This window comes from Hyla sarda, chromosome 2 (genome assembly GCF_029499605.1).
Source record: "Hyla sarda isolate aHylSar1 chromosome 2, aHylSar1.hap1, whole genome shotgun sequence".
Taxonomy (NCBI): Eukaryota; Metazoa; Chordata; class Amphibia; order Anura; family Hylidae; genus Hyla; species Hyla sarda.
In genome coordinates this window covers 9,849,793-9,993,971 of record NC_079190.1, presented here as the reverse complement: position 1 = coordinate 9,993,971, position 144,179 = coordinate 9,849,793, and the positions used below count along the sequence as shown (strand labels likewise).

Genomic DNA, 144,179 nt, shown 5'->3' with positions numbered 1-144,179 from the left:
TTTGGCTATTTACAATTTAAAGGAAAACGATAGTGGTATATCCAAAGGATAGGGGATAAGTTATAGATTGTGGGGGGTCCGACCTCTCGGGGGCCCCATGATCTCATGTACGGGGCCCTGGCAGTGCGCAGTAAGGGGGCGTGTCCGTTCCAGTATGATGCGGCAGCTGACACACCCTCCATATGTCCCATAGCAATACATGGAGTGGGCGTGTCAGCCGCCGCGTCATGCTGGGACGGACACGCCCCCTTCCTGCGCACTGCCAGGGCCCCGTACAGGAGATCGCGGGGGGTCCCAGTAGTCGGTCATCACAAGTAACCAATGGTTCAGTGACTACATGGAGGAGGCCTCAATACAGAAAGCAGAGAATGTATCGTGTGTATGATGTGTACGTTTTCATCCTACAAAGAATACAATGTGTGGAAACTTCTAGAATGTCTTCAGTTCGGTTGTTTTTGTCCTTTTCCAGACCAAGAAGGAGCAGCCCTTTACCTGGAGGATCGAGTTGTCAAAGACGGAGAAATACTGGGACGGGTGGTTCAGGGGTCTTTCCAACCTCTTCCTCAGCTGCTCTATTCCTAAACAGCTCCTCCTGGCGGGTGAGTGACCTCGGCTTCTCTGCAGGTTTCAGGACCCGTTCACATTTTTAGGATTTGCTAAGGATTTAGATTATCATTAAAGGGTAGCTCCCACCACCCCTTTTTTTTTTTCCTTCTCTGTCCCTGCCTATTTCCCATCTATCCCTAACCCCCTCCCTGCCTAATTTTTTTATTTTTACTATATAAAAAATGCAGTTTTGTCTGCCTGGTAGCGTGCTCACTATCAGGCAGACTTCCCCAGCAGGTACCACGTCACTGATGCCTGCTGGGGGGGGGGGACTTCCGCCCTTAGTTCATCTACACAAGGTGCCTCCAGCTGTTTCACCACTACAACTCCCAGCATGCCCTGACATCTATTGGCTGTCAGGGCATGCTGGGAGTTGTAGTGGGGAAACAACTGGAGGCACCCTGTGTTAAAAACGATACATGGCCGCGGCGCAACCTGAACCCCGCTACCCCTCCCCTTAACCCCGCTACCCGATCGCGGTGATGCCCTGTATTAACCCTTCAGACGCAGCGATGAAAGCTGACCGAGGCGTCTGAAGGGAAAGTGGCACTAACCCGGCTGTTCAGCGATTTCACCGCGGTGGTCCCGAACAGCCCGACTGAATAGCCGGGTTAGTGCTTACAGGACACCGGGAGGGACCTTACCTGCCTCCTCGGTGTCTTCTCCTTTTAAGGGATCTCCTGTAGGTTGAAGACCACTATTGGGTTAAAAATCTTAATTTTTTTAGATTTTGCACCTATAAATTGGGCGCGTCTTATACGCCGGTGCGTCCTATAGGGCGAAAAATACGGTATATATATATATATATATATATATATATACACACACACACATACATATACACACACACACATACACACACACACACACACACACATACACACACACACACATACACACATACACACATACACACATACACACACACATACACACACACATACATACATACACGTGGCAGATATGTCTTTGAGCCATAGAGGCTAGTGACGACGATTTTGGCGCTGCGGCTGTCTTTGGACTCATATGGAGCCGCTCAACCTCAGATTGTGTCATAAAGGCTGGACTTGTCAAAACCCTTGACACCCAGTGGTCTGTTCTGCCTTACTCTGACCTACAGTAATATGGGGCCGGAATCTTCTTACATTGGCAGTGCGCTTGCACGAGCTAGACTGCTTGCGATTACTATAGTTACGGATCGATATGCTGAATAGCGTCATGTGACCTATGATGCAGACCCGGTCTTATATGTGTGCAGTCGCGGGCTTTTGTCGGCGTTTGCGCAGTGTAATTCACCCCACGCTTACTTGACATAACAGTATGTACAGTGTAGTGGTGAGTGTTCCGCTCTAATACCTGGCCGGATCTTCTTTTTCATTGCACTTTATTGTATATAAATATGGATGTATAATGCAGCAAGACTTAATATTTTGCACTTTTTGATCACTTTTATTTACCATGTGGAATTTTTAATATGGTGGAATGTTTTATGCACTTTTAAATATTTTTATGTAAATCATTATTGTACTAATTGAGTGATGTCATTGGGGCTATTTAAGAGCCATTGTTTGTTCACTACACTATGCCTGAAGTGGGAGACTACCGAAACATCGCACTTTTTTTGTATTTCTTGCTGAGGATGGAATAAATACAAGCACCTTAAAGGGGTACTCCGGCGCTAAGACATCTTGTCCCCTATCACACTCCGCCCCCTCGATGCAAGCCTATGGAGGGGGCGTGACAGCTGTCACGCCCCCTCCCATAGGCTTGCATTGAGGGGGCGAGGCGTGACGTCACATGGGGGCGTGACGTCACTATGCTCTCTCCCCGTGATCGCCAGTAATCAGACTGATTCTAACTGGGTGCGGCGCGGAAGATCACGAGTCCCCAGCGGCGGGACCCCCGTGGTCAGGCATCTTATCCCCTATCCTTTGGATAGAGGATAAGATGCCTAATCGCGGGGGTCCCAGCTGTCACACCACCTCCCATAGGCTTGCATTGAGGGGGGTGGAGCGTGACGTCACACGGGGCCGGAGCCCTGACACCACAACGCTCCGGCCCCCGTGATCGCCAATCATCAGACCCGGAGAGATCATGCTCCGGGGACTGATTGTAACTAGGTGCTGCGTGCAAGATCACGGGGGTCCCCAGCGGCGGAACCCCCGCAATCAGGCATCTTAAGGATAAGGGATAAGATGTCTTGGCGCCGGAGTACACCTTTAATCCTATTTAACGTGGACTGGCTGATGTGCTACTTTTTTGGATTTATAGATAGATAGATAGATAGATAGATAGATAGATAGATAGATAGATAGATAGATCGATAGATATAGGAGATAGATATGAGATAGAGAGATAGATATGAGATAGATAGGTAGATGTGAGATAGATAGATAGAAATGTAGATAGATAGATATGAGATAGATGTGAGATAGATAGATAGATATTAGATAGATAGATATGAGATAGATAGATAGATAGATAGATATGAGATAGATAGATAGATATGAGATAGATAGATAGATATGAGATAGATAGATAGATATGAGATAGATAGATAGATAGATATGAGATGGTAAATCTTTCTCTGTCTGGTCATAGTCCTAGATGACGCCTCTTACTTTTCTGTTTGTTCTTCCAGGAGTGGACAGATTGGATAAGGACCTCACAATAGGACAGATGCAAGGTAAGGCCAGGGGGCACCTAATATCCCTTCATTTCTGCCCCATGGGTTCCCTATGTTTTCATCCCCTGTTAGTACAGTGACCATGTGACATTCAGGGGATCTAGATACACATTAATAGTTTGCTGATGTTCTAGAACAGTGGTTGCAAAACTACAACCCCCAGCATGCCCGGACAGCCAACAGCTGGAGTGCCACAGTTTGGAGACCACTGTTATAGAGCCACAGGTGGCTGGGTATGGATTCCTATACCAGACTAGGGGAACGTTTTGGGAAGGATCTGAGATGCCATGTGGGATGCTTGACCGGCGTGTGACTTGTGCTATTACAATGGTTGATCTTGGTTTCTATTACAGGAAAGTTCCAGATGCAGGTTCTTTCGGAGTGCGGTCATGCTGTACACGAAGATGCTCCAGATAAAGTAAGACACTCGCAGGACACAGAATAACTCTTTAGCGCTGTCTATCATACATTTATGGAAATAGGAAATGCACATGGTGGTCTTAGGCTTGTATGCAGCAGATGTCGGCTTTATATTACAGCTTAGGGCTACGTTCACACGGCAGAATTTCCCAGTGGATTTCCGGGGGAATATTCCAGTCGGAAGTTCTGCCACAGCAGAGTTCAATTGATTTCAGTGGGATTCTGCTGCACTGTGCTCACGGCGAAATTTACACGGTGAATGTCCTGACTTATTCTTCTGCAGAATCTGCTCGAAAATGCATTGCCGTCTATGAGATGGCGCATTTCCGAACAGTCCTAGCGCCTGCCGGAACATTCAAATGAGCGGAATGTCCACCTGTGTCTTCCAGGCAGGTATTCCGCACATTTTCCCTCGCGTTAATTTGGATTAATTCTGTGCTGCATTGGCCAGAATCACAGTTAAAGGGGTACTCTGGTGGAAAACTTTTTTTATTTTTATTTTATTTTTTAAATCTACTAATGCCAGAAAGTTAAACAGATTTGTAAATTACTTCTATTAAAAAAATCGTAATCCTTCCAGTACTTATTAGCTGCTGAATACTACAGAGAAAAATGATTTTCTTTTTGGAACACGGAGCTCTCTGCTGACATCACAAGCACAGTGCTCTCTGCTGACATCTCTGTCTATTTTAGGAACTGTTCAGAGTAGCGTATGTTTTCTATGGGGATTTTCTCCTACTCTGGACAGTTCCTAAAATGGACAGGGATGTCAGCAGAGAGCACTGTGGTCATGATGTCAGCAGAGAGCACTGTGTTCCAAAAAGAAAATCATTTTTCTCTGTAGTATTCAGCAGCTAATAAGTACTGGAAGGATTAAGATTTTTTTTAATAGAAGTGATTTACAAATCTGTTTAACTTTCTGGCACCAGTTGATTTATAAAAATAAATAAATAAATAAAAAGTTTCTCGGAGTACCCCTTTAACCCCAGTCCTGGACATTTAACCACAGATTCCACAGTCAGTAGAAAACTGTGGCATATACATTGTTAAAAAAAAAAAAAAAATACCGTATTTTTCGTCCTATAGGACGCAATGGTGTATAAGATGCACCCAATTTATAGGTGCAAAATCGAAAAAAATAAAGATTTTGAACCCAATAGTGGTCTTCAATCTGCGGACCTCCAGATGTTGCAAAACTACAGCTCCCAGCATGCCCGGACAGCCGTTGGCTGTCCGGGCATGCTGGGCGTTGTAGTTTTGCAACATCTGGAGGTCCGCAGATTGAAGACCACTGCATAGGAGGTAATACTCACGTGTCCCCGCCGCTCCGGACCCGTCACCGCTGCCCTGGATGTCGCTCCATCGCTGTCGCCGTGTCCCCGTTGCTCCAGAACGTCTCTGCTGCCGGCCGGGTATCCTCGCTCTCCGTCGCCGCCATCACGTCGTTACGCACGCCAACGCACGTACGCGACGATGAGGAAGGAGCCGGCCATACAGGGGATCCCTGAACGGAGAAGACACCGAGGAGGCAGGTAAGGTCCCCCACCCCCCCCCCCCCCCCCCCCCGGTGTCCTGTAAGCACTAACCCGGCTATTCAGTCGGGCTGTTCGGGACCGCCACGGTGAAATTGCGGCGGTCCTGAACAGCCCGACTGAACAGCCGGGTTAGTGTCACTTTCCCTTCAGACGCGGCGGTCAGCTTTGATCGCCGCGTCCGAAGGGTTAATACAGGGCATCACTGCAATCGGTGATGTCCTGTATTAGCCGCAGGGACCGCCGCGATAGGGGTGTATTCGCCGTATAAGACGCACCGACTTTTTCCCCCCCCCCCACCACTACTAGAATCTATGGTCACTGAACAGTATAAAGTTATTATAAAATCTTAAGTTCTCCCATAGGATCTGTGCCCACTGCTCCATGCATTAAAGGGGTACTCCGCTGCTCAGCGTTTCAAACGCTGGAGCCGGCACCAGGCGCTCGTGAATTCATAGCCCCGCCCCCTCATGATGTCACACCCCGCCCCCTCAATGCATGTCTATGGGAGGGGGCGTGACAGCCGTCATGCCCCCTCCCATATACTTGCATCGAGGGGGCGGGGCTATGACTTTACGAGCTCCCTACGCTGACTCCAGTGTTCGGAACAGTTTGTTCAAAATGCTGAGCAGCAGAGTACCCCTTTAAAGGGGTACTCTGCTGTAAACCTCTTATCCCCTATCCAACGCATAGGGGATAAGATGTAAGATCGCGGGGGTCCTACCACTTGGGACCCCCACGATCACTGCTGGGACACCCCTGTCAATCAGTGCACAGTGAGAACTCCGCTCCGTGCTTGATGACTGGCGATGCCGGCCGCCACGGCTCCTCCATTCACGTCTGTGGTGGGAGGCGTGACGACTAGCCGTAGACATGAATGGAGGGGGTGTGGCGGGACGTCACCAACGCGGAAGATGCAAGCTTCCCTTATCCGGACACCACCGCTGCCGGCCCGGAGATCACAGGGGTTCCCAGCGACAGCACCCCGCGATCTGACATCTCATCTCCTATGCTTTGCATAGGGGGATAAGATGTTTAACCCCTTCCAACCCCAGGACGTATGCATACATCCTAGCGATCTCTGCGCTACAGGAGATCGCCGGGGGGGGGTGGGGGAGACCTGGCTGTCAATCACAGCCGGGGTCCCGCCGCAGCTGCCAGGGCCGCGATCGTGCCGATCCTGGCAGCATTAATCCCACAGATGCCGTGATCAATCTTGATCACAGCTTCTATGGTGTTGACAGGGGGAGGGTGCTCCCCCTCTTCACCAACGGCGGCGCCGCGATACGATCGTTGGTTGGTTGCTATGGCAGCAGGAAGGTCAGATGATTACCTCCTGTATGCCTGCTACGGAAGCCTGTGAGATCCAGCCAGAGGCTGTTGTGCTGCGGTACAGATGTATTACAGCATAGTATAACCTGTAAAAAGTGAAAAATAAAATAATAAAAGGTTTTTCAATAAAAGTATAAAAAAATAAAAAATTTTAATAAATGCCCCTTTCCCAATAAAAGTCCTGTATTATCATAAAAACAAAAAACAAATCCTATACATAGTAGGTATTACCATGTCCGTAATGACGTGTACTATAAAGCTATAATGTAAATTTATCCCACACGGTGAAATGCCATAAAAAAAATAACAACAAAAAAAGCTAATTTGGCGCAAATAGCGGAATAAAAAAAGACCAAAAGGTAGAATGTATCTCCAAAAATGATACCAATAAAAAGTACAGCTTGTCTCGCAATAAGTAAGCCCTCACTCAATAGCGTCGGACGAAAGATAAAAAAGTTACGGCTGTCGGAAAATAACCCAAAAAAGAAAAGGAAAAGGAAAAAGAACATATAAAGCTATATATAAAATGGGTATCGCCATAATCGTACCGACCCACAGAATAAATATGACATCACTTTTACCGCGCAGTGAACACCATAAAAAAAATTAATTAAAAAAAAAAATGCTAGAAATTTTCCAGTTTTTCTCAATATTTCAGAGTTTTTCAGAAAAAAATACTGCATGTGTCAACAAAAATGCACCACTTATATAAAGTACAATATGTCACGAAAAAACTATCTCAGAATCGCTCTGCTCAGAAAAAGCTGAACTTATTACAATTTAAAGAGACACGAGACAAATAAAAAAATAAAAAATAAATTTTAAGTGCCTGGTCATTAGGGTAAAAAGTGGGTCTGTCCTTAAGGGGTTAAAGGGGTACTCCGCTGCTCAGTGTTTGGAACAAACTGTTCCGGGAGCGCATGACTTCATATCCCCGCCCCCTCATGACGTCACGCCCCCTCAATGCAAGTCTATGGGAGGGGGCGTGACAGCTGTCACGCCCCCTCCCATAGACTTGCATTGAGGGGGTGGGGCTATGAGATCACGAGCTCCCGGCTCCAGCGTTCGGAACAGTTTGTTCTAAACGCTGAGCAGCGGAGTACCCCTTTAAGTGGAGTTGGTGCTTTGTTTTGGAGATCGCTGGGGGACCCAGAGGCCTTCGCTATCAGAAACTTGTCCCCTATCCTGTGGATAGGGGGGATACGTTTTAGTGGCTGGAATACCCCTTTAGGTTTCTGAGTGCTGTGTGTAGAGGCCGTACACTGTGACTCATATATATATCTTTTCTTCTGCACAGGTCGCTGAGGCTGTCGCCACCTTCTTGGTGCGCCATCGATTCGCAGAACCAGTTGGGGGATTTCAGTGGTGAGAACATAATGGAGGGGAAATATTCAAAGACTTGTGTTACTAGTGCTCTTTATTTCTCGGTCGCTCTTCATTGGGGGTGGACACCTTACAGATGGGTATATGCTCTTGCCACTAGGAGGCGCTGACACTAGGAAAAAAAAAGTCGGCTCCTCCCTGGCAGGATATACCCGCCCACTGGAAGTGAGGTCATCAGTTTTAGCTAGTGTCAGCAGGAGGCAAGACACAGGTCTGGGAGCTCCCCAGACCTGGTCCTTTTTTTAATTATTTTCTAGTATGGCCGCCCTTCTTCTTCCCCTGAGCCAGCATGCCCCAAGAGACCAGGCTGCACCTACTCTCCATTTTTTGTGTGTGTTTAAAAAAAAAAAAAAAAAAGTGAATTTGCTGCTGGTCTCTCAGACCATTTAGTGGTGCTTGGCGCCCTCTTGTGGCGTATAATTAAATTGTGCCTTATTTTCCATGCACCCTTGTGACCTCTGGAGCCTTAGCCTGTACTATTTATCGCTTCTCGGCCTTTTGGCTGAGCTCAAGTGTAGTCTCTGTTCTTATCAGTTTAATATCTAGCAAACAGTGGCAGACACAGCTCTCCCTCTCGCCCACTCCACGACGCGAGACAAGGACCTGACCCTCGATCCATAGTAACAGCAAGAAACAAGAGGCAGTGTCCAGCGTGGAAGTCCAAGCAATTCTCAGCAGCTTATTCAGCAATTAGCCAACATGAAGAACAGGTGACGCGTTTCGACCACAGTGCGCAGCCTTAGTCGTACGACCTGTTCTTCATGTTGGCTAATTGCTGAATAAGCTGCTGAGAATTGCTTGGACTTCCTCGCTGGACATTGCCTTTTTTGTTTTTGCAGTTTAATATCTGATACGTCCCCTATCCAGGGGCCATATATTAAATGGATTTTTGAGAACGGGGGCCGATTTCGAAGCTTGCTTCCATCGCCCCATGCTTTGACCCGATATGGCAGTATCTTCAGATACAGTGCACAAAAAATATCTGCTGGGCTCTTTTTTTCTGAGACTGTATTAGGGATCGCCCGATATCGGGTTTTTTAGGACCGCTACCGATAATCGGTGGAGGTTAGGGCCGATAGCCGATATTCCGGTATAAGTTATCGGCTATTTATCCCCCCGCAACACCGCTGCAGATCATTGATTTAAAGCGGGCGCTTTAAATCAATGCACTTCAGTGGCTTTTGCGGTGCTATAGGCCGCCACCGCCACCACCCGCTTCTCTCCCCCTACCTGTCAGGGTGGTCCGGGCCATCCATCCTTCCTGTAGTGTCCGGCGGCATTCTGGGTGGAGGGTGAACCGGTCCGGGCTGCCCTTCTTCTCCGGGGGTCCTCTTCTCCACTCCGGGCAGGCTCCGGCCTAGTAACGCAGCATAGACGCCGCTGCACAGCGACGCACCTGACATCACGGCGTAGCGGCGTCTATGCAGCGTTACTAGGCCGGAGCCTGCCCGGAGTGGAGAAGAGGACCCCCGGAGAAGAAGGGCAGCCCGGACCGGTTCACCCACCACCCGGAATGCCGCAGGACACTACAGGAAGGATGGATGGCCCGGACCACCCCCATTACGGGTAAGTTTAATTTTTTTTTATTGACTCGGAGGGTGGGGGAGGGGCCCGAGCGGTATAGCGTTATGGGCAAAAATCCATACCGTGGGAGAAAAAAAACAGTATCTGGTTCATACCGGTATACTGCCCAGCACTACAGTGGGTCGTGGGAGCGGTGCGGTGGGTCGGGGGGGGAGCCTTCGCGGTGGGGGGGCGAAGCGGGGCATTATCGGCAAGGTAATTGCCGATACCGATAATTCCCAAAATCGTGATTATTGGCCGATAATATCGGCCATACCGATAATCGGTCGATCCCTAGACTGTATACAGGGGCCCCTTTTTGTCTCCATTACCCTGTATGGGTCGCTGTGGCGGGTCGTGCCAGGGATTTCATGATCCCTTGGAAGATACCAGTCAGGACTGTTTCTCCTCTACCACCGGTCACCAGGACATGTTTGCTGTGTCCGCAGATGTTCTTGACGTGTACATACATTAGTGGTCCCTCAACATACGATCGTGATCCGTTCCAAATGGACCATCGTTTGTTGAAACAATCGTATGTTGAGGGATCCGTGCAATGTAAAGTATAGGACGTTGTACTCCCCTGTCCCCGCCGCTCGTCACCGCTGCCCTGGATGTCGCCCTCCATCGCTGTTGCCGCGTCCCCGGGGTGTCCTCCTCGCATTCCGTCGCCGCCATCACGTCACTACGCACTCCGCTCCTATTGGATGACGGGACGGCGTGCTTGGCGACGACGCGATGACGACGGAGAGCGACGGCAATGCAGGGGATCCCGAAGAGGACGCTCCGGAGCCCCGAGGACAGGTAAGTGATCGTCACCGCAGCACACGGGCACCGTAAATCTTAAATAACTGAATAAAAAATACCATTGGGGGACACAGAACCGTGGGTATATGCTCTTGCCACTAGGAGGCGCTGACACTAGGCATACAAAGAAAGATCGGCCCCTCCTGGCAGGATATTCTTTTAGAACCCCCTTAAAGATGGGGCCAGTTTTTATTTCTTGCCTTTTAATAGCAATAACTTTTATTTTCCCATCAAGTTTACTTTGTAATGACCTCTTTTGGTTTAACATAAAATATATAGCGAATCTTAAAAAAAAAAATGCAATTTAGCGAATTTTTGGGGTTTCGTTTTTTACACAGTGACCTTTACAGTAAAACAGACCTGTTATCTTTATTCAAGAGTCAGTAAGGTTACTGTGGTACCTTATTATGAATAGCTTTTGTTTTCTTACTACTGTTAAAATATATATATAAATTATGTGTATATATGAGAGGTCTGGTCGTGGGGGTCCCGTCGTTTAGAGCGTCGGGTGCAGTGACGTCACAGCCACCCCCACTCAATGCAAGTCTATGGGAGGGGGCGTAACGCCCCCTCCCATAGACTTGCATTGAGGGGGCGTGGTCGTGACGTCACGAGCCTCCGCCCCACATCAACAGTCATCCGGCATAGGACCAATGCGATCAGACTTCTTATATCCTATCCTTTTGGATAGGGGTTAAGATGTCTAGGAGCGGAATACCCCTTTAACTTCCTTCCCTAGCCAATGGTGCCATCCCATCCTATAGCCCCGATCTTTGGATGCCCTAAACTTCACAGTGGCGCGTCGATGTCCCACCAAGGCCAATGATGAGGCTAAGCTGCAGTGTCATGAGACAGACCCAGGCACCATGAAGAAGGCCGGGCCCACCACTCAGCTGATTACTGATTGAGGTGGGACCTCACTGCGGCCGCATGAAGTGTCTAGCACCAAAAGAGAAGACTTGGGGCCAGAGGATGGGATAGTGATATTGGCGGTGGAAGGTAAGTAAAATTTTTTTATTTTGGCAGCCCGGCCGTAATGGATGTTACTCCGCCCCTAGACATGTTATCCCCTATCCCCAGACATCTGGTGCACGGAGCGAACTTCGCTCCATGCCGGATGACTGGCGACGCGGGGCGTAGGCTCGTGACGCCGTGCCCCGCTTGTGACATCACGGCCACGTCCCTTCAATGCAAGTCTATGGGAGGGGGCGTGATGGCCGTCACACCCCCTCCCATAGACTTGCATTGAGTGGGCGTGGCCGTTACGGTTAAAATATCTTTTTATATATATATATATATATATATATATATATATATATATATATATATATATAAAATTAGCCTTATCATTGGCCTTGAGGGGACATCATCGCTCCACTGTGAAGTTTAGGACATCAAAAGCCGGAAGAAGTCGTGACGTCCGGGGCACGGCCAGGACGTCACGAGCCTTCAGCGCGGCAAGCGACGCTCTAAACTAACGCCGGGTGCAGCAAGGAGATCAGGGGTGTCCCCAGAGGCGAGACCCCCGCGATCAGACATCTTTGCCCCCATCCTTTGGATAGGGGATAAGATGACTAGGGGCGGAGTAACCCTTTAAGTTTATTGGACTAACCCTATTTTACTCATACTTTTGAGTCCTGCAAAATAAAAGAATATGTTATGCAAATGGTGTATGTTGCGGTATACGTCATAATGAGAGAGGTTCCGCATCAGGGGAGCCCCTCTGTGTGACACCCATAGGCCATAATAGGACAAGCCCTTTACATTTGTGTTCTCTCTTGCAGCATGTTCCCGACCTGTTAGTGACCGGCGGTCGGGGGGGGGCACAGAACAGTCTTGTAAATATCTTTCTCCGGAAGCCGCAGCGATGATGATCCCGGTGCAGCAGAGTGACGCCATCAGTAAATGCCAATCAGTACCACAATCAAGTATCCATGGTGTTTCTTTATCCTCCTCTCATTGGTCGGGGGGGGGGGGGGTAGGGGGCGCTGTCTCTGTGTTCGCACACGCTGGACCTCAGTGGACCGATGGCCTGCTCATCCTGGATAACCTGACGTGACCTTGGCGAGACATCAGTCTGCTTACTGCCTTTACATATGGTCATGGAGGAGCACAGGCTTCTAAAGGGGCCACAGGTGTATGTACCTATGCATAGGAGAGTGTGTGTGGGTGTGTGTGTGTGGGTGTGTGTGTGTGTGCGCGCGTGCGTGCGTATGTGTGTGTATATACACAGTCATGGGCGTAAATGTTGGCCCCCCTGAAATTGTTCTAGAAAATGAAGTATTTCTCACAGGAAAGGATTGCAGTAACACATGTTTTGCTATACACATGTTTATTCCCTTTGTGTGTATTGGAAATAAACCAAAAAAGGAGGAAAAAAAAGCAAATTGGACATAATGTCACCAAACTCCAAAAATGGTCTGGACAAAATTATTGGCACCCTTCCAAAATTGTGGATAAATAAGATTGTTTCAAGCATGTGATGCTCCTTTATACTCACCCGGGGCAAGTAACAGGTGTGGGAAATATAAAAATCACACCTGAAAGCGGACAAAAAGGAGAGAAGTTCACTTAGTCTTTGCATTGTGTGTCTGTGTGTGCCACACTAAGCATGGACAACAGAAAGAGGAGAAGAGAACTGTCTGAGGACTTGCCTCGTCCATCCTCCTGATGATGGTGTGGTGACACTGAAACGTGTAGAGGGAGGCAATCTTTTTATGTTTTAATCGCGTCCCATATACATGTCTATTAATCAACACTTATGATCGGCAGCAGTACAAACCTATAGGTGGAAGAGCCTGTAGGCCCCACCAACAAGTATGTAGGGGGAAGAGCCTGTAGGCTTCACCAACAAGTATGTAGGGGGAAGAGCCTGTAGGCCCCACCAACAAGTATAAAGGGGGAAGAGCCTGTAGGCCCCACCAACAAGTATATAGGGGGAAGAGCCTGTAGGCCCCACCAACAAGTATAAAGGGGGAAGAGCCTGTAGGCCCCACCAACAAGTATAAAGGGGGAAGAGCCTGTAGGCCCCACCAACAAGTATGTAGGGGGAAGAGCCTGTAGGCCCCACCAACAAGTATATAGGGGGGAAGAGCCTGTAGGCTTCACCAACAAGTATGTAGGGGGAAGAGCCTGTAGGCCCCACCAACAAGTATAAAGGGGGAAGAGCCTGTAGGCCCCACCAACAAGTATAAAGGGGGAAGAGCCTGTAGGCCCCACCAACAAGTATATAGGGGGGAAGAGCCTGTAGGCCCCACCAACAAGTATAAAGGGGGAAGAGCCTGTAGGCCCCACCAACAAGTATAAAGGGGGAAGAGCCTGTAGGCCCCACCAACAAGTATATAGGGGGAAGAGCCTGTAGGCCCCACCAACAAGTATAAAGGGGGAAGAGCCTGTAGGCCCCACCAACAAGTATAAAGGGGGAAGAGCCTGTAGGCCCCACCAACAAGTATATAGGGGGGAAGAGCCTGTAGGCCCCACCAACAAGTATAAAGGGGGAAGAGCCTGTAGGCCCCACCAACAAGTATATAGGGGGGAAGAGCCTGTAGGCCCCACCAACAAGTATAAAGGGGGAAGAGCCTGTAGGCCCCACCAACAAGTATATAGGGGGGAAGAGCCTGTAGGCCCCACCAACAAGTATATAGGGGGAAGAGCCTGTAGGCCCCACCAACAAGTATATAGGGGGGAAGAGCCTGTAGGCCCCACCAACAATTATAAAGGGGGAAGAGCCTGTAGGCCCCACCAACAAGTATATAGGGGGAAGAGCCTGTAGGCCCCACCAACAAGTATATAGGGGGAAGAGCCTGTAGGCCCCACCAACAAGTATATAGGGGGTAGAGCCTGTAGGCCCCACCAACAAGTATAAAGGGGTAAGAGCCTGTAGGCCCCACCAACAAGTATATAGGGGGGAAGAGCCTGTAGGCCCCACCAACAAGTATAAAGGGGGAAGAGCCTGTGGCGCCACCAAAATCTCGTCATTAACGTATAGCAAGAGGTGGAAGAGCCTGTAGGCTCCACCAATAGAGAGACCAGGTTCTGTTGTGCCTAGGGCAGAGGCATTGGTTGGCTCTTTTATATAGAGAGGAGACTGCGTCGGCTGACACCTCTCTATATATGATATAAGGTAGTGGAATAAACAGACACCACCATTAATTGGTGCACATTATATGTGGCACCTTTTTGGAGTATAGTAGAGTGGAGAAGCCTGAAGGCCCCACCTCAGTACACACTGCTGGCTCTTAATGATCAAGTAATGCACAAGGTATATGGACGTCAATTTTAACAGTACTAATCACCAGATTTAATTTTTATTAACAAAACAATAAAAGCTAAGTTTTAGGTAGTCAGTCCCTAATGGGACCTTAGTGCTTCGGTCTTTGTACTTTGGAGCAATTGTGAGTAGTCTGAGGACTTGAGAACCAAAATTGTGGAAAAATATGAACAATCTCAAGGTTACAAGTCCATCTCCAGAGATCTAGATTTGCCTTTGTCCACAGTGCACAACATTATCAAGAAGTTTACAACCCCCGTCACTGTAGATAATCTCCCTGGGCGTGGACAGAAGAGAAACATTGATGAAAGGTGTCAACGCAGGATAGTCTGGATGGTGGATAAGCAGCCCCAAACAAGTTCCAAAGATATTCAAGCTGTCCTGCAGGCTCAGGGAGCATCAGTGTCAGTGTGAACTATCCGTCGACATTTAAATGAAATGAAACGCTATGGAGGAGACCCAGGAGGACCCCACTATGGAGGAGACCCAGGAGGACCCCGCTATGGAGGAGACCCAGGAGGACCCCGCTATGGAGGAGACCCAGGAGGACCCCGCTATGGAGGAGACCCAGGAGGACCCCGCTATGGAGGAGACCCAGGAGGACCCCGCTATGGAGGTGACCCAGGAGGACCCCGCTATGGAGGAGAACCAGGAGGACCCCGCTATGGAGGAGACCCAAGTGGACCCCACTATGGAGGAGACCCAGGAGGACCCCACTATGGAGGAGACCCAGGAGGACCCCACTGCTGACACAGAGACATAAAAAAACAAGACTACATTTTGCCAAAATGAACTTGAGTAACCAAAATCCTTCTTGGAAAACGTCTTGTGGACAGATGAGACCAAGATAGATCTTTTTGGTAAAGCCCATCATTCTACTGTTTACCGAAAACGGAATGAGGCCTACAAAGAAAAGAACACAGAACCTACAGTGACATATGGGGGAGGTCAGTGATGTTTTGGGTTGTTTTGCTGCCTCTGGCACTGGGGGCCTTGAATGTGTACAAGACATCATGAAATCTGAGGATTACCAATGGATTTTGGGTCGCACTGTACAGCCCAGTGTCAGAAAGCTGGGTTTGTGTCCGAGATCTTGGGTCTTCCAGCAGGACAATGACCCCAAACATACGTCACAAAGCCCCAGAAATAGATGGGAACAAAGTGCTGGAGAGTTCTGAAGTGTCAGCAATGAGTCCAGATCTAAATCCCATTGATCACCTGTGGAGAGATCTTAAAATTACTGCTGGGAAAAGGCGCCGTCCAATAAGAGACCGGGAGCAGTTTGTAAAGGAAGAGTCCAACATCCCGGCTGAGAGGTGTAAGAAGCTTATTGATGGTTATAGGAAGAGTGGTCCAACATTCCGGCTGAGAGGTGTAAGAAGCTTATTGATGGTTATAGGAAGAGCGGTCCAACATTCCGGCTGAGAGGTGTAAGAAGCTTATTGATGGTTATAGGAAGAGTGGTCCAACATTCCGGCTGAGAGGTGTAAGGAGCTTATTGATAGTTATAGGAAGACACTGACTTCAGTTATTTTTTCCAAAGGGTGTGCAACCAAATATTAAGTTAAGGGTGCCAATAATTTTGTCCAGACCATTTTTGGAGTTTGGTGACATTATGTTCAATTTGCTTTTTTTCCTCCCTTTTTTGGTTTCGTTCCAATTCACACAAAGGGAATAAACATGTGTATAGCAAAACCTGTGTTACTGCAATCCTTTCCTGTGAGGAATACTTCATTTTCTTAGGGGTGCCATCATTTACGGCCATGACTGTATGTATGATTATATATAATTCTATCCAGTCCGCTATACAATCCTATTCCACGTAAATTAATTTAAGTCTCAGTATAATGAAGCGTTCTGCACTGTCCTCTGTCAAGCAAGGTGCTTTCTTTTTATTACTACATTTTCAAGATCTCTGCTTGCTGTTACTAAATTGAATTCTTTGGCCGCCGCTGAGAGTTCGTTACTATCGCATCCAATATAGACTCCCATCGGCAATACTAATCCCTCTGTCCCGTGCTAAGAACAAGACAAGCTCTCGCCCTCTGAATGTAAACAAGACTGCTTCCGTTTGCTGACAGCATGCAGTGGTCTTGGGAAGTATGTTGGAAAACAGAACCCAAACGTTCATTATACAAAGTGCCACGCTTGGCCTCAGGTTGTCTGCGGTATTGCGGCTCCGTTCCTTTGAAGCGAGCGGAGCCCAGTTGTAATACCACACGCAACCTGAGGCCTGGGGTGGCGCTGTTTATTGGAAGAAATAATCTCCGTTTAAAGGGAAACTGTCATCAGGTTGGTCTATACCAGTTATTTCCAAACTGGGGGCCTCCAGATTCTGCAAAACTACAACTCCCAGCATGCCCGGACAGCCAACGGCTGTCCGGGCATGCTGGGACTTGTAGTTTTGCAACATCTGGAGGCCCACCGTTTGGAGACCACTGCTCTATACTAAACTGCTTGTATTAGCTAATAGCGCTTGTAGCTTTTCGTTATTTAAATCTGTTGAACGTTTTTTCATAACTTCCTTTTCATAGATATGCAAATGAGCATCCATGATGCACTAGGGGGGCCTTAGGTAAACCCCCAACAGCACCGCTATGCCCGCCTGCAACCCTCTGTAACCATACCTCTTCATTAATATTCATATTCTTCCCTGTACTGATGTAGCACAAGCAAGCACAGGAATCTCGCGCATGCGCATCACCTCCAGCATGTCAGCTTTGGGTTGTTACTGCGCATGCGCGAGGTGCAACGGACGTTAATAACAAAAGTACCACCATTGTGTCCTACACGTGCTATTACCCATGCAACCATGTTGTTATAGGCCAACCCGATGATTGTTTCCTGCGCAACATCCCCAGCACGACAGTCCTGGATTCTTACTGCGCATGCGCAACGGATGGTAGTAACTAAGGTACCGTTGTGTTTAGCGTCACAACTACCCACTACCAGCAGCTTAGTATAGGCCTACCTGCTGATCATTTCCTGTGCAACATCTCCAGCACAGCAGCCCTGGATTGTTACTGCGCATGCGCGACATGCAGAGGAGGATAATAACAAAGGTACCTATGTGGTCAGCGCCACAATTACCCAAGGAGGTTAGCATAGGCCAACCTGATGATCGTTTCCTGCACAACTTTTCCAGCACAGTGGCCTTGGATTGTTACTGCGCATGCGTGACAGACGATAGTAACAAAGGTATGATTGCATTCACCCCACAAGGGCTATTACCCGATGCAAGCAGGTTAGTATAGGCCAACCTAATGATAGTTTCCTGTGCAACACTCCAACACGGTGGCCCCCAGACTCTTACTGCGCATGCGCGACGTGCAGCGGATGATAACAATACCACAATTACCCAAGCAGGTTAGTATAGGCCAACCTGATGATTGTTTCCTCCGCAACACCTCCAAGACGGTGGCCCTGGATTCTTACTGCGCATGCGCGACGTGCAGCGGACTATAACAAAGGTACCTATGTGGTCAGCACCACAATTACCCAAGCAGGTCAGTATAGGAAAGCTGATGATTGTTTCCTGCACAACACCTCCAACACGGCGGCCCTGGATTCTTACTGCGCATGCGCGACATGCAGCGGACAATAACAAAGGGTACCAGTGCGTTCAGTGCCGCAATTGCCATTACCCAATACGAGCAGGTTAACATAGGCCGACCTGATGACCGTTTCCTTTTAAGATTAACTTACGTGAGATAGGACAAGGCCCTTATTACCATAGTTGCCGTTCCCTTTGGTTTGTGTCGCACCGATGAGGTCACTGACCGATGATGTCACTGACCGATGATGTCACTGACCGATGATGTCACTGCCTTTTCTGTCAGCTCCTGTATATGATTATGAATTGGCCTTCACTGCGTTGGGGGCCACGTCGATAAGCGATGATATTATAATAGGGCATTTACACATACAAAAAAACGGGGCCAAATCTGATGATTTCGGTGAGATTTGGCTGATTATCCGATTTGTCCGAATTCTCCGCCCACAGCCGAAGGGGTAGAGTAAGGATCGGGCATGTCGGATTTTAACATGCCAAATCCTTATTGATAAGATTTGGGTGAGCTGGTTATTTGGCAACACTGCCCCCTCCCCCCCCCGTGAACCATCACAGCCAAACAGAAGCAGCCTGTGATTTTTCAGCAGTGCCATAAAGTGGGATGCTGCAATCTGCCAACTGAGCTGACGTCCGTGTCTCCTCCTGCCGACATGGGTCCGCGCAGGTTCTGACATCATCGCCCGCAGTCTCACTCCCCCCCCCCCCCCCCCCCTCTGTCTCTCTGACTGACCTTACACTAAAAACAGAATTTTGCTTTGTGGCCGGAGTCCTTTTTATGTTAACGAATGTAAAACCTTTTTAATTTTATGACCTAACTGAGAATACGAATAAAAACTCCCACATCCGAGCGGAATCCGTGTGTTACCCATCTGGGCTCCGCAATGAGGGGCCTTGTCGTCGTTCAGTGGGAACAGGGCGCTGTGTGTTTCCCAACCCTGTTGCAAGACTACAACTCCCAGCATGCCCGGACAGTGTAAGGCTATCGGAGCATAATGGGAGCGGTAGCTGGAGATAGCTACAAGTTGGGGGACTTTTTATACCAGTGTTTCCCAACCAGGATGCCTTTAGCTGTTGGGAAACTACAACTCCCAGCATGCCCGGACAGCCGAAGGCTGTCCGGGTATGCTGGGAGTTGTAGTTTCGCTATAGCTGGAGGCACCTGGGTTGTGAAACACTGCTGTAAAGAATGCGTTAAAGGGGTACTCCGGTGGAAAGCTTTTTTTTTTTTTTTAAATTAACTGGTGCCAGAAAGTTAAACATATTTGTAAATTACTTCTATTAAAAAAAAAATCTTAATCCTTCCAGTACTTATTAGCTGCTGAATACTAAAGAGGAAATTATTTTCTTTTTGGAACACAGAGCTCTCTGCTGACATCACGAGCACAGTGCTCTCTGCTGACACTTCTGTCCATTTTAGGAACTGTCCAGAGTAGAAAACATATGCTGCTCTGGACAGTTCCTAAAATGGACAGCAGAGGTCAGCAGAGAGCACTGTGTTCCAAAAAGTAAAGAATTTCCTCTGTAGTATTCATCAGCTAATAAGTACTAGAAGGATTAAGATTTTTATAGAAGTAATTTACAAATCTGTTTTTCCATCGGAGTACCCCTTTAAGGGTTTATTTTGATCTGTTATCAAAATGCAAAGAAAGCATGAAGAGAAATCGGATCATTATGTGGCGTCACATACTGACCTTCACCTACCATCAGTCCTCCTAGGTACACTTACACACAGTCAGGGATTTTGTAGGATTATAGTCAGGTGTGTTATTTAACCAAATATTACCCTACAGGACATAATGATGATTTTTCAGATGTAGGTTGAAAAACAGTCATTAACTGAAACAGAAACATCTGTGTAGGAGGCTTAATAGTGGGCGAGGAACAGCCAAACTGCTACAAAGGTGAACAGCCAAACTCTGCTACAAAGGTGAGACTATGGGCTCTAGATATGTTGATGAAGCACAAAAAAAAAAAAAAAAACGACAACATTGGGGACCATAGACGCAGTGTTTGGCCATGGACACCTGCTTCCATTCAACACCAGTGCCACCAGCTCAGAACTGGCAGAGACCATTGGCATCCAGGTACTGTTCAGAGAAGTCTGGTCGGAAGTGGTCTTCATGGGAGAATTGTGGCCAAGAAGCCAAACCATGGATGTGGAAACAGGGCCAAGTGAAAACTGCACGAACACATAGGAACTGGGGGGGGGGGGGGGGGGGTTGCAGAATTGGCAGCTGTTGCTGTTGTTTGGACTGAGGGGTCACAATGTGAAATATTTGGCGGTAACAAAAGGCGGTGTAAAAGTGTCTTTCTCTGCAGAATTCTCCCACATCTGACTACTTTTCCATAGTACTGTATACAGTGCAGAATAGGAATGATTGTATACGAGGAGCCTGGTCCTGTGCAGTACCTCCATGTGGACACCAGAGGGAGCCCTTGTATCGGAGGTTTCCACTATTCAGAAATCATTTCCATAGATAGGCAAATAATTGGATACTGCTGCTGTATCTAAGCCTATCAAGTGTGATACTGTCTGCCGAGCTGCTACATCTGAGCATATCACGCGTGATACTGTCTGGTGAATCTAATCTGATTGTGTGATACTGTCAACTGAGGTGCTGTATGTGACCCGATCATGTGTGATACTGTCTGCTGAGCTGCTGTATCTAAGTCTATGGTACGATACTGCCTGCTGAGCTGCTGTATCTAATTCTATGGTAAGATACTGCCTGCTGAGCTGCTGTATCTAAGTCTATGGTACGATACTGCCTGCTGAGCTGCTGTATCTAAGTCTATGATAAGATACTGCCTGCTGAGCTGCTGTATCTAAGTCTATGGTAAGATACTGCCTGCTGAGCTGCTGTATCTAAGTCTATGGTACGATGCTGAGCTGCTGTATCTAAGTCTATGATAAGATACTGCCTGCTGAGCTGCTGTATCTAAGTCTATGGTAAGATACTGCCTGCTGAGCTGCTGTATCTAAGTCTATGGTACGATACTGCCTGCTGAGCTGCTGTATCCAAGTCTATGGTACGATGCTGAGCTGCTGTATCTAAGTCTATGGTAAGATACTGCCTGCTGAGCTGCTCTATCTAAGTCTATGGTACGATGCTGAGCTGCTGTATCTAAGTCTATGGTACGATACTGCCTGCTGAGCTGCTGTATCTAAGTCTATGGTAAGATACTGCCTGCTGAGCTGCTGTATCGAAGTCTATGGTACGATACTGCCTTCTGAGCTGCTGTATCTAAGTCTATGGTACGATACTGCCTGCTGAGCTGCTGTATCTAAGTCTATGGTACGATGCTGAGCTGCTGTATCTAAGTCTATGATAGAAACAGATACATGAGCTCAGCAGATAGTATCACACATGATCGGCTTGGATACACAAGGTTATAAAAAAGTATCACACATGGCAGGCTTAGATACCCAATTCTGCCGACAATATCACACATGACAGGCTTAGATACCCAAGCTTATTTTAAAAATAAATAAATACAATTATTACCACCCACTGTGTATTCCTGGGCTGGCTTAGATACAAAGCTTATCGGCAGGTATCACATGTGGTAGGCTTAGATATAATGGCTCAACAGACAGTCTCATATAATAGAATTAGATACATGAGCTCAGCAGCCAATATCATACGTGATCGGCTTGGATACATGAGGTTATAAAAAAAATAAAAGTATCACACATGGCAGGCTTAGATACACAAGGTTATTTAAAAAAACAAAATAAAGGGTCACACATGCTAGGCTTAGATACACAGCTCAACTAACAGCATTACAAATTATAGAAACAGATACATGAGCTCAACAGAGAGTATCACACACGATCGGCTTGGATACACAAGGTTATAAAAAAGTATCACACATGGCAGGCTTAGATACACAACTCTAAGCCTTTTGTGCGATGTTGGCTGCTGTATCTAAGCCTATTGCATGATACTGTGTCTAAGCCTATTATGTGTGATACTATCTGCTGAGCCATGTGTCTGTTTCTATCATTTGTAATCCTGTCACATGAGCTCTGTATCTAAGCCTAGCATGTGTGATCCTTTATTTTAATTTTTTTAAATAAGCTTGACAGGCTTAGATACCAAAGCTTATTTAAAAAAATAAAATAAGTATCACACATGCAAGGCTTAGATACACAGCTCAAGTGACAGGATTACAAATGATAGGAACAGATACATGGCTCAGCAGATAGTATCACACATAAGAGGCTTAGATACAGTATCATGCAATAAGCTTAGATACATCAGCTCAGCAGCCAGCAGCGCACAAAAGGCTTAGAGTTGTGTATCTAAGCCTGCCATGTGTCATAATTTTTTATAACCTCATGTATCCAAGCAGATCATGTGTGATACTATCTGCTGAGCTCATGTAACTGTTTCTATCATTTGTAATGCTGTCAGTTGAGTTGTGTATCTAAGCCTGTCATGTGTGATACCTTTTTATAACCTTGTGTATCCAAGCCGATCATGTGTGATATTGGCTGCTGAGCTCATGTTTCTAATTCTATTATATGAGACTGTCTGTTGAGCCGTTATATCTAAGCCTACCACATGTGATACCTGCCGATAAGCTTTGTATCTAAGCCAGCCCAGGAATGCACAGTGGGTGGTAATAATGGTAGCCTTGCTGTCTTGTCACCCAGCTTTCCCAGAATGAGATACCCTGGAGAACCTTTAGCCCTTTTTGTACGAGTGTAGTGTGATTCCTGGCGGAGGGATGTAGATGTAGCAGAGCTGAGTGTGTGCTGTACAGGCGGAGTATGGACCGGAGCCAAAACTACAGTAATATCCATCCGGATCCAATCTAAACCGCGGTACACGTATTATACTTCTCTAATATTGTGTAAGACCCACACGTCACCCCCACCTCTCCCTACATACACTGGTATGAGCTGTCAGCCCCCCCCACACCTCTCCCTATATACACTGGTATGAGCCCACAGGGCCCCCCCCCCCCCCACACCTCTCCCTATATACACTGGTATGATCTGTCAGGGCCCCCCACCTCTCCCTATATACACTGATATGAGCCCCCCCCCACCTCTCCCTATATACACTGGTATGAGCCCACAGGGCCCCCCACCTCTCCCTATATACACTGATATGAGCCCCCCCCCCCCACCTCTCCCTATATACACTGGTATGAGCCCCCCCCCCCCCCCACCTCTCCCTATATACACTGGTATGAGCTGTCAGGCCCCCCCCCCCCACCTCTCCCTATATACACTGGTATGAGCCCCCACCCCCCCCCCACCTCTCCCTATATACACTGGTATGAGCCCCCCCCCCCCCACCTCTCCCTATATACACGGGTATGAGCCCCCCCCCCACCTCTCCCTATATACACTGGTATGAGCCCCCCCCCCACCTCTCCCTATATACACTGGTATGAGCCCCCCCACCTCTCCCTATATACACTGGTATGAGCTGTCAGGCCCCCCCCCCCACCTCTCCCTATATACACTGGTATGAGCCCCCCCCCCCCACCTCTCCCTATATACACTGGTATGAGCCCCCCCCCCACCTCTCCCTATATACACTGGTATGAGCTGTCAGGGCCCCCCACCTCTCCCTATATACACTGGTATGATCTGTCAGGGCCCCCCACCTCTCCCTATATACACTGGTATGAGCCCCCCCCCCACCCCCTCCCCCACCTCTCCCTATATACACTGGTATGAGCCCCCCCCCCACCTCTCCCTATATACACTGGTATGAGCCCCCCCCCCACCTCTCCCTATATACACGGGTATGAGCCCCCCCCCCCCACCTCTCCCTATATACACTGGTATGAGCCCCCCCCCCCCACCTCTCCCTATATACACTGGTATGAGCCCCCCTCCACCTCTCCCTATATACACTGGTATGAGCTGTCAGGCCCCCCCCCCCCACCTCTCCCTATATACACTGGTATGAGCCCCCCCCCCACCTCTCCCTATATACACTGGTATGAGCCCACAGGGCCCCCCACCTCTCCCTATATACACTGGTATGAGCCCACAGGGCCCCCCACCTCTCCCTATATACACTGGTATGAGCCCACAGGGCCCCCCACCTCTCCCTATATACACTGGTATGAGCTGTCAGGGCCCCCCACCTCTCCCTATATACACTGGTATGAGCTGTCAGCCCCCCCCCCCCCACCTCTCCCTATATACACTGGTATGAGCTGTCAGGCCCCCCCCCCCCCCCACCTCTCCCTATATACACTGGTATGAGCCCACAGGGCCCCCCACCTCTCCCTATATACACTGGTATGAGCCCACAGGGCCCCCCCCCCCCACCTCTCCCTATATACACTGGTATGAGCCCACAGGGCCCCCCACCTCTCCCTATATACACTGGTATGAGCCCCCCCCCCACCTCTCCCTATATACACTGGTATGAGCTGTCAGGGCCCCCCACCTCTCCCTATATACACTGGTATGATCTGTCAGGGCCCCCCACCTCTCCCTATATACACTGGTATGAGCCCCCCCCCCCACCCCCTCCCCCACCTCTCCCTATATACACTGGTATGAGCCCCCCCCCCCCCACCTCTCCCTATATACACTGGTATGAGCCCCCCCCCACCTCTCCCTATATACACGGGTATGAGCCCCCCCCCCCACCTCTCCCTATATACACTGGTATGAGCCCCCCCCCCCACCTCTCCCTATATACACTGGTATGAGCCCCCCTCCACCTCTCCCTATATACACTGGTATGAGCTGTCAGGCCCCCCCCCCACCTCTCCCTATATACACTGGTATGAGCCCCCCCCCCCACCTCTCCCTATATACACTGGTATGAGCCCACAGGGCCCCCCACCTCTCCCTATATACACTGGTATGAGCCCACAGGGCCCCCCACCTCTCCCTATATACACTGGTATGAGCCCACAGGGCCCCCCACCTCTCCCTATATACACTGGTATGAGCTGTCAGGGCCCCCCACCTCTCCCTATATACACTGGTATGAGCTGTCAGCCCCCCCCCCCCCCCCACCTCTCCCTATATACACTGGTATGAGCTGTCAGGGCCCCCCACCTCTCCCTATATACACTGGTATGAGCTGTCAGCCCCCCCCCCCCCCCCCACCTCTCCCTATATACACTGGTATGAGCTGTCAGCCCCCCCCCCCCACCTCTCCCTATATACACTGGTATGAGCTGTCAGCCCCCCCCCCCACCTCTCCCTATATACACTGGTATGAGCCCACAGGGCCCCCCACCTCTCCCTATATACACTGGTATGAGCCCACAGGGCCCCCCCCCCCACCTCTCCCTATATACACTGGTATGAGCTGTCAGGGCCCCCCACCTCTCCCTATATACACTGGTATGAGCTGTCAGGGCCCCCCCCCCCCCACCTCTCCCTATATACACTGGTATGAGCCCACAGGGCCCCCCACCTCTCCCTATATACACTGGTATGAGCCCACAGGGCCCCCCACCTCTCCCTATATACACTGGTATGAGCTGTCAGGGCCCCCCCCCCCCACCTCTCCCTATATACACTGGTATGAGCCCACAGGGCCCCCCACCTCTCCCTATATACACTGGTATGAGCCCACAGGGCCCCCCACCTCTCCCTATATACACTGGTATGAGCTGTCAGGGCCCCCCCCCCCCCACCTCTCCCTATATACACTGGTATGAGCCCACAGGGCCCCCCACCTCTCCCTATATACACTGGTATGAGCCCACAGGGCCCCCCACCTCTCCCTATATACACTGGTATGAGCGGTCAGGGCCCCCCCTCCCACCTCTGCCTATATACACTGGTATGAGCCCACAGCCCCCCCCCCCCCCCACCTCTCCCTATATACACTGGTATGAGCGGTCAGGGCCCCCCCCCCCACCTCTGCCTATATACACTGGTATGAGCCCACAGCCCCCCCCCCCCCCCCACCTCTCCCTATATACACTGGTATGAGCTGTCAGGGGCCCCGGGCTGAGCCGGAGATGATCTCCCAGCACCGGGATGGAAGGACATTCTTCAGTAGTGTTGAGCGCCAATATTCAAAATGCGAATTTTTACCGCAAATAGCGGCACTTTGCAGAGTTGCGAATATTTAGACCAGGGGTCCTCAAACTTTTTAAATGGGGCCAGTTCACTGTCCCTCAGACCATTGGAGGGCCGGACTATAGTTTAAAAAAAAGAAAAAATATGAACAAATTCCTATACACACTTATATATCTTATTAGTGAACTAACCCTTTAAGTAAGTAAGTACGCAGCACAGTTCCCCCCCCCACATTAGGTTGGCAGCATAGTTCCCCCACATTAGGTTGGCAGTATAGTTCCCCCACATTAGGTTGGCAGTATAGTTCCCCACATTAGGTTGGCAGTGTAGTTCCCCCACATTAGGTAGGCAGTATAGTTCCCCCACATTAGGTTTGCAGTATAGTTCCCTCATATTAGGTTGGCAGTATAGTTCCCCCACATTAGGTTGGCTGTATAGTTCCCTCACATTAGGTTGGCAGTATAGTTCCCTCACATTAGGTTGGCAGTATAGTTCCCCCACATTAGGTTGGCAGTATACCGTAGTTCCCCCACATTAGGTTGGCTGTATAGTTCCCCCACATTAGGTTGACAGCATAGTTCCCCCACATTAGGTTGGCAGCATAGTTCCCTCACATTAGGTGCAGTATAGTTCCCCCACATTAGGTGCAGTATAGTTCCCCCACATTAGGTTGGCAGTATAGTTCCCCCACATTAGGTTGGCAGTATAGTTCCCCCACATTAGGTTGGCAGTATAGTTCCCCCACATTAGGTTGGCAGTATAATTCCCCCACATTAGGTTGGCAGCATAGTTCCCCCACATTAGGTTGGCAGTATAGTTCCCCCACATTAGGTTGGCAGTATAGTTCCCCCACATTAGGTTGGCAGTATAGTTCCCCCACGTTAGGTTGGCAGTATAGTTCCCTCACATTAGGTTGGCAGTATAGTTCCCCCACATTAGGTTGGCAGTATAGTTCCCCCACATTAGGCTGGCAGTATAGTTCCCCCACATTAGGTTGGCAGTATAGTTCCCTCATATTAGGTTGGCAGTATAGTTCCCTCATATTAGGTTGGCAGTATAGTTCCCTCATATTAGGTTGGCAGTATAGTTCCCCCCACATTAGGTTGGCAGTATAGTTCCCCCCACATTAGGTTGGCAGTATAGTTCCCCCCACATTAGGTTGGCAGTATAGTTTCCCCCACATTAGGTTGGCAGTATAGTTTCCCCCACATTAGGTTGGCAGTATAGTTCCCCCACATTAGGTTGGCAGTATAGTTCCCCACATTAGGTTGGCAGTATAGTTCCCTCATATTAGGTTGGCAGTATAGTTCCCCCACATTAGGTTGGCTGTATAGTTCCCTCACATTAGGTTGGCAGTATAGTTCCCTCACATTAGGTTGGCAGTATAGTTCCCCCACATTAGGTTGGCAGTATACCGTAGTTCCCCCACATTAGGTTGGCTGTATAGTTCCCCCACATTAGGTTGACAGCATAGTTCCCCCACATTAGGTTGGCAGCATAGTTCCCCCACATTAGGTGCAGTATAGTTCCCCCACATTAGGTGCAGTATAGTTTCCCCACATTAGGTTGGCAGTATAGTTCCCCCACATTAGGTTGGCAGTATAGTTCCCCCACATTAGGTTGGCAGTATAGTTCCCCCACATTAGGTTGGCAGTATAATTCCCCCACATTAGGTTGGCAGCATAGTTCCCCCACATTAGGTTGGCAGTATAGTTCCCCCACATTAGGTTGGCAGTATAGTTCCCCCACATTAGGTTGGCAGTATAGTTCCCCCACGTTAGGTTGGCAGTATAGTTCCCTCACATTAGGTTGGCAGTATAGTTCCCCCACATTAGGTTGGCAGTATAGTTCCCCAACATTAGGCTGGCAGTATAGTTCCCCCACATTAGGTTGGCAGTATAGTTCCCTCATATTAGGTTGGCAGTATAATTCCCTCATATTAGGTTGGCAGTATAGTTCCCCCCACATTAGGTTGGCAGTATAGTTTCCCCCACATTAGGTTGGCAGTATAGTTTCCCCCACATTAGGTTGGCAGTATAGTTCCCCCCACATTAGGTTGGCAGTATAGTTCCCCCCACATTAGGTTGGCAGTATAGTTTCCCCCACATTAGGTTGGCAGTATAGTTTCCCCAACATTAGGTTGGCAGTATAGTTTCCCCCACATTAGATTGGCAGTATAGTTTCCCCCACATTAGGTTGGCAGTATAGTTCCCCCCACATTAGGTGCAGTATAGTTCCCCCACATTAGGTACAGTACAGTTCCCCCACATTTGGTACAGTACAGTTCCCCCACATTAGGTACAGTATAGTTCCCCACATTATGGGTGCAGTACAGTTCCCCACATTAGGTGCAGTATAGTTCCCCCACATTAGGTGCAGTACCATTCCCCCACATTAGGTGCAGTATAGTTCCCCCCACATTAGGTGCAGTATAGTTCCCCCACATTAGGTTCAGTACAGCCTTCAGCCATATACAGTGTATGGCTGGAGGCTGTATGCCTGTGTACTGCCCCACTTCAGTGTTCCGACGACCGCTCCTCCGGTCTGAGATCACAATCTACTGATATGGCCTACAGGCCATAGCAGTAGTTCCCGGGACTGGAGCAGTGGTGGTCGGAACACTGAAGATGATGTACAACATACAGGTAACCCTGCGTGCACGTCCTCCTCCTCGCTGCTCCTCTCTGCTGTTGCCATGGGCGCAGGCACGGGGCGTCAGTGACATCCCTGTGTGCGCTACCTCCCGGCGGCCCCTGCGTTTTTAAAGTTAACGCAGGGGCCACCGCAGAGAGGTAACCGTCGGGACATCCTTGTGTCCTGAAAAGATCTTTCGGGATACAAGGATGTCCAGAATGTGACAGGGGTGGTCTTGCAGCGTGGGCGGCTCCACTCCTCGGCGGCCTTTTTGGCGGCTGGCTGGGCCTATTTAACTGTAAGAAGTAGAGGATCCTGATCTGAGGAAGGGAGGGATCCTCCCGAAATGCGTAATCTTGTCCATTTTATTGTTTTTTTAAATAAAATGTCCTGCTGAGGACTTTCCTATTACCTTTGGCATCCGCCTCATCTGTCTACAAGAGTCTGCAGCGCCATACCTGAGGGTTTTTTCCTGCTCTACTTCTAACATTGACTCCCAGGACGACTTGTTTCCTCCTGCAACCCATCGGCATAGCAGCGACTCGTACTACAGTACCCAGATTATATCGTGGGTGATATGCTTTTTTGCATAGATCTCAAGGTGAGCGGCCATCTATAAGCCCCGTGGGGTTGCCCCCCCACCCACCACCCGATCTATTGAGGGTAAATACACGAGGCGCCGTCCGTCGGTCCTTTCTTTTCTTTTCTCTACAGATTATTTAACTGTAAGGCCTGGAGCTGCAGCTCCATCAGCCCCTACGGTAATCCGGCCCTGCCCCCGAGGATGCTACTTGGTAAAACAAGTTGGAGGAGGCTTTGTATTATGTTTTATACCAGCTAGGTTCCTGTTTCATCTGCAGCTGCATGTAGTTACTACATTTTATGAGAGTGAGCGCCAAACGGCATAAAAGATAGAGGGGAGTATTAAAACCCTCACCAAAACTGGACAATGAAGATGGAAGAACATTGTCTGGTCCGAGGAGTCTCCATTCCAGCAGTGACATCAGATGGCAGGGTTGGAATTTGGTGTAAACATAAATCATGGATCCATCCTGTCTGGTATCAGATACAGGCTGGTGGGGGTGTTATGGTGCGGGGGACATTTTCTGGGCACTTTGGGCCCCTTAGTACCAATTGATCCTGGTATAAACATCACAACCTACCTGAGTATTGTTACTGACCATGTCCGTCCCTTTATGACCACAATGGACCCATCTTCTGATGATACTTCCAGCAGGATAATGCCCCATGTCACATGACATCTCATACAGGACAATGAGGTCACATGACATCATCTCATACAGGACAGTGAGGTCACATGACATCATCTCATACAGGACAGTGAGGTCACATGACATCATCTCATACAGGACAGTGAGGTCACATGACATCATCTCATACAGGACAGTGAGGTCACATGACATCATCTCATACAGGACAATGAGGTCACATGACATCATCTCATACAGAACAATGAGGTCACATGACAATCTCATACAGGACAATGAGGTCACATGAAATCATCTCATACAGAACAATGAGGTCACATGACAATCTCATACAGGACAATGAGGTCACATGACATCATCTCATACAGGACAATGAGGTCACAGGACATCATTTCATACAAGACAATGAGGTCACATGACTCCAATGGCCTCCACAGTCACCAGATCTCATCCAATAGATCACTGCTGGGATGTGGTGGAACCGGAGATTCTCATCATGGATCCAACAAATCTGCAGCTACTGTGTGATGTCATCATGTCCATATAGAGGAACTGTGTGATGTCATCATGTCCATATGTAGGAACTGTGTGATGTCATCATGTCCATATAGAGGAACTGTGTGATATCATCATGTCCATATGAAGGAACTGTGTGATGTCATCATGTCCATATGGAGGAACTGTGTGATGTCACCATGTCCATACGGAGGAACTGTGTGATGTCATCATGTCCATATGGAGGAACTGTGTGATGTCATCATGTCCATACGGAGGAACTGTGTGATGTCATCATGTCCATATGGAGGAACTGTGTGATATCATCAGGTCTATATGGAGGTACTGTGTGATGTCATCATGTCCATATGGAGGAACTGTGTGATGTCATCATGTCCATATGAAGGAACTGTGTGATGTCATCATGTCCATATGAAGGAACTGTGTGATGTCATCATGTCTATATGGGGGAACTGTGTGATTTCATATCCTTATGGAGGAACTGTGTGATGTCATCATGTCCATATGGAGGAACTGTGTGATATCATCAGGTCTATATGGAGGTACTGTGTGATATCATCATGCCCATATGAAGGAACTGTGTGATGTCATCATGTCCATATGGAGGAACTGTGTGATGTCATCGTGTCCATATGGAGGAACTGTGTGATGTCATCATGTCTATATGGAGGAACTGTGTGATGTCATCATGTCCATATGGAGGAACTGTGTGATGTCATCATGTCTATATGGAAGAACTGTGTGATGTCATCATGACCATATGGAGGAACTGTGTGATGTCATCATGTCCATATGGAGGAACTGTGTGATGTCATCATGTCCATATGGAGGAACTGTCTGATGTCATCGTGTCCATATGGAGGAACTGTGTGATGTCATCATGTCCATATGGAGGAACTGTGTGATGTCATCATGTCCATATGGAGGAACTGTGTGATGTCATCATGTCCATAAGGGGGAACTGTGTATTGTCATCATGTCCATATGGAGGAACTGTGTGATGTCATCATGTCCATATGGAGGAACTGTGTGATGTCATCATGTCTATATGGAAGAACTGTGTGATGTCATCATGACCATATGGAGGAACTGTGTGATGTCATCATGTCTATATGGAGGAACTGTGTGATATCATCATGTCCATATGAAGGAACTGTGTGATGTCATCATGTCTATATGGAGGAACTGTGTGATGTCATCATGTCCATATAGAGGAACTGTGTGATGTCATCATGTCTATATGGGGGAACTGTGTGATGTCATCATGTCCATATGGAGGAACTGTGTGATGTCATCATGTCCATATGGGGGAACTGAGTGATGTCATCATGTCCATATGGAGGAACTGTGTGATGTCATCATGTCCATATGGAGGAACTGTGTGATGTCATCATGTCCATATAGAGGAACTGTGTGATGTCATCATGTCCATATGGGGGAACTGTGTGATGTTATCATGTCCAAATGGAGGAACTGTGTGATGTTATATCCATATGGAGGAACTGTGTTATGTCATCATGTCTGTATGGAGAACTGTGTGATGTCCTCATGCCCATATGGAGGAACTGTGTGATGTCATCATGTCCATATAGAGGAACTGTGTGATGTCATCATGTCCATATATAGAGGAACTGTGTGATGTCATCATGTCTATATGGGGGAACTGTGTGATGTCATCATGTCCATATATAGAGGAACTGTGTGATGTCATCATGTCCATATATAGAGGAACTGTGTGATGTCATCATGTCCATATGGAGGAAATCTCTGAGGAATGTTTTCAGCACCAGGGGGTCTGACCACGCTCCTCTCCTGAGACACTCTGTGCTGCTGAACACCTTGCTCCTTCACTATCTACTCTAAATCTGTGATGTCAGCACAACTCTCTCCTGAAATACTCTGTGCTGCTGTGCGTCTTGTTATTCTCACGACTAAGTAAACTTGCAGGCACCTGTTGGGGGTCAGTGATCACAATATTGGGGGTGGAGGATGACCCATAGGTTCTTCACATGTCACGTTCCACCCCCACACTGCCTGGGGTGTCCCTTTTGGACAGTGTTTCCCAACCGGGGTTCCCCTAGCTGCTTCCAAACTACATCTCCCAGCATGCCCGGACAGCCGAAGGACCGAGGTTCCTCCATTTTGTCCACTCTTGTCTTTGGGTCTCCAGTCTTCTTACACATTTCGTCGCCAGTCACTTTCCCAATGTAATCTTTAAAGGGGTACTCCGCCCCTAGACATCTTATCCCTTATCCAAAGGATCGGGGATAAGATGTCTGATTGTGGGGGTCATGCTGCTGGGGCGGATAGATAACCTCGGTTGTATGTAAATTGTTTGAGGGTTTTCTAAGAGATGCTATTTTGGAATATCTTGATAAAAATAAATGTATGACTCCATATCACATGGCTTTATGAGGGATCGGTCCTGTCACCTGATCAGCTTTTATGAGGAGGTGAGCTCCAGACTGGACCAGGGGCAATCACTGGATGTCGTATATTTGGATTTTTCCAAAACATTTGATACGGTGCCACATAAAAGGTTGGTGCATAAAATGAAAAGTAACTGGCTCAATGATAGGAAAAAGAGGGGGGTTATTAATGTTACTTATTCTGATTGGGTGACTGTTACTAGTGGGGACCACAGGGGTCAGTCCTGGGTCCTGTCCTATTTAATATATTCATTAATGACCTTGTAGAGGGGTTGAATAGTAAAGTAGCAATCTTTGCAGATTATACTAAACTCTGTAAAGCAGTAAACACAATAGAGGACAGTGCACTGTATATTAGGGATCGACCAATTATCAGTGTGGCCGATATTATCGGCCAATAATCACGACTTTGGGCATTATCGGTATCGGCAATTACCTTGCCGATAAGCCGATAATGCCCCAACCCCCACACCGCCTCCCCGACCCACCGCACCGCGTCGCACCCCCCACCGTAGTGCTGGGCGGTATACCGGTATGAACCGGATACCGTTTTTTTTTTCTCCCACGGTATGGATTTTTGCCCATACCGCTATACCGGTTGGGCCCCTCACGCACCCTCCGAGTCAATAAAAAAAATTTAAGTTACCCGTAATGGGGGTGGTCCGGGCCATCCATCCATCCTTCCTGTAGTGTCCGGCGGCATTCCGGGTGGAGGATGAACCGGTCCGGGCTGTCCTCCTTCTCCGGGGTGTCCTCTTCTCCACTCCGGGCAGGCTCCGGCCTAGTACGCTGCATAGACGCCGCTACGCCGTGACATCAGGTGCGTCGCTGCGCAGCGGCGTCTATGCAGCGTTACTAGGCCGGAGCCTGCCCGGAGTGGAGAAGAGGACCCCCGGAGAAGAAGGACAGCCCGGACCGGTTCACCCTCCACCCCGGAATGCCGCCGGACACTACATGAAGGATGGATGGCCCGGACCACCCTCCCCGGATGGTCCCTGCAGCAACTGGGAAGGTGAGTCAGGGTTCTGGGATGGACAGGGGTCTGTATAATATACTATACCTACAGTAGGCCCTCCAGATGTTGCAAAATTACAACTCCCAGCATGCCCGGACAGCCAACGGCTGTCCGGGCATGCAGGGAGTAGTAGTTTTGCAACAGCTGGAGGCACCCGTAGGTGCGGTGCGGCGCAGCGGGGGAGCGGTGGCGGTGATAGGTCTCAGAACCCCCGGACAGGCAGGGGGAGAGACGCGGGTGGTGGCGGCGGCCGCGGCCTATGGCACCGCAAAAGCCACTGCAGTGCATTGATTTAAAGCGCCCGCTTTAAATCAATGATCTGCAGCGGTGTCGCAGGGGGATAAATAGCCGATAATTTATACCGGAATATCGGTATAATTTATTGGCTATCGGCCCTAACCTCCACAGATTATCGGTATCGGCCCTAAAAAAACGATATCGGTCGATCCCTACTGTATATAGTAGATAACACTATAGAGGACAGTGCACTGTGTATAGCAGATAACACAATAGAGGAGAGTGCACTGTTACAAATGGATCTGGATATGTTGGAAGTTTGGGCTGGGAAGTAGCAGATGAGGTTCAACACTGATAAATGTAAGGTACAGCACATGGGGAGGAAAAATCCGGGACAGGGTTATATATTAAATGGGAGAACACTTGGGACGACTGACGTGGAAAAGGACTTGGGAGTCTTAGTTAACAGTAAATTTAGCTGTAGTGACCAGTGTCAGGCAGCTGCTGCCAAGGCAAATAAAATCATGGGGGGCAGCACCAATAGGGGCATAGATGCCCATGACAAGGAAATAATTCTACCTCTGTACAAATCACTAGTCAGACCACACATAGAATACTGTGTACAGTACTGGTCAGATCACACATAGAATACTGTGTACAGTACTGGTCAGACCACACATAGAATACTGTGTACAGTACTGGTCAGACCACACATAGAATACTGTGTACAGTACTGGTCAGACCACACATAGAATACTGTGTACAGTACTGGTCAGACCACACATAGAATACTGTGTACAGTACTGGTCAGACCACACATAGAATACTGTGCACAGTACTGGTCAGACCACACATAGAATACTGTGTACAGTACTGGTCAGACCACACATGGAATACTGTGTACAGTACTGGTCAGACCACACATAGAATACTGTGTACAGTACTGGTCAGACCACACATAGAATACTGTGTACAGTACTGGTCAGACCACACATAGAATACTGTGTACAGTACTGGTCAGACCACACATAGAATACTGTGTACAGTACTGGTCAGACCACACAGAATACTGTGTACAGTACTGGTCATACCACACTTGGAATACTGTGTACAGTACTGGTCACACCACACATAGAATACTGTGTACAGTACTGGTCAGACCACACATAGAATACTGTGTACAGTACTGGTCAGACCACACATAGAATACTGTGTACAGTACTGGTCACACCACACATAAAATACTGTGTACAGTACTGGTCAGACCACACATAGAATACTGTGTACAGTATTGGTCAGACCACACATAAAATACTGTATACAGTACTGATCAGACCACACATAGAATACTGTGTACAGTACTGGTCAGACCACACATAGAATACTGTGTACAGTACTAGTCAGACCACACATAGAATACAGTGTACAGTACTGGTCAGACCACACATAGAATACTGTGTACAGTACTGGTCAGACCACACATAGAATACTGTGTACAGTACTGGTCAGACCACACATAGAATACTGTGTACAGTACTGGTCAGACCACACATAGAATACTGTGTACAGTACTGGCCAGACCACACATAGAATACTGTGTACAGTACTGGTCAGACCACACATAGAATACTGTGTACAGTACTGGTCAGACCACACATAAAATACTGTGTACAGTACTGGTCAGACCACACATAAAATACTGTATACAGTACTGATCAGACCACACATAGAATACTGTGTACAGTACTGGTCAGACCACACATAGAATACTGTGTACAGTACTAGTCAGACCACACATAGAATACTGTGTACAGTACTGGTCAGACCACACATAGAATACAGTGTACAGTACTGGTCAGACCACACATAGAATACTGTGTACAGTACTGGTCAGACCACACATAGAATACTGTGTACAGTACTGGTCAGACCACACATAGAATACTGTGTACAGTACTGGTCAGACCACACATAGAATACTGTGTACAGTACTGGCCAGACCACACATAGAATACTGTGTACAGTACTGGTCAGACCACACATAGAATACTGTGTACAGTACTGGTCAGACCACACATAAAATACTGTGTACAGTACTGGTCAGACCACACATAAAATACTGTGTACAGTACTGGTCAGACCACACATAGAATACTGTGTACAGTACTGGTCAGACCACACGTGGAATACTGTGTACAGTACTGGTCAGACCACACATAGAATACTGTGTACAGTACTGGTCAGACCACACGTGGAATACTGTGTACAGTACTGGTCAGACCACACGTGGAATACTGTGTACAGTACTGGTCAGACCACACATAGAATACTGTGTACAGTACTGGTCAGACCACACATAGAATACTGTGTACAGTACTGGTCAGACCACACATAGAATACTGTGTACAGTACTGGTCAGACCACACATGGAATACTGTGCACAGTACTGGTCAGACCACACATGGAATACTGTGCACAGTACTGGTCAGACCACACATGGAATACTGTGTACAGTACTGGTCAGACTACACGTGGAATACTGTGTACAGTACTGGTCAGACCACACATAGAATACTGTGTACAGTACTGGTCAGACCACACGTGGAATACTGTGTACAGTACTGGTCAGACCACACATAGAATACTGTGTACAGTACTGGTCAGACCACACATAGAATACTGTGTACAGTACTGGCCAGATCACACATAGAATACTGTGTACAGTACTGGTCAGACCTCACATGGAATACTGTGTACAGTACTGGTCAGACCACACATGGAATACTGTGTACAGTACTAGTCAGACCACACATAGAATACTGTATACAGTACTGGGCACCAGTGTACAAGAAAGATATAGTGGAGCTGGAGAGGGTTCAAAGACGGGCAACCAGGGTAATACAGGGAATGGGAGGACTACAGTACCCAGAAAGATTATCAGAATTAGGGTTATTTAGAAAAAAGAAGGCTTAGGGGAGACCTAATAACTATGTATAAATATATCAGGGGACAGTACAGAGATCTCTCCATGATCTATTTATACCCAGGACTGTATCTATAACAAGGGGGCATCCTCTACGTCTAGAAGAAAGAAGGTTTCTACATCAGCACAGACGGGGGTTCTTTACTGTAAGAGCAGTGAGGCTATGGAATGCTCTTTCAGAGCAGGTGGTCATGGGGAACTCTGTAAAATAATTCAAAAGGGGTCTGGATGCATTTTTGGAGAGTAATAACATCGCTGGTTATGGATACTAGATCTATAGGGACAGAACGTTGATCCAGGGATTTATTCTGATGCCATATTTGGAGTCGGGAAGGAATTTTTACCTCTAGTATGAGGGTTTTTTGCCTCCTCTGGATCCACTCAGTAGGGACTCATTAGGCTTATAGGTTGAACTTAATGGACTCTGGTCTTTTTCCAACCTTATGAATTATGTTACTATGACATCATGGCCGTGCCCCCTCAATGCAAGTCTATGGGAGGGGGGCGTGATGGTAGTCATGTCCCCTCCCATAGACTTGCATTGAGGGGGCATGGTCGTGACATCACAAGCCTCCAGCACTGCACCCGACGCTCTAAACGAACGCCAGGTGCAGCAGGGTGATCATGGGGGTTCCCAGCGGTAGGACCCCTGCAATCAGACATCTTGTCCCCTATCCAAAAGATGTCTAGGGGGGAGTACCCCTTTAAGGATCCTTGAACATCTTGTCTTATTGCATTCAGTAGAAGATAAGGCCTCAGTCTGGTCAGCAGTATGGAACAGTACGGAAGATTTCTCTGGTTGGATCAATGATCTCCTTTGCTATTTCCTTTCCTTCTAAAGAACGTTTCCATGAAATTGCCAGAACTTTCCTTGTGTTATGTTATTTCCATGAAGTTGATCCACAAATCGGACCAGATCACGGACAGTGCTGGGTTCTTCAATGCATCATTACTTTGGAAGATTGTTTAAAGGTCTTCTATAATCATGAATGTGTGGTAGCGGGGTGTGATGAGGGCAGATGTTGTTACCCTAGGGCAGGCATAGGTAACCTTCGGCACTGCAGATGTTTTGGACTACATCTCCCATGATGCTCTTACAGCCAAAATGCTGACAAAGCATCATGGGAGATGCAGTACAAAACATCTGCAGTGCCGAAGATTGCTTATGCCTGCCCTAGTGGCAGATGGCATTAACCCCTTGTATTCGTGATGCCAGGGCGTGGTTTATCCTAAAACCACCCGAATGTATACCCCTGGATCCTGGGCTAGGCACAGGGGCAATAAAGACTCCCTACAATACACTGCAGAACATATGTACAGGTGGAAACAGGTACAAGGGACCCGGGGGACACTGAAGGAGGCTGCCTGACAGGGCAGCAAGGGTACGGGGTAACATCTCCCGTACTGGGCCACCACAAACTCCCTTTCTTAAACACAGTCGTCCTCGATGCCCAGTCCTGGAGGGCGGAGAACTGAAGTGGCCACTGGGGCCTAGAGACAGTTCCTTGGGCATTATGCAAAATGTCCTTCCCAGGTCTGGTTATAGAACAAGGTAGAAACAAGTCCATGTAGCACTGTAAATGTCCATACATGCTCTTTGGTTTGGTAAACATGTGGGATTAACAAGCTTTGTAACTGCTCTAGAAACACATTTTAGAACATAATACACACAAGTTTGCAGATTGGGCTGCTGGAGGCTATCTACCCAATGTTTTGGCTGCTGGGACCCCTTCGGTTCATAACACTTCTCCCCAGAACTCCATAAGTAGTGTGATACTATATAACCATTTTACCTCTGCATATTGTACTCTGCCTCTACACATGTCTTACTTTTAGTTTCAGGGGAACCCTATGGCCAGTAGAGTACCCTGTACACGAGGACAGAAAAATGTTAGACAGATATATATATATTGGACATTTGTGGACTGGGACTACAAGTAATGTTGCAGTCCTAACTTAAGTGTTTACATATGAACTGACTATGTGTGGTATATAACCTTATACACTATATTGTGAGCTAATCTTTGTACCTTGCAGGAATTTGTCCTTATATTGAGGTAGTGGCTATACTTTTCCTGACTGGCTAAGGATACCTCCCATATAAAATTGCCATGAACAGACACTGTACACCTTGACATTTTGTACGAACACATTTTATACATTTTCTTACAATACACAATAACCATTATATTACACCAAAATAAGTATTTACTTGTGCAAAGATAATGAGCAAAAAATATATTACTCTAATGGTATATACATATTTTCATTGTACCGCTCCACAGTCCTGTTACACTTTGGGAGTTCTTAGTAAGGAATCACGGCTAAGAGCCGGGCACATACACTTATTCAAATGGTTACAAATAAACTTATTGACAAGTTCGTCAGGCACTTCTTCTTAAACGTTGCATAACCTGTGGAGAACAAAAGTACTTCACAAGGAAAGTTAGTGATATACAGTAGAATTATCACTGGTAGGCTTCTTTAACTTGGAAACTTTCCATCCCAGCCTCGCCGGTCAGACTGCTTCCGAGGCTCGGACATGTAACGGGTCCACGGGACTGTGCCCCCTCCAATGGACTCACTCAGGTGTTCCAGTTCACCCGGAACAACGTGGACTCTGTAATGGTGGGGCTGATGGGGACCACCATTGCAGTGGCTTGCGCCACTGGGGGAACATCAGTTGATGCTTGTTGGGCTGGCCAAACCTCCTCTGCGGGAGTAGGCCGAGGCACTTCAGTTGGTGCCCGCTGGTTAGGCCAAACATCCTCAACCACAGGAGTAGGCCTGGGCACAGTCACAGACAACTTTGGTAGGTACTTCGGTGCTGTAACAGGCACCTCGGGCATGTAAACCTCCTCCTCCTGGATGGTACCTCTGACTTTAGGCGGCAGCAACCCATAGGGATCTGCAGTGCCGAAGGTTGCCTATGCCCGCCCTAGGGGCAGATGACATTAACCCCTTGTATTCGTGACGCCAGGGCGTGGTTTAGCCTAAAACCACCCGAAGGTATAACGCTGGATCCTGGACTAGGCACTGGGGTAATAAAGATGCTAAGTTTCGGACTACGGTAGCTTTACTGAGGGTAGACAGATAGTACAGTTATACAGTATACAGTTCAGCCAGGGCCCAAGTAGGTGACCAGTGATGCAGAGACCTTAAGGGCTTGCTGGGACTTGTAGTAGTACTGGACAATTGAATACAGACCACGCTGAACTGACATAACAGGGACTGACTTGACTCATAAAGCTGTGACTTTATCTTACTTGACTTGATGGTGGCTGCAGGACTTGACTTTGAGGTCTCCAACACTCTGGACACACACACTAGACAAGACTGCACTGGACCTCAGCAGAAGAGCGAAGAGCCAAGAGAGAGAAGCTCCACCCAGGGCTAATAAGGGGGAGACAAGCAGGGAGCCCATAGGTCACTCTTGGGATCACCTGGTCACTGATACCTCCTGGGTAACAATCACATGACATAACTCTTAAAGATACAACACATTTTATAATACAATACACTGCAGAACATATGTACAGGGGGGAAACAGGTGTAATGGGCCCTTGGGACACTGAAGGAGGCTGCCTGACAGGGCAGCAAGGGTACGGGGTAACATCTCCCATACTGGGCTACCACAATTGGTTCCAGGACCTGGACTATGATGACCACTCGTTCCTATCCTGTATGAGTTGCCAATGTGGACATCATCCAGACATAAAGGACATTGACTCCCACAGTTCTCGTCCTCAGCTCCTCTATTTCGTCTTTACAGGAGCCAAACAAGCTTTCCTTATCTCCTCAGATGTTCACCTGTCCTCTCCAGATCCTCTAGTCTCCAGGGTTCAGGCCACAAGATCCATAATCATAAATGGTTCCAGGACCACGATGATCATTCATTCCTATCCTGTATAAGGTGCCAATCCGGCATCGGTCATGACATCATCCAGACATTGAAGGATATCGGCTCGCACTTCGCTCATCTTCAGCTCCTCAGGAGCCAAGAAGGTCTCCAGATCTCCTCAGATGTTCACCTGTCCTCTCCAGATCCCCTAGTCTCCAGGGTTCAGGCCACAAGGTCTGTTGAACTCTTGACCATACTCGTGGATCCATTTGTTGGCCACTGCAGAAACACAATGTAGAAATGTTAGAAAATCTGGTGAATTCCAAGGTTCTCTGGAGATATCGGAGACACCACAGAAGACGCCATCATCGGTTGGTGAGCCGAGAGCAACACTCCAACTGTTGGAGTCCAGCCGATGGGTGTTGTAAGCTTTGGGCCAGAGATTGCCAGTGATAGGACTCTCCCACCAGGGCTGAAATGGTTCCTCTTTCATTAAAGGGGTACTCCGGTGGAAAACTATATATATATATATATTTTTTAAATCAACTGGTGCCAGAAAGTTAAACAGATTTGTAAATTACTTCTATTTAAAAATCTTAATCCTTCCAGTACTTATCAGTTGCTGTATGCTCAAGAGGAAGTTGTGTTGTTCTTTTCTGTCTGACCACAGTGCTCTCTGCTGACACCTCTGTTCGTGTCAGGAACTGTCCTCTTAACAGAGGTGTCAGCAGAGAGCACTGTGGTCAGACAATGAAGAAATTCAAAAAGAAAAGAACTTCCTCTACAGCAGCTGATAAATACTGGAAGGATTAAGATTTTTATATAAAATAAATGTACAAATCTGTTAAACTTTCTGGCACCAGTTGATTTAAAAAAAAAATGTTTCCCACTGGAGTACCCATTTAAGGAAGTATTGGAGGTTCCATGCTCAGGAGACCCCATGGTGGTATCTTCTGAAGTGAATCTGAGATACAGGATAACCTCTTAATATTCTATTTCCACCCATTATGTAAATACAACATTAAACAATTAGCCCATAAAATGTCAGGACATGAAATCTGAAACTATTGATTGTAAGAAGGTGACACATTCCGGTCTTGTTTGATCTGGGGTGGTCTCGTTTGATCTGGGGTGGTCTCGTTGGATCTGGGATGGTCTCGTTGGATCTGGGGATGGTCTCGTTGGATCTGGGGTGGTCTCGTTGGATCTGGGGTGGTCTCGTTGGATCTGGGATGGTCTTGTTGGATCTGGGGTGGTCTCGTTGGATCTGGGGTGGTCTCGTTTGATCTGGGGTGGTCTCGTTGGATCTGGGGTGGTCTTGTTGGATCTGGGGTGGTCTTGTTTGGTCTGGGGTGGTCTCGTGTGATCTGGGGTGGTCTACTAGACAGGCAACAATGTCTACATACTGATACCAAGGCAGATCATTCAGGCCAGCTTGATTCCTCTTTTCCGAATTACTTACCCCATTTACTTCCGACCAACACAGGACAACCAGCGTGCAGGGAGTCTTCATCACCTTCACCATTCCTATGGAGATTCCACCAGAAAACTGCTGCGTTCTGCACAAGAGGGGAGGACGTTACAATATACTGTCACATGTCACACATGTATGATATTACTGGCCTATATCTCAGATTGCTGCAAAACTGGTCATGTAGTTATGTCTCAGGCAGATCTGTAAGGATTACAGGTGTGGTCTGATTATACATGGGGTCTTGCCACAAGAGGGCGTAAATGTGCTTCCCCTGCTGCCTTATATAAAAGGCTCTCACAGGCTACTGTTGGGTAGTGTAATTCTTGGTGAGGTTGACTGCTAGACCAGTGTTTCTGAAGTGCGGTCCTCAAGCACCCCCAACAGGTCATGTTTTCTGGATTTCGTTAGTATTTCACAGGTGATATAACTATGGTGATGCCGGATTCACTGACCACAATTATATCACCTGTGAAAGACCAAGGAAATTCAGAAATCATGACCTGTTGGGGGGACTTAAGGACCGCGCTTGAGAAACCCTGTGCCAGACAAGCCTCTACGAACTGCCCCCATATAAGGCCATTTTGACCAAGTTGTTAGGCGGTGTTGGGAGCAGCGGTTACATGAGCGTGCATATGGTGAACAGGGCCCAGACAGATCACTAGTAGAGAGGATTATTTGATCTGCCAACAAGCACAGTTTCCTGGTCCACCACCCAGACACAGGAGGGCCCATCATTACACCCCCCCCACCACCTTGTTTCTTCATTACACCCCCCACCCTGTTTCTTCATTACACCCCCCCCACCCTGTTTCTTCATTACACCCCCCCACCCTGTTTCTTCATTACACCTCCCACCCTGTTTCTTCATTACACCCCCCACCCTGTTTCTTCATTACACCCCCCACCCTGTTTCTTCATTACACCCCCTCTCTGTCTTTTCATTACACCCCCCCTTTCTTCATTACAACCCCCTGTCTTTTCACTTCACTCCATCTTTTCATTACATTCCCCTGTCGCTTCATTACACCCCTCCGTCTCATTATTGTATCTGCTTATCTTACACCCACGTCTCTTCATTACCCACCCCAGTCTCTTCATAACCCACCCCAGTCTCTTCATAACCCACCCCAGTCTCTTCATAACCCACCCCAGTCTCTTCATTACCCACCCCAGTCTCTTCATTACCCACCCCCATCTCTTCATTACCCTCCACGTCCCTTCATAACCCACCCCAGTCTCTTCATTACCCTCCCCAGTCTCTTCATTACCCACCCCAGTCTCTTCATTACCCTCCACATCTTTTCATTACCCACCCCCATCTCTTCATTACCCTCCACATCTCTTCATTACCCACCCCCATCTCTTCATTACCCACCCACGTCTCTTCATTACCCACCCCCATCTCTTCATTACCCACCCCCATCTCTTCATTACCCACCCCCATCTCTTCATTACCCTCCACGTCTCTTCATTACCCACCCGTCTCTTCATTACCCTCCACATCTCTTCATTACCCACCCACTTCTCTTCATTACCCACCCCCCATCTCTTCATTACCCTCCCCATCTCTTCATTACCCACTCCCATCTCTTCATAACCCACTCCCAGCTCTTCATTACCCACCCCCATCTCTTCATTACCCTCCATGTCTCTTCATTACCCACCCCAGTCTCTTCATTACCCACCCCCATCTCTTCATTACCCACCCCCATCTCTTCATTACCCTCCACGTCTCTTCATTACCCACCCCCGTCTCTTCATTACCCACCCCAGTCTCTTAATTGCCCTCCCCAGTCTCGTCATTACCCACCCTTGTCTCTTCATTATCCACCCCCATCTCTTCATTACCCACCCACCTCTCTTCATTACCCACCCTCCTCTCTTCATTACCCACCCTCCTCTCTTCATTACCCACCCTCGTCTCTTCATTACCCACCCTCGTCTTAGTTTTGCAACATCTGGAGGTCCGCAGGTTGAAGACCACTGATATACAGTACAGTATATGGTCTCCACCAGAGATGCCCGCTATCCGCGTACCTTTATTACTGGCGTACTGAAGTTGGCGTGTATAAATGCCGTAGATCCTCCCAAGTCTACAGAGCTGAGCTGAAATAAGAAATAAGAGTCATCGGTCCCTCAGTAATAACCACCAGGATCCCATCTTATATCCTTAAAGGGGTACTCCGGTGGAAAACTTTTTTTTTTTTAAATCAACTGGTGCCAGAAATTTAAACAGATTTGTAAATGACTTCTATTAAAAAATCTTAATTCTTTCAGTACTTATTAGCTGCTGAATACTACAGAGGAAATTATTTTCTTTTTGGAACACAGAGCTCTCTGCTGACATCACGAGCACAGCGCTCTCTGCTGACATCACGACCACAGTGCTCTCTGCTGACATCCCTGTCCATTTTAGGAACTGTCCAGAGCAGCATATGTTTTCTATGGAGATTTTCTCCTACTCTGGACAGTTCCTAAAATGGACAGAGGTGTCAGCAGAGAGCACTGTGCTCGTGATGTCAGCGGAGAGCTCTGTGTTCCAAAAAAAAAACATTTCCTCTGTAGTATTCAGCAGCTAATAAGTACTGGAAGGATTAAGATTTTTTAATAGAAGTAATTTACAAATCTGTTTAACTTTCTGGCACCAATTGATAAAAAAAATAAAATAAAAAAAAAATAAGGTTTCCACTGGAGTACCCCTTTAAGACATACTGACACCCCTCGAATACCATCTCAGTGTCTACTTCCACTCATTTATATAACATGGCTGGGTCGTACCACTGAGAATAGCGGAGGGGTGATGAGAAGTGTGTTCTAAAGCTGCCTCTGCTGGCAGGGCAGGAGGTCACCATAGAGGGCGCCCTAAGGTGGGGGCATAGAGGGCGCCCTAAGGTGGGGGCAATGATCTAACCAAACAGGACTTACATAAATCATGAGGGTGGCTATCCTGTTCCCGGTGTTGGTGCGGTACAGGGGGCTCTTCCTGGACTGAGGGGAAATAAGATAGGAAAGAGATAAGATGTTAGAAGACATACTGTAAAACCTTCACAACACCCCCCCCATCCTCCACCCCCCAAAAAAAGGTGAAACAACAAAAATGTTATCATTTTGTGGCTACAGCTTCTGTGCAGGCCTATAAATCACCATGGTAACAGACTACAAACTAGCCCTGCGTAGTCTGATCCTTTTATTTTTCTTCTCCTTCCTGCTGACCTACCCAGGATCTGACTACACACATTGTAGTCTGTTACCATAGAGACGCATAGGTCTGCCTGAAAGCTGGGGACAGAAAATGTTGGCAAATTGTGTAAAATTAAACTTCACAGGGGAACTAATGGCATAAAATGTTCCCTATTATCGGTAATATCAGTGGCTTCCAAACTGTGGCCCTCCAGATGTTTTAAAAATGCAACTCCCAGCGTGCCCGGACATGCTGGGAGTTGTAGTTTTGGAACATTTGAAGAAGCCGCAGTTTGGAGACCACTGGTCGTCAATACAATCTGATCTTGGGAGAATTACAGGCCCAAAGCCTGAGGCTGCACTACTGACAGTCTGTCAGGTATTATGTTGTCATGGAGACCACCAGCTACATCAATCTCAGGCAGGATGTAGACACTGATGGGGATGGTTTCCATGACAACCATCAGCCTAATAGGGGCAGAAGTGAAGTGAAGCGGAGTGTGGCCCTTCTCGGCCCTCTATGGCGTACCGTAGCATGGTCAAAGTGTGGCTCGTAGTGCCCCCCGATGCCGTAGTTGACCACCTGGAGATACTCGGCATATGGAGCTCTGGCATGTAGCCCGGTGACTGCTGCGATGCGGACGTCCAGATTTCGGATGATGGGGTGGAGCGTGTCCTTTAGCCAGGCGCTGCAATGTAAGATGGAGAGAGATGGTGCCATGATGGGGCAGCTGAGAATGGGCAATATGATGGTCGTCGGGCACCTGGCATGGGTTTGGCAGCAGTAAGACTGGCATGGCTTGTGCCCTGTAATTGTCACCGCTATGGGGGGACCGGGTCCGCTACTGCTATAGGGACGGCATAACTGGCAGTGATACCTGGATACTATGATTGGCGCTCCTATGGGGACACTGTGATTAGCATGGTTATGGGGACACTGTGATTAGCGTGGTTATGGGGACACTGTGATTAGCGTGGTTATGGGGACACTGTGATTAGCATGGTTATGGGGACACTGTGATTAGCATGGTTATGGGGACACTGTGATTAGCATGGTTATGGGGACACTGTGATTAGCGTGGTTATGGGGACACTGTGATTAGCTTGGTTATGGGGACACTGTGATTAGCGTGATTATGGGGACACTGTGATTAGCGTGGTTATGGGGACACTGTGATTAGCTTGGTTATGGGGACACTGTGATTAGCGTGGTTATGGGGACACTGTGATTAGCATGGTTATGGGGACACTGTGATTAGCGTGATTATGGGGACACTGTGATTAGCATGGTTATGGGGACACTGTTATTAGCGTGGTTATGGGGACACTGTGATTAGCTTGGTTATGGGGACACTGTTATTAGCGTGGTTATGGGGACACTGTGATTAGCATGGTTATGGGGACACTGTGATTAGCATGATTATGGGGACACTGTGATTAGCATGGTTATGGGGACACTGATTAGCATGGTTATGGGGACACTGTGATTAGCTTGGTTATGGGGACACTGTGATTAGCTTGGTTATGGGGACACTGTGATTAGCTTGGTTATGGGGACACTGTGATTAGCATGGTTATGGGGACACTGTGATTAGCGTGGTTATGGGGACACTGTGATTAGCTTGGTTATGGGGACACTGTGATAAGCGTGGTTATGGGGACACTGTGATTAGTGTGGTTATGGGGACACTGGGATTAGCTTGGTTATGGGGACACTGTGATTAGCGTGGTTATGGGGACACTGTGATTAGCGTGGTTATGGGGACACTGTGATTAGCGTGATTATGGGGACACTGTGATTAGTGTGGTTATGGGGACACTGTGATTAGCTTGGTTATGGGGACACTGTGATTAGCTTGGTTATGGGGACACTGTGATTAGCATGGTTATGGGGACACTGTTATTAGCGTGGTTATGGGGACACTGTGATTAGCATGGTTATGGGGACACTGTGATTAGCATGATTATGGGGACACTGTGATTAGCATGGTTATGGGGACACTGTGATTAGCATGGTTATGGGGACACTGATTAGCATGGTTATGGGAACACTGTGATTAGTGTGGTTATGGGGACACTGTGATTAGCTTGGTTATGGGGACACTGTGATTAGCTTGGTTATGGGGACACTGTGATTAGCTTGGTTATGGGGACACTGTGATTAGCGTGGTTATGGGGACACTGTGATTAGCGTGGTTATGGGGACACTGATTAGTGTGGTTATGGGGACACTGTGATTAGCGTGGTTATGGGGACACTGTGATTAGCGTGGTTATGGGGACACTGTGATTAGCGTGGTTATGGGGACACTGTGATTAGCGTGGTTATGGGGACACTGTGATTAGCATGGTTATGGGGACACTGTTATTAGCATGGTTATGGGGACACTGTGATTAGCATGGTTATGGGGACACTGTGATTAGCCTGGTTATGGGGACACTGTGATTAGCATGGTTATGGGGACACTGTGATTAGCATGGTTATGGGGACACTGTGATTAGTGTGGTTATGGGGACACTGTGATTAGCATGGTTATGGGGACACTGTGATTAGCCTGGTTATGGGGACACTGTGATTAGTGTGGTTATGGGGACACTGTGATTAGCATGGTTATGGGGACACTGTGATTAGTGTGGTTATGGGGACACTGTGATTAGCTTGGTTATGGGGACACTGTGATTAGAACTACAGGAGCGATCTTTCTGAAATGGAATTGTTAGGGGTACTGTCACAAGCACTGCTATGAAGATTTATATTTTTTAGTATTGTTATGGAGGTATTGTTTCTGTGCATCTTCCTGGCATTGTTGGGTTCACACCACGTTTTTGCAATACAGTTTTTGATGAAAAAAAAAACGGATTCCTCAAAACCGGACTAAACTGTATCAAAACGTGTGTACAAATTTTAATCCATATACCGTTGAAAACCGTATACTGTTTGAAAAATGATGTCCGGTTGCATCCGTTTTTTTATTTTTCATTCCATTATGAATAAAGATTCACTTGTTTGATTGAAATTCCAAGAAAAAAACTGTACAAAGTCAAAAACCGTCTGGTGAAAACTGTATGGAACCGTACGCACATACAGTTCTGTACGGTTCCCATTGACTCCCATGTTAAAAAAAAACGTATACGTTTCAATACAGTTTTTCACCCAGACCAAAAACCGTGGTAGACTACAGTTTTGGGAACTGACAAAACCGTACAGGATGCAAAACAGACACAACCTGATGCATCTTTTGGCATACGTTTTTCAATGGAGAGTCAGTGCGTACGGTTTACAATACAGTTCCGTACAGTTTTCACATTGAAAATGTATACGGGATATGTATTGCAAAAACGTGGTGTGAACCCGGCCTAACTTCTTAAGGCATCTGTGACTGGTATTGCTATAGGTGCACTATACCTGTGGAATTGTTATAGGGGTACAGTGACTAGCACTGTATGGGGATTTATATGGAATTGTGATGAGGGTACTGTTACTACCACTGACTGTTATAGGGAACATAGTTATAAGGAACTATTTCTGGTATTGTTATGGGGGCACTATTTCTGGTATCGATATGGGGTATTGTTTCTTGAACTGTAATGGGACACTTGCTAGCATTGCTCTAGGAACCTTTTTCTGACATTGTTATGGAGGCACTCTCCCTCTCTCTCTCTGGCCATGATACTTTTTCTAGCCCTGTTGTAGGGTAATTTTTTCTGGTATTGTTATGGAGGTATTGTTTCTGTGCATCTTTAAGGGGCACCATTCCTGGCATTGTAATTACTTAAGGCTGCACTGTAACTGGAATTGTTACGGAGGTACTGTTATGGGGATTTATATGGAATTGTTATGGGGGTACTATGACTAGCACTGATCTGGGAATTTATATGGAATTGTTATGGGGGTACTATGACTAGCACTGTTATAGGAATGTATATGGAATTGTTATGGGGGTACTGTCACTAGCCCTGATCTGGGAATTTATATGTAATTGTTATGGAGATGCTGTCACTAGCACGGTTATGGGGATTTGTATGGAATTGTTATAGGGGTACTGTCACTAGCATGGTTATGGGGATTTGTATGGAAATGTTATGGGGTGCTGTCCCTAGCACTGTTATGGGGATTTGCATGGAATTGTTATGGGGGTACTGTCACTAGCATGGTTATGGGGATTTGTATGGAATTGTTACGGGGATACTGTCCCTAGCACTGTTATGGGGATTTGTATGGAATTGTTATAGGGGTACTGTCACTAGCATGGTTATGGGGATTTATATGGAATTGTTATGGGGGTACTGTCACAAGCACTGTTATGGGGATTTGTATGGAATTGTTATGGGGGTGCTGTCCCTAGCACTGTTATGGTGATTTGTATGGAATTGTTATGGGGTGCTGTCCCTAGCACTGTTATGGGGATTTGTATGGAATTGTTATGGGGGTACTGTCACTAGCATGGTTATGGGGATTTATATGAAATTGTTATGGGGGGTACTGTCACTAGCACTGTTATGGGGATTTGTATGGAATTGTTATGGGGGGTGCTGTCCCTAGCACTGTTATGGGGATTTGTATGGAATTGTTATGGGGGTACTGTCACTAGCATGGTTATGGGGATTTATATGGAATTGTTATGGGGGTACTGTCACTAGCATTGTTATGGGGATTTATATGGAATTGTTGTGGGGGTACTGTCACTAGCACTGTTATGGAGATTTGTATGGAATTGTTATGGGGTACTGTCACTAGCACTGTTGTGGGGATTTATGTGGAATTGTTATGGGGGTACTGTCACTAGCATTGTTATGGGGATTTATATGGAATTGTTATGGGGGTACTGTCACTAGCACTGTTATGGAGATTTGTATGGAATTGTTATGGGGTACTGTCACTAGCACTGTTGTGGGGATTTATGTGGAATTGTTATGGGGATACTGTCACTAGCATTGTTATGGGGACTTATATGGAATTGTTATGGGGGTACTGTCACTAGCATGGTTATGGGGATTTATATGGAATTGTTATGGGGGTACTGTCACTAGCATGGTTATGGGGATTTATATGGAATTGTTATGGGGGTACTGTCACTAGCACTGCTATGATGGTTTTGTTATAAAGCATTTATTAGCATAGGGAACTATTTATGGCATTGATATGGGGTTTTGTTTCTTGCATTGTTATGGGGGCACTGTTTCTGGCATTGTTATGGGGTATAGCTTTGTGTACTGTACTATTATGGAACACTAATTCTGGCATTGTTATAGGAATTTTTTTTTCTGACATTGTTATGGAGACACTCTCTCTCTCTGGCAATGCTATGGGGTATTTTTTTCTAGCAATGTTATAGGGTTATTTGTTTCTAGTATTGTTATGGAGGTATTGTTTCTGTGCATCTTAAAGGGGCACAGATCCTTGCATTGTAACTTTTTAAGGCAGCACCATGACTGGTTTTGCTATAGGTGCACTATACCTGTGAAATTCTTATGGGGGTACTGTCACTACCACTGTTATGGGGATTTATATGGAATTGTTATGGGGGGGGGGGGTACTATCACTACCACCGATATGGGGATTTTGTTATAAAGGATTGTTTACAGCATAGGGAACTATTTCTGGCATTGTTATGGGGGCGGTTTCTGGCATCGCTATGGGGTATTGTTTCTTTTACTGTTACGGGACATTCCTTCTGGCATTGGTATAGGAATTTTTTTCTGACATTGTTATGGGGGCACTCTCTGGCACTGATATATATTTTTTAAAGCAATGTTAAAGGGTTATTCGTTCATGGTATTGTTGTGGGGGTATTATTTCTGTGCATCTTTAAGGGGCACATTTCCTGGCATTGTAACTTCTTAAGCCAGCATTATGACTGGCTTTGTTTTACATTGTTAAGGGGGGTTATTGGTTCTGCCCTTGTTATGGGAGCGCAGTTACTGACACTGTTATGGGGCCACTGTAACTGGCATTATTATAGGGCAATGTAACATGCACTGTTATGGGGGTACTTGTCCTGCCTTTGCTATAGATGGATGCAGTTGATGGCACTGTTATGGGGGTACTTGTCCTGCCTTTGCTATAGATGGATGCAGTTGATGGCACTGTTATGGGGGTACTTGTCCTGTCTTTGCTATAGATGGATGCAGTTGATGGCACTGTTATGGGGGTACTTGTCCTGCCTTTGCTATAGATGGACGCAGTTGATGGCACTGTTATGGGGGTACTTGTCCTTCCTTTGCTATAGATGGACGCAGTTGATGGCACTGTTATGGGGGTACTTGTCCTGCCTTTGCTATAGATGGATGCAGTTGATGGCACTGTTATGGGGGTACTTGTCCTGCCTTTGCTATAGATGGACGCCATTGATGGCACTGTTATGGGGGTACTTGGCCTGCCTTTGCTATAGATGGACGCAGTTGATGGCACTGTTATGGGGGTACTTGTCCTGCCTTTGCTATAGATGGACGCAGTTGATGGCACTGTTATGGGGGTACTTGTCCTTCCTTTGCTATAGATGGACGCAGTTGATGGCACTGTTATGGGGGTACTTGTCCTGCCTTTGCTATAGATGGACGCCATTGATGGCACTGTTATGGGGGTACTTGGCCTACCTTTGCTATAGATGGACGCAGTTGATGGCACTGTTATGGGGGTACTTGTCCTGCCTTTGCTATAGATGGATGCAGTTGATGGCACTGTTATGGGGGTACTTGTCCTGCCTTTGCTATAAATGGACGCAGTTGATGGCACTGTTATGGGGGTACTTGTCCTGCCTTTGCTATGGATAGATGCAGTTGATGGCACTATTATGGGGTACTTGTCCTGCCTTTGCTATGGATAGATGCAGTTGATGGCACTGTTATGGGGTACTTGTCCTGCCTTTGCTATGGATAGATGCAGTTGATGGCATTGTTATGGGGGTACTTGTCCTGCCTTTGCTATGGATAGATGCAGTTGATGGCATTATTATGGGGTACTTGTCCTGCCTTTGCTATGGATAGATGCAGTTGATGGCATTATTATGGGGTACTTGTCCTGCCTTTGCTATGGATAGATGCAGTTGATGGCATTGTTATGGGGTACTTTTCCTGCCTTTGCTATAGATGTGCGCAGTTGATGGCACTGTTATGGGGGTACTTGTCCTGCCTTTGCTATAGATGTGCGCAGTTGATGGCACTGTTATGGGGGTACTTGGCCTGCCTTTGCTATGGATAGATGCAGTTGATGGCACTATTATGGGGCCATTGGCATGAGTGCATTGTGTCAGTTTGACTTGTCCCTGTTATTGGTGCACTGTGGGTGGGCACTGTTTATGCCATTGTTATGGGACTGGCACTCTGATGGAGGATCTGTGATATCACTTATGGCTGAGATGGGACTGATGTTGTTAGGGGGGCACTGTTGGAGGCTTTGTTACAGTATATAGGCTCTATGTTAACTTTGTGACATTATTATGGGGGAGGGCACTGTTTTCTTATATTGGCTCTGATTGCCATTCTTATGGGGTTAACTGTGGCTATGGTGATTTCTCAATGTCATGCCCACTTCCTCTACAACTCTTCCTGGCAGCTCTATACACAGAGGGGGATCATTACCTTTTGCTGATCCTGTACTCCGCCTGAACCTGCTGGATTCCAGAGGCCACCACCGAGCGCCGCAGCTGGAGGAGACCATGGAGATATTATCAGGACCACACATGCAGCTTTGTTACTGTGTTTTAGGCACTGGGTGCGCCGTTTGGCACAATTTAAAGGGGTACTCTACTGGAAAACATTTTTTTTAAATCAACTGGTGCCAGAAAGTTAAACAGATTTGTAAATTACTTCTATTAAGAAATCTTAATAGAATATGATCCACAGGAAGTTATTTTCTTTTTGAATTTCCTTTCTGTCTGACCACAGTGCTCTCTGCGGACACCTCTGTCCATATCAGGAACTGTCCAGAGCGGGAGAGGTTTTCTATGGGGATTTGCTTCTACTCTGGACAGTTCCTAAAATGGACAGAGGTGTCAGCGGAGAGCACTGTGGTCAGATAGAAAGGAAATTCAAAAAGAAAAGTACTTCCTGTTGAGCATACAGCAGCTGATAAGTACTGGAAGGATTAAAGGGGTACTCCGATGAAAAACTGTTTTTTTTTTTAAATCAACTGGTGCCAGAAAGTTAAACAGATTTGTAAATTACTTCTATTAAAAAAAATCTTAATCCTTCCTGTACTTATTAGCTGCTGAATACTACAGTGGAAATTCTTTTCTTTTTGGAACACAGAGCTTTCTGCTGACATCTCTGTCCATTTTAGGAACTGTCCAGAGTAAAAGAAAATCCCCATAGAAAACCTATGCTGTTCTGGACAGTTCTTAAAATGGACAGAGATGTCAGCAGAGAGCACTGTGCTCGTGATGTCAGCAGAGAGCTCTGTGTTTCAAACAGAAAATAATTTCCTCTCTAGTATTCAGCAGCTAATAAGTACAGGAAGTATTAAGATTTTTTTTTATTTAAGTAATTTACAAATCTGTTTAACTTTCTGGCACCAGTTGATTTAAAAAAAAAAAAAAAAAAAGTTTTTCACCGGAGTACCCCTTTAAGATTTTTAAATAGAAGTAATTTACAAGTCTGTTTAACTTTTTGGCACCAGTTGATTTAGAGAAAAAATGTTTTCCAGTGGAGTACCCCTTTAAAGGGGAACTCCACTGGCCAGCGTTGGGAACAGTGCTCGGGGGTCGGCCATGCCCCCTTGTGACGTCACACCCCGCCCTCTCAATGCAAGTCTATGGGAGGGGGCGTGGCGGCAGCCACACCCCCTCCCATAGACTTCCATTGAGGGGCGGGGCGTGATGAGGGGGCAGGGCCAACCCCCGCAGTGCGAGCACAGCGTTCAGAACTAAATGTTCCCAACACTGGCCAGTGGAGTGCCCCTTTAAAAGGAAAAAAATGGAAAAAATAGTGCCACCCCTGTCCTCAGGTTGTGTGTGGCATTGCAGCTTGGCTCCATTCACTTCAATGGAACTGAGCTGAATTAAAACCTTATAAGGACAAATAATGCAAAGAATTGGCCTAGTTGGCGAACATTGTACGACCGGAAGGGGATGTCCATATGGTCAACTCACCCATGGAGCAGCAAGTTCCTTGATCTTCTCCGCCTCATAGTCGCTGACAAAGTCATGGTATAGGACAACATAGGGAGTCAGGTTCACCACCTCCTTCTTCAGGGGACGGAGGATGAGGTAGGGGCTTCTGTTTGTGTCATAAGAGCAGAGGATTCTGGGATCCTCATAATGAAATGGCTGAAGAGGAGGAGACACAGAGGACAATAAGATGGAGGAACCTCTGATACCAGATCATACAAATCACCGGCAGGGACGTGCACACACACACTCAAAAGGGGGCTGGAGCCCCTCCCCTTTTAAAGGGGTACTCCAGTGGAAAACATTTTTTTTTTAAATCAACTGGTGCCAGAAAGTTCAACAAATTTGTAAATTACTTCGATTAAAAAAATCTTAATCCTTCCAGTACTTATCACTTTATTAAATGCTCCACAGGAAGTTCTTTTCTTTTTGAATCTCCTTTCTGTCTGACCACAGTGCTCTCTGCTGACACCTCTGCCCGTTTAAGGAACTGTCCAGAGTAGGAGAAAACCCCCATAGAAAACCTCTCCTGCTCTGGACAGTTCCTGACATGGACTGAGGTGTCAGCAGAGAGCACTGTGGTCAGACAGAAAGGAAATTCAAGAAGAAAAGAACTTCCTGTGGAGCATATAATAGCTGATAAGTGCTGGAAGAATTAAGATTTTTTAATCGAAGTCATTTACAAATCTGTTTAACTTTCTGGCACCAGTTGGTTTCCATGGAGACCACCTGATGGATCCCCGGACTGGTAATGACCAATCTGAAGTTGAGTGGGACCAATGGGATCCCAAAGGGCAAGATGCCTGGCCTCCAGTTATACACCAAACTTTCAATCCCCATTTGTAGGACATTACGAAACCCAGCCACCAACTCCCTTTCAGGGGTACCCCGCCCCTAGACATCTTATCCCCTATCCTTTGGATAGGGGATAAGATGTCTAGGGGCGGAGTACCCCTTTAAACATACCCTTCCCCCTTATCCAACCGTACCCCTTCAGTTCCTTGGTTGGACTTGATGGACGTGTATGTCTTTTTTCATCCATACTAACTATGTAACTATATACCCAATTTGGGGACATATTTGGAGACCCTTCTGAGGTCAAGAAAACCAGGACATTGGGACATTATTATAATCTACATCATGTACAAGTGATGTCATCAGTTACAGCCCGCGGGTTCTCCAGCTCCATAAGTCTCTAGCTATGTCTGTACCTGGGTCCCCATAGTTTGGCAGAGCCCCTCATACAGGTCCCGTGTCCTCAGGTGGGTGACGTTCGGTCTCACTAGGCTTGGTTCTTCCACGACCTCTCTAGCCGGAGTCTCATCTAAGATTTTTTCGTATTTGACCACATTTTCAGCCAGTCTCATGTTATACGGATCTACAGGAGAGAGAGAAAAAAAGAGACAGATTTAATCCTGCTCATCCTGAGCCTCCTAGTTCATGAATAGAATGACAGAACTGTAGTTGGGTAGACATTTTATGACAATGCTTCACGTGCAATCCAAGATTGGTGGAGAGCTAAGCTGCAATACCACACACAACCAAGTGGATGGATGTGGCGCTGTTTCTGGCACAAAGTAGCCATATTATCAGGGCCGTTTGAAGGAATTTGGGGGCCCCAAGCTAAATAGACATAGAGGCCCCCCACCCTGCCCACCTTATGCACGCAAAAGTAGGCAGGTAGTACCCCCAGATAAATCCCCTCCCCCAGTAGGCAAGTATTACCCCCAGATTAACCCCCTCTCCCAGTAGGCAGGTAGTACCCCCAGATTAACCCCCTCCACCCCAGTAGGAAGGTAGTACCCCCAGATTAACCCCCTCCCCCCAGACCCAGTAGGCAGGTAGTACCCTTAGATTAGACCCCCCGGGGGCCGTAGCTGTACGGCACGGGGGGCGGGGACAAAACTACAGGTGACCAGGGGTGGGGACAAAACTACAGGTGACCAGGGGCAGGGACAAAACTACAGGTGACCAGGGGCAGGGACAAAACTACGGGTGACCAGGGGCTGGGACAAAACTACGGATGACCAGGGGCTGGGACAAAACTACAGGTGACCAGGGACAAAACTACAGGTGACCAGGGACAAAACTACAGGTGACCAGGGGCGGGGACAAAACTACAGGTGACCCGGTGACGGGGACAAAACTACAGGTGACCAGGGGCGGGGACAAAACTACAGGTGACCAGGGGCGGGGACAAAACTACAGGTGACCAGGGGCGGGGACAAAACTACAGGTGACCAGGGGCGGGGACAAAACTACAGGTGACATGGGGCAGGGACAAAACTACAGGTGACCAGGGGCGGGGACAAAACTACAGGTGACCAGGGGCTGGGACAAAACTACAGGTGACCAGGGGCTGGGACAAAACTACAGGTGACCAGGGGCGGGGACAAAACTACAGGTGACCAGGGGCAGGGACAAAACTACAGGTGACCAGGGGCGGGGACAAAACTACAGGTGACCAGGGGCGGGGACAAAAATAGGAGCCGGAGGCCGAGCGGCTTTAGTCTCTGCTTCCCGCTCCAGGCTCTCACACTGCTGGCCGACAGGACGAGCTGCTGAACCGGGAAAGTAGCAGGAGAATGGCAAACACCGGCTCTGCTCTGGGCCCCGGGCCAGCTCGGTTTGCCTGTCCTGTAGTGACGGGCCTGCATATTATTCATACCCGGGCAGGTACAGTGGTAATAATGGGAGATTTTAACTATCCAGATATAGATTGGGGTCCGGGTTTGGCTAAAACTTCAAAGGGGCGACAATTCCTAAATTTATTGCAGGATAATTTTATGGGCCAGTTTGTGGAGGACCCAACAAGAAGTGATGCCTTGTGGGATCTGATCATTTCCAACAACGCAGAGCTGGTTGGGAATGTAACTGTGCGGGAAAACCTTGGTAATAGCGACCACAATATAGTTACTTTTGACTTAAAATGTAGAAAACAAAGACAGACGGGGAAGGCAAAAACATATAACTTTAAAAAGGCAAATTTCCCTGGGCTGAGGGCTGCACTACAGGACATAGACTGGGGGGAGGTGTTCTCAAATACTGATACAGAAGGTAAATGGGACATCTCTAAATCAACTCTAAATAACTATACAGCTAAATATATACCAAAGGGGAACAAATATAAACGATTAAAACTAAATCCTACATGGCTGACACATGATGTTAAAAGAGCAATAAACAACAAAAAAATAGCCTTAAAAAAATACAAATCTGATGGGTCAGCGATAACATTTAAACAGTACAAAGAGCTTAATAAAATCTGTAAAAATGTAATAAAAACAGCAAAAATTCAAAATGAGAGACAGGTGGCCAAAGAAAGCAAAACTAATCCTAAATATTTTTTTTAGATATATAAATGCAAAAAAACCAAGGACAGAGCATGTAGGACCCCTTAATAATGATAATGGGGAGGTTGTCACAGGCGATAAAGAGAAGGCGGAGCTACTGAATGGGTTCTTTAGTTCTGTATACACTATGGAAAAAGGAGCTGACATTGGCCAGGTCAGTGCTGGTAACACATCATGTACAGGTCAGTGCTGGTAACACATCATGTACAGGTCAGTGCTGGTAACACATCATGTACAGGTCAGTGCTGGTAACACATCATGTACAGGTCAGTGCTGGTAACACATCATGTACAGGTCAGTGCTGATAACACATCATGTAATGTACTGAACTGGCTTAATGTAGAGATGGTACAAGGTAAGTTAAGTGATATAAATGTAAGCAAATCCCCAGGGCCAGATGGACTACACCCAAGAGTTCTTAGAGAGGTAAGTTCAGTAATATCTGTACCCCTGTTCATGATATTTAGAGATTCTCTGGTGTCTGGTATTGTGCCAAGGGACTGGGGCAAGGCGAATGTGGTGCCAATCTTCAAGAAGGGCTCTAGGTCTTCGCCAGGCAATTATAGACCGGTAAGTCTAACGTGCATTGTGGGTAAATTGTTTGAAGGACTTATAAGGGATTACATACAGGAATACATAGGGGATAATTGTATTATAAGTGATAGCCAGCATGGGTTTACTAAGGATAGAAGTTGTCAAACCAATCTAATTTGCTTTTATGAAGAGGTGAGTAGAAGCCTTGACAGAGGAATGGCTGTGGATATAGAGGGGGGCTGTGTATATAGAGGAATGGCTGTGGATATAGAGGGGGGCTGTGTATATAGAGGGGGGCTGTGTATATAGAGGGGGGCTGTGTATATAGAGGGGGGCTGTGTATATAGAGGAATGGCTGTGGATATAGAGGGGGGCTGTGTATATAGAGGAGGGGCTGTGTATATAGAGGGGGACTGTGTATATAGAGGGGGGCTCTGTATATAGAGGAATGGCTGTGGATATAGAGGGGGGCTGTGTATATAGAGGGGGGCTGTGTATACAGAGGAATGGCTGTGGATATAGAGGGGGGCTGTGTATATATAGAGGGGGGCTCTGTATATAGAGGGGGGGTTCTGTATATAGAGGGGGGGCTGTGTATATAGAGGAATGTCTGTGTATATAGAGGGGGGCTGTGGATATAGAGGGGGGCTGTGTATATAGAGGAATGGCTGTGGATATAGAGGGGGGCTGTGTATATAGAGGGGGGCTCTATATATAGAGGAGGGGTTCTGTATATAGAGGAATGGCTGTGTATATAGGGGGGCTGTGTATATAGAGGAATGGCTGTGGATATAGTGTTTCTGGATTTCCCTAAAGCATTTGATACTGTCCCTCACAGACGTCTGACAGGTAAGTTAAGGTCTCTGGGTTTGGAAATTTTAGTTTTAGTCAAGGATAAAGCCGGTCACGGTGAAACGCGTTGGAGGTGATCGCAGGGACGTGGAACCTACCTTCTTTTTACATGTGGGGTCAAGTATTTATATTCTTATTTGTTTTGTTCTCCTTGCACTGCTTTATTGTATTTATCTCATACACATATATTTTTGTGTTGCACATTGCACTTTATGTATACTTGTGTTTGATACACATTTTATAAGGTTAAATACACTTTTTATGTTATATATATTGTCACACTGCACATATTTCATAGCTACAGGTGTTTTTATGATCCATTGGTGATCAATTGACCCCCCCCCCCCCCCCCCGCATATACATTTTTCTTGTTTACATCTTTTTTCCCGTCCCTGCCATCTTGTGCATTTTTTAAGCTTATTTTATATGTTTATATATATATATTTTATTAATTAATTATACACATTATCAAATTGCGCTACTGATTATCATCATTTTTATGTATGCTATATAGCTATATATTATTTCTTCATTTGTGTATGATATATGTACTCTTTTGTAAAATAAAACTATACATTTATTAATTTGATGTTTATTGGATTTATTAGATTATTATTTTCTTATTTATTTTATTATATACATTTTTACTCTTAGTGCGTTTACCCTATACGCTGTAGTGGCGTATTTATAGGTTATTTTAGTTGTTGTTTTGGGTTTTCCCCAATTTTACTTAGACCACAGTATACAGGACTTTTTTTTAGGTAGTTTATGTTACTATAGGACACAGCAGCTGGAGCTTCTATTTGCTGACTAGACATGAATGTTGACGTGACGAGTCTCTATAGATCATATGAAGACGTGACGGATTGTTCACATACCGTACAGCAGACACTCCCTGGAGAGATATAACGCCCGAGACACATTCCCAGCCTGGAAGAAGAAGCAGATTGTCACTAATAGAGACGGACATGAGGGAACATAATACAGCGGCGCACACTTGATGGGGGAAACCTTAAAGGGGTACTCCGCTGCTCAACGTTAGGAACAAATTGTTCCGAACGCTGGAGCCAGCGCAGGGAGCACTTAACGTCATAGCCCCCTCATGAAGTCACGCCCCGCCCCCTCAATGCAAGTCTATAGGAGGGGGCGTGACAGCGTCACGCCCACTCCCATAGACTTGCATTGAGGGGGCAGTGCGGGACGTCATGAGGGGGCGGAGCTATGACATCACAAGCCCCCAATTTGTTCCAAACGCTGAGCAGCGGAGTACCCCTTTAAGTTAACCACCCCCCCCTAGACCATGAGGAACGACGCAGAAGAAGCAGATTGTCACTAATAGAGACGGACATGAGGGAACATAATACAGCGGCGCACCCTTGATGGGGGAACCCTTAAAGGGGTACTCCACTGCTCAGCGTTAGGAACAAATTGTTCCGAACGTTGGAGCCGGCGCAGGGAGCACGTAACGTCATAGCCCCCTTATGAAGTCATGCCCCGCACCCTCAATGCAAGTCTATGGGAGGGGGCGTGACAGCGTCACGCCCCCTCCCATAGACTTGCATTGAGGGGGCAGTGCGGGACGTCATGAGGGGCGGGGCTATGACATCACAAGCCCCCAGTTTGTTCCAAACGCTGAGCAGTGGGGTATTCCTTTAAGTTAACCACACACTCCACCCCACCCCCCCCTAGACCATGAGGAACGACGCCATAGCCCCCTCATGAAGTCACGCCCCGCCCCCTCAATTCAAGTCTATGGGAGGGGGCGTGACGCTGTCACGCCCCCTCCCATAGACTTGCATTGAGGGGGCAGTGCGGGACGTCATGAGGGGGCGGAGCTATGACATCACAAGCCCCCAGTTTGTTCCAAACACTGAGCATCAGAGTACCCCTTTAAGTTAACCACACCCCCCACCCCCCCCCTAGACCATGAAGAACGACAAAAAAAAAAAAGTAAAATTTTACCACCCTCCCCATAATAACTAAAATAGTTTAACTCTTCCCTTAGAAAATTTTTCATCCAAAATTCGTCTTTCTTAACATTTCCAATTACGTTTTTCCATTGCTGAAGGTTGGGGGCTTTCGTGTCGCCCCATGACCTAACTAACAAAAGCTGAACAAGCAGCCAATTCAACTTTCCAAACTCGCACACATTACCCAGAATTGTCGTCCGGGAAGACAAATGACCTTTGGAATTTTTCCTCTGAGACTTGAAAGTTGGAATTGTCTTCCACACATTTTGGACAGTTTGAGATTCATATTAAAGGGGTACTCCGGTGGAAAACTTTATTTATTTATTTATTTATTTATTTATTTATTTTAAATGAATGGTGCCAGAAAGTTAAACAGATTTGTAAATGACTTCAATTAAAAAAATCTTAATCCTTGTAGTACTTATTAGCAGCTGTATGCTCCAGAGGAAATTCTTTGCTTTTTGAATTTCTTTTTTTGTCTTGTCCACAGTGCTCTCTGCTGACACCTCTGTCTGTGTCAGGAACTGTTCAGAGCAGCATAGGTTTGCTATGGGGATTTTCACAGTTCCTGATACGGGCATCGGGTGTCAGCAGAGAGCACTGTGGACAAGACAAAAAAGAAATTCAAAAAATAAAGAATTTCCTCTGTAGCATACAGCAGCTGATAAGTACTGAAAGGATTAAGATTTTTTTTATAGAAGTCATTTACAAATCTGTTTAACTTTCTGGCACCAGTTCATAAAAAAAAAAGAAAAAAAAAAAAGTTTTCCACCGGAGTATCCCTTTAAGTTTTACAAATTTCTCAGCTTAGGAGCTAAAATACTAAACCCCCAATAGTCCAACCCTTCATCTTTCCCCAGGATTCTCACCCCCTTCACTCTTTGCATAGTCCCCTGGATAACTGTAAGAAGAGACGACTTCCCTCAATTCATTTTAAAGAGAACCTGTCACCAAACTAAACTTTTAATATATTGTTCCTTATGTAATTATAAGACACTTTTGCTATTTACTTGCTGTTAAAATTCTCAACCTTTACATGTTTTAATATGATTGAAATAACGGCCACTAGGTGGCTCTGTTCTGTTCCCTGTGCAAGTCACACAGTTAGATTGGTCTCCTCCCGGCCTGGCATGGGTCACAGCTCTCGTAGGCTTCAGTGACATCACACCTGCTGGGGAACACCTACTTTCTTCTGCTGGGAGCTCACACAATGTGAGCAAGGGGAAAGGTATGATACACAGCTTTTTAAGGTTGGAAAAAAAAATTGAAGGACAGGAGAGGTGTTAGGAGTAGTTAGGGAATATAATCTGAGTTAGTTTACAAAAAAAAAAAAAAAGGTTTGATGACAAGTACTCTTTAAGTCCAGAGATCCTTATGTAATCCCTTAACCCCTTAACGACGCAGGACGTATATTTACGTCCTGCGCCGGCTCCCGCGATATGAAGCGGGATCGCGCCACGATCCCGCATCATATCGCGTCGGTCCCGGCGCTTACCAACGGGCGGGACCCGCGGCTAATACCACACATCGCCGATCGCGGCGATGTGCGGTATTAACCCTTTAGAAGCGGTGGTCAAAGCTGACCGCCGCTTCTAAAGTGAAACTGAAAGTGACCCGGCTGCTCAGTCGGGCTGTTCGGGACCGCCGCGGTGAAATCGCGGCGTCCCGAACAGCTGACCGGACACCGGGAGGGCCCTTACCTGCCTCCTCGGTGTCCGATCGACGAATGACTGCTCCGTGCCTGAGATCCAGGCAGGAGCAGTCAAGCGCCGATAATGCTGATCACAGGCGTGTTAATACACGCCAGTGATCAGCATAGGAGATCAGTGTGTGCAGTGTTATAGGTCCCTATGGGATAACAATGATCAGTATAAGAGATCAGTGTGTGCAGTGTTATAGGTCCCTATGGGATAATAATGATCAGTATAAGAGATCAGTGTGTGCAGTGTTATAGGTCCCTATGGGATAATAATGATCAGTGTGTGCAGTGTTATAGGTCCCTATGGGATAACAATGATCAGTATAGGAGATCAGTGTGTGCAGTGTTATAGGTCCCTATGGGATAATAATGATCAGTATAAGAGATCAGTGTGTGCAGTGTTATAGGTCCCTATGGGATAATAATGATCAGTATAAGAGATCAGTGTGTGCAGTGTTATAGGTCCCTATGGGACCTATAACACTGCAAAAAAAATGTAAAAAAAAAGTGTTAATAAAGGTCATTTAACCCCTTCCCTAATAAAAGTTTGAATCACCCCCCTTTTCCCATAAAAAAAATAAAACAGTGTAAAAAAAAAAAAATAAACATATGTGGTATCGCCGCGTGCGTAAATGTCCGATCTATAAAAATATATCATTAATTAATCCGTACGGTTAATGGCGTACACGCAAAAAAATTCCAAAGTCCAAAAAATCGTATTTTGGTCACTTTTTATAACATTAAAAAATGAATAAAAAGTGATCAAAAAGTCCGATCAAAACAAAAATCATACCGATAAAAACATCAGATCATGGCGCAAATGAGTCCTCACACCGCCCTGTACATGGAAAAATAAAAAAGTTATAGGGGTCAGAAGATGACATTTTTAAACGTATAAATTTTCCTGCATGTAGTTATGATTTTTTCCAGAAGTGCGACAAAATCAAACCTATATAAGTAGGGGATCATTTTAACCGTATGGACCTACAGAATAATGATAAGGTGTAATTTTTACCGAAATATGCGCTGCGTAGAAACGGAAGCCCCCAAAAGTTACAAAATGGCGTTTTTTTTTCGATTTTGTTGCACAATGATTTTTTTTTCTGTTTCGCCGTGCATTTTTGGGTAAAATGACTAATGTCACTGCAAAGTAGAATTGGCGACGTGAAAAATAAGCCATAATATGGATTTTTAGGTGGAAAATTGAAAGGGTTATGATTTTTAAAAGGTAAGGAGGAAAAAACGAAAGTGCAAAAACGTAAAAACCCTGAGTCCTTAAGGGGTTAAAGGGGTACTCCGGTGGAAAACTTTTTTTTTTTTTTTTTAAATCAACTGATGCCAGAAAGTTAAACAGATTTGTCAATTACTCATATTAAAAAATCTTAATCCTTCCAGTACTTATCAGCTGCTGTATACTACAGAGGAAGTTATTTTCTTTTTGGATTTCTTTTCTGTCACAACCACAGTGCTCTCTGCTGACACCTCTGTCCATTTTAGGAAATGTCCAGAGCAGGGGAGGTTTGCTATGGAGATTTTCTCCTAATCTGGACAGTTCCTGAAATGGACAGAGGTGTCAGCAGAGAGCACTGTGCTCAGACAGAAAATAAAAATTCAAAAAGAAAAGCATTTCCTCTGTAGTATTCAGCAGCTAATAAGTACTGGAAGGATTAAGATTTTTTAATAGAAGTAATTTACAAATCTGTTTAACGTTCTGGGACCAGTTGATTGAAAAAATAAATAAATAAATAAATAAATAAATAAGTTTTCCACCGGAGTACCCCTATCTGGATAGTTTTGGGGAAAATAGTTTCTTGTTAAAAAAGGGAGATGATCTGCACAGAGTACAGTTTTGTCACTGTCCCCTCCCATACCAAATCCCTGAATATTCTGTTTTAGGAATAATGGCTGCCAGGGGTTCAATATAAAGAAAGGACAAGAGGGGTGACAGGAACCCCCTTTCTGGTTGATTTTGTCAGTTAATGTTAATCTGAGAATAAATTATTAACAATTATATAAGGGGTCGGTGAATAGTATGACAGAGGAATCGCCACTTCATCCAGTCAAAGGTCTTCATAGCGTCCAATGACAGGATGGAGCGGAGGGGGGCATCCCCCAACTGGAGGTTTGCATATTTATGTATATATGTATGTATATATGTACACATATGTGTATATATATATATGTAAGTGTGTATGTATGTGTATATATATGTGGTGGCCCAGTACAGGAGTTGTACCCCTGTACCCTTGCTGTCCTGTCAGGCGGACTCTATTTCGGTATCTTCTGAGTCCCTCTTTAATGTATGTCATACAAATGGTTAATTATACATTGTGTTGTCTATTATAATGTCATTATATTGTTATGTGCCTTTGAATACTGTTGCCATGTGTTGTAACCAAGGAAGGTACCAGTGATCACGTGACTTATAGGATGACCAATGAGACCCCTCAGGAGTCTCCCTCATATAAACCCTGGGAGAAGCTAGTCAGTTCTGTGCATGCTGAGGAACAGCCAAGTCCTGAGAGAGTGTCTGGTGTCCTGACGAGGCCCAAGGCCGACCACACACAGACGTTTCCACTAATCCGGTGCCCCACAGGTGAACGTCAAAACCTGGTAAACTACAAACGGGGTGAAGTCAGTCCTAGTCAAGTCAGTCAAGATCAGTCTGTATACAGTCAGCGTGGGCCTTCAGCAAATTGTCCAAATCCACTATAAGTTCCAGCGAGCCCTAATGTCTCTGAAGTCACTGGTCACCTTCTTGGGCCTAACTGAGCTGTCAAGACTATTACATCTGTCTACCCTCAGTAAAGCTGCAATTATTCTGTAACTTGGCGTCAGAGTCATTATTTGCTCCGTGCCTAGCCCAGGATCCAGCAGCATACCTTTGGGTGGTGAAGAGGTTAAACCTCGCCCTGGCGTCACGAACACAAGGGGTTAATGCCATCTGCCCCTAGGGTAACAACATCTGCCCTCATCATATATATATATATATATATATATATATATATATATGCGTATACTATATTTTTATTATTATTAATAATAATAATTATTTTATTATAATTTTTGGTTGATTTCTTAGGTTTTACTTTATTTATTAGGTTACAAAAATTGCAGGGAGTTATTGTTATGTGCAGGGATTGTTATTGTTATTATTATGATTAATGTTCATTAGATTTTATGGTTGTTGTGATTATCGTTTTTAGTTTTTTTTATCATTAAAATTTAAAAATAAAAAAATCTATAGGTATGTGAGTGTGTGTTGTCCTGTACCAGATGGGATTCTATGTATACGTGTTTGTGTTAGCTGGAATATGATGTTTATTTTTTTTTTCACTTTTTTTTTTTCTTCTATTTATTAGGTTTACATTTCATATTTATTCTGCTATTTTCTATTTATTTAGTTATGATTATTTTTTTGGTCTGGGGAGAAGATAACTGGAGCATTGATTAATAAGATAAGTTCAGACCCCTCCCCCCCTGCCCCTCATGATGACCGATATCTGCTGAACCTCTGCTAATACACTGGATTTAATAGTTACTGGCCCTTTAAATATGAGCATTTACTCTTAGAAATCAAAGACTGAAGTGTGACTGTTGGGGGAAAGTAGGGGTTAAGGACTTATGATTATTTCTCCATATGGATCAGGAACTCCCCAGACCCCCCCCCCCCCCCCACAACTTCCTGACCCAGAAATCCCATGATCCTCTGTTTCCCACACATATAATTCATGGCCAGATGAAATCCCATCAGGGTAATATAAACCCTGATGAACAGAATATAGAGGAAGAGACTGAGAATTATACAAATGTATTAAATGGGAAAAAGTATAACCTGACAATGACAAAAGTATTCATACCCTTTACTCAGGACTCAGTTGGCCACGTGCTTAGGGGAAAAGGTGAACCTCCACCCCAGTCTGAGGTCCAGAAGATCAGAATCAGGTCTTCATTACGAATATGCTTCACTGTAGGGATGGTATTGGGCAGGTGATGGGCAGTGCCTGGTTTCCCCCAGACATGATGCTGCCCCCACCATGATCACTGTAGGGATGGTATTGGGCAGGTGATGGGCAGTGCCTGGTTTCCCCCAGACATGATGCTGCCCCCACCATGATCACTGTAGGGATGGTATTGGGCAGGTGATGGGCAGTGCCTGGTTTCCCCCAGACATGATGCTGCCCCCACCATGATCACTGTAGGGATGGTATTGGGCAGGTGATGGGCAGTGCCTGGTTTCCCCCAGACATGATGCTGCCCCCACCATGATCACTGTAGGGATGGTATTGGGCAGGTGATGGGCAGTGCCTGGTTTCCCCCAGACATGATGCTGCCCCCACCATGATCACTGTAGGGATGGTATTGGGCAGGTGATGGGCAGTGCCTGGTTTCCCCCAGACATGATGCTGCCCCCACCATGATCACTGTAGGGATGGTATTGGGCAGGTGATGGGCAGTGCCTGGATTCCCCCAGACATGATGTTGCCCCCACCATGATCACTGTAGGGATGGTATTGGACAGGTGATGGGCAGTGCCTGGTTTCCCCCAGACATGATACTGCCCCCACCATGATCACTGTAGGGATGGTATTGGGCAGGTGATGGGCAGTGCCTGGTTTCCCCCAGACATGATGCTGCCCCCACCATGATCACTGTAGGGATGGTATTGGACAGGTGATGGGCAGTGCCTGGTTTCCCCCAGACATGATGCTGCCCCCACCATGATCACTGTAGGGATGGTATTGGGAAGGTGATGGGCAGTGCCTGGTTTTCTTCAGACATGATGCTGCCCCCACCATGATCACTGTAGGGATGGTATTGGACAGGTGATGGGCAGTGCCTGGTTTCCCCCAGACATGATGCTGCCCCCACCATGATCACTGTAGGGATGGTATTGGACAGGTGATGGGCAGTGCCTGGTTTCCCCCAGACATGATGCCGTCCCCACCATGCTCACTGTAGAGATGATATTGGGCAGGTGATGGGCAGTGCCTGGTTTCCCCCAGACATGATGCTGCCCCCACCATGATCACTGTAGGGATGGTATTGGACAGGTGATGGGCAGTGCCTGGTTTCCCCCAGACATGATGCTGCCCCCACCATGATCACTGTAGGGATGGTATTGGGCAGGTGATGGGCAGTGCCTGGTTTTCCCCAGACATGATGCTGCCCCCACCATGATCACTGTAGGGATGGTATTGGGCAGGTGATGGGCAGTGCCTGGTTTTCTTCAGACATGATGCTGCCCCCACCATGATCACTGTAGGGATGGTATTGGACAGGTGATGGGCAGTGCCTGGTTTCCCCCAGACATGATGCTGCCCCCACCATGATCACTGTAGGGATGGTATTGGACAGGTGATGGGCAGTGCCTGGTTTCCCCCAGACATGATGCTGCCCCCACCATGATCACTGTAGGGATGGTATTGGGCAGGTGATGGGCAGTGCCTGGTTTTCTTCAGACATGATGCTGCCCCCACCATGATCACTGTAGGGATGGTATTGGACAGGTGATGGGCAGTGCCTGGTTTTCTTCAGACATGATGCTGCCCCCACCATGATCACTGTAGGGATAGTATTGGACAGGTGATGGGCAGTGCCTGGTTTCCCCCAGACATGATGCTGCCCCCACCATGATCACTGTAGGGATGGTATTGGACAGGTGATGGGCAGTGCCTGGTTTCCCCCAGACATGATGCTGCCCCCACCATAATCACTGTAGAGATGGTATTGGGCAGGTGATGGGCAGTGCCTGGTTTCCCCCAGACATGATGCTGCCCCCACCATGATCACTGTAGGGATGGTATTGGACAGGTGATGGGCAGTGCCTGGTTTCCCCCAGACATGATGCTGCCCCCACCATGATCACTGTAGGGATGGTATTGGACAGGTGATGGGCAGTGCCTGGTTTCCCCCAGACATGATGCTGCCCCCACCATGATCACTGTAGGGATGGTATTGGGCAGGTGATGGGCAGTGCCTGGTTTTCTTCAGACATGATGCTGCCCCCACCATGATCACTGTAGGGATGGTATTGGACAGGTGATGGGCAGTGCCTGGTTTCCCCCAGACATGATGCTGCCCCCACCATGATCACTGTAGGGATGGTATTGGACAGGTGATGGGCAGTGCCTGGTTTCCCCCAGACATGATGCTGCCCCCACCATGATCACTGTAGGGATGGTATTGGGCAGGTGATGGGCAGTGCCTGGTTTTCTTCAGACATGATGCTGCCCCCACCATGATCACTGTAGGGATGGTATTGGACAGGTGATGGGCAGTGCCTGGTTTTCTTCAGACATGATGCTGCCCCCACCATGATCACTGTAGGGATGGTATTGGACAGGTGATGGGCAGTGCCTGGTTTCCCCCAGACATGATGCTGCCCCCACCATGATCACTGTAGGGATGGTATTGGACAGGTGATGGGCAGTGCCTGGTTTTCTTCAGACATGATGCTGCCCCCACCATGATCACTGTAGGGATGGTATTGGGCAGGTGATGGGCAGTGCCTGGTTTTCTTCAGACATGATGCTGCCCCCACCATGATCACTGTAGGGATGGTATTGGTCAGGTGATGGGCAGTGCCTGGTTTTCTTCAGACATGATGCTGCCCCCACCATGATCACTGTAGGGATGGTATTGGGCAGGTGATGGGCAGTGCCTGATTTGCCCCAGACATGATGCTGCCCCCACCATGATCACTGTAGGGATGGTATTGGGCAGGTGATGGGCAGTGCCTGGTTTCCCCCAGACATGATGCCGTCCCCACCATGCTCACTGTAGAAATGGTATTGGGCAGGTGATGGGCAGTGCCTGGTTTCCTCCAGACATGATGCTGCCCCCACCATGCTCACTGTAGAGATGGTATTGGGCAGGTGATGGGCAGTGCCTGGTTTCCCCCAGACATGATGCTGCCCCCACCATGATCACTGTAGGGATGATATTGTTACGCCGAGCGCTCCGGGCCCCCGCTCCTCCCCGGAGCGCTCGCTACACTCTCGCTCCCGCAGCGCCTCGGTCAGATCCACTGACCGGGTGCGCTGCGATACCGCCTCCAGCCGGGATGCGATTCGCGATGCGGGTGGCGCCCGCTCGCGATGCGCACCCCGGCTCCCGTACCTGACTCGCTCTCCGTCGGTCCTGTCCCGGCGCGCGCGGCCCCGCTCCCTAGGGCGCGCGCGCGCCGGGTCTCTGCGATTTAAAGGGCCACTGCGCCGCTGATTGGCGCAGTGGTTCTAATCAGTGTGTTCACCTGTGCACTCCCTATGTATACCTCACTTCCCCTGCACTCCCTCGCCGGATCTTGTTGCCATCGTGCCTAGTGAAAGCGTTCCCTTGTGTGTTCCTTGCCTGTGTTCCAGACCTCCTGCCGTTGCCCCTGACTACGATCCTTGCTGCCTGCCCCGACCTTCTGCTACGTCCGACCTTGCTTTTGTCTACTCCCTTGTACCGCGCCTATCTTCAGCATTCAGAGAGGTTGAGCCGTTGCTAGTGGATACGACCTGGTCACTACCGCCGCAGCAAGACCATCCCGCTTTGCGGCGGGCTCTGGTGAACACCAGTAGTGACTTAGAACCGGTCCACTAGCACGGTCCACGCCAATCCCTCTCTGGCACAGAGGATCCACCTCCTGCCAGCCGGCATTGTGACAGTAGATCCGGCCATGGATCCCGCTGAAGTTCCTCTGCCAGTTGTCGCCGACCTCACCACGGTGGTCGCCCAGCAGTCACAACAGATAGCGCAACAAGGCCACCAGCTGTCTCAACTGACCGTGATGCTACAGCAGCTACTACCACAGCTTCAGCAATCATCTCCTCCGCCAGCTCCTGCACCTCCTCCGCAGCGAGTGGCCGCCTCAGGCCTACGACTATCCTTGCCGGATAAATTTGATGGGGACTCTAAGTTTTGCCGTGGCTTCCTTTCACAATGTTCCCTGCACTTGGAGATGATGTCGGACCAGTTTCCTACTGAAAGGTCTAAGGTGGCTTTCGTAGTCAGCCTTCTGTCTGGAAAAGCTCTGTCATGGGCCACACCGCTCTGGGACCGCAATGACCCCGTCACTGCCTCTGTACACTCCTTCTTCTCGGAAATTTGAAGTGTCTTTGAGGAACCTGCCCGACCCTCTTCTGCTGAGACTGCCCTGCTGAACCTGGTCCAGGGTAATTCTTCCGTTGGCGAGTACGCCGTGCAATTCCGTACTCTTGCTTCAGAACTTTCCTGGAATAATGAGGCCCTCTGCGCGACCTTTAAAAAAGGCCTATCCAGCAACATTAAAGATGTTCTGGCCGCACGAGAAATTCCTGCTAACCTACATGAACTCATTCATCTAGCCACTCGCATTGACATGCGTTTTTCCGAAAGGCGTCAGGAGCTCCGCCAGGATATGGACTTTGTTCGCACGAGGCGTTTTTTCTCCCCGGCTCCTCTCTCCTCTGGTCCTCTGCAATCCGTTCCTGTGCCTCCCGCCGTGGAGGCTATGCAAGTTGACCGGTCTCGCCTGACACCTCAAGAGAGGACACAACGCCGCATGGAGAATCTCTGCCTGTACTGTGCCGGTACCGAACACTTCCTGAAGGATTGTCCTATCCGTCCTCCCCGCCTGGAAAGACGCACGCTGACTCCGCACAAAGGTGAGACAGTCCTTGATGTCAACTCTGCTTCTCCACGTCTTACTGTGCCTGTGCGGATATCTGCCTCTACCTTCTCCTTCTCCACTAAGGCCTTCTTGGATTCCGGATCTGCAGGAAACTTTATTTTGGCCTCTCTCATCAACAGGTTCAACATCCCAGTGACCAGTCTCGCCAGACCTCTCTACATCAATTGCGTTAACAATGAAAGATTGGACTGTGCCGTGCGTTACCGCACGGAACCCCTCCTAATGTGCATCGGACCTCATCACGAAAAGTTTTTGGTCCTCTCCAATTGCACTTCCGAAATTCTCCTTGGACTACCCTGGCTTCAACACCATTCCCCAACCCTGGATTGGTCCACAGGGGAGATCAAGAGTTGGGGTACCTCTTGTTTCAAGTACTGCCTTAAACCGGTTACCAGTACTCCCTGCCGTGACCCTGTGGTTCCCCCTGTAACCGGTCTCCCTAAGGCCTATATGGACTTTGCTGATGTGTTTTGCAAAAAACAAGCTGAGACTCTTCCTCCTCACAGGCCTTATGACTGTCCTATTGACCTCCTCCCGGGCACTACTCCACCCCGGGGCAGAATTTATCCTCTGTCTGCCCCAGAGACTCTTGCTATGTCTGAGTACATCCAGGAAAATTTAAAAAGAGGCTTTATCCGCAAATCCTCCTCTCCTGCCGGAGCTGGATTTTTCTTTGTGTCCAAAAAAGATGGCTCCCTACGTCCTTGCATTGACTACCGCGGTCTTAATAAAATCACGGTAAAGAACCGCTACCCTCTACCTCTTATCTCTGAACTCTTTGATCGCCTCCAAGGTGCCCACATCTTTACCAAACTGGACTTGAGGTGCTTATAATCTCATCCGCATCAGGGAGGGGGATGAATGGAAAACGGCATTTAACACTAGAGATGGACACTTTGAGTATCTGGTCATGCCCTTTGGCCTGTGCAACGCCCCTGCCGTCTTCCAAGACTTTGTTAATGAAATTTTTCGTGATCTCTTATATTCCTGTGTTGTTGTGTATCTGGACGATATTCAGATTTTTTCTGCCAACCTAGAAGAACACCGCCAGCATGTCCGCATGGTTCTTCAGAGACTTCGTGACAATCAACTTTATGCCAAAATGGAGAAATGTCTGTTTGAATGTCAATCTCTTCCTTTCCTAGGATACTTGGTCTCTGGCCAGGGACTACAAATGGATCCAGACAAACTCTCTGCCGTCTTAGATTGGCCACGCCCCTCCGGACTCCGTGCTATCCAACGTTTTTTGGGGTTCGCCAATTATTACAGACAATTTATTCCACATTTTTCCACCATTGTGGCTCCTATCGTGGCTTTAACCAAGAAGAATGCCAATCCTAAGTCATGGCCTCCTCAAGCGGAAGACGCATTTAAACGGCTCAAGTCTGCCTTTTCTTCTGCTCCCGTGCTCTCCAGACCTGACCCATCTAAACCCTTCCTATTGGAGGTAGATGCCTCCTCAGTAGGAGCTGGAGCGGTCCTTCTACAAAAAAATTCTTCCGGGCATGCTGTTACTTGTGGTTTTTTTTCTAGGACCTTCTCTCCGGCGGAGAGGAACTACTCCATCGGGGATCGAGAGCTTCTGGCCATTAAATTAGCACTTGAGGAATGGAGGCATCTGCTGGAAGGATCAAAATTTCCAATTATTATTTACACCGATCACAAGAATCTCTCCTATCTCCAGTCTGCCCAACGGCTGAATCCTCGCCAGGCCAGGTGGTCTCTGTTCTTTGCCCGGTTTAATTTTGAAATTCACTTTCGCCCTGCCGATAAGAACATTAGGGCCGATGCTCTCTCTCGTTCCTCGGAGGCCTCGGAAGTAGAGCTCTCTCCGCAACACATTATTCCTCTGGATTGCCTGATCTCCACTTCTCCAGCCTCCATCAGGCAAACTCCTCCAGGGAAGACCTTCGTCTCTCCACGCCAACGCCTCGGAATCCTCAAATGGGGTCACTCCTCCCATCTCGCAGGCCATGCGGGCATCAAGAAATCCGTGCAACTCATCTCTCGTTTCTATTGGTGGCCGACTCTGGAGACGGATGTTGTTGATTTTGTGCGGGCCTGCACTGTCTGTGCCCGGGATAAGACTCCTCGCCAGAAGCCCGCTGGTCTTCTTCATCCTCTGCCTGTTCCCGAACAGCCTTGGTCTCTGATTGGTATGGACTTTATTACAGACTTACCCCCATCCCGTGGCAACACTGTTGTTTGGGTGGTCGTTGATCGATTTTCCAAGATGGCACATTTTATTCCTTTTCCTGGTCTTCCTTCAGCGCCTCAGTTGGCAAAACAATTTTTTGTACACATTTTTCGTCTTCACGGGTTGCCCACGCAGATCGTCTCGGATAGAGGCGTCCAATTCGTGTCAAAATTCTGGAGGGCCCTCTGTAAACAACTCAAGATTAAATTGAACTTTTCTTCTGCTTATCATCCTCAATCCAATGGGCAAGTAGAAAGAATTAACCAAGTCCTGGGTGATTATTTACGTCATTTTGTTTCTTCCCGCCAGGATGACTGGGCAGACCTTCTACCATGGGCCGAATTCTCGTACAACTTCAGAGTCTCTGAATCTTCTTCCAAATCCCCATTTTTCGTGGTGTACGGCCGTCACCCTCTTCCCCCCCTCCCTACTCCCTTGCCCTCTGGTTTGCCCGCGGTGGATGAAATAACTTGTGATCTTTCCACCATATGGAAAGAGACCCAAAACTCTCTCTTACAGGCTTCATCACGCATGTAGAAGTTTGCTGATAAGAAAAGAAGAGCTCCCCCCATTTTTTCTCCCGGAGACAAGGTATGGCTCTCCGCTAAATATGTCCGCTTCCGTGTTCCCAGCTACAAATTGGGACCACGCTATCTTGGTCCTTTCAAAATTTTGTGCCAGATTAATCCTGTCTCTTACAAACTTCTTCTCCCTCCTTCTCTTCGTATTCCTAATGCCTTTCACGTTTCTCTTCTTAAACCACTCATCATCAACCGTTTCTCTCCTAAACTTATCTCTCCCACTCCTGTCTCCGGTTCTTCGGACATCTTTCCTGTAAAGGAGATACTGGCCTCCAAAAAGGTCAGAGGAAAAACCTTCTTTTTGGTTGACTGGGAGGGCTGTGGCCCTGAAGAGAGATCCTGGGAACCTGAGGACAATATCCTAGATAAAAGTCTGGTCCTCAGGTTCTCAGGCTCCAAGAAGAGGGGGAGACCCAAGGGGGGGGGGGTACTGTTACGCCGAGCGCTCCGGGTCCCCGCTCCTCCCCGGAGCGCTCGCTACACTCTCGCTCCCGCAGCGCCTCGGTCAGATCCACTGACCAGGTGCGCTGCGATACCGCCTCCAGCCGGGATGCGATTCGCGATGCGGGTGGCGCCCGCTCGCGATGCGCACCCCGGCTCCCGTACCTGACTCGCTCTCCGTCGGTCCTGTCCCGGCGCGCGCGGCCCCGCTCCCTAGGGCGCGCGCGCGCCGGGTCTCTGCGATTTAAAGGGCCACTGCGCCGCTGATTGGCGCAGTGGTTCTAATCAGTGTGTTCACCTGTGCACTCCCTATGTATACCTCACTTCCCCTGCACTCCCTCGCCGGATCTTGTTGCCATCGTGCCTAGTGAAAGCATTCCCTTGTGTGTTCCTTGCCTGTGTTCCAGACCTCCTGCCGTTGCCCCTGACTACGATCCTTGCTGCCTGCCCCGACCTTCTGCTACGTCCGACCTTGCTTTTGTCTACTCCCTTGTACCGCGCCTATCTTCAGCAGTCAGAGAGGTTGAGCCGTTGCTAGTGGATACGACCTGGTCACTACCGCCGCAGCAAGACCATCCCGCTTTGCGGCGGGCTCTGGTGAACACCAGTAGTGACTTAGAACCGGTCCACTAGCACGGTCCACGCCAATCCCTCTCTGGCACAGAGGATCCACCTCCTGCCAGCCGGCATCGTGACAGATATTGGGCAGGTGATGGGCAGTGCCTGATTTCCCCCAGACATGATGCCTTCCCCACCATGCTCACTGTAGAGATGGTATTGGGCAGGTGATGGGCAGTGCCTGGTTTCCTCCAGACATGATGTTGCCCCCACCATGATCACTGTAGAGATGGTATTGGGCAGGTGATGGGCAGTGCCTGGTTTCCTCCAGACATGATGCTGCCCCCACCATGCTCACTGTAGAGATGGTATTGGGCAGGTGATGGGCAGTGCCTGGTTTCCCCCAGACATGATGCCGTCCCCACCATGATCACTGTAGGGATGGTATTGGGCAGGTGAGGGGCAGTGCCTTGTTTCCCCCAGACATGATGCTGCCCCCACCATGCTTCACTGTAGAGATGGTATTGGGCAGGTGAGGGGCAGTGCCTGGTTTCCTCCAGACCTGATGCTGCCCCCACCATGCTTCACTGTAGAGATGGTATTGGGCAGGTGAGGGGCAGTGCCTGGTTTCCCCCAGACATGATGCTGCCCCCACCATGCTTCACTGTAGGGATGGTATTGGGCAGGTGATGGGCGGTGCCTGGTTTCCTCTATACATGATGCTGCCCCCACCATGATCACTGTAGAGATGATATTGGGCAGGTGATGGGCAGTGCCTTGTTTCCTCCAGACATGATGCTGCCCCCACCATGATCACTGTAGGGATGGTATTGGGCAGGTGATGGGCGGTGCCTGGTTTCCTCCAGACATGATGCTGCCCCCACTATGATCACTGTAGGGGTGGTATTGGGCAGGTGATGGGCAGTGCCTGGTTTTCTTCAGACATGATGCTGCCCCCACCATGATCACTGTAGGGATGGTATTGGGCAGGTGATGGGCAGTGCCTGATTTCCCCCAGACATGATGCTGCCCCCACCATGATCACTGTAGGGATGGTATTGGGCAGGTGATGGGCAGTGCCTGGTTTCCCCCAGACATGATGCCGTCCCCACCATGCTCACTGTAGAGATGGTATTGGGCAGGTGATGGGCAGTGCCTGGTTTCCTCCAGACATGATGCTGCCCACACCATGCTCACTGTAGAGATGGTATTGGGCAGGTGATGGGCAGTGCCTGGTTTCCCCCAGACATGATGCTGCCCCCACCATGATCACTGTAGGGATGGTATTGGGCAGGTGATGGGCAGTGCCTGATTTCCCCCAGACATGATGCCGTCCCCACCATGCTCACTGTAGAGATGGTATTGGGCAGGTGATGGGCAGTGCCTGGTTTCCTCCAGACATGATGTTGCCCCCACCATGATCACTTTAGGGATGGTATTGGGCAGGTGATGGGCAGTGCCTGGTTTCCCCCAGACATGATGCCGTCCCCACCATGCTCACTGTAGAGATGGTATTGGGCAGGTGATGGGCAGTGCCTGGTTTCCTCCAGACATGATGCTGCCCCCACCATGCTCACTGTAGAGATGGTATTGGGCAGGTGATGGGCAGTGCCTGGTTTTCCCCAGACATGATGCCGTCCCCACCATGATCACTGTAGGGATGGTATTGTGCAGGTGAGGGGCAGTGCCGGGTTTCCCCCAGACATGATGCTGCCCCCACCATGCTTCACTGTAGAGATGGTATTGGGCAGGTGAGGGGCAGTGCCTGGTTTCCTCCAGACATGATGCTGCCCCCACCATGATCACTGTAGGGATGGTATTGGGCAGGTGATGGGCAGTGCCTGGTTTCCCCCAGACATGATGTTGCCCCCACCATGATCACTGTAGGGATGGTATTGGGCAGGTGATGGGCAGTGCCTGGTTTCCTCCAGACATGATGCCGTCCCCACCATGATCACTGTAGGGATGGTATTGGGCAGGTGATGGGCAGTGCCTGGTTTCCCCCAGACATGATGCCGTCCCCACCATGATCACTGTAGGGATGGTATTGGGCAGGTGATGGGCAGTGCCTGGTTTCCTCCAGACATGATGCTGTCCCCACCATGATCACTGTAGGGATGGTATTGGGCAGGTGATGGGCAGTGCCTGGTTTCCCCCAGACATGATGGCGTCCCCACCATGATCACTGTAGGGACGGCATTGGGCAGGTGATGGGCAGTGCCTGGTTTCCTTCAGACATGATGCTGCCCCCACTATGATCACTGTAGGGGTGGTATTGGGCAGGTGATGGGCAGTGCCTGGTTTCCTACAGACATGATGCTGCCCCCACCATGATCACTGTAGGGATGGTATTGGGCAGGTGATGGGCAGTGCCTGGTTTCCTCCACACATGATGCTGCCCCCACCATGATCACTGTAGGGATGGTATTAGGCAGGTGATGGGCAGTGCCTGGTTTCCTCCAGACATGATGCTACCCCCACCATGATCACTGTAGAGATGGTAATTGGCAGGTGATGGGCAGTGCCTGGTTTCCTCCAGACATGATGCTGACCCACCATAATCACTGTAGGGATAGTATTGGGCAGGTGATGGGCAGTGCCTGGTTTCCTCCAGACATGATGTTGCCCCCACCATGATCACTGTAGGGATGGTATTGGGCAGGTGATGGGCAGTGCCTGGTTTCCTCCAATATGATGCTGCCCCCACCATGATCACTGTAGGGATGGTATTGGGCAGGTGATGGGCAGTGCCTGGTTTCCTCCAGACATGATGCTGCCCCCCACCATGATCACTGTAGGGATGGTATTGGGCAGGTGATGGGCAGTGCCTGGTTTCCTCTATACATGATGTTGCCCCCACCATGATCACTGTAGGGATGGTATTGGGCAGGTGATGGGCAGTGCCTGGTTTCCTCCAGACATGATGCTGTCCCCACCATTATCACTGTAGGGATGGTATTGGGCAGGTGATGGGCAGTGCCTGGTTTCCTCCAATATGATGCTGCCCCCACCATGATCACTGTAGGGATGGTATTGGGCAGGTGATGGGCAGTGCCTGGTTTCCCCCAGACATGATGCCGTCCCCACCATGATCACTGTAGGGATGGTATTGGGCAGGTGATGGGCAGTGCCTGCTTTCCTCCAGACATGATGCTGCCCCCACTATGATCACTGTAGGGGTGGTATTGGGCAGGTGATGGGCAGTGCCTGGTTTCCTCCAGACATGATGCTGTCCCCACCATGATCACTGTAGGAATGGTATTGGGCAGGTGATGGGCAGTGCCTTGTTTCCCCCAGACATGATGCCGTCCCCACCATGATCACTGTAGGGATGGTATTGGGCAGGTGATGGGCAGTGCCTGGTTTCCCCCAGACATGATGCCGTCCCCACCATGCTCACTGTAGAGATGTATTGGGCAGGTGATGGGCAGGGCCTGGTTTCCCCCAGACATTATGCTGCCCTCACATGCTCACTGTAGAGATGGTATGGGGCAGGTGATGGGCAGTGCCTGGTTTCCCCCAGACATGATGCTGCCCCCATCATGATCACTGTAGGGATGGTATTGGGCAGGTGATGGGCAGTGCCTGGTTTCCCCCAGACATGATGCTGCCCCCACCATGATCACTGTAGGGATGGTATTGGGCAGGTGAGGGGCAGTGCCTGGTTTCCCCCAGACATGATGCTGCCCCCACCATGATCACTGTAGGGATGGTATTGGGCAGGTGATGGGCAGTGCCTGGTTTCCCCCAGACATGATGCCGTCCCCACCATGATCACTGTAGGGATGGTATTGGGCAGGTGATGGGCAGTGCCTGGTTTCCTCCAGACATGATGCTGTCCCCACCATGATCACTGTAGGGATGGTATTGGGCAGGTGATGGGCAGTGCCTGGTTTCCCCCAGACATGATGCCGTCCCCACCATGATCACTGTAGGGACGGCATTGGGCAGGTGATGGGCAGTGCCTGGTTTCTCCAGACATGATGCTGCCCCCACTATGATCACTGTAGGGGTGGTATTGGGCAGGTGATGGGCAGTGCCTGATTTCCTACAGACATGATGCTGCCCCCACCATGATCACTGTAGGGATGGTATTAGGCAGGTGATGGGCAGTGCCTGGTTTCCTCCAGACATGATGCTACCCCCACCATGATCACTGTAGAGATGGTATTTGGCAGGTGATGGGCAGTGCCTGGTTTCCTCCAGACATGATGTTGCCCCCACCATGATCACTGTAGGGATGGTATTGGGCAGGTGATGGGCAGTGCCTGGTTTCCTCCAATATGATGCTGCCCCCACCATGATCACTGTAGGGATGGTATTGGGCAGGTGATGGGCAGTGCCTGGTTTCCTCCAGACATGATGCTGCCCCCCACCATGATCACTGTAGTGATGGTATTGGGCAGGTGATGGGCAGTGCCTGGTTTCCTCTATACATGATGTTGCCCCCACCATGATCACTGTAGGGATGGTATTGGGCAGGTGATGGGCAGTGCCTGGTTTCCTCCAGACATGATGCTGTCCCCACCATTATCACTGTAGGGATGGTATTGGGCAGGTATTGGATGGTATTGGGCAGGTTTCCTCCAATATGATGCTGCCCCCACCATGATCACTGTAGGGATGGTATTGGGCAGTGCCTGGTTTCCTCCAGACATGATGCTGCCCCCATCATGATCACTGTAGGGATGGTATTGGGCAGGTGATGGGCAGTGCCTGGTTTCCTCCAGAGATGATGCTGCCCCCACCATGATCACTGTAGGGATGGTATTGGGCAGGTGATGGGCAGTGCCTGGTTTCCCCCAGACATGATGCTGCCCCCACCATAATCACTGTAGGGATGGTATTGGGCAGGTGATGGGCAGTGCCTGGTTTCCCCCAGACATGATGCTGCCCCCACCATGATCACTGTAGGGATGGTATTGGGCAGGTGATGGGCAGTACCTGGTTTCCTCCAGACATGATGCTGCCCCCACCATGATCACTGTAGGGATGGTATTGGGCAGGTGATGGGCAGTGCCTGGTTTCCTCCAGACATGATTCATACATAAAAATTTCAATCTTGGTTTCATCAGACCAGAGAATCTTGTTTATCCCATTCAGACACTACAGATGGGTTTCATGTGTCTTTTATAGAGGAGTCGATGGGCCTTAGTTCCACTTCGAATATCTGGCTTTTTGGTCACAATTCTTCAATGCGGACCACATCTGACCAGGCGTCTGAACATTAGATGGCTATATCTGGGTCCCACTGGTTTCTGCCAGTTCTGAGCTGGTGGCACTGATCCTACAACATCCCTGACTTTGTGTATTTACGAATATGTATTCCCACCATATATTGATTAGACTTTTCCACACTTGCCTAAAACTTTTGCACAGTCCTGTATATACTGGGACTTTAGATGATTTTCCCCTCTTACACGCTGATCACTATGGGGATTCAGCTCCTCCTGGCAGATGTCTCCTCCAGAATGTAAGACATTTTATGAGACTGTACGGCCAGGACATTACACGTTCCTTGAAGTCGGGTGTTGGTAACAATCCATCCACCATAATGATGCAGCTTTTTCCTTTTCCTCATAAAAATCTGGCTTCAACCCCAGAGAGAAAGAGGAGGAGAACAGGGGTACCTCAAAATGCCCTAAAATGGTCTCAGATACACATATGTACAGTTGTGGCCAAAAGATTTTAAGACTGAGACAAATTTTGGTTTTCACATAGTTTACTGTGTTTTTGGAGCTTTTAGTCAGATGTTTCTATGGGTACACAATTCAAAAAAAAAAAAAAAAAATTATCTTTCCATAAAACTCATAGTATTTTTCCATAACAGTTTAAAAATAATTATATTTATATAATAATAATATTAATAATTATTATTATATAAATAGAATTATTTTTTAACTGTTATGGACAAATACAATGAGTTTATGCAAAGAATCAATATTTCCAGTGCTGACCCTTCTTTTCCAAGACTTTTACAACCCCCCTTCCCCCCCAGAAGAAGCTTCGAGTGAAACTCGTGTCAGGCGGCAGGTTCTGGTCTGTATGTGTACTGTTATTCTTTGTTTTATTCACTTGTTGCATACTGCTCTATGAGCTGTAGATACTGGGGTAATTACATGTTTTTCTTAATAAATATTAGTTTTGTCCCCTTTATTTATGAGGATCTCATTATGAAGGATATTGAATTTTCCACTGATAACTCCAACCGAGGTGTAGAAACATGTCTGAGAGAAATGGGAGGAGCTGGAGCTCAATTTCATGTGTTATAGCAATGGATGTGACTACTTTTGTCCTTGTAAAAACCTAAATTTTTGCTAATTTTTTATTTTAAAAAAAGGAAAAATTCCAAAGTCTGTTTCCTCCTGTAGATTGGCCATCAATGACCAAGATGGAAATGACTCCTTAAAGCAGTGTTTTCCAACCAGCGTGCTCCCAGCTGTTGCAAAACTACATCTTCCAGCATGCCCAGACAGCCGTTGGCTGTCCAGACATGCTGGGAGTTGTAGTTTTGCAACAGCTGGAGGCACCCTGGCTGGAAAACACTGCTTTAACCCCTTAATGACACAGCCCATTTTGGTATTGAGGACACAGGAAATTTTCATTTTTTGTTATTTTTTCCTCCTCTCCATCTAGTACAGGGTATGTGATGGTTGATGCTGGGTGTATGATTTGTCAATTATTAGTTGTGAATATTGTTATTCATCCTACTAGGTTGACTTTTGCCCTCAGTAGGCAGACGCGGTTCGTGGTACACCTCTGACCGCTTTGCTAAGTTAAAGGGGTACTCCGCTGCTCAGGGTTTGGAACAAACTGTTCCGAACGCTGGAGCCGGGAGCTCGTGACGTCATAGCCCCGCCCCCTCATGACATCACGCCCCACCCCTTCAATGCAAGTGTATGGGAGGGGGCGTGATGGCTGTAACGCCCCCTCCCATAGACTTGCATTGAGGAAATTATTTTCTTTTTGGAACACAGTGCTCTCTGCTGACATCTCTGTCCATTTTAAGAACTGTCCAGAGCAGGAGAAAATCCCCATAGAAAACATATGCTGCTCTGGACAGTTCCTTAAATGGACAGAGATGTCAGCAGAGAGCACTGTGTTCCAAAAAGAAAAGAATTTCCTCTGTAGTATTCAGCAGCTAATAAGTACTAGAAGGATTAAGATTTTTTTTAATAGAAGTAATTTACAAATCTGTTTAACTTTCTGGCACCAGTTGATTTAAAAAAAAAAAAAAAAAAAAAAAAAAAAAAAAAAAAAACCTTTTCCACTGGAGTACCCCTTTAAGGTTTTCATACAGTTATATATGAAATGTTTCCAGTCACGAGCACGTGTGTGGAGCCCCGAGCACAAGTTTTAAGCCTGTAGGGCATCTCCAGGTGTGTGATGGTGTGAGCAAATAATGCCCCTGCTCCATTCAGGCGGGGCACATGTCACATTTACACCCTCGCGGACATTTTGGGTGCCATTTTATGCCCTGCGTACTTAAAGGGGTTATCCAGGAAAAAAACTTTTTTTTTTATATATATCAACTGGCTCCAGAAAGTTAAACAGATTTGTAAATTACTTCTATTAAAAAATCTTAATCCTTTCAGTACTTATGAGCTTCTGAAGTTGAGTTGTTCTTTTCTGTCTAAGTGCTCTCTGATGACATGTGTCTTGGGAACCGCCCAGTTTAGAAGAGGTTTGCTATGGGGATTTGCTTCTAATCTGGGTGGTTCCCGAGACACGTGTCATCAGAGAGCACTTAGACAGAAAAGAACAACTCAACTTCAGAAGCTTATAAGTACTGAAAGGATTAAGATTTTTTAATAGAAGTCATTTACAAATCTGTTTAACTTTCTGGAGCCAGTTGATATATATATAAAAAAGTTTTTTTCCTGGAATACCCCTTTAACAGGTTAAAGTGTGAGCTGTGCAGACAAGAGCTGATCTCAGTGCAGATCCTATGTCATAAAGCTGGAGGTTCTGAAATAAATTATATGAATCCCCCCTCCCCCCGTCCTTTCCCCGACCACAAGACGAGAATTAATCTCAGACGGAGTTGGAAACTAGTCTGTAATGGATATCAGGCCGAGCAGCACAGTCAGCAGATTGTTTTATTTCTGATTTATTTCGGTTCTTATGGGGAATAAGGAGGATTACAAGGTTTTCACCTACTGTGGTCCAATCCTGATTTTCCCAAAACAAGGACCTGGCAGACAACAGAGAGCAAATCCTCCGACGTCACTTACCTTGAAGTAGGAGAAAGCTAAATAATCCAAAGCTTCTTCCAGGGAGCCCTGGTCCTCCGTGAACCAGCTACCGTAGGAGTCCCGGTACATAGTGACCGCTTCCTCCAGCCATGGGATAGAGTGGTAGAAGTCCTCCATGTCATAGGCTACCTGAGGGTTACAGAGCACAAGGGATTATAATACCGTATATACTCGAGTATAAGCCGACCTGAATATAAGCCGAGGCCCCTAATTTCACCCCAAAAACCCAGGAAAAGTTATTGACTCGACTATAAGCCTAGGGTGGGAAATACATCATCCTCCCCTGTCATCATCCAGACCCCCGTCATCATCCAGACCCCGTCATCATCACCCTGTCATCATCCAGACCCCCGTCATCATCATCCTGTCATCATCCAGACCCCCGTCATCATCACCCTGTCATCATCCAGACCCCGGTAATCACCCTGTCGTCATCCAGACCCCCATCATCATCACCCTGTCATCATCCAGACCCCATCATCATCACCGCCTGTCATCATCCAGACCCCCGTCATCATCACCCTGTCATCATCCAGACCCCCGTCATCATCACCGCCTGTCATCATCCAGACCCCTGTCATCATCACCCTGTCATCATCCAGACCCCCGTCATCATCACCCTGTCGTCATCCAGACCCCCGTCATCATCACCCTGTCATCATCCAGACCCCCGTCATCATCACCCTGTCATCATCCAGACCCCCGTCATCATCACCCTGTCGTCATCCAGACCCCATCATCATCACCCTGTCATCATCCAGACCCCATCATCATCACCCTGTCATCATCCAGACCCCCATCATCATCACCCTGTCATCATCCAGACCCCCATCATCATCACCCTGTCATCATCCAGACCCCCGTCATCATCACCCTCTCATCATCCAGACCCCCATCATCATCACCCTGTCATCATCCAGACCCCATCATCATCACCCTGTCGTCATCCAGACCCCCATCATCATCACCCTGTCATCATCCAGACCCCCATCATCATCACCCTGTCATCATCCAGACCCCCATCATCATCACCCTGTCATCATCCAGACCCCCGTCATCATCCAGACCCCCATCATCATCACCCTGTCGTCATCCAGACCCCCATCATCACCCTGTCATCATCCAGACCCCCGTCATCATCACCCTGTCATCATCCAGACCCCCATCATCATCACCCTGTCATCCAGACCCCCATCATCATCACCCTGTCATCCAGACCCCCATCATCATCACCCTGTCATCATCCAGACCCCCATCATCTGCGCACGGACGTCCCTGTGTGTCATCATCAAGGCATCATCACTAGTCCGGGGCCGGCCCGGAAAGGAGAAGAGGGCCCCCCCGGTGAAGATGGACAGCCCGAGACAACTAACCCTCCCCACCACACGGTCCCTGCAGGATAGATGGCCCAGACCAGCTCACCCTTCCTTCCCACCGAGGGGAGGAGAGTAGAAAACTAAAGGGGGTCTGGATGATGACAAAGGCCGCAGTGGTCTTTAACCTGTGGACCTCCAGATGTTTCAAAACTACAACTTCCAGCATGCCCGGACAGCCGATGGCTGTCCGGGCATGCTGAGAGTTGTAGTCTTGCAACATCTGGAGGTCCGCAGGTTGAAGACCACTGAGAAAGGATTGACAGGTGGAGAGTTCACTCGAGTATAAACCGAGGGGGGTGTTTTCAGCACGAAAAATTGTGCTGAAAAACTCGGCTTATACTCGAGTATATACGGTATACTAAGTGTGTAGTGTCCCAGTACAGCTCTGCCAGGCACCATCCTAAGAGAGTAGTCGGGTGGCAGAGAATTTAAAGGGGTGCCAGAAAGTTAAACAGATTTATAAATTACTTTTTACTATTTGAAAATCTTAATCCTTCCAGTACTTATCAGCTGCTGTATGCTCCACAGGAAGTTCTTTTCTTTTTGAATTTTTCTGTCTGACCACAGTGCTCTCTGCTGACATCTCTGTCCATGTCAGGAACTGTCCAGAGCAAGAGAGGTTTGCTGTGGGCATTTCCTCCTGATCTGGACAGTTCCTGACATGGACAGAGATGTCAGCAGAGAGCACTGTGGTCAGACAGAAAGGAAATTCAAAAAGAAAAGATCTTCCACTGTAGTATACAGCAGCTGATAAGTACTGGAGGGATTAAGATTTTTATATAGAAGGAATTTACTTTACAAATCTGTTTAGCTTTCTAGCAACAGTTGATTAAAAAAAAATATATTTAAAAAAATGGAGGAGTACCCCTTTAAAGGTTTGCTTTCTGCATACTATGTCTATCAGGTACTGGAGAGTATGTTTGTGCATTGCACATAATTGAATAGTGTAAAGTGTTAACATTTCTTGCATGTACCGTACACAGTTTAATGATGCATTGGTCACATTATGCTCCTAGCCGGTCATTGCGGAAAAAAAGACCCTAGTCCAACATCTCTATCCCAGGAATAGTGGAAGACCTAAACCTGTGAGAACAAGTCTAGGCTTGACTTTTGCCAGCGTAACATATTCTAGCCCTGCGGACACGCCCCCTCAATGCAAGACTAGCCTCTGCCCCGCATTGCCAGTCATCCGGCACAGAGCGAAGTTCGCTCCGTGCACCGGATGTCTGGGGTGCCACAGCCGAGATCGCAGAGGTCACCAGCGGTGGGAACCCGGTGATCTGACATCTTATCCCCTATACTTTAGATAGGGGATAAGATGTCTAGGGGCGAAGTACCCCTTTAAGCTAATAGAGTATCCCAGAAATATAGGTGTTGTAAAATGGAATAAAGATTACGTTTTCCAGCTATTTTTCGGTACTTTTGTGAGCGTATTAGGGAACAATTATCAATATCGGTCCAGAGGAAAAGTTGCTGAGTTGCCCATAGCAACCAATCACCAATCAGATCACTTTATTTATTTTTTTTTCAGAGGCCTTTTCAAAAATGAAAGAAGCGATCTGATTGGTTGCTATGGGCAACTCGGTAACTTTTCCTCTAGACAGGTTTTGTTAAATCTCCCCATTGTCTTTCTGGTTTAGGTTTCTGGTCCCCGAGAGGGATAATTTCAACTTCATAAGAAAGTAGAAGCTGGTCAAGGGCCTCTCTGAATCTTTTGTGGGGCAAAACCTTGGGTCAGTCCTGCCTGTCTGTCACTTTAGGAAGACTTCCCTGGATGTGAGTGTTGTGTCACAAAAGTCATCGTAGAGTGAGTAAAGTCAAGTCTAATTTTGGACTGAAAGCTTGAGAACCAGTGAACTTTAAAGTGGCACTCCACCCCTAGACATCTTATCCCCTATCCAGATGTCTGATCTCCGCTGGGGACCCCCGCGATCTTCCTGCTGCACCTGGCGTTCGTTTAGAACGCCGGAGGCTCGTGACATCACGGCCGCGCCCCGCTCGTGACGTCACGGCCACGCCCCCTCAATGCAAGTCTATGGGAGGGGGCGTGATGGCCGTCACGCCCCCTCCCATAGACTTGCATTGAAGGGACATGGCCGTGACGTCATGAGCGGGGTGTGACCGTGACTTCACGAGCCTTCGCCCCACATCACCAGTCATCTGAAGTTCGCTCCGTGCACTGGATGACTGGGGTGCCGCGGCCGAGATTGCGGGGGTCCCCAGCGTCGGGACCCCCGCGATCAGACATCTTATTCCCCATCCTTTGGATAGGGGATAAAATGTCTAGGGGCGGAGTACCCCATTAAAGGGTAACTCTTATGCTATTGTGCAGCACTGTGGCTGTTCATTTTCAATTCGGTGCCTAAATGCCTAAACAGGGCACCAATTTCCCCGCCATACGTAACTATGAAATAGGAAATGAAGCTTCCCGCTTCGTCTACACACAGCACGCGTGAGAGACCCAGCAAAATGTGATCCTATGGCAATGGGTCTCACGTAGGAGATGGGTGCTGTGAAGCTTTGCCTCCTATTGCACTGTTGTATATGGCTGGGAGTGGGATAAATGGCGCCCTGTTTAGGCATTTAGGCACCGAATTTAAAATAATTTACGCACAGTATTGGAGGAACACTTTAACATCTGCACATACATCTGCATTACAAATTACACTTACATGTTCTAAGAAAGCACCTCAAGAAAAATTCTGTAAAGATCCACTAAATAAAGGGACAGTGACCAAATATTCATTCATCTGTCTCTAAAGCTGTTACTTACAAAGTTGTATTCAAGCGACTGTATTAAGATGGGTTCACGTCACGTTTTTGCAATACAGTTCCCGTATCAGTTTTTTGATAAAAAAAAAGGATTCCTGAAAACCTGACTAAACTGTATCAAAACGTGTGTACAAATTTTAATCCGTATACGGTTTGAAAAATGATGTCCGGTTGCATCAGTTTTTTTAAGAAAAACACGTATACGTTTTTAACTTTTCACTCTATTATGAATAAAGTTTCACTTGTTTGATTGAAATTCCAAGAAAAAAACTGTGCAAAGTCAAAAACCGTATGGTGAAAAACGGATGGAACCGTACGCACATACAGTTCTGTACGGTCCCATTGACTCCCATGTTAAAAAAAAACGTATACGTTTCAATACGGTTTTTCACCCGAACCAAAAACCGTGGTAGGCTACGATTTTGGGTATGGGAAAAAAAACCTGACAAAACCGTACAGGATGCAAAATGGACACAACCGGATGCGTTGTTTGGAATACGGTTTTCAATGGAGAGTCAATGCGTACGGTTTTCAATACGGTTCCGTACGGTTTTCAAATTGAAAACGTATGCGGGAACCGTACTGCAAAAACGTGGTGTGAACCCAAACTTACATTGGATTTGCACAAGGAGTTCAGTAAAGTTGTTTCACAGAATCCAAGTGTCCAGAGGTCGTACTTCGTATACTGGGAAAACTTCATTGACATAAAGGTTGGGAGAAGACCACAGAAGACCACCGTGTTTGCTACACCACTCTGCCATATGACGTAAACTATGGGGACTACTACACCCGGCATAACCCTCATCGTCTCCCCTAGTGGCTACCACAAGTACGGTATGTGCAGAGACGTGCACATATAGGATTCAAAGGGGGCTCGAGCCCCTGCCCTTTTCTGCATCTGCCCTTTTTCTTTTCTTTTTGCCAAATCTACAGCGCTGGCCAAGTCCCGGCATCTTAAAGCAAAAATTAGTAAGACAGAAGACAGGACAGCACTCACCATGCAGAGGTGGAGGCGGGGAGCAGGCCGGGACAGACTGTTTCACGCTCTCACAGCGCTTCCTCAAGCCGGTGTGCACACCGGCTTGAGGAAGAGCTGTGAGAACGTGAAACAGTCTGTCCCGGCCTGCTCCCCGCCTCCACCTCTGCACCTACTTGGAACGCTTGAATAAAGCCACTTTGTATGGTGAGTGCTGTCCTGTCTTCTGTCTTCCTTTGTTGCCATACACTTCACCTGACATTTGCACCACCGCTGTCAACTGTTACTTGGGTGTCACTATTGTAGCCCTCCGCTAGTTGGATCCGTTTAGCCTTAGTCCTGGACGTGCCGGACCATCCTTTTCTTCCCCACTTCTCTAAAGTGCAAATTACTGTGGGGCTGATTGGGACCGCCATAGGGTGGGGTGCGTGGTCCTACACAGCTGACATAAGCCCCTACCCTTCACAATGTGCTGTGCACGTCCCCTGGTATGTGGTTGCGGGAAGTTCTATCTGCTTTAGGCTTCTCCATGCACAGGCTTGGTACTGTCAGACTCAAACAGCAGGAAGAGAAGAAAAAGAACGGGGGAAGGGGCCGGGGTGAGAAATTCGATAATGTGAGAAGGACCCGGATACCGTTGTAGGATGAGATACGGCAGAAAAGTAATACTATATCCATAAGGCACATAAGGCATTCACTAGACATCATAAATTGCCATTATGATGTAGAAGAATCCAAAAAAATATGGAAATTTATTTGGATTTTACCAAAATGTAGATTTGTTACGTTCTTCTTTCCCCATCAGAACATTTCTCTACTTCTCCCCCATGGAGACGTCTCACCTTGGTTCTCTCGCATATGTTCTCCATTAACATAAGATTGGCTGCAGATTAATTCCAGACATTCAGACGGCACAAGGGCCAAACCTGATCCCCTTGGAGTCCAGTTACAACGAATTGAAGAACTCGTGGACGTGAAGAAGAAGAACACACGTAAATTTGGGGACTTTTTTCAACCAGGATGCATTGTAGTAAGGAACGAAAATCCAAAACGGATACATTTTAAATGGAAAATTGTGAGGGACAGAAGGTGACAACCATGTGGAGCACATTTATGGCTCAGAGTTGAGGGAGTCACTCCCAACATGGCCGCCATCTTTGAATTTTTCCCTACATTACCACTTTACCTACATAGAGGTTGGCATTGACACCTCTTCTCTACTAGATCATCAGGGTGAATGGGAATAACTGCTCCACTACCCTAGACCACCAGGGAATTAAGCCAGGACAATGAAAGAAACAACTAGACCAGTGGTCTTCAAACTGTGGACCTCTAGATGTTGCAAACCTAAAACTCCCAATGGCTGTCCGGGCATCCTGGGAGTTTTAGGTTTGCAACATTTAGAGGTCCATCTAGAGGCCCACAACATCTAGAGGTCCACAGTTTGGAGACCACCAGAGGAGCAAGCATTAAAGGGGTACTCCGTCTCTAGGCATCTTACCTCCTATCCAAAAGATAGGGGATAAGATGTCTGATCATGGGGTTCTCGTTGCTGGGACCCTCGCGATCTCCGCGCAGCATAGACATGAATGGAGGGGGGGAAGTGGCGGGACGCAACGACCACTGCCATCTTAACCCAGCGTTCGTTCAGAATGCCAGGTGCTGCGTGGAGATCATGGTGGTCCCAGCGACAGGACCCCAGCGATCAGACATCTTATGCCCTATCCATTGGATAGGGGATAAGATGTATAGCGGCGGAGTACCCCTTTAATCCTTCAATTACCCTAGACTACCAGGGAAGCAGGCATTATCTCCTCCACTACCCTAGACCACCAGGGAATTAAGCCAAGTCAACCAGAGAAACAGATGTTACCCCAGACCGGTGGTCTTCAAACTGTGGACCTCTAGATGTTGCAAACCTACAACTTCCAGCAGGTATTATCTCCTCCATTACCCTAATCCACCATGAAAATGTGTCCCTAACCTCGTGCCTTCTCCACATGCAGTGGTTACAACAATGGTATCGCTTGGATCAGGGCTAAGTCAAGCCATTTCTTTGGTTATAAATATTAGACTGTCTTGCCAAAGCAGTTCCGGATTATGTCATGGACAATAGAGGCATCTTCTCTTGGGTTTCACCTCATCTCCCTTGAAACATGGCAACATGTAACGTTACCTCATGGTGCCGGTTCTGGAACTAGATGGCGATATTATTTGGATACTAGATATTGACACCGTAACACCAGAGGCGGTTCTAGACTTTTAAAAGGGGTATTCCAGGAAAAAACTTTTTTTATATATCAACTGACTCCAGAAAGTTAAACAGATTTGTAAATTACTTCTATTAAAAAATCGTAATCCTTCCAATAATTATCAGCTGCTGAAGTTGAGTTGTTCTTTTCTGTCTGGCAACAGTGCTCTCTGCTGACATCTCTGCTTGTCTCGGGAACTGCACAGAGTAGAAGAGGTTTGCTATGGGGATTTGTTTCTACTCCGGACAGTTCCCGAGACAGGTTTCATCAGAGAGCACTTAGACAGAAAAGAACAACTCAACTTCAGCAGCTCATAAGTACTGAAAGGATTAAGATTTTTTTTTAAAGAAGTAATTTACAAATCTGGAGCCAGTTGATCTATAAAAAAAGTTTCTGGAGCCAGTTGATATATAAAACACGTTTTTTCCTGGATAACCCCTTTAGGACCTTAGGCGAAACTAGATTGTAAGGCCCCTAACCCCCCTTTAGGTAATAATAGCAGTCCCTTTAATGACCATCTTTAGGTAATAATAGCAGTTCCCTTTAGTGACCCTCTTTAGGTAATAAAAGCAGTCCCCTTAGTGACCCCCTTAGATAATAACAGAAGTCCCCTTAGTGCCCCCTTTAGGTACCTTAGGTAGTAATAGCACCTCCTTTAGGTAGTAGGAGCAGACCCCTTTAAGTAGCTTTAGTGGAGACCCCAACTGTCAGAAAAAAAGAAATAAAAATAACCTATCAGGCTCCCCCATAGCGTGTCCTCTGTTCTGCTCTTCTCTCCTCTGGTCTGTACTCCGGCACGTGATGACATCACTCATGCGCCAAAGCACACACTGGAGCGCAGAGGAAGATACGGTCTGGACTCTTGCGGCTGTCTGCATACTGCAGGAAGCCACAAGAGTGATTGACAGGGCGGGGAGCCAGTGGCTCTTCGCTCTGTCAATCAGCCGAGTGACACAATTAACTATAGGCGTGTCTATAAGACGTGCTTATAGTTAAATGAGCCCCGGCTCTGCAGAATAGCGATGTGTACAATGTACGCATCGCCACTCAATCAGGATCTGAGTTAGGAAGCCGCGAGGCCCCCTCAAGCACGAGACCTTAGGCGCCCACCTAGCTCGTCTAATGGAAGAGCCGCCTCTACCTGACACCGTATGAAGGAAAACCTCCCACTAGAGGCACAACTAGTCAGGAGCTGCGTCCTATTCTAGACATATCGTAAGAAGATGAAGATCATTGATTACCGAAGGCCAAGGTCTTCTGAATCCATCAGGCACAGAATGGTTGAGGGAGAAGACGAAGAAGCAGCAACAAGACTGATGAAGACAATACCGGAAAATATGGGACCCCCTGAATGCTTAGGAGGAGAGAGGACATTCTGGAGAAAAATGACCAAGCCCAAAATACCTTGCCAATGTGGAAGCAGTCATCCGCCGACATGATGGAGACCTGGTTCGGTTTGTACAAGACACTAAGCTGAGCACTCGGTCCACTTTGGAAAACGCCTTTGCTCAAACCCTTCACGTTCAAGGAGTAGACATCTTGTAACCTCATTAGAGCTTTGGCCGCTCCTGTAACATCTTCCAGTACCGGAAGGTTCTTCTCCACCTTCTCATATCCGTCCTTCAGCACTGAGAAGAGATATAAGGAGACGACAAAGTTAGGGGTCAGCCAGAGGTAGCAGAAAGTTGGCACGGCTAACACGATGGCCCAGATTTACCAATCTGTCTGTCTGGTTTTGCCCATAACAACCAATCACAGCTCAGCTTTCATTTTACTACAGTTCATTTTTTATTTTTTTTTAATCTTTATTCACATTATTACATGCTTACATCAATACAAACATAAAATACTACGTTACCCCATTTGGCAGAAGACTCAAAGACTTTTTGCAGACAGAGTTAGTGCTTCATGAATATTACGTCACGATCATCTGTAGCATACGCCCTGCAATAGGGAACCGTGCCGCCCCCAACCGTGAGTAAAGTCTTCTCAAGTATATACACCTGGTAAGCCAATGTGTGTAGGTTTTCTACAGTAGATAATTGGACTGTGCATACAATCTCAATAGCAACACTAAAGTGCGTAAAGCATATTTAGAGACTTACAAAGAGACTCAAAGGGAACTATGACCAAAGTATCCATCCGAAAATGTGTAACTATACAACCTGGTGCTGCAAGGAGAATTCATTGTCTGGATTTTGCATTGTGATGTAAATGTGGTAGCGGGTGGGATGCAGGGCAGAGGGAATTACCCTAGGGGCAGATGAAAAAAAGCAAATTGGACATAATGTCACCAAACTCCAAAAATGGTCTGGACAACATTTTTGGCACCCTTTCAAAATTGTGGAATAATAAGATTGTTTCCAGCATGTGATGCTCCTTTAAACTCACCTGCGGCAAGTAACAGGTGTGGGTAATATAAAAATCACACCTGAAAGCAGATAAAAAGGAGAGAAGTTCACTTAGGCTTTGCATTGTGTGTCTGTGTGTGCCACACTAAGCATAGACAACAGAAAGAGGAGAAGAGAACTGTCTGAGGACTTGAGAACCAAAATGGTGGAAAAATATCAACAATCTCAAGGTTACAAGTTCATCTCCAGAGATCTAGATTTGTCTTTGTCCACAGTGCGCAACATTATCAAGAAGTTTACAACCCATGGAACTGTAGATAATCTCCCTGGGCGTGGACGGAAGAGAAAAATTGATGAAAGGTGTCAACGCAGGATAGTCTGGATGGTGGATAAGCAGCCCCAAACAAGTTCCAAAGATATTCAAGCTGTCCTGCAGGCAGCATCAGTGTCAGCACGAACTATCCAACAACATTTAAATGAAATGAAACACTATGGAGGAGACCCAGGAGGACCCCACTGTGGAGGAGACCCAGGAGGACCCCACTATGGAGGAGACCCAGGAGGACCCCACTGTGGAGGAGACCCAGGAGGATCCCACTGTGTAGGAGTCCCAGGAGGACCCCCCTATGGAGGAGACCCAGGAGGACCCCACTATGGAGGAGACCCAGGAGGAACCCCCTATGGAGGAGACCCAGGAGGACCCCACTATGGAGGAGACCCAGGAGGACCCCACTATGGAGGAGACCCAGGAGGACCCCACTGCTGACACAGAGACATAAAAAACCAAGACTACATTTTGCCAAAATGAATTTGAGTAACCAAAACCCTTCTGGGAAAACGTCTTGTGGACAGATGAGACCAAGATAGAGCTTTTTGGTAAAGCAAATCATTCTACTGTTTACCGAAAACGGAATGAGGCCTACAAAGAAAAGAACACAGAACCTACAGTGACATATGGGGGAGGTCAGTGATGTTTTTGGTTGTTTTGCTGCCTCTGGCACTGGGGGCCTTGAATGTGTACAAGACATCATGAAATCTGAGGATTACCAATGGATTTTGGGTCGCACTGTACAGCCCAGTGTCAGAAAGCTGGGTTTGTTTCCGAGATCTTGGGTCTTCCAGCAGGACAATGACCCCAAACACACCTCAAAAAGCCCCAGAAATGGATGGAAACAAAGCGCTGGAGAGTTCTGAAGTGTCAGCAATGAGTCCAGATCTAAATCCCATTGATCATCTGTGGAGAGATCTTATAATTGCTGTTGGGAAAAGGAGCCGTCCAATAAGAGACCTGGAGCAGTTTGTAAAGGAAGAGTGGTCCAACATTCCGGCTGAGAGGTGTAAGAAGCTTATTGATGGTTATAGGAAGCCACTGATTTCACTTATTTTTTTCCAAAGGGTGTGCAACCAAATATTAAGTTAAAGGGGTACTCTGGTGAAAACCTTTTTTCTTTTAAATCAACTGGTGGCAGAAAGTTAAACATATTTGTAAGTTACTTCTATTAAAAAATCTTAATCCTTCCTGTACTTATTAGCTACTGAATACTACAGAGGAAATTATTTTCTTTTTGGAATGCTCTCTGATGACATCACGAGCACAGTTCTCTCTGCTGACTTTATTATAATAATAATAATGACACTTTATTTATTGTTGTCCTTAATGGGATTTGAACCCAAGTCCCCAGCACTGCAAGGCAGCAGTGCTAACCACTGAGCCACCATGCTGCCCTTAGCATACATCTGCTATGCATGGTTGCTAAAATGGACAGAGATGTCAGCAGAGAGCACTGTGCTCATGACGTCAGCAGAGAGCTCTGTGTTCACAAAAGAAAATAATTTCCTCTGTAGTATTCAGCAGCTAATAAGTACTGGAAGGATTAAGATTTTTTTAATAGAAGTAATTTACAAATCTGTTTAGCTTTCTGGCACCAGTTGATAAAAGAAAAAAAAAAAAAAAGTTTTCCACCGGGGTATCCACTCGTGATATCATCAGTGTTCCAAAAAGAAAGGAATTTCCTCTTTAGCATTCAGCAGCTAATAAGTACTGGAAGGATTAAGATTTTTTAATAGAAATAATTTACAAATATGTTTACCTTTCTGCCACCAGTTGATTTAAAAGAAAAAAGGTTTTCACTGGAGTACCCCTTTAAGGGTGCCAATAATATTATCCAGCCCATTTTTGGAGTTTGGTGACATTATGTCCAATTTGCTTTTTTTCCTCCCTTTTTTGGTTTAATTCCAATACACACAAAGGGAATAAACATGTGTATAGCAAAACATGTGTTACTGCAATCCTTTCACAGGGATTGTATACAATTACAATAAACAGGCAGGGGACACTGCAGGAGTTAACACCTCCCCTACTGGGTCAACACATAAAGTTTACCTGTTTGCAAGTCACTGGTCTGTTTGGATGGTCTTACACACGCCATCTTGGGTGCACCCCTCCAGACATGTCACTTAGTTCACCTTAAAGGGTTACTCCGCTGCTCAGCGTTTGGAACAAACTGTTCTGAACGCTAGAGCCGGGAGCTCGTGATGTCATAGCCCCGCCCCCTCATGACATCATGCCCCACCCCCTCAATGCAAGTCTACGGGAGGGGGCGTGACGGCAGTCACGCCCCCTCCCGTAGACTTGCATTGAGGGGGTGGGGCATGATGTCATGAGGGGGCGGGGCTATGACATCACGAGCTCCCGGCTCCAGCGTTCAGAACAGTTTGTTCTAAACGCTGAGCAGCAGAGTGCCCCTTTAAGAACAGCCTTTCTGGTGCAGCCCCCTTTTTTATAAACATTGCAAGGGCTCACAGTGGGACCTAGAGGGTAAGCAAGCAACAAAGCCCCCTGTGATATCACTATAGACTACTATCCTCAGCTTCCTTGGACTACACCACCAATCCTCCTCATGGGAACCACATATATACAGCTGCATACGGCTCCTCCGGTGTATATCAGTGCGGCCCCCTCTGGTTACCTCTGATGTTCTCGTTGCTCTCCAGACTATTGACCACGTTCATCCATTCAGACTGCAGCCTCTTCAACAAGGTGAAGGCAGAGATGGGGTCGGACACCGGAGCCGCAGATGTACGGTGGAGAGCGCTGACTTTATTGTAGAACCTGGGAATAGACAAAGCAATAAGGCAATATGATATTCCCAGAAAACTCATCTGCAAAGGGTTAAAAAGGTACTCTGCTGGAAAACATTTTCTTAAAAATTAAAGTTAAACGGATTTGTAAATGACTTCTATTAAAAAATCTTAATCCTTCCAGTACTTATCAGCTGCTGTATGCTCCACAGGAAGTTCTTTTCTTTTTGAATTTCCTTTCTGTCTGACCATGGTGCTCTCTGCTGACACCTCTGTCCATGTCAGGAACTGTCCAGGTTTACAGTGGGGATTTTTTCCCCCATTCTGGACGGTTCCTAAAATGGACAGAGGTGTCAGCAGAGAGCACCGTGGTCAGACAGAAAGGAAATTCAAAAAGAAAAGAACTTCCTGTGGAGCATACAGCAGCTGATAAGTACTGGAAGGGTCAAGATTTTTTTTTTTTTTAAAGAGAAGTAATTTGCAAATCTGTTTAACTTTCTGGCACCAGTTGATTTTGAAGAAAATGTTTTCCAGCGGAGTACCCCTTTAAGCGATAGACTTGGATCTACGGCTCCTCTGACTTCAGATATCAGGAATCTCCGACTCCGGTGACTCATCCCGCCACAAATGTGATTTATACAGCGGGATTATTCACCCCAAGAGGAGACGCACTAATATGGATTAAGATCCTGGATAAAGGATAGTTCAGAAATTCTACAGATAAATAATGGACGTTATACGACCGCCATTAATGGAAACATTACAAAACGGGAGGAAAATTTCCTAAGAATATTCTAAGACAGCTGAGGAAGCCTTTCACACCGAAACACGTCCTTCCGTGGAATGTGCGGTGGTGCACGAGGTAGGGTAAAGCCACAGGTAGAAGTAAGATGATATCCAGCACTCACCAGTAATGCACAGAGAAGATTTATTATGCCATAGTGTAGTACAAGAACGCGTTTCGGCGTGGGAGCCTTCCTTAGCTGTATGCCTAAGGCAGACAGCTGAGGAAGGCTTTCACACCAAAATGTGTCCTTCCGTGAAATCTGCGGTGGTGCGCGAGGTAGGGTAAAGCCACAGGTAGAAGAAAGATCATACCCCGCACTCACCAGTAATGCACAGAGAAGATTAAATATGCCATAGTGTAGTACAAGGACGCGTTTTGGCATGGGAGCCTTCCTCAGCTGTCTGCCTAAGGCAGAAAGCTGAGGAAGGCTTTCACACCGAAACGCATCCTTCCATGGAATCTGCGGTAGTGCACAAGGTAGGGTAAAGCCACAGGTAGAAGAAAGATGATACCCAGCACTCACCAGTGATGCACCGTGAAGATTTATTATGCCATAGTGTAGTACAAGGATGCGCTTCGGCATTGGAGCCTTCCTCAGCTGTCTGCCTCAGGCAGGCAGCTGAGGAAGGCTTTCACGTCGAAACGTGTCCTTCCCTGGAATCTGCGGTGGTGCACAAGGTAGGGTAAAGCCACAGTTAGAAGAAAGATGACACCCAGCACTCACCAGTGATGCACAGTGAAGATTTATTGTGCCATAGTGTAGTACAAGGATGCGTTTCGGAGTGTGAGCCTTCCTCAGCTGTCTGCCTCAGGCAGAAAGCTGAGGAAGGCTTTCACGTCGAAACGCGTCCTTCCGTGGAGTCTGCGGTGGTGCACAAGGTAGGGTAAAGCCACAGGTAGAAGAAAGATGACACCCAGCACTCACCAGTGATGCACAGTGAAGATTTATTATGCCATAGTGTAGTACAAGGACGCGTTTCGGCATGGGAGCCTTCCTCAGCTGTCTGCCTAAGGCAGACAGCTGAGGAAGGCTTTCACACCGAAATGCGTCCTTCCGTGGAATATGTGGTGGTGCACAAGGTAGGATAAAGCCACAGGTAGAAGAAAGATGATACCCAGCACTCACCAGTAATGCACAGTAAAGATTTCTTATGCCATAGTGTAGTACAAGGACGCGTTTCGGCATGGGAGCCTGAGGCAGAAAGCTGAGGAAGGCTTTCACGTCGAAACGCATCCTTCCGTGGAATCTGCGGTGGTGCATAAGGTAGGGTAAAGCCACATGCAGAAGAAAGATGACACCCAGTACTCACCAGTGATGCACAGTGAAGATGTATTATGCCATAGTGGCCATAGTGTAGTACAAGGACGTATTTCGGTGTGGGAGCCTTCCTCAGCTGTCTGCCTGAGGCAGACAGCTGAGGAAGGCTCCCACGCCGAAACGCGTCCTTGTCCTACACTATGGCAGAAAGTAGGATTATGACTGGACATCAGGATTCAGGGGTAGGATAGTAGGACCATAACTAGATGCCTGAATTCTGAGGTGAGAAAATAGGTACGTGATCAGACATCTCGATTTAGGGGTAGTGCTAATAGGACCATGAGTGTACATCTGGATTCGGGGTAGACTAGTAGGACCATGACTAGACGCCTGAATTCTGGGGTGAGAAAGTAAGACTAAGACTGGACATCTGGAGTAGGACCATAACAGGACAAATGTATTCGGGGGTAAGAAAGTAGAACCATGAGAGGGAATCTGTGTTCTGGGGTGGAATAGTAGGACCATAACTAGAATCCTCCATTAGGGGGCAAGTAAGTAGGACCATGACCAGACATCTGGATTCTGGGGTGGGATAGTAGGACCATGACTAGACGCCAGGATTCAGGGGTAAGAAAAAAGGACTATGAGGGGGAGATTTATCAAAATCTGTCCAGAGCAAAAGTTGCCCAGTTGCCCATAGCAACCAATCAGCTTCCTTCTTTCATTTTTAACAACAAGGCCTATGCAAAATGAAAGAAGCCATCTGATTGGTTGCTATGGGCGACTGGTCAACCTTTCCTTTGCACAGGTTTTGATAAATCTCCCCCTCATTTGGATTCTGTGATAAGAATGTAGGACTGTGATGGGACATCAGGGTGAGTACGTAGGACTATGATGGGACATCTGCGTCCTGGGGCGACTTTCCTTCGTTTTTTGTCTGACATTTTCCGATTTCGGCAGCTGCTGAGGGTTTTTTCACTTGGCAGAAGTTTCACTTTCTTCACATTGATTCCATCTGGTGTAAATTGATCCTGTGAAATAACACGAGGCCGATCTTCACCCCCGGAGACAAGACACGGAGATGTGAATGTGCGCAGTAAATATTTGCGTCTCTTCGCAGTCGCCTGTCAATCTTCTCAGGGTGCATTTTACCTTTACTGGAGGAGGGCTGGGAAAGAGTTAACTGTTTAACCACCGCAGACTCTTCTGTTCAGTAGGGTTGAGGATGGCTTAAAGGGGTACTCCAGTGGAAAACTTTTTTTTTTTTAATCAACTGGCTCCAGAAAGTTAAACAGATTTGTAAATTACTTCTATTAAAAAAATCTTAATCCTTCCAGTACTTATTAGCTACTGAATACTAGAAAGGAAGTTCTTTTCTTTTTGGATTCATTTTCTGTCACGACTACAGTGCTCTCTGCTGACACCTCTGTCCATTTTAGGAAATTTCCAGAGCAGGAGAGGTTTGCTATGGAGATTTTCTCCTACTCTGGACAGTTCCTGAAATGGACAGAGGTGTCAGCAGAGAGCAGTGTGGTCAAAGAGAAAAGAGGAATTTCTTTTCTTTTTGGAACACAGTGCTCTCTGTTGACACCTCTGTCCATTTTAAGAACTGTCCAGAGTAGGAGAAAATCCCCATAGAAAACATATGCTGCTCTGGACAGTTCCTAAAATGGACAGAGATGTCAGCAGAGAGCACTGTGGTCGTGACGTCAGCAGAGAGCTCTGTGTTCACAAAAGAAAATAATTTCCTCTGTAGTATTCAGCAGCTAATAAGTACTGGAAGGATTAAGATTTTTTAATAGAAGTAATTTACAAATCTGTTTAACTTTCTGGCACCAGTTGATTAAAAAAAAAAAAAAAAAAAAAAAAGTTTTCCACTGGGGTACCCCTTTAATGACATATAGATGACGCGTTTCGAGAGCTGTGCTCTCGAAACGCGTCATCTATATGTCATTAAAGCCGTTTAATTATTTTACTATTGATGTCCGCGGTTTTAACCTAGGTGTGCGCCCTTAGGGAAACCCGTTTTTACCTCTCTGTTCGAGCCTTCCAACGGAACCAAGTCTTCTCTGCAAACTCCGTGCATCTACGGAACCGGGTCCTGGCTGCCGCGCAACTACTCCTGTTTATGCGCAAAAAGGCGTTGAGCTCTGAGCCCAACACGTCCAGGTACGGGGCCATTTTACAAAGTGGAAACTGTTATTGTGTTGCCCTTGGTAACGGCACAGGGATAGCGCTTTTCTAACTTTGGTTACTATGGAAACATGTCCTGACAACCAGTCTATTTTATGGGGTCATCAAATGCCTCCATGTCTTTAGCAGCCAGTCCGTCTTGGGGTATTTGATTTCTCCCCATACTACACAACTGTACAATTTCTTGCTCGAACTGAATTCGAAGGGTGATTCTAATGTAAATAAGCCCCAAAGTGGGCGTTCATGGGATTTTTATTAATATTCCTAGGCATAAACTATCGAAACAGGTTAGACTATGTTTAGATGTCTGGATTCTGGGGTAAGAGAGTAGGACCATGGCTAGAGTAATATAGACAGAATTCGGGTATCTATTCCCCAATATTTAATAACTTCCAGTCACTAAGATATTAGAAAATGAAGGGAAGTGAATAAAATATAACTTTTAATATATTCATAAAATAAGTTAAACATTAATCTGTGAGCAGCGGTGGACCAATTGTGGCATTTGTCCACTCAATAGCACATACATACATATACTAACTGTTAATATAGTGCCTGTAATTAACCAAGGTGTATATTAACCATGTCCCAACAAACCCGACGCGTTTCCATCCCTCTTTATAGGGGGGACTTCCTCAGGGGTTAGAGGTGAGACCATTTGTCTCCAACACCTGCAAAGAAATGTAGAGACTGGGGTGAGACTGTAGGACCATGACTAGACATCTAGATTCTGCGATGGGATAATAGGACCAGGGATTTTTTGTTGTTGTCCCCAGGCAGATGGAATGGAGGGGGGGATGGGGGGGGGATAGGGGGGGGGGACATTACAATTCCCAAGGACTGCAGATTCGGAGTTGAGTGAGAGTTGCACTCAGCAATACGTCAGTTAGATTTGGCACCAGTCAGACACTTCTGTATTTTGCCTTAGTAATGAGATTTTTGTGCCATAAACTTTATTGACACCTGAGATATGAACATTTACAATACCTGAAGACCGTATCTGTATCAGTTCAGACCGGCGAGATGTCAGGATCGGATTCATCACTACTGCAAGGACGAGACCACCCCCCCCCGGGGCCCAGTGTAGTAAATTAAGGTTTTGTTGTTGGAGACCTCCCCCCCCCCATCTTCTGCCAAAACTGCAAATACCATCTATATCCCCGTCCGCATAAATTATCACCTGCCAGGAATATATTATCATAAATACTGTACATTATACAACTGTGGAGCCCTGTGCTTCTCTAAGACTGTATCACACACGCCACAGGCTTAGATACCCCAGCAGAGTTGTATTGCAAATGATAGGCTTAGATACACTGGCTCAGCAGACAGTATCACACACACCACAGGCTTAGATACCCCAGCAGAGTTGTATTGCACATGATAGGCTTAGATACACTGGCTCAGCAGACAGTATCACACACACCACAGGCTTAGATACCCCAGCAGAGTTGTATTGCACATGATAGGCTTAGATACATTGGCTCAGCAGACAGTATCACACACACCACAGGCTTAGATACCCCAGCAGAGTTGTATTGCACATGATAGGCTTAGATACATTGGCTCAGCAGACAGTATCACACACGCCACAGGCTTAGATACCCCAGCAGAGTTGTATTGCACATGATAGGCTTAGATACACTGGCTCAGCAGACAGTATCACACATGCCACAGGCTTAGATACCCCAGCAGAGTTGTATTGCACGTGATAGGCTTAGATACACTGGCTCAGCAGACAGTATCACACACGCCACAGGCTTAGATACCCCAGCAGAGTTGTATTGCACATGATAGGCTTAGATACAGTGGCTCAGCAGACAGTATCACACGCGCCACAGGCTTAGATACCCCAGCAGAGTTGTATTGCACATGATAGGCTTAGATACATTGGCTCAGCAGACAGTATCACACACGCCACAGGCTTAGATACATTGGCTCAGCAGACAGTGTCACACATAATAGGCTTAGATACAGTGGCTCAGCAGACAGAATCACACATGATAGGCTTAGATACATTGGCTCAGCAGACAGTATCGCACATGATAGGCTTAGATACACTGGCTCAACAGATGGTATGACACATGATAGGTTTAAAGGGGTAGTCCAGTGCTGAAAAACGTATCCACTATCCTAAGGATAGGGGATAAGTTTCAGATGGTGGGGGGTGCGACCACTGGGGCCCCCCGCAATCTCCTGTACGGAGCCCTGGCTTGCTGGCCAGATAGCGGGTGTCAACCACCACCAATACGCCCCCTCAATACATCGCTATGGCAGAGCTGGAGATTGCCGAAGGCAGCGCTCCTGCTCTGCCATAGAGTTGTATTGAGAGGGCGTGTCAGGTCCAGCAGACAGTATCTGGCTCAGCAGACAGTATCACACATAAAAGGCTTAGATACATTGGCTCAGCAGACAGTATCACACATAATAGGCTTAGATACACTGGCTCAGCAGACAGTATCACAGTGGCTCAGCAGACAGTATCGCACATGATAGGCTTAGATACACTGGCTCACACATGATGGGCTTAGATAAATTGGCTCAGCAGACAGTATCACACATAATAGGCTTAGATACATTGGCTCACCAGACAGTATCACACATTAGGCTTAGATACACTGGCTCAGCAGACAGTATCACACATGATGGGCTTAGATACATTGGCTCAGCAGACAGTATCACACATAATAGGCTTAGATACATTGGCTCACCAGACAGTATCACACATTAGGCTTAGATACACTGGCTCAGCAGACAGTATCACACATAATAGGCTTAGATACACTGGCTCAGCAGACAGTATCACACATGATGATAGGCTTAGATACATTGGCTGAGAAGACAGTATCACATGATTAGATACATTGGCTCAGCAGACAGTATCACACATGATGGGCTTAGATGCATTGGCTCAGCAGACAGTATCACACATAATAGGCTTAGATACATTGGCTCACCAGGCAGTATCACACATAAAAGGCTTAGATACATTGGCTCAGCAGATGGTACCACACATGATAGGCTTAGATACATTCGCTCAGTAGACAGTATCACACATGATAGGCTTAGATACACAGCTGGAGGGTGTCAGGCAGATAGATGCACAATGTGTTCCTATAGTCCAGTGTTTCCCCAAGCAGAGTGACTCCAGCTGTTGCAAAACTACAATTCCCAGCATGCCCGGACAGCCGTTGGCTGTCCGGGCATGCTGTGAGTTGTAGTTATGCAACAGCTGGAGGCACCCTGGTTGGAAAACACTGCTATAGTCCATAATGCTTCAGATGCCAGGGAGACGTCCAGTGCTGGATGATGGATTTGCTATTGAGCAAACTGTGGGGGTTGCCAAAAATCTGGTGTTAACCCTTCAGTGTCCATATTGTGCCAATATCTTTGATTTGTCCAATTAAAAATAGATCCTGCTATATGTCGTTAAAGGGGAGGAAGGTGCTTCACATCTTCTATTGTATATATCTGGTTATTTATATATTGCGGTGCCAGGACTGTAAGATCTATGTAGTCTATGCATTGTGCTGACCACAACATAAAATGCCATTATTAAAGGTAAGTTCATACCATGTGGAGACGATGCAGATTTTCTGCAGCAGAAAATCTGTAACAATAAAAACAAAACACAACAAAAATTTTTATAAAAAGTAAAAAAATTAATCAGCTGCGGCTTAGTTGCTGATCAGTCGTGGAAAAGCTGCAGATTTTCTGCTACTGAGTTCAGAGTCAATATATATTTATTGTATATATTATATTTATATTAACTCTTTGATCTCAGAATGCCCCGTCCTTATAATACATTTCCATATACACAACAATATAATACAAGACAATAGCAGCTAATTTTTTTAAAGTTGATTTAGTCCAGTGGTCTCCATTGTATGAACCTCCAGATGTTGCAACTCCCAGCATGCCCGGACAGCCTAGCACTATCAGTAGCAGCCTACCTGCGGAGGTCATTGAGCCGGTAGGTCTCCTCTTCCAGGTAGGTCCCCAGGTGCTGGACCAGGACCTTCTCAGTGTCCAGGGCTTGCTGGACGGTCAGCATGGAGCTGTACATGTCCCCAGAGGTCACCGCTATGTGTCCCAGGTAGAATGGGAAGAAGAATGGGAAGAACATGTCTGGACCCAGAGGAGCAAAGACAGAAAATACTAAAAAGACACAAAATGTGCAGAATGATGTCTGTGAGAGATACAGACTGCACGGGATCTGCTCCAGCACTAATAACCAAGGAGCAGGGGAGGAGAGAGGCGAGAGGAGAATAAAGGGGAGGAGAGAGGGGAGGAGAGAGGGGAGGAGAGAGGGGAGGAGAGAGGGGAGAGGAGAAAAAAGGGGAGGAGAGAGGGGGAGAGGAGAATAAAGGGGAGGAGAGAGGCGGGAGGAGAAGAAAGGGGAGGAGAGGAGAGAGGTGTGAGGAGAAGAAAGGAGAGGAGAGAGGTGAGAGGAGAGGAGAAGAAAGGGGAGGAGAGAGGGGGAGAGGAGAGGAGAAGAAAGGGGAGGAGAGAGGGGGAGAGGAGACGAAAGGGGAGGAGAGAGGGGGAGAGGAGAGGAGAAGAAAGGGGAGGAGAGAGGGGGAGAGGGGAGGAGAGGAAAGGGGAGGAGAGGAGAGAGGAGAGGAGAAGAAAGGGGAGGAGAGGAGAAGAAAGGGGAGGAGAGAGGCGAGAGGAGAGGAGAAAAAAGGGGAGGAGAGGAGAGAGGCGAGAGGAGAGAGGCGAGAGGAGAGAAGAAGAAAGGGGAGGAGAGAGGCGAGAGGAGAGGAGAAGAAAGGGGAGGAGAGAGGCGAGAGGAGAGGAGAAGAAAGGGGAGGAGAGGAGAAGAAAGGGGAGGAGAGAGGAGAGGAGAAGAAAGGGGAGGAGAGGAGAAGAAAGGGGAGGAGAGGAGAAGAAAGGGGAAGAGAGGAGAAGAAAGGGGAGGAGAGGAGAGAGGGGAGGAGAGGAGAAGAAAGGGGAGGAGAGAGGGGAGGAGAGAGGGGAGAGGAGAAGAAAGGGGAGGAGAGAGGGGGAGAGGAGAATAAAGGGGAGGAGAGAGGCGGGAGGAGAAGAAAGGGGAGGAGAGGAGAGAGGCGAGAGGAGAAGAAAGGAGAGGAGAGAGGTGAGAGGAGAGGAGAAGAAAGGGGAGGAGAGAGGGGGAGACGAGAGGAGAAGAAAGGGGAGGAGAGAGGGGGAGAGGAGAGGAGAAGAAAGGGGAGGAGAGAGGGGGAGAGGAGAGGAGAAGAAAGGGGAGGAGAGAGGGGGAGAGGAGAGGAGAAGAAAGGGGAGGAGAGAGGGGGGAGAGGGGAGGAGAGGAAAGGGGAGGAGAGGAGAGAGGGGAGGATAGGAAAGGGGAGGAGAGAGGCGAGAGGAGAGGAGAAGAAATGGGAGGAGAGGAGAGAGGGGAGGAGAAGAGAGGGGAGGAGAGAGGGGAGGAGAGGAGAAGAAAGGGGAGGAGAGGGGGGAGAAGAGGAGAAGAAAGGGGAGGAGAGGAGAGAGGGGAGGAGAAGAAAGGGGAGGAGAGAGGGGAGAAGATGAGAAGAAAGGGGAGGAGAGGAGAGAGGGGAGGAGAAGAAAGGGGAGGAGAGAGGGTAGGAGAGGAGAAGAAAGGGGAGGAGAGGAGAAGAAAGGGGAGGAGAGAAGAGGAGAAGAAGGGAGGAGAGAGGAGAGGAGAAGAAAGGGGAGGAGAGGAGAGAGGGGAGGAGAGGAGAAGAAAGCTGAGGAGAGAGGCGGGAGGAGAGGAGAAGAAAGGGGAGGAGAGGAGAGAGGGGAGGAGATGAGAAAAGAGAAGAGGAGAGAAAAGGAGAAGAAATGGGGAGGAGAGGAGAGAGGGAATGTAAGGAGAGAAGAAGTAAGGGGAGAGAAGAGGAGAGAAGAGAAGAAGAAATGGGAGGAGAGAAGAGAAGAGAGGGGAGGAGAGGAGAGGAGAGGAGAAGAAAGGGGAGGAGAGGGGAGGGGAGGAGAGGAGAGGAGAGAAGAAAAGAGAAGAGGAGAGAAGAAGAGAGAAGAGGAGAGGAGAGAAGAGGAGAAAAGAGGAGAGAAAAGTAGAGGAGAGGAGAGAAGAAAAGAGAAGAGGAGAGTAGAAGAGAGAAGAGGAGAGGGGAGAAGAAAGAGGAGGAGAGGGGAGGGGAAAGGACAGGGGAGATGGGAGAAGAAGGAAGAGGAGAGAAGAGAGGAGAGGGAAAGGGAGGAGAAGAGGAAGGGAGAGGAGAGGGTAGAAGAGAGGAGAAGAAAGAGGAGGGGAGGAGAAAGGAGGATAGAGGAAGGGAAAGGAGAGGGGAAAGGAGATCGGAGTAGAAGGAAGAGGGGAGGAGAGATTAGAGGAGACGAGAAGAAGGGAAAGGGGAGGGGAGAGGAAGAGGAGAGCAGAGGCTTCTTACTACACATTATATCCCCATATAGAATACTTACAAGGAGTTTTCTCTAGTTTATTCTTTATTTTTTGTCAGTGTTTTTCTTACATGTTCTTATGGAGTCTAATATCCAAATCCATCTATCTATCTCATATCTATCTATCTCATATCTATCTATCTATCTATCTATCTCATATCTATCTATCTATCTCATATCTATCTATCTCATATCTATCTATCTATCTCATATCTATCTATCTATCTATCTATCTATCTATCTATCTATCTCTCATATCTATCTATCTATCTATCTATCTATCTCATATCTATCTATCTATCTATCTATCTATCTCTCATATCTATCTATCTCATATCTATCTATTTATCTATCTATCTATCTCACATCTATCTATCTCATATCTATCTATCTATCTATCTCATATCTATCTCATATCTATCTCATATCTATCTATCTATCTATCTCATATCTATCTCATATCTATCTATCTCATATCTATCTATCTTTCTATCTCATATCTATCTCATATCTATCTATCTCATATCTATCTATCTATCTATCTATCTCATATCTATCTATCTTTCTATCTCATATCTATCTCATATCTATCTATCTATCTATCTATCTATCTATCTCATATCTATCTATCTTTCTATCTCATATCTATCTATCTATCTATCTATCTATCTATCTCATATCTATCTATCTATCTCATATCTATCTATCTATCTATCTATCTCATATCTATCTATCTATCTCATATCTATCTATCTCATATCTATCTATCTATCTATCTATCTATCTATCTATCTATCTATCTCATATCTATCTATCTCATATCTATCTATCTCATATCTATCTATCTATCTATCTATCTATCTATCTATCTCATATCTCATATCTATCTATCTATCTCATATCTATCTATCTCATATCTATCTATCTCATATCTATCTATCTCATATCTATCTCATATCTATCTATCTATCTCATATCTATCTATCTATCTCATATCTATCTCATACCTATCTATCTCATATCTATCTATCTATCTATCTATCTATCTCATATCTATCTATCTCATATCTATCTATCTCATATCTATCTATCTCATATCTATCTATTTATCTATCTATCTATCTCACATCTATCTATCTCATATCTATCTATCTATCTATCTCATATCTATCTCATATCTATCTCATATCTATCTATCTATCTATCTCATATCTATCTCATATCTATCTATCTCATATCTATCTATCTTTCTATCTCATATCTATCTCATATCTATCTATCTCATATCTATCTATCTATCTATCTATCTATCTATCTATCTCATATCTATCTATCTTTCTATCTCATATCTATCTCATATCTATCTATCTATCTATCTATCTATCTATCTATCTCATATCTATCTATCTTTCTATCTCATATCTATCTATCTATCTATCTATCTCATATCTATCTATCTATCTCATATCTATCTATCTATCTATCTATCTCATATCTATCTATCTATCTCATATCTATCTATCTCATATCTATCTATCTATCTATCTATCTATCTATCTATCTCATATCTATCTATCTCATATCTATCTATCTCATATCTATCTATCTATCTATCTATCTATCTCATATCTCATATCTATCTATCTATCTCATATCTATCTATCTCATATCTATCTATCTCATATCTATCTATCTCATATCTATCTCATATCTATCTATCTATCTCATATCTATCTATCTATCTCATATCTATCTCATACCTATCTATCTCATATCTATCTATCTATCTATCTATCTCATATCTATCTATCTCATATCTATCTATCTCATATCTATCTATCTCATATCTATCTATCTCATATCTATCTATATATCTCATATCTATCTATCTCATATCTATCTATCTATCTCATATCCATCTATCTATCTCATATATATCTATCTCATATCCATCTATCTATCTATCTCATATATATCTATCTCATATCTATCTATCTATCTTACATTCATGACAACAATTTTGGGAGATATTTTGAATGTTCTGCAGTTTTTTGTCTTTATTGTCTTTATGGTTGGATGTCAGTATATTTTCTGTGTGTAACCCCAGAATCCTCTGCCCCCTGATGGGTGTGAGGGGGGAGGGGCATTTCCTTAGGACAGGAAGGTAATTAAACCCTGATGGCTCCTGACCTGTGACCTAGAGGTGGAAATGACCCATCAATAGGCGACCACAGAGGATCCTGAGGAATTCACATTCCATCTGTCATAGTCAATGAGAGCAAGAGAGCCACCTAGTGGACATACTGTAATACTGTAGTATCTATTCAATTGTACAATCTTGGGGGTCCTTCGCTTATGGGGACCGCACCTAACAAATATCAACACAACGGATTGAGAAGAATAATACCGTACCCAGATAGAAATGACGGATTGATGTAAAACTCTGCATGTGATCATCATGGAGATTTATCAAAACCAGTGTAGAGGAAAAGACCAGTTGCCCATAGCAACCAATCAGATCGCTTCTTTCATTTCTGGATATGTAATGACTACAGGTGTGGGTTGCCAAAAAAAGGCGTACAAGTGCTTCCCCCACTGCCCTATAAAAAGGCTCTCAGAGGCCACTTTTGGGTATTGTTCCTTTTGGTTAGAGATTGCTGACTGGCAGACATGCCTCTATGTTGCACTCAAGTCATCATTAGTGGTAGAAGCTTTTTCTTTTCTATATGTAGTATGAGTTATTTTGCATCTTTTAGTCTATTGTTTGTGTATTGTGGAATGCATTTTGCAGTGGATACTAATTTATCATGTACATTTATTTGTTTAGACGCATTTTTTTTTGCGCATATACTTTTTTTTTCACGCAAAAATACACCATCAAAAAGGACAAGCAGGAAAGTGTTCTACCGAAACAGCCGGGGGATGCAGGAGCCGTCCCTCAACACTGCTAAACTACAACTACTCCCATCATGGGACAGACTCTGTCCCATGATGGGAGTAGTTGTAGTACCGCAGCGCTGAGGGACGGCACTTGCACATCCCCCGGCTGCGGGACACTTTTGGGACAGTCAGGACTACTACTCCTATCATGGACAGACTTGCCCATGATGGGAGTTATAGTCCAGGGGCTGAGGGGCAGATAGCAGCAGGTCATTCTCCAGAGACCCGCTGCGATCCGCATTTATTAACTGTACAAGCCTGTGGCACCTGTGGCTCCACTGCGCTCCCCGCCGGCTCCTGTATACAGCTCTCACAATTCAACGCCGCCAGGAGCTCTGATTGGTGAAAAGCTATTCACCAATCAGAGCTCCAGTCTCCCGGGATTATGAATTATGACAGCTGTATACAGGAGGCAGCAGGGAGCGCAGTGGAGCCATATGTCCCACCGGTTTGTACAGTTAATAAATGCGGATTGCAGTGGGTCTCAGCAAAATAACCTGCTGCAATCTGCCCCTCAGCCCCTGGACTATAACTGCCATCATGGATGGAGTCTGTCTGTGATAGGAGTAGTAGTCCTAACAGTCCAAAAAGAGTCCCTCAGCGCTGCGGTACTACAACTACTCCCATCATGGGACAGACTCTGTCCCATGATGGGAGTAGTAGTTCAAGGATACAGGGACAGATCGAAAGGGGGTCTCACTCCTGAGACACCCTGTGCCCTTTACTGCTCCCCCCTAGTGATGACATCATTAGGGACCGTTCAGGCCTGAAGCCAGGGTGGTAAGTATAGCTCTGTTCTCATTATGCATTTTGCATAATGGGAACAGAGACTTTCTGGCAGTGTGTTCCCAAAAAGGGAGACTCAAGCTGTTGCTTAACCACAGCCCCCCATGATAGGAGTTGTTGTTTAGCAACAATTGGAGGCTCCCTGTTTAGGAACACATTGCATTATGTACGCTCTCCCCAGGGGAGAGCGCAAAAAATGTACTAACCCATATTTCTTGTTTTTCTTTTCTTCTCATTTCAGATACGTGAATGCGGAGGACTAGATCAGATTTGGTGGATTTTTTTTTTTATTTCAATAAAATGGTTAATGAGGGCTGTGCGGGAGTGCTTATGTGAATACATTTTTTTTTCAATGTCTTGTGTTTTTTTTTATTGAATTTTCAGGCTTAGTAGTGGAAGCTGTCTTGTAGACAGAATCCATTACTAAGTCAGGGCTTAGTGTTAGCTCCAAAAACAGCTAGCGCTAACCCCCAAATATTACCCCAGTACCCACCGCCATAGGGATGCTGGGAAGAGCCGATACCAACCCGCCCGGAGAGTTAAAAATGGCGCTCCTGGGCCTAGGTGGTAACAGGCTGGTATTATTTAGGCTGGGGAGGGTCAGTAATAATGGTCTTCACCCACCCTGGCATCAAAATTGGTGCTCCTGGGCCTAGTCGGTAACAGGCTGGAGTTATTTAGGCCTGGGAGGGCCAGTAACAATGGTCTTCACCCACCCTGGTAACGTCAGGCTGTTGCTGCTTGGTTGGTATCTGGCTGATACTGAAAATAGAGGGAACCCTATGCGTTTTTTATTTTTATTTTTTATAAATAAATTTGAAAAATGTGTGTGGTTCCCCCTATTTTCAGAATCAGCCAGATACCAACCAAGCAGCAACAGCCTGACGTCACCAGGGTGGGCGACCATTGTTACTGGCCCTCCCAGGCCTAAATAACTCCAGCCTGTTACCGACTAGGCCCAGGAGCACCAATTTTGATGCTCCGGGCCTGTTGGTACCGGCTCTTCCTGGCACCCCTGTGGCAGTGGGTATCGGGGTAATAATTGGGGGTTATCGCTAGCTGATTTTGGGGCTAAAGCTTACTAATGGATTCTGTCTACAAGACTACTTCCACTACTAAGCTTGAAAGTTCAATAAAAGAAAACACGACACATTGAAAAAAAAATCTTATTTAACCCCCCCCAGCCCTCGTTAACTCTTTTATTGACATTTAAAAAAATGATGATCATTGTAGCAATCCACCGAATCTGATGTAGTCCTCCGCATTCCCGTATCTGAAACGAGAAAAAAAAAAAAAAAAAAAAGGTTAGTACATTTTTGGCGCTCTCCCCTGGGGAGTGCGATCATACTGCAGTGTGTTCCTATACAGGGGGGCCTCCAATTGCTGACGTCTGCCTACTGTATCCTGTATATACAGTCATCTATAGAAAACTGAATATACAGGATAGCGCAAAAAGACTTAACTCAGAACTGCTCAGCAGCAGTGTGGGTTAACTCTTTCCTTGCTGGGCTCCTGTATAGTATACATGGGTACACTATGCACCCCTGTACACTATACAGATGGCGGAGGTAAGTAGTGATGCTCTGTACCCTGTATATGTATATGATCTACATTACTCCTTACGCTCTGTGAACTGGGCGCTCTGCATCCGACCCGCGGAGTGGCACCCTGAAGGCAGTGAAAGGCAAGAAAAACTGCAAGAAAAACTGACAAACTGCAGGAAAAAGCTGGGACAGTTTTTCTAGCGTTTTTGCTGGTGGACAAAAAACCTCAATGGAATCCGAGCCTCAAAGCAATAGGGCAGAATCCCTGTGTCCACCTTTCCTGTGAGGTGTAGATCAGGTCTACAAATAGAACTTTGTGGAGATTTAGAACTTTGCATAAAATTTATCATGTGTCTTGTACAAGTTGCGCAATTGCACCAAATTTAAGCCAACCAAAATGATCTACAAAAAACATCTACCTACACCAACATTGATAAATTTCCCCTATATGCTTATTCAAATTGTTTACCCTTTTTTTTCCCCTTAAATTTTTTCCACTATGTTGATTACATGGAATCTTTAGATTGCAAACACTGAGCATTGCTGTTAGCATTGATCAGTGTCTTCGGCACTCTATTATTACAGGCTGCCATAGAACTGCATTGATCAGTGTTATCGATGCTCCATTACTACAGGCTGCCATAGAACAGCATTGATCAGTGTTATCGATGCGCCATTACTACAGGCTGACGAAGAACTGCATTGATCAGGGTTTTTGATGCTCCATTACTACAGGTTGCCATAGAACAGCATTGATTAGTGTTATCGATGCTCCATTACTACAGGCTGCCAAAGAACAGCATTGATCAGTGTTTTTGATGCTCCGTTACTACAGGTTGCCATAGAAAAGCCTTGATCAGTGTTATAGGTTCCCCATTACTACAGGCTGCCATAGAACAGCATTGATCAGTGTTATCGACGCTCCATTAATACAGGCTACCATAGAACAGCATTGATCAGTGTTATCTGTGCTGCATTACTACAGGCTACCATAGAACAGCATTGATCAAGGTTATTGGTGCTCCAATACTACAGGCTGCCATAGAACAGTACTGATCAGTGTTATAGGTGCTCCATTACTACAGGCTACCATAGAAGAGCATTGATTAGTGTTATAGGTTCGCCATTACTACAGGCTGCCATAGAACAGTACTGATCAGTGTTATAGGTGCTCCATTACTACAGGCTACCATAGAACAGCATTGATTAGTGTTATAGGTTCGCCATTACTACAGGCTGCCATAGAACAGCATTGATCAGTGTTATCGGCACTCCATTACTACAGGCTGCCATAGAACAGCCTTGATCAAGGTTATTGGTGCTCCAATACTACAGACTGCCATAGAACAGTACTGATCAGTGTTATAGGTGCTCCATTACTACAGGCTACCATAGAACAGCCTTGATCAGTGTTATAGGTGCTCCATTACTACAGGCCGCCATAGAACAGCATTGATCAGTGTTATCGGCACTCCATTACTACAGGCTGCCATAGAACAGAATTGATCAGTGTTATCGGCACTCCATTACTACAGGCTGCCATAGAACAGCATTGATCAGTGTTATCGGCACTCCATTACTACAGGCTGCCATAGAACAGCTTTGATCAGTTTTATAGGTACTATACAGGTTGCAGTTTCTAGGTCGTTACTGCAGAAACACAACAATAGCAGGAAGCTGACCCTGACATTTTAATGTTACTGAAATAGAAATACTGTATTTCGCTTACCTTCTCAGGGTAACATCTGAATTCTCTACAACTGTAGTATGGATGTCCTTATTTCACAGCAGGGCAGAAGGAGCACTCATACTGCCTTCACAGCTACTGGACTCTCTGGAAAGGTCTCTGTCATGGACCTTTTGTACTTTTGCAGGGCCGGACTGGCCTACCAGGATACCAGGATTTCCTGATAGGCTGTCCGCCCTGTGGGCCAGCAGGGGCCGGCCCGACGTCTGAACAAAATGCCTGGCCACCCGAAGCTGCTGGCCCGGCCCTACCTGAGAGCTGGTTCACAATGGGAAGCCCACCCTTCCATCACGCCTCCTCCCATAGACGTGAATAAAGGGGGGCGTGTTGGCTGTGATCGCCAGTCATCCTGCAGAGTTTGCTCTGTGCCCCAGATTACTGGGGGGGGGGGGGGGACAGCAGAGATTGCAGGGGTTCCCAGCGGCAGGACCCCTACAGTAACATCTTATCTCCTATCCTTTGGATAGGGGATAAGATGTTTAGCAGCGGGGTACCCATTTAAGTATGTGCGCTTTTTGGGTCTATGTTCAAGGGCTCATATTTCATCCCAGTCCGGCCCTGCTTCTTGTCCAATCTTCTTTAGCAATAGTTCATTCTAGTAGTTCACATGTCTGTCAGTCTGTCTTGGCTCCCTAAGACTGCCCCACCATATGACCCTGCCTGTCACACACCATCTGCAGTAGTTTCTCCTCCAGTAGTTATCATGATATATGTTATTTCTATGCGTGTTATTTATATGCGTTATTTTTTCTTTAAGAGAGGAGCAGTACACCCCATGTGACCCTGCCTGCCAATGGGAATCTCTAATTTTTTTTCCATATAGTGTAGTGGGGGGGAGGAGTTACCCTAGTCTAGTTTAGTCTGAGCACAAGTGTGGTAAAGGTGTGAGGTGTGTGGAGAAGCTCTGAAGGGGAGGCCCAGATCAAATCTACTTTATCTGGTCATTCTGCAAGGATCACCCGCACGGTGGAAGGTTAGGCCTTGGTGGAGAAAGCTACAAGACCTTGACAGAACCCTACCTACCTGGATCATTCATCAATTCTCTAAAGTCAGTATTAATTTATTGGGTGAAAGCACCACAAGTCCCAGAAAGGCAACAAGGGGTTATGCTGCATCCTCTCCACTCTGCACCATACTTTCTGTGTATTACCATCTGCACCCAGCTCAGTAAAGACAGTTATCCGTAACCTGATGTCAGTGTGTTGATTTACTCCCAGTGTCTGGCCCGGGAGAAGCTGTCTCTAAACTGTGTATAGGCTAACGGTGCCCTGGCGTCACAAAGTGATAGGGTATACTCCTGGCACCCCTGTGGCTACCACACTCACTCTGGATCTGCCAATCTCTGTCTTTTTTTTTTTTTTCCATTGTGTATTTTCTCTGCAGACTTTGTTTCAGGTAAAACCACAGCACCATGTTGGGATAACTTCATCTTAGTCATAGTCAGTCATCTGATGTTCTTTGAACATTCATTCTAAATCATATTGTGGTAGCCCTTGGGGGGTGTATGGTAGGGATGGTATAATGTTGGTATATGAGGGGTTAATATTAACCCAGTCACTCGTGACGCCAGGGTGAGGGCTGGTATGCTGAATCTATGTTCCGGCCTATCGCCGCCCTTCCCAGAAGTGATAGGTGCAATGAAATGACTGAAGGTCCACAAGCAGATTTTACTTGAACTTGAATAACTTTACTGCAGTGCTTGCAATATCCAATGAGTAGTAACAGTCTCATATAACAGTTCTTAGGTTGCTTAGCGACTGGCAGAAGTTGTGGACCTTGCATTAAACTTTTAGTCTCTGAATTTAGGGAGTGATGTGCAGATCCGTCCGGATTTAGGGGAAATATTGGGTCCGGTGATACTGCAGAGTGCTTAGGGGATGACACACTCTATAATTTAGATCATTCAGCCATTGCCGCAAGGCTCAGGCCTGACTGCGATTACTGCTATACAGGTCTTGCTTGCTTGCTATCCCAGGAACAAGAGAGCGATAAGATGGCCACCGCTCCCTTATATGGGCAGGGGGCGTGGCGAATCTGATTGGTCCGAATGTCTGCCATTCACTTTACATGGTGTAATGGGATTGCTTACATCACAGGATCTATATACATCATAAAACCAGAATGAGGCTAGAGATACCAAAGTGAGGCCTGGAACGCATCCAGAATGAGGCTTGGAACGCATCACATTACCCGAAGGCCCTGCGACACCATGGAAACAAGTAATTAACCATTTATATACAGAAATAATACTATATACATTATTCTATGGACAAATTAGAAATCTATATACTACAATAGAGGCGACTAGGGGCGGACTGACTAACAGAGATTACTAAGTCCTAGGGACTCTGGCTACGGGGACCCATAGATAAACAAGTACCGTATGAAATGCGGTACTGGGACACCACAAATCCCCTTACTAAACATAAGTCGGCCTCGACATCTGTCCCCTGAGACAGAGGGACTAGGACGAGAATTAGAACAGGATGATTTACATTTAAGCTAGACATCCTACTTAGACATTTGAATACTATCTAGACATTTGAATGCTATCTAGACACTTGAATGCTATCTATACTTTAGTTTCTAGCTTCCTATATAACTTTATAAAACTTATTATACATTTTTTTAAGCTTACTAGACATTAGTTCAGCTCTCTATACTGTTAGCTTCAAGCTGACTAGACATTTTGTTATCTCACACATTTTATGTCAACATTAATTTACCTGTTAGTTAATACACGAAAGGTATACTGGCTAGCCCTAAGCTAGGTCACAGTAAGGGTGGCTGCTAGGGTCTATCGACTACACGCTACATACCCCTAGAGCACTTCTCAAACAAATTACGTGTTTACTTTTGAACTAGCAAGAGCATCTACTGGCCAGGCAGAGCATCTCACACACGCAATGAATAAAGAAAAAAGAAGAAGTGTACCTAACAGTGGCAGGAATTGGGTATCAATGTGCTACAATTCCTTAAGTGTTACTTAAGTGAGATGTTTATTTGTTTTTGTGTATGTACTAGCGACATTTTGAAGTAGTACATTAAGTGAGTAATGTAGGGTACTGATATGTAATTGGCAGAGCATTGAAGTGTGTTATCAGAGGTACCATGTGTGCAGGTACTAAATGTGAAGGAATCCTCCCTATTATTTTTGTTGAGATAGGTGCTAGCGGTTGGCGACAGTAATAATACTACCCTCGGAGGAGCCGAGGTGTCCCCTTTTGGGTTACTACTAAACACCTTTGATTTACGATACATTTGTGTATACGAGAATTGGATTCAATTGTAGTATTGAGTGTGTGCACGTGCAGTACGTCGATATTTTCCATGCACAACTCTAAGCCATTGTTATGTACATAGACATTTGACTATATTTTCTATGTACAAACCTTACTGACTATTTATGTACACAGACACAAGGACATCTTTTCTGTGTACAGAACCATATACATATTTACTATATATTTATTAACACTCCAACATATTTCAGGTGCATTCACCCGATAAGTGCGACATTTCTCATAAGAGTTCTTATGAGGATGGTGGTATATACATGAAGCAGGCATGTAAGGATCAACAGTCCACCTACACTAAGAGTCCAATGGAGAAAAAATATACAAAATGGCGTGCAAGGATCAGCAGTCCACCTACACCAGGAGTCCAATAGAAAGTGAACACGGCCTTAACCACAACTCAGCCGGGTACAGTCCTTGATGAATCTCCTACAGGCTAGGAGTCTCTTGACTTAATAGTCAGGCACAAGCTTAGTGGTTACGTTGCTGAACTTTAAACTGAAACAAACTTAGCACAGTCCTGCTAGGCACTTTTCTTGAACTTGGTTACTGTAAGACAAAATGGTTAGACAGAGAGAAAAAACAATAAGACATTACTTTAGAGTCTCTTTAGAATATGTTCTTCTTTACTCTTGTAGTGCCTCTCTTGGTTCCCCTATATCTGCCAACATCAGGGGCAGGATCAGACTTGACATAGCTTTGTGGTCAGCGGACCACAAGGGGCACCATAAAAGGCTATCCGGTGGCAGCTGAAGCAGTCTGCGCTGCCGGATAGCCGTTTATGCGATGGTCCCGACATACAAAAGCATTGTATGTTGATGCTGCCTCTGAGAGGCCATCGTATGGTGAAATGATCGTATGTCGGGGCCATCGTAGGTCGAGGGGTCACTGTACATAAGTATTAATTCTCACCTGGCTGGGACATGTTGGAGGCAACTGATGCACCCCACCACCACCTCGACATGGAGGAGGTCCATCAGTTTTTGTTGTTTTCTTGGAGGTATGTATATTTTATAGCGTGGTTTATTTTAATGGGAGGGCTATTTTTGCCTTGTACCATTTTCAATAAAGATTCTACAAAGTTTGAAATGTGTCTGGTCACCCCGGGCACTGCCATGGCTTTTATTGTCTGTATACTTTAATGAAGTTGAAGCTTTTACTGGATCTCAACATGGCGCTGGACGTTTCCTGAAACACTAAAAAAAAAAAAAGGAAAAAACTAATACCGTATATACTCGAGTATAAGCCGAGTTTTCCAGCACGATTCCGGCTGTCCGGGCATGCTGGGAGATGTAGTTTTGAAACCTCTGGAGGTCCGCAGGTTGAAGACCACTGCGGCCTTTCTTATCATCCGCCCCCCCCCCCCTTTAGTTTTCTACTCACCTCCCCTTGGTGGGAAGCAAGGGTGAGCAGGTCCGGGCCATCTAAGCTGCAGGGACTGTCCGGTGGGGAGGGTTAGACGTTCTGGGCTGTACATTTTCACCGGGGGGGGGGGGGGGCCTCTTCTCCGCGCTCTGGGCCCGGCCCTGGACTAGTGACGTTGCCGTGAGGACGATGCACAGGGACGCGCATGAACGTCCCTGTGCGTCGTCGTCAAGGCAACGTCACTAGTCCGGGGCAGGCCAGGAGCGCGGAGAAGAGGCCACCCCGGGGAAAATAGACAGCCCGGAACGTCTAACCCTCCCCACCGAACGGTCCCTGCAGCATAGATGGCCCGGACCAGCTCACCCTTCTTTCCCACCGAGGGTAGGTGAGTTGAAAACTAAAGGGGGGTCTGGATGATGATGAAGGCCGCAGTGGTCTTCCACCTGCGGACCTCCAGAGGTTTCAAAACTACAACTCCCAGCATGCCCGAACAGCCGATGGCTGTCCGGGCTTGCTGGGGGTTGTAGTTTGCAACATCTGGAGGTCCACAGGTTGAAGACCACTGACGAAGGGATTGACAGGCGGTGATGATGAAGGAGGGGGATGATGACAGGGGTCTGGATGATTACATCGGGGGTTGATGTATTTCCCACCCTAGGCTTATAGTCGAGTCAATAACTTTTCCTGGGTTTTTGGGGTGAAATTAGGGGCCTTGTCTTATATTCGGGTCGGCTTATACTCGAGTATATATGGCACTCAAGATCTAATAGATAAATCACATAACATTGATAAACAAAATGTATTAAAAGATGCAATAGCAGCATAACTCGTATGTACCAGCAGGGCCCTTGTGGTGGAAATACTAAGTAGATACAAATAGCTGATAAAATAACATACAAGTTATGCTGCTATTGCATCTTTTAATACATTTTGTTTAACGATGTATGTGATTCGTCCCGTATCTATTAGATCTTGGGCATTAGTTTTTTACTTTTTGTTTACTAAGTCATTTTTCTCACCTTGGGTCCAGGTGTACTACTAGTTAGCTCAATCTAAGTCATTGTTATCTAGACTGTGAGCTGCCGATAAGATGTCTGATCGCGGGGGTCCCGCCGCTGGGGACCCCCGCAATATAGCACGCAACACCCACCTGTTTCTTGTCCGGAAGCGCTGGAGGGTCTGGGTCGCGACCACGGGAACGTAAGTCCGTGACGTTATGACTCTGCCCCCGTGTGACGTCACGCCCTGTCCCCTCAATGCAAGTCTATGGGAGGGGCCGTCACGCCCCCTCCCATAGACTTGCATTGAGGGGACGGGGCGTGATGTCACACGGGGGCAGAGTCATGATGTCACAAGAAACAGGTGGGTGTCGCATGCTATATTGCGGGGGTCCCCAGCGGCGGGACCTCCGCGATCAGACATCTTATCCCCTATCTTTTGGATCGGGGATAAAATGTCTAGGGGTGGAGTACCCCTTTAAAGGGAACTTATCAGCAGTTTCATGCTTCCCAAACCATGGGTAGCAAGAAACACTTACAGGCTCCCTTACCACAAAAATCTATGATTCACTCTGAACTGCGGTTCTGCTTTTAGAGTAGTCATAGTTGTATCATTGGCCAAGAACGGGGCTCAGAGTCATTGGCGGACCACCCCAATGACTCAGAGCCCTGTTCCCAGCTGAAGATATAACTATGATTACTAATGGGGCACCGGGCAGATCGACATCACATTAGCATAGAATTTATTGAAGTCCAGTCTGGCTGAGGCTCATCTTTGGTACAGACCCTTCCAGATAAATAGTCTCTTGACTGTTTGTTTTACATTAGACCTCAGCGTCTCATCCCGGAGTCCATAGATGAGGGGACTGAGGAATCTCGGCACACAGCTGTAGAGAAGGAAATGAACCAGTGGTAAGGATTGGCCGTTCTGATTGGTTACCGGAAGATTGGTAAGAAAATCCGCCATGCATAGAAGGAGCTGGAAAGCGTGGAGCATCACTGTTTTTCCAGCTTGGGAAGCCAAAGATGACCCAACACTTATTTTATGAGCAACCAAAATAATCCGAACGTATGTGCATAAGATAATGACTCCTACAGATGAGTAGCCTATGGTACGAATGATGGATCTTACAGTGTCTTGCATGGGGTTGATTACCATATTGCTATGGGAACATATAACTTTCAGGGAAGAAAGGCTAATGCTTGAGGAAAGGACGAGGCTCAAGTCAACTGCACTAGGAATCAAAGCCAACAACCACATGAGGGCGATGGCCCAAGATGCTCTTTGTACCGTGCAGAGATGCCCATGGTGTAGAGGGAGGCAAATAGCCACATAGCGTTCTATGGCCATGGCGGCCAAGTTGTAGGAAGTGGTCTTGAAGGTTACTGATCCCATTGTCACCAGAACAAAGCAGATAGGGCCAGGGATGGGTACGCAATAAATGCTCATGATCATCAGTGTTATTCCTAGGGCGATATATGAGGTATCATTCATGAGCATGTGGGAGAAGAAGACATAGCGAGTATTTTCTCGGATATGAGGAATGGAGAGGAACACGCTGAGCATCAGAGCCACAATGTACAGGAAGAAGCCGAAAGAGGCGACTGTCAGCAATGCCAGAGCCAACTTTACGTGTTCTGTGGTTTTGCTACTCGTAATCTCGGAAGCATTGGTGTAGCATGTGGAAGAGTTCAACATCGTCGAAAGGATGGGGAGGGAGGTCAATGTTCAGCTGATAAAACATGAAACAAACATGAGAGGAAATGGAGGACACATAGTAGAATTCAAGTAGAGAAAAAACCAGACATGGTCGCACATCCACAATATGCACAATGATCTAAGGCTTCTCAGCATAATTTATCAAACTTACAGGACGTTAGTGTACTTAAAGGGGTACTCTACACTTGGAACAAACTGTTCCGAACGCTGGAGCCGGGAGCTTGTGATGTCATAGCCCTGCCCACTCATGACGTGATGCCCCGCTCCCTCAATGCAAGTCTATGGGAGGGGGCGTGACTGCCGTCACGCCCCCTCCCATAGACTTGCATTGAGGGGGCGGGGCCTGACATGTGAGGGGGCGGGGCTTTAATGAGTACCCCTTTAATGATCATGAAGTGCAAGCCTGCAAGCCACGCCATGGCCACCTGTAAGTAGCAGGTCCCTAACATCCCTAGCATGAAATGGCGCCAAATGGAGCGGTGACCACCACCGCCACAACACTACTACCCACAGGGGGAACGACCCACTGACAGAGCAGCCTCAATGCACTATTGGTATTGCTATTGGTATTGCTTCCAAAGCACAGCCATGTCCTAGTGGTCATTGGCGGGGAATGTGTTTCCAAAGACTCATGTGCTCTATCCGGAAATACAGGATACACTGTGCTATACCAGAATCTGAAATCTATCTACATAGATGAGCCGTACCCCCAAAAAATAATAGGCACAGAGACCACAGTGTTACAAAATAATACCAACGTGCCATACACTACCATAGCAAGACTGGATAATACCACCATATCATTATTGGATAACACCACCATACCTTGGATGGGTAATACCACCATACCATCACTGGATAACACCACTGGGTACCATCATACCCTGTATAATACCAGGGGGCCTACCTACTGGCAGGACCTACCTACCTAATGGGGGAAATGCTCCTGACCTGCTATAACACCAGCAATCTGTGGGGGGCAGTAAGTGGGTCCAATGTGAGCTGTTATATTTATCACTATGACCTTGTTATTTATTTCATTTACATAGATTTATTTTTTGTTGCATATTGATGTATGTGACTTGGTTTAATATGCCCTAATTATGGTCTATAACATATTGACTAACCATATCTTCAGGGCGAATACCCAGGTGTGACCTTCCAGTGAGAAACACGTTGGGACTTATATACTATAATACTGAAGTGTATGGGATTGTTATTATCTTTGACACACATTTATCATTGCATTGATTTTTCTTTTCTGGATATATGTGTGGTGGCCCAGTATGGGATGGTGTGTTCCCATACTTCTCCTGCCCTGTCAGACAGAGTCTCTCCATGTCCCCAGGGCCCCTTTATGTGTTATCCCCTGTGTACATAAGTCGTTTAATAAAATGTACGGTTTCTTTAATAGCTGTTGCCGTGTGATTGTTACCCAGGAGGCACTAGTGCCCGGGTGACCCCCCAAGTGACCTATGGGCTCCTTGCACAGCCCCCCTATAAAACCAGGGGTGGAGCTCCAATCTCTCTCTTAGCTCATTGCTATTCCTGCTGAGGTCCAGTGTAATCATCTCAGTGTGTGTCCGGAGCATTGGAGGCCTCAAGCCTAAAGTCTGCAGCCGCGAATAAGCTCAAAGTCATCTTCATGTCAATTGTCAAGTCAGTCAAGTCAAGTCTTCTATATAGTCACCGTGGCCTGCACTAAAGTGTCTCTACTTACTGCAAGTCCCAGCAAGCCTGCGAGGTCCCTCTTTGTCACTGGTCACTTCCTTGGAATATTGGTTGTACTGCATAGACTGTGTCATCTGTCTACCCTCAGTAAAGCTACCGTTTGTCCGTAACTTGGCATCGGTGTCTTTATTGCCCCCGTGCCTATTACCTTATCTTAGGGGTATTACCTCCAGGTGGTTAAGGCTAAACCATGCCCTGGTGTCACGACAAGAAGGGGTTAATAACATCTGCCCCTAGGGTTATAACAGCTACCCTGCATTGCACCCCGCTACCACAACTTTTGGCGTCACAAACAGGATATGGGTGTTCTCCATATGCCACAAGTCCTCCCCACTACTACCCCAAGGGATCAAGTCAATGGAGTCATCAATGTCGCCAAAAGGTACCACGAGGCTTTTAGTAAACACCCTACAGACTTTGGACATACATCTATGATCCAACACAGAATTCTCACCGGCGACAGCCTACCTATTAAAAAAAGATACCGTCCGGTCGTGTCGGGCATGTATCAGACTGTCAAAAAGATGCTGGCCGATATGAAAGAGGCGGACGTCATTCAAGAAAGGAACTGTCCGCTTTTGTGTTGACTACAGGAAGTTGAACAATTGCAGATTGCAGATCCCCTCACAGCTCTCCTGCAGGGTACGGCAAAGGAGAACTACAATGGAAGACTACATGTTGAATGGGCCAAAGAGCAAGAGACAGCGTTCGTTCCAAGCTCTTAAACGTCTGCTGACAGAACCACCTATCCTGGCGTATCCAGACTACAGTCAGCCATTCCAGCTATATACTGATGCCAGTTTCGAAGGTCTGGGAGCTGTACCGTCTCAAGTGCAAGAAGGGCAAGAGCGTGTGATAGCCTATGCCAGTCATAACCTGTGAGGAGCAGAAAAAACGATGCAAACTACAGCTCCTTCAAGCTGAAACTTCTTGCCCTCGTATGGGCTGTGACTGAAAAGTTTAAGGACTACTTGGCTGCCACGCCATTCACTGTCTACATGGATATTAACCCATTGGCCCATCTGAATACTGCCAAGTTGGGTGCCATCCAGCAGCATTGGGCCTCAAGATTGGCCAATTACAGTTTCACAATCAAGTACAGGAGCGGCAAGTCAAATGTCAATGCCGATGTACTGTCTCAGATGACCCCCGGCAAAGAACCACCTGTCGAAGACGTGTGGGAAGACGTGGAGATGCCCCCATTTTACCAGACGTTCGTGAGTCCTTGAGGACGGCGAACCCAGGTCTGAGAAGATCCAAGAAGATCTATACACCTGGAAGACTCTACAAGACGAAAGTCGAGTCATGGAGGATCTGTTGGACTACCTCCTGATGAAAAAGGTACCAACCCGCCTACGCCGGACCCAGTGTGACTACAGAGGAAGCGACTGTTCGTGCATAAGGGCAGTGGCGTCGCTAGGGGGGCAGAGGGGGCCATGGCCCCCCCTAGATCAGTGCCCCCCCCCAATTTAAAATAAATAGGGCTGTCCCGATACTAGTATTGGAGCCAGGGGCGGACTGACCGGCTGGGTAAAGAGCCCGCTGCAGCTGCTGAGGATATCCCTGCGCTGCTCCTGGTCTGCGTATCATTAGCAGAGACAGGCAGAGCAGGGATGGAGGTACCTGATGATGGCTCCGCCCCCAGCACAGGAGAGGAGGGGCCAAGAGCTGACAGGCCTCCAGAACACAGAGCAGCTTCATGTGAGGTGAGTGATGTCCCGTGTCCTCCCTCTCTCCTCCGTGATCAGCAGTCTGTCCTGGGGCTGGGTCATGTGTATAGTAGCAGTCTAGTAGGGTCACTTTCCCTCCTCCAGTGTCCACAGGTAACATTATCAGAACAATTTTGGGGAAAAATCGCAGCACAATTGCGCGGTCTTACCGTGATTTTTCGTAAATCACGGTAAAACCACGCAATTTTTGCCACGATTTTTCCATAAATTGTTCTGGTAATGTTACCTGTGGACACTGGAGGAGGGAAAGTGACCCCTCTGGAAGGACAACATGTGAACACACTGCTAGTTTATCATTAACCCCTTAAGGATACATTCACATGTACAGGATCAGCTGCATATTTTTGCTGCATATTTTGTGCAGCCGATTTTACAACCCATTAGCTTCAATAGGTAGCAAAATCAGCTGCAGAAAATATACAGCAGATCCGGTACGTGTAAACGTACCCTAAGGGCTCATTCAGGGGGGGGATCCACAGTGTATTTTACTCTGCAGATCCACCGACAATGGACCCTACAGTGCTGCCTCCGCTACGAGCAGACACGCTTTAATGTGTATACTCGCACACATCATGGCCGCTCCTCCTGCTCTCTGAGCTAGGCCGAGAGCAGCCGCGATGTGTGCGAGTATACACATGAAAGTGTGTCTGCTCGTAGCGGAGGATTGCCGTTATGATCAGGCACAGATGGAGGCAGCACTGTAGGGACCATTGTCGGGGGATCCATCCGTGTAAATGAGACCTAAGGACACAAGGCGCATGTGTACGCACGGTCCCTGCTCCCACTGTGTTGTATAAATCATTAGCTAGAACCCTCCGCTAATGCCAGGCATCACCAATCAGGCTGATGTCCGACATTAACACTTTAGATGCCGCTATCAAAGTTGATGACAGTGTCCAAAAGTTTTAACGCCTTAAGGACTCAGCATTTTTCTGACTTCATCAGATTCTGGTTCCCCGAAGAGACGCGGCGATGGTCCTCACCACATACCATGATCAGTCGGGACACTTTGGAGTCCACAAGAGGCTACTCTCAGGCGAAGATTTGACTGGATTGGAATGCGGAGCGACATTGAGAAATGGTGCAGTGAGTGTGCAGTCTGCAACATCACCAAGAATGTGCGCAAGGACACATGAGCACCCCTCCACTCCATCTAGAGTGAAAGACCTAATCAGTTGGTCGCGCTAGACCATGTCAAATTGTCTCCTACCCGGTCCGGGTACACTTATGCTCTCACCATGGTGGATAACTACTCCAAATGGGTTGTCGTGGTACCCATTAAAGACCTCACAGGCAAGACAGCGGCTCAGATGTTCTACTCCAATTAAGTGCAAACCCTTGGGTGTCCAGAGTTTTTCCTAACAGACCGTGGAACGGCCTTCGAGGCCCAACTCTTCCAGGAGCTGTGTCAGTTCCCCGCCTGTAAGACACTTCGGACTACAGCTTACCACCCTCAAGGGAACAGGATCTGTGAGCGCATCAATCAAGTCTTCATCCACATGTTGCAAGCAGCTTCTGTATCCAAGCACGAAGAGTGGTCCCGATTGTTTCCCGAATTGTTGGAATTTTTTAACAACACGGTCCATTGTTCTACAGGGTACACCCCTTTCTACCTGATAATGAGGCGGCATGAGCAGCTGCCGAAAGACCGGACATTTGGGCTTAAGGCCCCATTCAATAACTCCCTCTGAATAAACTGGAACTTTTACTTGAAATGTTTAGGGAACAGTCTTTACAATTATGCAGTCTCCTTCAGAGGCAACCGGGACACAGGATACCTCGCAGGCTTGCTGGGACTTGTAGTTATTGAGATATTTAGGCCGGCCACTGTGCTACTAATATATTCCTTAGCTGAGTAGTAGTCACTGGATTTGTAGAGAGAATTGTAACTCACGTTTTAGAAGTGGCTGCGTTTCTTTAGGCTTTGGCCTAGATGTGATGAATTTGCAGTATACAGGACTTTGTGCTTCCTTTTGAGTCCAAGACATAAGAGAGCGAGAATAGAGACTACAGCCCCTTATATACTAGGGGGCTGGACTAAAGCCCATTGGTTGCTAATGCCTGGGGTTCCTGTGCCCATGGAACTCTGGGTATATCACATGACAGTAGGTCACATGACCAAGGAAGGTCCTATACATTTTATACAAACTGTACAACTTTATAAATATGAACAATAGATACACATAATGAATATACACTGCATTTATATAAGACAACAAGGGAGGAGCCCTGAGGGGACTTAAGGATGGTACAGGACAGGTCCTGTACAGGGACACCACAACTCCATTTAAGAGGGGGAGTTTGTGGTGGCCCAGTACTGGATGGTGTGTTCCCGTACTTCTCTTGCCCTGTCAGGCAGAGTCTCTCCATGTGTTATCCCCTGTGTACATAAGTTGTATAATAAAATGTACGCTTTCTTTAATAGCTGTTGCCGTGTGATTGTTACCCAGGAGGCACTAGTGACCAGGTGACCCCCAAGTGACCTATGGGCTCCTTGCATAGCACCCATATAAAACCAGGGGTGGAGCTACAATCTCTCTCAGCTCATTGCTATTCCTTCTGAGGTCCAGTGAAGTCATCTCAGTGTGTGTGTCCGGAGCATTGGAGGCCTCAAGCCTAAAGTCTGCAGCCACAAGTAAGATCAAAGTCATCTTCATGTCAATTGTCAAGTCAGTCAAATCAAGTCTTCTATATAGTCACCGTGGCCTGCACTAAAGTGTCTCTACATACTGCCATTCCCAGAAAGCCTGTGTCACTGCCTCTTGTGTCACTGGTCATCTCCTTGGCTGTACTGTATAGACTGTCACCTGTCTACCCTCAGTAAAGCTTCCGTTTGTCCGTAACTTGGCGTTGGTGTCTTCATTGCCCCCGTGCCTAGCCCAGGACCAACGGTATTACCTTCGGGTGGATAAGGCTGAACCACGCCCTGGCGTCAGGACAAGAAGGGGTTAATAACATCTACCCTAGGGTTATAACAGCTACCCTGCATTGCACCCGGATACCACATATGCTTGCCTTATTTTGGTGTAGATTTGGAGCCGTATACGTCTGTAGTCATGGTTGTATCTCTATATACCAGTGGCCTTTTTGCCTTTGTGGGACCACATGGATGGTCCATATAGTGATATCAGACTAATGGAGGTCAGTGATTACTATTGATATATATTTTTATTAATTTATGAGATCATTGTATGGTGAGGGCTGTGTTAAATCTCTTAAGCTTTAACCCCTTAACGATCAATGGCGTGCATACACATGACATATCGGGGGCGGCCCTCAGCTGATTCCTGTAGCTGAGGGCTGCCGCTAATAGCCAGCATTTCTAACTCACCGCTGTCAAAGCTGACAGAGGCGTTAAAAGGGACCTTTAATGGGCCCCTGGTGGAATAGTGGGGTAGCTCGCCCCCCACCAAGTCTAAAGTCAGCGTGTCAAGTCTAAAGTCAGCGTGGGCACTTTAACATCTGTCTGCCTTAGTAAAGTGCCATTGTTCCGTAACCTTGCATCAGAATGATTATTTGCCCCATGCCTGGAACCAGCGACCATACCTCGGGTTGTATGGAGGATAACTACGCCCTGGCGTCACGAACACTAAGGGTTAATACCATCTGCCCTAAGGGTTAACAACATCTGCCCTTCCAACACCCTCACCACAACTTTTGGCATCCTACGAACAGGATATGGGTGTGTGCCTTATACCAAAAATACCCACCCGCCCCAGTCTGAACTGTGTCCAGTATTGAAGAAACCGCATGTCCATGCGACAGAAATTGCGCCTAAAATTGTACGGGACTTTGTCTGCACAACTCCTATGTTGAGAGGCGCTTGTGAAATAGAGGGGGAGGTGAAGAAACGTTTATTGTCTGCCATTGCGCGCGAACGGTCGCAGCTCCACCCACGTAAGTGTCCAGCAACCAGACCCAAACAGGAAGTTCCCTGGGCGCAGCCATCTTAGAGGGTCCGGCTGCTGCATTCATACCTGATTGTTGTATACAAAGTCCGTGCTGAAAGCCTTACCGATCATCAATACAGAGTCTCCAGTACCCAGGTCGGCCACTATCATCCCGGTACTGTCCGAAAGTCCGCTTACCAATCCTCCTGTTACCGGGTACCAGCAAAATAGAGGGGGGAGTGTCTGCTGTTGTTACTCCCATTACCCAAACCGAAGCTGCTACAGCACCTCACCAGCTCTCTTAAAGGGGAACGCACCTCATCTTCCTTAAAGCGACAACGCACTCAAAAATCTACAAGATGTCTGAACCAAGCACCACAGATCAACCGGGCATCAATGCCCCTCCATCTTCAGCGGTGAGCCCACCACCTGGTCCAGCAACTAGTGTCCTGACCCCTGCAAGCATCAACAACCCTGGTGTTCCAGCGACCACACCGATTTTCATGGGAAATCCTGTCCTTCCTACCTACAATGGAGACCCTTCACCCTGAGGGATTTCAAAAAGAAGATCCAGAGTTTGTTTGTCTTTTACTTTTTCCCTCCTAACCAACAGGTGCAACTGCTAACAGGACAACTCCAGGGACCGGCACTAGAGGAAGTCCGCACCTGGCCAGCATCTGAGAAGGCGACGGTGGAGCAGATCTTTGATGGACTGTACCAGCTATTTGAGTCACATTCTCCATCAGAGGTACGTCTCCGGCTGCTTGAAAGGCGACAGAAGCCAGGTGAGACCCTGAGAGCATATGCCGTAGCCCTACAAAATGCAACAGAGACTGTCCAGAAACTAGATGGTATAACTCCAGAGCAGGGCAACAAAGTGTTAATGGACAGATTTATTGATGGGGCCCATAACAAGTGGGATAAGGCCCAACTGAGAATGTTAGCGGTCCAAAACCCCAACATGTCATTCCCTGCTTTTAAGAGATTGGCTATTCAAGTAATTGAGTCCGGGACTGAGTTTGAAGATGTTTGTACCCCCCTTGCACCTGCTCAGGAACCACTAGGGGCGACGGCGTGGCCTATACCACCACCATCCCCTCTCCCCGCCCCAGTGCAGCCTACTCTGCCAGTCTCCACAGTCTCATCTACAAAGTGTTAAAAGGGTTCTCCACTTGCCCAGCATCCGGAACATTTTGTTCCAAATGCTGGGTGCGGGCTTTGGGGGTCGTGATGTCACGGCCACACACCCCTTGTGACGTCACACCACACCCCCTCAATGCAAGTCTATGGGAGGGGGCGTGGCGGCTGCCACGCCCCCTCCCATAGACTTGCATTGAGGGGGTGTGGCGTGGCGTCACAAGGGGTGTGTGGCCATGGCGTCACAAGGGGGTGTTGCTATGGCGTCAAGACCCATGCAGCCCGCACCCAGCATTTGGAACAAAATGTTCCGGATGCAGGGCCAGTGGAGAACCCCTTTAAGCATGTGAAGTTGTCTCCTACCTGGTCCGGGTATACCTATGCTCTCACCATGGTGGATCACTTCTCCAAATTGGTTATTATTGCCCCGTCAAAGATCTCACAGCCAAGACGGCTACTCCCTGAGTTATTGGAGTTCTATAACAACACTGTGCATCGTTCTACTGGGTACCAGTCCTTTCTGAGGAGCTGGAGACCCAGCGAAACGTTAAAGGAACTGGCTAATTTAATGTTTTAACTAGCAGCTCTTCGGTCTAATATCATACAATTAATGTCAGTACTAATCTGGAGGGGCCTTACTAAAGAGCGCACCCTAATTACCGGTAGCATGTCTGCTATATGAGCTATACAATAGTTAGACTGGAGCTGTGGCTTTAAATTACAGTGTGCTCCTGACACCTAGTGGACAATTTATAAATTGCACAGATACTTAAAATACTTTTTCACTGCATTAATAAAAGTTACATTTTATTGGGAGGGATTAGTTTAGGATACTCCTTTTGGGGGTTTTCCCTAAAGTTGTTGTGATATTGTTGTTACCCTGGTACCTCCTGGAGGTTTTTGTTGTTATAATTCAAGTGCACTACAAGTCTCAGCGAGCCAACAAGCCTTCTGAAGCACACTGGTCATCTCCTTGGGCCTGAACTGAACTGTAAAGACTTTAATATCTGTCTGCTTCAGTAAAGTGCCGTTGTTCCCTAAACTTGCATCAGAGTAATTATTTCCCCCGCGCCTGGCCCAGGAACCAGCGGCCATACCTCGGGTGATGTAGAAGATAACTACGCTCTGGCGTCACGAACACTAAGGGTTAATACCATCTGCCCTAAGGGTTAACAACATCTGCCCTTCCAAAACCATCAACCCATGTCTATATATCTATCTATCTCATATCTATCTATCTATCTCATATCTATCTATCTATCTATCTCATATCTATCTATCTATCTATCTATCTCATATCTATCTATCTATCTATCTATCTCATATCTATCTATCTATCTATCTATCTCATATCTATCTATCTATCTATCTCATATCTATCTCATATCTATCTATCTATCTCATATCTATCTCATATCTATCTATCTATCTATCTCATATCTATCTATCTCATATCTATCTATCTATCTCATATCTATCTATCTATATCATATCTATCTATCTATCTATCTATCTCATATCTATCTATCTATCTATCTATCTATCTATCTCATATCTATCTATCTATCTATCTATCTATCTCATATCTATCTATCTATCTCATATCTATCTAATATCTATCTATCTCATATTTATCTATCTCATATCTATCTATCTATCTCATATCTATCTATCTATCTCATATCTATCTATCTATCTCATATCTATCTATCTCATATCTATCTATCTATCTATCTCATATCTATCTATCTATCTATCTATCTCATATCTATCTATCTCATATCTATCTAATATCTATCTATCTCATATCTATCTATCTCATATCTATCTATCTCATATCTATCTATCTCATATCTATCTATCTATCTATCTCATATCTATCTATCTATCTATCTATCTATCTCATATCTATCTATCTATCTATCTATCTCCTATCTATCTCCTATCTATCTATCTATCTATCTATCTATCTATCTATCTATCTCATATGTCATATCTATCTATCTCTCATATCTATCTATCTCATATCTATCTATCTCATATCTATCTATCTCATATCTATCTATCTATCTATCTCATATCTATCTATCTCATATCTATCTATCTATCTATCTATCTATCTCATATCTATCTATCTATCTATCTATCTATCTATCTATATTATCTATCTATCTCATATCTATCTATCTATTTCATATCTATCTATCTATCTCATATCTATCTATCTATCTATCTATCTATCTATCTATCTATCTCATATCTATCTATCTCATATCTATCTATCTATCTATCTATCTATCTATCTATCTCATATCTATCTATCTATCTATCTATATCATATCTATCTATCTATCTATCTCATATCTATCTATCTATCTATCTATCTCATATCTATCTATCTATCTATCTCATATCTATCTATCTATCTATCTCATATCTATCTATCTCATATCTATCTATCTCATATCTATCTATCTATCTATCTATCTCATATCTATCTATCTATCTATCTATCTATCTCATATCTATCTCATATCTATCTATCTCATATCTATCTATCTATCTATCTCATATCTATCTATCTATCTATCTATCTATCTATCTCATATCTATCTATCTCATATCTATCTATCTATCTATCTATCTCATATCTATCTATCTATCTATCTATCTATCTCATATCTATCTATCTCATATCTATCTATCTCATATCTATCTATCTCATATCTATCTATCTATCTATCTATCTATCTCATATCTATCTATCTATCTATCTCATATCTATCTATCTCATATCTATCTATCTATCTATCTCATATCTATCCATCTCATATCTATCTATCTATCTATCTATCTATCTATCTATCTATCTATCTATCTACAAAACACAAAGGGGGAGATCTATCAAAACCTGTCCAGAGGAAATGTTGCCCATAGCACCCAATCAGCTTCCTTCTTTCATTTTTAACAAGGCCTCTGCAAAATGAAAGTAGTGATCTGATTGGTTGCTATGGGCAACTGGGCATTTTTTCCTCTGCACAGGTTTTGATAAATCTCCCCCTAAGGGAGAAGCAGCACGACGTGAGGTTTCTCAGGTTCCGGGTGCAGACTGCTATAGACTCTGGTCAGGAGTCGTGAGTAAATCCAGAAGATCAATGTAGTGAAAAACAGTTTGTAGGATTATTCCCCCAAAGTCATGTGACAACATGTGATACCAATAACACTGATATGTGTATCATGTAGAGCAGCTTAACTCTTGTTCTTTATTCTTTTTAGACAATGGATTTACGCAAGAAACAGGCGACAAACTACAACACTGCAACCCCCTGCACAAGTCTGCAGCACGTAAAGAGTCCAAAATACCATGGGCACAGAACCTGTCTCCACATCACCCTGAACAAGGGATGGGTAAGTGGGGGGCAGAATCGGTCTTCCCGCTACTCCACGTTTATGACGGGGGTGGAGGGGGACCGACTGGTGACTCTCAGTCCACATGTCCATGTGGTGAAGGTCGCCACTGTCCTCTACCCCTGTCACGGGCATCCGTACATAGCCGCATCCGTACATAGCCGCATGCCCACAGGTTGTCCCTCAGTTGTAATGGCTGCCACAGACTCTAGATGCATCTCTGCGCAGGTGCGGGCCTGCCAGAGAACCCGTTACCATGGCGCCGCTGATGTCGGAAGGTGATTGGCTCCGGCCCGTCTGACGCCATACCACATGCTGCAGATACCGGGATACAGTATGTATGCTCCGCCCCTCAGATTATATTGCGCTATACCCTGTTCTTATTCCGCTATGAGTTAGCGCCTGTATATGTTACACGACACTGCTGATACCTATGTAATACACTGAATATGCATTGACCGTATATATATATATATATATATGGATCTGTATACAGAATTGGATTCACTCTAATTGAATTTTTCTTATGATTTTGTAAATATTGTGGACACCACTGTGATTGGCTGACACTACTATTGAGTCACTATTTAACATCCTGTTGGTAACACTCGTCTCATGCTTGAGAAAGGCTGTAATTGGACGACCGAAACGTCACATGACTTTGGGTGAATAAACCTACAAAACGATTTTCACTACATTGGTGTTCTGCTGGATTTACTTATTTTTTTTGGATATCTATCTATCTATCTATCTATCTATCTATCTATCTATCTATCTCATATCTATCTATCTATCTATCTATCTATCTCATATCTATCTATCTCATATCTATCTATCTATCTATCTCATATCTATCTATCTATCTCATATCTATCTCATATCTATCTATCTATCTATCTATCTATCTCATATCTTCTATCTATCTCATATCTATCTATCTATCTATCTATCTATCTATCTATCTATCTATCTCATATCTATCTATCTATCTATCTATCTATCTCGTATTTATCTATCTATCTCATATCTATCTATCTATCTATCTCATATCTATCTCATATCTATCTATCTATCTCATATCTATCTATCTATCTATCTATCTATCTCATATCTATCTATCTATCTATCTATCTCATATCTATCTATCTATCTATCTATCTCATATCTATCTATCTATCTATCTCATATCTATCTATCTATCTCATATCTATCTATCTATCTATCTATCTCATATCTATCTATCTATCTCATATCTATCTATCTATCTCATATCTATCTATCTCATATCTATCTATCTATCTATCTATCTCATATCTATCTATCTATCTATCTATCTCATATCTATCTCTCATATCTATCTATCTATCTCTCTCATATCTATCTCATATCTATCTATCTCATATCTATCTATCTCATATCTATCTATCTCATATCTATCTATCTCTCTATCTATCTATATACAGTATATATCATACATATAGGGGTAACCATTATATATCATACAGTATATATCATACATATAGGGGTAACTATTATATATCATACAGTATATATCATACATATAGGGGTAACTATTATATATCATACAGTATATATCATTTATAGGGGTAACCATTATATATCATACAGTATATATCATACATATAGGGGTAACCATTATATATCATACAGTATATATCATACATATAGTGTAACCATTATATATCATACAGTATATATATCATACACATAGGGGTAACTATTATATATCATACAGTATATATCATACATATAGGGGTAACCATTATATATCATACAGTATATATCATACATATAGGGGTAACTATTATATATCATACAGTATATATCATTTATAGGGGTAACCATTATATATCATACAGTATATATCATACATATAGGGGTAACCATTATATATCATACAGTATATATCATACATATAGTGTAACCATTATATATCATACAGTATATATATCATACACATAGGGGTAACTATTATATATCATACAGTATATATCATACATATAGGGGTAACCATTATATATCATACAGTATATATCATACATATAGGGGTAACCATTATACATCATACAGTATATATCATACATATAGGGGTAACCATTATATATCATACAGTATATATCATACATATAGTGTAACCATTATATATCATACAGTATATATCATACATATAGGGGTAACTATTATATATCATACAGTATATATCATACATATAGTGTAACCATTATATATCATACAGTATATATCATACATATAGGGGTAACTATTATATATCATACAGTATATATCATACATATAGGGGTAACCATTATATATCATACAGTATATACAATACATATAGGGGTAACTATTATATATCATACAGTATATATCATACATATAGGGGTAACCATTATATATCATACAGTATATATCATACATATAGGGGTAACCATTATATATCATACAGTATATATCATACTCATAGGGGTAACCATTATATATCATACAGTATATATCATACATATAGTATAACCATTATATATCATACAGTATATATCATACATATAGGGGTAACCATTATATATCATACAGTATATATCATACATATAGGGGTAACCATTATATATCATACAGTATATATCATACATATAGTGCAACCATTATATATCATACAGTATATATCATACATATAGGGGTAACCATTATATATCATACAGTATATATCATACATATAGGGGTAACCATTAGACATCATGCAGTGTATATCATACATATAGTGTAACCATTATATATCATACAGTATATATCATACATATAGGGGTAACCATTATATATCATACAGTATATATCATACATATAGGGGTAACCATTATATATCATACAGTATATATATCATACATATAGGGGTAACCATTATATATCATACAGTATATATCATACATATAGGGTTAACCATTATATATCATACAGTATATATCATACATATAGTGTAACCATTATATATCATACAGTATATATCATACATATAGTGTAACCATTATATATCATACAGTATATATCATACATATAGGGGTAACTATTATATATCATACAGTAAATATCATACATATAGGGGTAACCATTATATATCATACAGTATATATCATACATATAGGGGTAATTATTATATATCATACAGTATATATCATACATATAGGGGTAACCATTATATATCATACAGTATATATCATACATATAGGGGTAATTATTATATATCATACATTATATATCATACATATAGGGGTAACCATTATATATCATACAGTATATATCATACATATAGTGCAACCATTATATATCATACAGTATATGTCATACATATAGGGGTAACCATTATATATCATGCAGTATATATCATACATATAGGGGTAACCATTATATATCATACAGTATATATCATACATATAGTGTAACCATTATATATCATACAGTATATATCATATATATAATGTAACCATAATATATCATACAGTATATATCATACATATAGTGTAACCATTATATATCATACAGTATATATCATACATATAGTGTAACCATTATATATCATACAGTATATATCATACATATAGGGGTAACCATTATATATCATACAGTATATATCATACATATAGGGGTAACCATTATATATCATACAGTATATATCATACATATAGGGGTAACCATTATATATCATACAGTATATATCATACATATAGTGTAACCATTATATATCATACAGTATATATCATACATATAGGGGTAACCATTATATATCATACAGTATATATCATACATATAGGGGTAACTATTATATATCATACATATAGTGTAACCATTATATATCATACAGTATATATCATACATATAGAGGTAACCATTATATATCATACAGTATATATCATACATATAGGGGTAACCATTATATATCATACAGTATATATCATACATATAGGGGTAACCATTATATATCATACAGTATATATCATACATATAGGGGTAACCATTATATATAATACAGTATATATTATACATATAGGGGTAACCATTATATATCATACAGTATATATCATACATATAGGGGTAACCATTATATATCATACAGTATATATCATACATATAGGGGTAACCATTATATATCATACATATAGGGGTAACTATTATATATCATACAGTATATATCATACATATAGTGTAACCATTATATATCATACAGTATATATCATACATATAGGGGTAACCATTATATATCATACAGTATATATCATACATATAGGGGTAACTATTATATATCATACATATAGGGGTAACTATTATATATCATACAGTATATATCATACATATAGGGGTAACCATTATATATCATACAGTATATATCATACATATAGTGTAACCATTATATATCATACAGTATATATCATACATATAGGGGTAACCATTATATATCATACAGTATATATCATACATATAGGGGTAACCATTATATATCATACAGTATATATCATACATATAGGGGTAACCATTATATATCATACAGTATATATCATACATATAGTGTAACCATTATATATCATACAGTATATATCATACATATAGGGGTAACTATTATATATCATACAGTATATATCATACATATAGGGGTAACCATTATATATCATACAGTATATACAATACATATAGGGGTAACTATTATATATCATACAGTATATATCATATATAGGGGTAACCATTATATATCATACAGTATATATCATACTCATAGGGGTAACCATTATATATCATACAGTATATATCATACATATAGGGGTAACCATTATATATCATACAGTATATATCATACATATAGGGGTAACCATTATATATCATACAGTATATACCATACATATAGGGGTAACCATTATATATCATACAGTATATATCATACATATAGTGTAACCATTATATATCATACAGTATATATCATACATATAGGGGTAACCATTATATATCATACAGTATATATCATACATATAGTGTAACCATTATATATCATACAGTATATATCATACATATAGGGGTAATTATTATATATCATACAGTATATATCATACATATAGGGGTAACCATTATATATCATACATATAGGGGTAACCATTATATATCATACAGTATATATCATACATATAGGGGTAATTATTATATATCATACAGTATATATCATACATATAGGGGTAACCATTATATATCATACAGTATATATCATACATATAGTGTAACCATTATATATCATACAGTATATATCATATATATAATGTAACCATTATATATCATACAGTATATATCATACATATAGTGTAACCATTATATATCATACAGTATATATCATACATATAGTGTAACCATTATATATCATACAGTATATATCATACATATAGGGGTAACCATTATATATCATACAGTATATATCATACATATAGGGGTAACTATTATATATCATACAGTATATATCATACATATAGGGGTAACCATTATATATCATACAGTATATATCATACATATAGGGGTAACCATTATATATCATACAGTATATATCATACATATAGTGTAACCATTATATATCATACAGTATATATCATACATATAGGGGTAACCATTATATATCATACAGTATATATCATACATATAGGGGTAACTATTATATATCATACATATAGTGTAACCATTATATATCATACAGTATATTTCATACATATAGAGGTAACCATTATATATCATACAGTATATATCATACATATAGGGGTAACCATTATATATCATACAGTATATATCATACATATAGGGGTAACCATTATATATCATACAGTATATATCATACATATAGGGGTAACCATTATATATCATACAGTATATATTATACATATAGGGGTAACCATTATATATCATACAGTATATATCATACATATAGGGGTAACCATTATATATCATACAGTATATATCATACATATAGGGGTAACCATTATATATCATACAGTATATATCATACATATAGTGTAACCATTATATATCATACAGTATATATCATACATATAGGGGTAACCATTATATATCATACATATAGGGGTAACTATTATATATCATACAGTATATATCATACATATAGTGTAACTGTCACGATGCCGGCTGGCAGGTAGTGGATCCTCTGTGCCAGAGAGGGATTGGCGTGGACCGTGCTAGTGGATCGGTTCTAAGTCACTACTGGTTTTCACCAGAGCCCGCCACAAAGCGGGATGGTCTTGCTGCGGCGGTAGTGACCAGGTCGTATCCACTAGCAACGGCTCAACCTCTCTGACTGCTGAAGATAGGCGCGGTACAAGGGAGTAGACAGAAGCAAGGTCGGACGTAGCAGAAGGTCGGGGCAGGCAGCAAGGATCGTAGTCGGGGGCAACGGCAGGAGGTCTGGAACACAGGCTAGGAACACACAAGGAAACGCTTTCACTGGCACAATGGCAACAAGATCCGGCGAGGGAGTGCAGGGGAAGTGAAGTATAAATAGGGAGTGCACAGGTGAACACACTAATTGGAACCACTGCGCCAATCAGCGGCGCAGTGGCCCTTTAAATCGCAGAGACCCGGCGCGCGCGCGCCCTAGGGAGCGGGGCCGCGCGCGCCGGGACAGGACAGACGGAGAGCGAGTCAGGTACGGGAGCCGGGGTGCGCATCGCGAGCGGGCGCTACCCGCATCGCGAATCGCATCCCGGCTGGAGACGGTATCGCAGCGCACCGGGTCAGTGGAGCTGCCCGGAGCGCTGCGGTAGCGAGAGAGAAGCGAGCGCTCCGGGGAGGAGCGGGGACCCGGAGCGCTCGGCGTAACAGTACCCCCCCCCTTGGGTCTCCCCCTCTTCTTAGAGCCTGAGAACCTGAGGAGCAGACTTTTGTCTAGGATGTTGTCCTCAGGTTCCCAGGATCTCTCTTCAGGTCCACAGCCCTCCCAATCCACCAAAAAGAACTTTTTTCCTCTGATCGTCTTGGAGGCCAGTATCTCTTTCACCGAGAAGACGTCAGAAGAACCGGAGACAGGAGTGGGAGAAACTAACTTGGGAGAGAAACGGTTGATGATGAGTGGTTTAAGAAGAGAGACATGAAAGGCATTAGGAATACGGAGAGAAGGAGGAAGAAGAAGTTTGTAAGAGACAGGATTAATTTGGCACAAGACTTTGAAAGGACCAAGATAGCGTGGACCCAGTTTGTAACTGGGGACACGAAAGCGGACATATTTAGCGGAGAGCCATACCTTGTCTCCGGGAGCAAAAATGGGGGGAGCTCTTCTTTTCTTATCGGCAAACTTTTTCATGCGAGATGAAGCCTGTAAAAGAGAATCTTGGGTCTCTTTCCATATGATGGAAAGATCACGAGTCACTTCATCTACAGCGGGCAAACCAGAGGGCAAGGGAGTAGGAAGGGGGGGAAGAGGGTGACGGCCGTACACCACGAAAAATGGGGATTTGGAGGAAGATTCAGAGACTCTAAAATTATACGAGAATTCGGCCCATGGTAGAAGATCTGCCCAATCATCCTGGCGGGAGGAAACAAAATGTCGTAAATAATCACCCAAGACCTGGTTAATTCTTTCCACTTGTCCATTGGATTGAGGATGATATGCAGAAGAAAAGTTTAATTTAATCTTGAGTTGTTTACAGAGAGCCCTCCAGAATTTTGACACAAATTGGACGCCTCTATCCGAGACTATCTGTGTGGGCAACCCGTGAAGACGAAAAATGTGTACAAAAAATTGTTTAGCCAACTGAGGCGCTGAAGGAAGACCAGGAAGAGGGATGAAATGTGCCATCTTGGAGAATCGATCAACGACCACCCAAATAACAGTGTTGCCACGGGATGGGGGTAGGTCTGTAATAAAATCCATACCAATCAGAGACCAAGGCTGTTCGGGGACAGGCAGAGGATGAAGAAAACCAGCGGGCTTCTGGCGAGGAGTCTTATCCCGGGCACAGACAGTGCAGGCTCGCACAAAGTCCACGACATCCGTCTCCAGAGTCGGCCACCAATAGAAGCGAGAGATGAGTTGCACAGATTTCTTGATGCCTACATGACCTGCGAGATGGGAGGAGTGACCCCATTTGAGGATTCCGAGGCGTTGGCGTGGAGAGACGAAGGTCTTTCCTGGAGGAGTTTGCCTGATGGAGGCTGGAGAAGTGGAAATCAGGCAGTCAGGAGGAATGATGTGTTGCGGAGAGAGTTCAACTTCCGAGGCATCCGAGGAACGAGAGAGAGCATCGGCCCTAATGTTCTTATCGGCAGGCCGAAAGTGAATTTCAAAATTAAATCGGGCAAAGAACAGAGACCACCTGGCCTGGCGAGGATTCAGCCGTTGGGCAGACTGGAGATAGGAGAGGTTCTTGTGATCGGTGTAAATAATAACTGGAAATCTTGATCCCTCCAGCAGATGCCTCCATTCCTCAAGTGCTAATTTAATGGCTAGAAGCTCTCGATCCCCGATGGAGTAGTTTCTCTCCGCCGGAGAGAAGGTCCTAGAAAAAAAACCACAAGTAACAGCATGCCCGGAAGAATTTTTTTGTAGAAGGACCGCTCCAGCTCCTACAGAGGAGGCATCAACCTCCAATAGGAAGGGTTTAGAAGGGTCAGGTCTGGAGAGCACGGGAGCCGAAGAAAAGGCAGACTTGAGCCGTTTAAAGGCGTCTTCCGCTTGAGGAGGCCAAGACTTGGGATTGGCATTTTTTTTGGTTAAAGCCACGATAGGGGCCACAACGGTAGAAAAATGTGGAATAAATTGCCTGTAATAATTGGCGAACCCCAAAAAACGTTGGATAGCACGGAGTCCGGAGGGGCGTGGCCAATCTAAGACGGCAGAGAGTTTGTCTGGATCCATTTGTAGTCCCTGGCCAGAGACCAAGTATCCTAGGAAAGGAAGAGATTGGCATTCAAACAGACATTTCTCTATCTTGGCATAAAGTTGATTGTCACGAAGTCTCTGAAGAACCATACGGACATGCTGGCGGTGTTCTTCTAGATTGGCAGAAAAAAATCAGGATATCGTCCAGATATACAACAACACAGGAGTATAAGAGATCACGAAAAATTTCATTAACAAAGTCTTGGAAGACGGCAGGGGCGTTGCACAGGCCAAAGGGCATGACCAGATACTCAAAGTGTCCATCTCTAGTGTTAAATGCCGTTTTCCATTCATCCCCCTCTCTGATGCGGATGAGATTATAAGCACCTCTTAAGTCCAGTTTAGTAAAGATGTGGGCACCTTGGAGGCGATCAAATAGTTCAGAGATGAGGGGTAGGGGGTAGCGGTTCTTTACCGTGATTTTATTAAGACCGCGGTAGTCAATGCAAGGACGTAGAGAGCCATCTTTTTTGGACACAAAGAAAAATCCGGCTCCGGAAGGAGAGGAGGATTTACGGATAAAGCCTTTTTTTAAATTTTCCTGGATGTACTCCGACATAGCAAGAGTCTCTGGGGCGGACAGAGGATAGATTCTGCCCCGGGGTGGAGTAGTGCCCGGGAGGAGGTCAATAGGACAATCATAAGGCCTGTGAGGAGGTAGAGTCTCAGCTTGTTTTTTGCAAAAAACATCCGCAAAGTCCATATAGGCCTTAGGGAGACCGGTTACCGGGGGAACCACAGAGTCACGGCAAGGGAACCGGCTTTAGGCAGTCCTTGAAACAAGAGGGCCCCCAACTCTTGATCTCCCCAGTGGACCAATCCAGGGTTGGGGAATGGAGTTGAAGCCAGGGTAGTCCAAGGAGGATTTCGGAAGTGCAATTGGGGAGGACCAAAAATTCAATCTTCTCGTGATGAGGTCCGATGCACATTAGAAGGGGCTCCGTGCGGAAACGTATGGTACAGTCCAATCTTTCATTGTTTACACAATTGATGTAGAGGGGTCTGGCGAGACTGGTCACTGGGATGTTGAACCTGTTGACGAGAGAGGCCAAAATAAAATTTCCTGCAGATCCGGAATCCAAGAAGGCCATAGTAGAGAAGGATAAGGCAGAGAAGCAGAGTAGACATCAAGGACTGTCTCACCTTTGTGCGGAGTCAGCGTACGTCTTTCCAGGCGGGGAGGACGGATAGGACAATCCTTCAGGAAGTGTTCGGTACTGGCACAGTACAGGCAGAGATTCTCCATGCGGCGTCGTGTCCTCTCTTGAGGTGTCAGGCGAGACCGGTCGACCTGCATAGCCTCCACGGCGGGAGGCACAGGAACGGATTGCAGGGGACCAGAGGAGAGAGGAGCCGGGGAGAAAAAACGCCTTGTGCGAACAAAGTCCATATCCTGGCGGAGCTCCTGACGCCTTTCGGAAAAACGCATGTCAATGCGAGTGGCAAGATGGATGAGTTCATGTAGGTTAGCAGGGATTTCTCGTGCGGCCAGAACATCTTTAATGTTGCTGGATAGGCCTTTTTTAAAGGTCGCGCAGAGGGCCTCATTATTCCAGGATAATTCTGAAGCAAGAGTACGGAATTGTACGGCGTACTCGCCAACGGAAGAATTA

The 144,179-nt window shown here is 46.1% G+C and overlaps 3 protein-coding genes and 2 pseudogenes across 6 annotated transcripts in view; 3 read left to right on the top strand and 2 right to left on the bottom strand.

The window, feature by feature from the left end:
• Positions 1 to 12,253, top strand: part of PPME1 (protein phosphatase methylesterase 1) — a 31,509-nt gene extending 19,256 nt beyond the window's left edge. For both annotated transcript variants that reach the window (XM_056561116.1, XM_056561117.1), the window contains exons 11-15: positions 470 to 599; positions 3,248 to 3,292; positions 3,646 to 3,710; positions 7,874 to 7,941; positions 12,114 to 12,253. In XM_056561116.1, the coding sequence (XP_056417091.1) occupies positions 470 to 599; positions 3,248 to 3,292; positions 3,646 to 3,710; positions 7,874 to 7,941; positions 12,114 to 12,132 (327 nt within the window). In that variant the 3' untranslated portion in view covers positions 12,133 to 12,253. The remainder of the gene's footprint in view (positions 1 to 469; positions 600 to 3,247; positions 3,293 to 3,645; positions 3,711 to 7,873; positions 7,942 to 12,113) is intronic.
• Positions 8,442 to 8,546, top strand: LOC130359877 (U2 spliceosomal RNA; annotated as a pseudogene).
• LOC130359218 (U2 spliceosomal RNA) lies at positions 8,767 to 8,937 on the top strand (annotated as a pseudogene).
• A 27,250-nt stretch (positions 12,254 to 39,503) lies between the features above and the next one.
• P4HA3 (prolyl 4-hydroxylase subunit alpha 3) lies at positions 39,504 to 105,197 on the bottom strand. 3 transcript variants are annotated; one of them, XR_008889178.1, is made up of 14 exons: positions 104,936 to 105,197; positions 96,633 to 96,775; positions 92,717 to 92,940; positions 83,916 to 84,065; positions 60,455 to 60,506; positions 56,049 to 56,215; positions 54,820 to 54,996; positions 53,312 to 53,376; positions 46,261 to 46,420; positions 45,477 to 45,539; positions 44,589 to 44,657; positions 42,540 to 42,636; positions 41,047 to 41,356; positions 39,504 to 39,650 (listed from the first exon to the last, which is right to left on the bottom strand). XR_008889178.1 is itself a non-coding variant. In XM_056560287.1 (13 exons), the coding sequence occupies exons 1-13, from the start codon at positions 105,106 to 105,108 to the stop codon at positions 41,286 to 41,288; spliced, it is 1,611 nt and encodes a 536-aa protein (XP_056416262.1). In that variant the 5' UTR covers positions 105,109 to 105,197; the 3' UTR covers positions 39,504 to 41,285. The 3 variants fall into 3 exon arrangements, 2 of the variants coding, with proteins under 2 accessions (XP_056416262.1, XP_056416263.1); XM_056560287.1 differs by having other exon boundaries at positions 39,504 to 41,356; XM_056560288.1 differs by lacking the exon at positions 104,936 to 105,197 and adding an exon at positions 98,842 to 98,889 and having other exon boundaries at positions 39,504 to 41,356.
• Positions 105,198 to 120,793: 15,596 nt separating this feature from the next.
• On the bottom strand, positions 120,794 to 121,723 carry LOC130357325 (odorant receptor 131-2-like). The gene has a single exon (XM_056560009.1). The coding sequence runs from the start codon at positions 121,721 to 121,723 to the stop codon at positions 120,794 to 120,796; it is 930 nt and encodes a 309-aa protein (XP_056415984.1).
• Positions 121,724 to 144,179: the final 22,456 nt, after the last annotated feature.

Coding starts and splice junctions, on each gene's coding strand:
- LOC130357325 (XM_056560009.1), bottom strand. CDS start 121,723: ATGTTGAACTCTTCCACATGCTACACCAATGCTTCCGAGATTACGAGT.
- P4HA3 (XM_056560287.1), bottom strand. CDS start 105,108: ATGTTCTTCCCATTCTTCTTCCCATTCTACCTGGGACACATAGCGGTG. Junction 96,776..104,935: donor CGGCTCAATGACCTCCGCAG/GTAGGCTGCTAC, acceptor GTCTATTCCCAG/GTTCTACAATAAAGTCAGCG. Junction 60,507..83,915: donor TAGCTTTCTCCTACTTCAAG/GTAAGTGACGTC, acceptor TTCTTCTTCCAG/GCTGGGAATGTGTCTCGGGC.